The following is a 144,179-nucleotide window of genomic DNA, read 5'->3' as shown; positions in this document are numbered from 1 at the left end:
TAGGGAGTACTCTGAGAACTATAAAGGTTATACAATCATGCCATATCTGATCTAATCTAATCTAATGAATATTTGCATCATAGTCATATTCGAAGGTCTTTCCTTTGTCTTCATCATTCTTGATTTGGCTAAAACATTTTACTCTGTTGATTAACTTCTTCCTGAAACAATCTCCCTTGTTTTGTTTTTTTTTTTAATACATGAAATTTATTGTCAAATTGGTTTCCATACAACACCCAGTGCTCATCCCAAAAGGTGCCCTCCTCAATACCCATCACCCACCCTTTCCTCCCTCCCACCCCCCATCAACCCTCAATTTGTTCTCAGTTTTTAACAGTCTCTTATGCTTTGGCTCTCTCCCACTCTAACCTCTTTTTTTTTTCTTTTTTCCTCCCCCTCCCCCATGGGTTCCTGTTAAGTTTCTCAGACTTTAGCCTCTACTACAAAGCTGTAATCATCAAGACAGCATGGTATTGGCACAAAAACAGACACATAGACCAATGGAATAGAAGAGAAACCCCAGAACTAGACCCACAAACGTATGGCCAACTCATCTTTGACAAAGCAGGAAAGAACATCTAATGGAAAAAAGACAGCCTCTTTCACAAATGGTGCTGGGAGAACTGGACAGCAACATGCAGAAGGTTGAAACTACACCACTTTCTCACACCATTCACAAAAATAAACTCCAAATGGATAAAGGACCTGAATGTGAGACAGGAAACCATCAAAACCTTAGAGGAGAAAGCAGGAAAAGACCTCTCTGACCTCAGCCGTAGCAATCTCTTACTCGACACATCCCCAAAGGCAAGGGAATTAAAAGCAAAAGTGAATTACTGGGACCTTATGAAGATAAAAAGCTTCTGCACAGCAAAGGAAACAACCAACAAAACTAAAAGGCAATCTCCCTTGTTTTTTAAGAGACTGCATCATCACATTTATATTCTACCTTTTCATCATTGCACTTTGTTGGCCTGTTCTGAAAGGATCATGATTTGAGGGAGGAGAAAGGAGAAGGGGAAGAGAGAAAGAAAGAAAAGGTTTCTGAGTCAGCAAACCCAACTTCAAATAAGTCTCTGCTGGTATAGAACCTTATATAAGTTACTCCTTGGTTTCTAATGAAATTTCTTCATCTATAAATTTATACTAAAAAAAATGTACCTAATAGTAGTCTTCTGAGTGTTAAATAGGTAACAGAAATTATTATGTTTCCAATGACATGACTAAGTTGAATCAGATCATGCCCTACATTCTGGTTTACCTCAGTCACCACTCGCAAGCCAGCCTCCCTGTGCATCAGTAGATGCACTAATTTAGAGTAGATACTCTAATTTGGATCTATACATCCCCTAGTTGAACTCAGGCTTCCACATCTTGTCAGTACTCAACTCTTTCACTGTGCCCTCTGAAGCTCATGGTTTGTCACCATCAATAAATCAAATATTCTCAATCTCTTCTCTATTACTAGTTCTCTTCACCATCAGATCCAGGCTACCTTGCATGTGTCTCAATTGATGGCTTTTTCTTCCACTCAGGGATGAGATAGATATTCTCTCTGTCCTTTATTGCTTCTTCCAAATTCCCCAAAAAGTTATAGCTACTTCCAAGTATATGCTATCAGACTCTAATATGTGATAACCCCTCCTTGCTGCAAATGTCTATAATCTTCCAGTTCACTCCCTCTCGTTTACTGAATACTTTAACATTATTCTCTTTATCACTAGGTCTGTATTATGTTAGGTGATTTCAAAACCTATCCAACATTTGGGCACTTGGGTTCATTGACCTCCCACTCATTCTAAGCTATTCCTGTGCCATAACCTTGAACTAAGCCAAACTGTGCAATGTTTCCCAAATATGCCTTATGTCTTCCAGGCTCAGAACATTTGCTTAAGCTCTTTTTTTCTGTTTATGGAACACTATCCCTTTTCATCTCTATCTGACAATATTCTACTTATCATTCATTATTACCCTAAATGTCATTTTCCTCATGCAGTCTTTCTTGATCATTGAATTTGGCTGTGAACTTTCTTTTCTTAAAATCTTGTGTCATTCTTAATAGAGTTAGCCTTTAATTACACTCTTCTTCCATCTTGTCTTATTCTCCTATATCCCATGCAGATTTTTATTATCATGATGGTAAGTCCTTAGATGGCAGCAGGAGATACTTCTTAACCATGGTAGCATCACTTGAAAAATCTAATACAGCCATTTTTTAAGTATATGCTCAACAATCCCTGTTTAAAGAATTATAGCCTTTTCACTACTATTAATAATTAAAATGTTTTTAATTTCAATAGACTGCTGCTTTCCATAAAGAATATGGAGCCAGGCAGAGGGCTAGAATAGCATCATTTTTGGATTCTGAGTGCCTACAACAGTGCTTTTAATTCAACTAATTGTTGTTAATTAAATAAACTCTGTTCTGTTTTGTTGGTCAGAGTTCCCATGTTTAAACACACTTGAAGTAAGACACGTCCACCCAAAAAGCAAACAACCTGCAAAAGTCTTGGATAAAAACAAGAATCCTGAGTAAAAGTGGTGGCAATTCTCTAAAACTGTAATTCAAAACCTTGACTAATTAAAAGAATCATCTGTAGAATATTGTAAAAAAAATATAAATGCCTAAGTAGCATCCAGATATACTAGTTAGAATTTCTGCAAGTGAAACCAACCACCTTATATATAATATGGGGATGAGATGGTTTTGGAAGCATGTCTTATCAGAGGCATGGCTCAGAGCTGGTTTCATTTCTCACTAGTAGATATGACTTCTGTACTACTCCATCCAAAGCAATATGTACAATATATTTTTAAAAATCTGAGTGTTTATAATCTATACACTGAATAAGCATCTGGGAAATATAATTGAGGCAGAATAGTTGACAAATCTACAAGTCAGTGATAATTACAGGTAAGTACTTTAAAGGTAGATAATATGGACCTACTTCATTTAAATATATTTATATAATATTTATAATGCAATTTTGATATATGAAAAAAGAATTTCCAGGTTAGTGTTTTTCCTAAGATTGGTTGAATACAAAAAGACTAAGAAATGTTAGTTCATATGTATTTGATATTGTCTGTTCTTGGCTTGTCATGTATAATTGTGTCATATAAAAATGTCCAAGCCAAGCAAAGATAATTTAGCTATGTAAAAGTAGCATGAAAGCTAAGAAAGATTATTTAAGGTCACATAACATAGCCAATTGGAGTTTCTGTTTGTCAGTTCTGGGGTTAATCACAGTGGAATAGCACTTTTACTTAGCTAATCCACATCGCCTCCATTTTCAAAAAAAAAACTGAAAAACCACACCTTGTTCTCAGAAAAGATTTAATAACTAAGAGCTGGAATGAGATTGAAAAGCCAAGTTGTATTTCTCATATTAAAATTAAAAGCATTAGACAAGGGGCAAAAACACCAGACTTTGTTGAATCAACTATCTAAATTCTTGTGTTAATTCTACCACTGAACTCCTCTGGGGAAAACAAAAGCTGTCTTTTTAAATATGCCTATTTAAACGCTAACAATATTTTTATTTAAATAGTAATTAATAATAACAATAATTAAATACAAAGGTGAGCACATGCTTCATATGTGCTAAGCATAGGAAACTCTGACCTACAAAGACAGCAGAAGTAATTCATTCAACAAAAATAATTTGAGCATCAAAGCATCATAGGAGACACTCAGAAGGAGAAAAAGAAAGAAAAAAAAAAGACTCCACCCTAGCACTTTAGATTCATGGTCTAACAGAGAAGGAAGGAATATTAAGAGATAAAAAAATGAATATATTTATTAACCATCTATGGCTAGTTATCTACTATGAGATGAGTTCTTGGTTGGCTTTTGTAGCCATAAGAAACTAAGAAAGAGATGGGGTGCCTGGGTGGTTCAGTCGGTTGAGCGTCCGACTTCAGCTCAGGTCATGGTCTCACAGTCCGTGAGTTTGAGCCCCGCATCGGGCTCTGTGCTGACAGCTTGGAGCCCGGAGCCTGTTTAAGATTCTGTGTCTCCCTCTCTCTCTGACCCTCCCCTGCTCATGCTCTGTTTCTCTGTGTCTCAAAAATAAATAAACATTACAAAATTTAAAAAAAAAAACAAAGAGAGAAAACGTAGCTTGAAAAATAAATGGAAAGATGATGAGCCATGGAAAGCATTCTAAGTAGTGTGCTGAAATAATAAACATAATTTTTTGAAATCAAAAGACTTTGGGTCAGTTGAGATCTTTGAAAGCCAGTTAACCTTTTTGAACCTCAGGTTTCTCATCTGAGAAATGGGAACAATAGTAATACCTAGTTCTATCTTATAATTGTAGGGAGGATCAAATGAAATAATGCCCGCAGAAGAGCTCTGGAAACTGCTAAGAACCATGAATATGCTACAGCCTTGAATACACATTTAGGTGGGGAAATGACGTGAGTGGAGACCCAGAGGCCCTGTGAGCCTGGTGTATGGGAGGAGTGCTGACAGTAAGAAAGCTAGTTTGGCTGTACTGTAAGACTTACTGGGAGTAACGTGAAATCAAGCTAATAGATACAATTGGGGTCAAATGGTCTTGTTTGGAATCTTAAAACACTATTTGGCGTTATTTCAGTGGCCAATGTAAAAGCACTCTAAGCTCTTACAGTTGAGGGGAGAGAGGGCAAACAAAGCTAAATTGTTTTCTGCCAAAACTATGCAAAAGGACCAAATAAGGAAGAACAGATCATATAGTAAAAAGAAAAAAAAAAACTACAGCATTTTAGAAATGATTTGATAACAATTTGTGCTAGAATATTATCTATGATCATGGAAAGGAAGGACTTTGTGATGACAGAATTAACTTGGCTGAATAGTTGACTTGTTGCTAAAGTGAAATATTCCAGAAAAACACCCAAAATCTCGTATCGTTGTTGGGCCACAAATAGCAATGGAAAATCGAAAAATAACATTATGTTAAATGTTTAAGGGAAGAAATATATTCCATATTAATGGATTGGAAGAATTAATATTGTTAAAATGTCCATACTACCCAAAGCAATCTACAGATTCATTGCAATTCCTATCAAAATGCCAACAGCACTTTTTACAGATTTAGAACAAATAATACTCAAATTTGTATAAAACTACAAAAGATCTTGAATAGCCAAAGCAATCTTGAGAAAGAAGAACAAAGTTGGAGGTATCATAATTCCAGATTCCAACATACACTACAAAGCTGTAGTAATTAAAACAGGATATGGGGTGCCTGGGTGGCTCTATCAGTTAACCATCTGACTTTGACTCAGGTCATGATCTCATGGTTTGTGAGTTCAAGCCCGGCATCAGGCTCTCTGCTGTCAGCACACAGCCTGCTTCAGACCCTCTGTCCCTCTCTCTCTCTGCCCCTACCCTGCTCACTCTGTCTCTCTCAAAAATAAATAAACATTAAAAAAACAGTTTGATACTGGCATAAAAATAGACACGTATATCAATAGAAGAGAATAGGGAGCCCAGGAATAAACCCATGCTTATATGGTCAATTAATCTATGTCAAAGGAGGCAAGAATATACAAAAGGGGGAAGACCATCTCTTCAATAAATGCTTCTGGGAAAATTGGACAGCTATATGCAAAAGAATAAAAATGAACCACTTTCTTATACCATACACAAAAATAAACTCAAAATGGACTAAAGACCTAAATGTGAGACCTAAAACTATAAAACTCCTAGAAAAGAACATAGACAGTAGTTTCTTTGAGTGCAAATCAAAACCACAATGAGATATCACCTTATACTTGTCAGAATGGCTAGAATCAAAAAGATAAGAAATAACAAGTGTTGGAAAGAATGTGGAGAAAAAGGAACCCTCATGAACTGTTGGTGGGAATTTGAATTGGTGCAGTGACTGTGGAAAATAGTATGGAGATTCCTCAAAAATTAAAAATAGAAATTCCATACGATCCAATATTTCCACTACTGAGTATTCACCCAAAGAAAACAAAAACACTCATTTGAAAATATATATGCACCCCTATGTTTATGGCAGCATATTTACAGTAACCAAGATATAGATGCAACCCAAGTGTCCACCCATAGATGAATAAAGAAGACGTGGTATATATACAGTGGAATAATACTCGGCCATACAAAAAGATGACATATTGACATTTTTGACAACATGTATGAACCTACAGGGTATTACTCTAAATGAAATAAGTCAGAGAAATACAAATGCCATATTATTTCACTTTTATGTGCTATCTAAAAACAAACAAACAAATGAATAAACAAACAAAAAAACCAGAGTCAGACCTATTAATACAGAGAACAAACTGATAATTGCCAGAGGGGAGCATGGTGGTGGGGAGGGCAAAACGGATGAAAGACAGTGAGAGATACAGGCTTCCAGTTATGGAATGAATAAGTCACAGAAACAAAAAACAAAAGGTTCAGCATAGGGAATATAGGCAATGGTATTATAATAGTGCTACCTGGTGACAGATGGTAGCTACAGTTGTGGTGAGTACAGCAGAACATATAAACTGGTCGAATCACTATGTTGCACACCTGAAACTAATGCAACATTGTGCCAGTGATACTCAAAAATAAATGAATAAACAAACAAACAATTAAGTACATACATACATACATACAAAGCTTAAGGGAGTAGACAGCTAAGAGTCAGTGAACAAGAAGAACTGGAAAAATAATAGTTTGTTTTAATTAAATTGAGATACTTGCAAAAATGAATATAAAGTTTGAGCAAAATAAAAATACTGAAGTCCTGGGGCGCCTGGGTGGCTCAGTCGGTTGAGCGGCCGACTTCGGCTCAGGTCACGATCTCGCGGTCCGTGAGTTCGAGCCCCGCGTCGGGCTCTGTGCTGACGGCTCAGAGCCTGGAGCCTGTTTCAGATTCTGTGTCTCCCTCTCTCTGACCCTCCCCCGTTCATGCTCTGTCTCTCTCTGTCTCAAAAATAAATAAAAGCTAAAAAAAAATTTAAAAAAATACTTTAGTCCTTAAAAAAATTGATGTCACAAGTATGGAGTTAATAAAGGAAATGCTGAAAAACTTTGACTTATTAGTATGAGAGAGAAAGGGTATAGGATATGTCTAGATAAAGGGGAGTTGGTAAGAATGAGAACACTTACAAAATAAATGATGAGAAACAAGGAACAATAAGTAAAGAATACTACTTTTTCAGTTATTTTAGTAAGTAGAAAAATTTTATAATACTAAAATCATTAAAATGTTCATAATAAAAAAGAAGCCCTTGAGTGAATCTTTAAAAGCACTGAGATAACAAACTGCAATGTTGTTCATTGTGTGCATAGACAAAGATAAGGAATCAGGGAAAACAGGAAATTAAAGAAAGAAGTTCCCAGGAAGCACCAAAAGATGAGATCAATTCTTCTGATTTGTTTTGTTTGGAATATAAAAGTTCCCTGTTCCTTTCTCTCTTTCCTGCTGAATAATGCCCTTTTTTTCACAGTGGCACCTCAAGGTGGGTAAGGGCATTTGAAGAAGAAACAAAGCAGGCATTGCCCCCCTCTTTAGCAGAGGGGGACAAATCCACAATGTGCCCAGGTAGCATTGATCATTGTGGAGGTCAGAGGACAGGGGAGCTTGGTGAGGTGGAACTTGGGGCTCTCACAAGGGATCAGATATTTAAGTAGGAGGAGAACTAATTTTTATAGAATGCTTATTATACATTCAACATCTTTCTACCAGCTTTACATATATCTTAGTGAGATAACGAGTACTATTCTCATTCTTTGAAAAACCTCACAGAGATTAAATAACTTGCCAAAAGTCAAGTGCTTAGTAAACAGCAAATAAATAAAGATTTAAATGTGGATATGTCAGACTCTAAAGTCTTAATCTTTCTCTATTCCACTCTTTCCTTAACTATAAAATAAAATTGTGAGACCAGATATTCCCTAAGACCCTTTCCAACTCTGACATTTTCTGCATTTCCATTGTCTAACTATGTCATTGGACAACTCACCTTATTCTTTCATTGCTGGAGAAGTAGGGTGTTAAAATGGGCCCTTTGACCCATACTTCCAGTGCCCGATTTTCCTCAACATCCTTTACTTTCTCCTGAATGCCTCATCATCACACTTCTTTCATTTAAAAATGCATTCTTGGGGTTCCTGGGTGGCTCGGTTGGTTGAGCGTCCAACTTCAGCTCATGTCATGATCTCATTGGTTCATGAGTTTGAGCTCTGCGTTGGGCTCTGTGCTGACCGCTCAGAGCCTGGAGCCTGCTTTGGATTCTATCTCCGTCTCTGACCCTCTCTGCCCCACCTCTGCTTGTGCTCTGCCTCTCTCTGTCACTCAAAAATGAAGAAATGTTAAAAAAAATTGTTTAATGCATTCTTAACTTAGTAAATACAGCATATTTAATTTAAAAAAAAATTGTCTGAATCTTTGCCTATTCTGGAAAAAGGACTAGCAGGGTTAGACATTAAATGAGAAATGATTCAAACAGTAATGAACATATGTTGGGAAATTCAAGTGATATTATTTCCTTTTTTTTTCTTTTACTCCAGAGGTATAGAATACCCAAAGTATGTTTTAGGATTCTGTATTCTGCAAAACAATTTTAAAAATAAATCAAATCTACAAAATTATGGAGTCAGAAGAAATTTCATGAGAATCTACCCTAGGCCTTGCATTTTATAGAGGAAATGACCAAGCCACAGAAACTTTGAGGCAATAAGTATTCAGTAAACACACAGGCTTTAGAATCAGAATGTCAAAAATAAATTTTGGCTTTTAAATATTAAAAACGGGGGGAAGGACACCTGGGTGGCTCAGTTAGTTAAGCTTTCGACTCTTGATTTCGGCTCAGGTCATGATCTAATGGTTTGTGAGATTGAGCCCCATGTTGGGCACTGCACTGACAGCGTGGAGCCGGCTTGGGATACTCCTCTCCCTCTCTCTCTTTCTCTCTCCCCCTCCCATGCTCACACTCATGAGCTCACTCTCTCTCTCTCTCAAAATAAATAAATAAACATTTTTAAAAGGACTAAATTATGGCTTTTAAAACCAATGGTTTCTGTGTGATTCTCTGATTCTCAGTCAACTCATCTGTAATATGGGGATCATTATAGTACCTACCTGATAAAGTAGTTAAGATGATTAAATAATTTAATGTATACAAAGCACTTACCATAGTACCTAACTGTGCAATAAAAGTTATTGTTATTACTACTGTCATCATTATTATCATCATTATCATCATCAGCCTTGTTATTCAGGGCTAGTCAGAGGCAAAACTCAAACCTAGGTCTCATGAGTCCTATTTCAGTATTTTTTCACTTTAGTTCAAGATACTGCACAGAATTTTAAGTTAACGATATTGCACATGAGTATGGTTTGAAAACTATCTTCTTCTTGGGTACCTCTCTCAACACTAGAAAGTCTGTCTTCATAAACATCACCATATATGTACTTTCTACAATCCTACCCTTACCACAGTCAATGATGATGAATGTCCTGATGAAAAGGCAATAATTCTTCATCACAAGTGCAAAAAGCAATATTACAGAGCTGATATGAATAAATAAACAATAATTTGAAGACAAATTGAAGCTGCTATTTTTCAACAGTCTGGGTGTCTGTGGCACAACTGTTCTCTAATCCCACCCACCACCATCCCCCCACCGCCCCACTGTCTTCACATGGTAATAATGATAACTCCCATTGGCAAACTGCTATCCGGTTTTTAGAAGAGCCTTCATTCACATCTTCCCATATAATTCTCACACTCTGCTGTGCTGTAGGAAGAGAAGGAATTATTGTCTCATTTTATGGATGAGTAGAGTAAAGCTAAGGAGTGACTTATACAAGGCAGCCCTTTTGGTAAGCAGCTGAGCCTGTACTCAAACCCAGAAATTCTGACTCCTGGTGTGTATGTGCTCTTCTTGCTATAGAAAGCACACTCCCCTCATTTTGACTACTTGCAAGACAAAGTGATTTTAATGTTCAGATCGTGTTCAAATACAAAAGAGTTGCCAAGGGAATTCTTAGAGTAACTGACATGCACTAGCATCCTATGAAATAAGATAATAGACCTATAGAAATATCAGTCTGGTTTTCTGGACGGCTGGTAGTTCCATCATTGCTGGAAAGAATTAGGTACCTGCGAAGATAGCACTAAGAATCCTTCTTTAGTGCTTAGAAGCATACCTAGTAAACTTTCCAGTGAAAAAAAGAAACCTGACATAGCAAGCGAGCAATGGTCATCTTTCTAAGTTGTTATCAAGACTTCTGTGCAACATCTGATTCTGCAATCTGTCATTGCTCAAAGCCAAGAAATGAAGAGACAGTGGGAGTCAAGTTCTTTGTAGAAAGCAGTGCGGTTGTTGGGGGCTTTGTTCCCTTACTTCTGCCAAATGGGATGGGACTCTGGCAGCAACACTTTGGATAAATCACGAAAACAGTTCTAAGGGCCAAGAAATTACTTCATAAGGGAGAGGGAAGGAGAAAGAGAAGGAGGTGCTGGATCCCTGGAGCAATCAATTTATGTGCTGCGGTATGACATTTGATTAACTTTATTTGACTTTTATAACTTCAAATTCTATTGGTCACAAAATATCCAGCATTTTATTTTACTTTTATTATACATATATATATATATATATTTCTAGAGACAGAAAGAGCATGAGTGGGGAGAGGGGCAGAGGGAATGAGAGAGAGAATCTTAAGCAGGCCCCATGCTGAGCATGGAGCCTGATTCAGGACTTGATCCCATGACCCTGGGATCATGACCTAAGTTGAAATTAAGAATCGGACACTCAACTGACTGAGCCACACAGGTGCCCCAATACCCAGTATTTTAAAGATCTCTGACTCACTTTCTAACCTGGTGACCTGTCTCTACATACTGGTTATAAGTTCAATTTCCCCCCAAGTAATTCAGTATGCATTAGCTCCACATTCTGTAAGAGTATTATTTTGTCTTTTGTTAAGTAGCATTGGCTTTAATTTTTTTAATTCTTCAAGTCTAATTCAGTTTTCAATATCCAGATAAAATAATCACAGCAGGTTATAGGGAAGAAATGTTGAATTTGAATAAGGAGATTTGAATTAGGGTCCTGGCTTTGTTATTACTTAATTGACAGCTGTATCAAGTTTATTTGTATCAGGCTACTTTTACTCCCCAGGAGCTCAGTTTTCTCCTTTGTTCAGAAAAAAAAAATGTTCATTCCTAATTTCTAAGGCTTTAATATTTTCTATAATTCTATGACTTTCTGACTTCCAAACAACCTGCAGGAATTCTTATGTTGGCAAACTGAGGTAGTATTTCTAAGTACAATATACTCTCCTTGCACTCTGATAGGAAAATAAAAGAACCTAGCATCTACAGCACAAATAGCTAGAGCTGTGTTTTATTTCAAAGTATTCCAATCCAGGTGAATTAAATAAACAGAAACAAAATCAATGAAGATATTATGTATATGTTCATATCTTGCTTTAATTGACAATTTGGAAGAATATATAAAATAATATGGAAACATTTTAATATAAAAAATTAACATAAGGAAATTGTGAGTATAAGGTCAAGACCATAAGGAAAGACAGAGCAAATACATGAATACATTGATAAAACCTATATTGCTATTAACATTGACATTCATGTTACTCCCCAAACTATGTTTTCCCCATGCTTAACAATCACAAACTTTTGCATGGGGTAGTGAAGCTATATTTATTATATTCAAAGTCATATATTTTCAATTATTTGTAGTCTTTTCTTACAAAATATCCATCTCAGTCAGGAAAAGCCCTATCATACACTTATTTCCTAGGGCCTAGATCATATTTGAAGCACTCAGGATTAGACAATTCCACATGTCCTATGAAAACAATGTATTCTCTAAACTTTTTAATGCATATATCTCTGATCCACACTGAAATAAGTTTTAAATCCAAGGTCTGGATCTTTATTGAATTGGTTCTTAAAATATAACTCCCAGATGTATGTTACTAGCTGATTCTTTTGACTGTACTATTAATTTAGAAGATACAAATCAAGTAAAAGCTTGATGGCCATCTGGTGGAGATCTTACAGAAGGTGTTCATACTTTGGACAGAGTCTGGCTTCTTTTCATAAAAGCTGGTGAAAACTGGGTGTGGACTTCAACCCTGTGAACCAGTTCTCAGGCATAAGAGAGAATCCAGGAGGCCTGGCTGGATCAGATTTGTTTTGCAGAGCACTGGACAACAGATGTAAGCCAAGGAGCAAGCACTAGTATTATCACAGGAATTACCAGTCACTACCAAAAGAATATTATCAAACAGAATATTCAAAAAAGAAATGTAAACACATAGCCAGGAAAGAAGGCAAAAAGTCAGGAGCTAAAGGGATCACGAATTGGTCGGAAATCAGAGTGGAAGGTGCGATGTAGTGAAATGTTTATGATATTGCTATATTGGATGTGAATGAATTAAGCAAGCCTGTCAGAATCTTCTTTTTTGTGTGTGGGGGGAGGGTGGGAGAGGTGGATATTGAGTGGTAGGTAGATTAATCAGTTTAAAGGAGCATTTGGCTGTATGTTGCCACTGTAGTTATCCAGTAGAGAAGACAAAAATGTCAATTCCTCTTAAGATGTTCTGAACCATCTGAGGTCACCTTAGTATCACTGTTCTGGCAGAAAAGGAAAAGGCTTCTCAGACCCTTCAATGATTTACACATAGAATATCTAGAGAAGAGGCACAGTTTTGCCCAATTTTGTTTTGAGCTACAGGGTTTTGAGCTAAATGGGTCTCTTCCATTTTTCCATATCTTGAGCACAGAGGCACTTTCTATCATTTTTCCAGAATATCTTTTCAAGGATATTTGTAAAACAAAAAGTCTTGAAAGATGAAGACAATGTTTCCCACCAAAGCAAAGGGCTGATTTGCCTATCATCTTGTATAATAAAAAGCATGTTTATCTTCAGAGTAAAAGACAGGAATAGTTGTTATCTATTATAAAAGAGAGGGAGGGAGACAAACCATAAGAGACTCTTAAATACAGAGAACAAACTGAGGGTGGATGGGGCAGTGAGGGAGAGGGGGAACTGGGTGATGGACATTGAGGAGGACACTTGTTGGGATGAGCACTGGATGTTGTATGTAAGTGATGAACCATGGGAATCTACCCCAAAAACCAACAGCACACTTTACACACTGTATGTAGCCAATTTGACAATAAATTATGTTTAAAAAAAAAAGATTCAGGTTCCCTATTCTCAGAATACCTCTAGTTTAAAACCAGCTGCTGCATGAACAGACATTACCTAATCTTTGCACTGTCTTTTGGGAACGGGGATATGAGGAACCAGCACAAGAAAATGCTGATACTCTGGTTTTTGTTATTGCTGATAATAAGATCTTTTGTTTCTGAACCAGGAGTCTTGTATCTTCTGCCAGAATCTATGTAACATGTTAGTAGCTTGCAAGGAGTACAAAATCACAAAGAAAATAAAAATAATTAAAAATAGCTTGCTTATAAAAGAGTTATCTTGAGAGGAGCCAAGATGGCAGAACAGTATGGAAGTTTTTTGTGTGTCTCGCATACATGAAATACAGCAAGACCAACACTAAACCATCCTACACACCTAGAAAACTGACTGGAGGATTAACACAACAATCTGCACAACCTAAACCACAGAATTCAGCAGGTACGCGGTGCGAAGAGGTGAATTTGGGGAGCGAGAAGGCACGGAGGGTAGGGAACGGCTTTTGCAGGCGAAGAGAGGAAAGAGACTGGGGAGGGGGGGAGAACATGGGAAAAGCACCCCTCCCCAAAAGCATCTGGAGAGACAGTGGAAAATTCGAAACAGCCACAGGGACTAAACTAAAAAGGGAGAAAGGAGAAAAGAGAGGGTTTAAATTCCATTAAGACTGTAAACAAGGGGAGCACAAAGGCTGCAACTCCTCAGCTCAATACCTGGCAGTGCTCTGGTGGGAAGGGTGAATCCCCAGGGACAGAGTGGGGCCAGGATGTTCTTGGGCACATGGGGAAAAGTGACTCCACTGCTGGAAGGACATTTGGTAGAGATTGTTCCAAGCCACCTAGTCCCAGCAGACCCCAGAAAATGGCCACATTTGCTAGTGCTGGAACAAAGTCGTTAGGGTGAAGCCTGGTGCCAGATGTGTGTTGTGATTTTCCATAATCCCTGAAACACTGCTGCTACACTATCTCGGGAACTTTTTCTGGGGCAGGCTGGCACCTGGCCACAGTCTCAGGGCACTGGCAACAACAGGGTCCAGCGGGCGTACCTGGGTGCAGCCGCTATTCGGCCATTGCTTATTCGGCCATTGCTCGGTGAAACCCTCCCACAGAGGGGCAGAACGGGTCAAAGCTGCAGTCCTTCAGAAGTAAGGGGCCGGGGAAAACCAACGCATCTGAGAAAAATCTCGGGAGAGAGGTACTGCCTCAGGCCTGGTCATGGAGAATGAAAAAGTGGGGAGTGGACAAAAGTTGAAGACAGAGGACAAGTGCGCGATTGCTGATCAGGGAGAACAGACTGGGTAGCTAGGTGGCGCCATTTTCACTGCTCCCACGCATGCACATACACACTGACGAGCCGCAACAATCCACCCCAGTAGGATAGCAGCGCCATCTAGTGGACAGCGGAGCTGTTACACTGAGCCCCACCCAACTAGGCCAACTTCACTCTTCAAGAACACAAGTCACACCGCCAGCTTAGTTTATAAAGTGCTACATAGACTGACTTCTAGGGGAAAACAAAGTAATTTCAGTCCTACTTTAATGGGTTAGCAGGTTCTTCAATTGTGTTTCTTTTTTTTTCTCATTGAATACAGAAAGAGAACAAATTCATTATTATTTTTATTTTTCTTGAATACAGAAAGAGAAAAAATTCATTTTTATTTTCGATTTTTATTAAAAATATTTTTCTTACTATTTTAATTTTTTATTTTAATTTTTTTATTTATTTTTATTACTATATTTTTTACTTTTGTAATTTTTTTCAATTTCTATTTTACTTCCATCATTTTATTTTAGTCTACTACAGTGTATTCACTTTTTCAAATTTTCAAAAGATTTCCTTTTTTTCTTTTTTTTTAATCTTTTCTTTTTGTTTCTTTTCTTTTTTCTTGAATACAGAAAAAGAAAATATTCATATTTCTTTCTAATTTTTATTAAAAACATTTTATTTAATTTTTTTCTATTATATTCTTTACTTTTGTGTATATTTTTTCAAATTCTATTTTACCCCCATGATCTCATTTTAGTCTAATTCAGTGTATTCATTTTTTCATTCTCAAATGATTTCCTTTTTTTTGTCTCCCCCCCCTTTTTTTTCTCTAATCTGTCAAACCACTCAACACCCAGACCAAAACACACCTAGGATCTAGCATCATCTATTCTATATTTGTGTGTGTGTGTGTTTAATTTTTAATTTTAATATTTTTTAATTTTAATTTTTTATTTCAATTTTTCTACCTCAGTTATTCTTTTTCTCCCTTAAAAATGATGAAATGAAGGAATTCACCCCAAAATAAAGATCACAAAGAAACGACACCCAGGGATTTAACCAATGCAAATACAAGCAAGATGTCTGAAACATAATTTAGAATCACGATAATAAGAATACTAGCTGGAGTCAAAAATAGATTAGAATCCCTTTCTTCAGAGATAAAAGAAGTAAAAAATGGCCAGAATAAAATTAAAAACGCTATAACTGAGCTGCAATCAAAGATGGATACAGCAGAGGCAAGGATGGATGAAGCAGAACAGAGAATCAGCGATACAGAGAACAAACTTATAGAGAATAATGAAGTAGAAAAAAAGAGTAAGATTAAGGCAAAAGGGCATGATTTAAGAAGTAGAGAAATCAGTGACTCATTAAAAAGGAACAATATTAGAATCACAGGGGTCCCAGAAGATGAAGAGAGAAAAACAGGGGTAGAAGGGTTGTGTGAACAAATCATAGCGGAAAACTTTCCTAACCTGGGGAAAGACACAGACATCAAAATCCAGGAAGCACAGAGGACACCCATTAGATTCAACAAAAACTGACCATCAACAAGGCATATCATAGTCAAACTCACAAAATACTCAGGCAAGGAGAGAATCATGAAAGCAGCAAGGGAAAAATAGTCCCTAACCTACAAGAGAAGACAGGTCAGGTTTGCAGCAGACCTGTCCACAGAAACCTGGCAGGCCAGGAAGGAATGGCAGGACATATTCAGTGTGCTGAATCAGAAAAATATGCAGCCAAGAATTCTTTATCCAGCAAGGCTGTCATACAAAATAGAAGGAGAGATAAAAAGTTTCCCAAACAAACAAAAATTAAAGGAGTTTTTGACCACTAAACCAGCCCAGCAAGAAATTTTAAGGGGGACTCTCTGAGGGGAGAAAAGATGAAAACAAATATACATACCAATAAATAAATACCAAAAGTAACAAAGATTAGAAAGGACCAGAGAACACGATCAGAAACTCCAATTCTACAAGCATGATAATGGCAATAAATTCATAACTTTCAGTATTCACTCTAAACATCCATGGACCCAATGCTCCAAACAAAAGACATAGGGTAACAGAATGGATAAGAAAACAATATCCATCTATATATTGTTTACAAGAGACCCACTTTAGACCTAAAGACACCTTCAGATTGAAAATAAGGGGATGGAGAGCCATGTATCAAGCTAATGGTCACCAAAAGAAAGCCAGAGTAGCCATACTTGTATCAGACAATCTAGACTTTAAAATAAAGACTGTATCAAGAGATGCAGAATGGCATTATATCATAATCAAGGGGTCTATCCACCAAGAAGACCTAACAACTGTAAACATTTATGTGCCAAATGTGGAAGCACCCAAAATATAAAGCAATTAATCACAAACATAATGAAACTCATCAATGGTAATACCATAATAGTAGGAGACTACAAAAGCCCACTCACAGTAATGGATAGAAATTCTCATCAAAAAAGCAACAGGGAAACAATGGCTTTGAATGATACACTGGCCCAGATGGACTCAACAGATATATTCAGAACATTTCATCCTTAAGCAGCAGAATATACATTCTTCTCCAGTGCACATGGAATAGACCAGATACTGGGACACAAATCAGTCCTAAGTAAGTACAAAAAGATAGAGATCACACCATGCGTATTTCCAGACCACAATGCTATGAAACTCGAAATCAACCACAAGAAAAATTTGGAAAGGTAACAAATACTTGGAGACTGAAGAACATCCTACTAAAGAATGAATGGGCCAACCAAGCAGTTAAAGAGGAAATTAAAAAGAGGAAGTCAATGAAAATGATAACACCACAACCCAAAACCTCTGGGACGCAGCAAAGGTGGTCATAAGAGGAAAGTATATAGCAATCAGGTCTTCCTAAAGAAGGAAGAAAGATCCCAGATACACAACCTAACCTTACGCCTTAAGGAGCTGGAAAAAGAACAGCAAATAAAACCCCAAACCAGCAGAAGCCAGGAAATAATAAAGATTAAGGAAGAAATTAATGCTATCGAAACAAACAAAAAAAAACAGATCAATGAAACCAGAAGTTGGTTCTTTGAAAGAATTAACAAAATTGATAAACCACTAGCCAGTTTGATCAAGAAGAAAAAGGAAAGGACCCAAATAAGTAAAATCAAGAATGAAAGAGGAGAGATCACAACCAACACAACAGAAATAAAAACAATAATAAGAGAATATTATGAGCAATTGTATGCCAATAAAAAGGGCAATCTGGAAGAAATGGAAAAATTCCTAGAAACATATACACTACCAAAACTGAAATAGGAAGAAATAGAAAATTTGAACAGACCCATAACCTGTAAGGAAATCGAATTAGTAATCAAAAATCTGCCAAAAAACAAGAGTCCAGATGGCTTTCCAGGGGAATTCTACCAAACATTTAAGGAAGAGTTAACACCTATTCTCTTCAAGCTGTTCCGAAAAATAGAAATGGAAGGAAAACTTCCAAAGTCTTTCTATGCAGCCAGCATTACCTTGAGACCCCACTAAAAAGGAGGTAGAGACTCCACTAAACCAGACAGAGACCCCACTAAAAAGGAGAACTATAGACCAATTTCCCTGATGAACATGGATGCAAAAATCTTTAACAAGATATTAGCCAACCGGATCCAACTATACATTAAAAAAATTATTCACCACAACCAAGTGGGATTTATACCTGGGATGCATAGCTGGTTCAATATCCACAAAACAATCAATGTGATTTATCACATCAATAAAAGAAAGGACAAGAACCATATGATGCAGAGAAAGCATTTGACAAAATACAGCATCCTTTCTTGATAAAAACCCTCAAGAAAGTAGGAATAGAAGGAGCATACCTCAAGATCATAAAAGCCATATATGAACGACCCAATGTTAATATCATCCTCAATGGGGAAAAACTGAGAGCTTTCCCCCTAGGGTCAGGAACAAGACAGATGTCCACTCTCGCCACTGTTATTCAACATAGTATCGGAAGTCTCAGTCTCTGCAATCAGACAACACAGAGAAATAAAAGGCATCCAAATCAGCCAGGAGGAGGTCAAATTTTCACTCTTCACAGATGACTTGATACTCTATATGGAAAACCCGAAAGATTCCACCAAAAAACTGCTAAAATTGATTGATGAATTCAGCAAAGTTGCAGGATATAAAATCAATGCACAGAAATCAGTTGCATTCCTATACACCAACAATGAAGCGACAGAAAGAGAAACCAAGGAATCGATCCCATTTACAGTTGCACTAACAACCATAAAATACCTAGGAATAAATCTAACCAAAGAGGTGAAAAATCTGTACACTGAAAACTATAGAAAACTTATGAAAGAAATGGAAGAAGACACAAAAAAATGGAAAAATATTCCCTGCACCTGCAAAGGAAGAACAAATATTGTTAAAATGTCGATACTACTCAAAGCAATCTACATATTCAATGCAATCCCTATCAAAATAACACTAGCATTCTTCACAGAGCTAGAACAAACAATCCTAAAATTTGTATGGAACCAGAAAAGACCCTGAATAGCCAAAGCAATCTTGAAAAAGAAAACCAAAGAAGGAGGCATCACAATCCCAGACTTCAAGCTATACTACAAAGCTGTAATCATCAAGACAGTATGGTACTGGCACAAGAGCAGACACTCAGATCAATGGAACAGAATAGAGAACCCAGAAATGGACCCACAAACGTAATGCCAACTAATCTTTGACCAAGCAAGAAAGAATATCCAATGGAATAAAGACCATCTCTTCAGCAAGTGGTGCTGGGAAAACTGGACAGTGACATACAGAAGAATGAACCTGGACCATTTTCTTACACCATACACAAACTCAAAATGGATGAAAGACCTCAATGTAAGAAAGGAAACCCTCAAATTCCTCAAAGAGAAAGCAGGCAAAACCTCTTTGACCTTGGCTGCAGCAGCTTCTTAGTCAACACGTCTCTGGAGGCAAGGGAAACAAAAGCAAAAATGAACTACTGGGTCCTCATCAAAATAAAAAGCTTCTGCACAGTGAAGGAAACAATCAGCAAAACTAAAAGGCAACTGACAGAATGGGAGAAGATATTTGCAAACGACATATCAGATAAAGGGTTAGTATCCAAAAGCTATAAAGAACTTATGAAATTCAACACCCAAAAAACAAACAATCCAGTGAAGAAACGGGCAAAAGACATGAATAGACACTTCTCCAAAGAAGACATCCAGATGGCCAACCAACATGAAAAAATGCTCAACATTACTCATCATCAGGGAAATACAAATCAAAACCACAATGAGATACCACCTTACACCTGTCAGAATGGCTAACATTAACAACTCAGGCTACAACAGATGTTGGCGAGGATGTGGAGAAAGAGGATCTCTTTTGTATTGCTGGTGGGAATGCAAGCTGGTGCAGCCACTCTGGAAAACAGCATGGAAGTCCCTCAAAAAATTAAAAATATATAGAACTACCCTACGACCCAGTGATTGCAATACTAGGTATTTATCCATGGGATACAGGTATGCTGTTTTGAAGGGACACATGCACCCCCATGTTTATAGCAGCACTATCAACAATAGCCAAAGTATGGAAAGAGCCCAAATGTCCATCGATGGATGAATGGATAAAAAAGATGTGGTGTATATATATATATATATGTGTATGTATATATATATATGTGTGTATATATATATATATGTATAAGTATATGTGTATATGTATATATATACACACACAATGGAGTATTACTCGGCTTCAAAAAAATGAAATCTTGCCGTTTGCAACTACGTGGATGGAACTAGAGCGTATTATGCTAAGCAAAATTAGTCAGAAAAAGACAAATATCATATGACTTCACTCATATGAGGACTTTAAGACAGAGAACAGATGAACACAAGGGAAGGGAAGCAAAAATAATATAAAAACAGGGAGGGGACAAAACATAAGAGACTCTTGAATATGGAGAACAAACAGAGGGTTACTGGAGGGGTTGTGGGAGGGGGGATAGGCTAAATGGGTAAGGGGCAATAAGGAATCTACTCTTGAAATCATTGTTGCACTATATGCTAACTAATTTGGATGTTAATTTAAAAAATAAAATTAATAATAAAGAAAAAAACTGCTGAGATAGTTAAAAAAAAAAGAAATCCTATGAATTTTCCCCTTTGACTCTGAGTTTCAAAGGATAACCTCAGTTATCCTTGATTTCTACTCCAATTTGCAGTTCATTTTTATTTATGTACTCAAGATGTTCATTTGCTTGGTTCAAATAGTAATAATTTATAATTGTATTATATCAACCTATTGTTTTTCAGTTGTCATATCTACATTTGTCTAGATCAGGATTGTAAGCCTTTTGTTAAAAACTCTGGGAATGAACCATATCTACATGGTGCTTTTTATGAGGTCCCTTGGAACTTTTTTAATCCATTTACTTTTTTGAAAAGCACTTGTTAGAATTTAATGAAACTCCCTCCATGTGGCTTCAAGCCAACACACAGGCATCCGTAATCTTCTCCTTGGCTCTTCTACTGACGAATTTGGCCTTCATGATTACAGGCCATTTTGATAGCTTTCCCTTTCCCAAAACTTTATAGTAGCCTGATCGCACCACATCAATGATAGGAGCAGCTCCATTCTTGTTTTTGACAGCATTTACCCTTGTCTCCTCACTGACCAAGGTTCACAGTTCATCAAGGATGTCAGTTGGGCGGAAGTTCTGGTTCTTCCTTAAGTCATAATGCCTCATGCCAACTTCTCCAAAGTAACCTGGGTGATATTTGCCAACGTTGATCCTGTGGTGATGCATGCCACCAGGATTACCTCAGCCTCTGGGGTGATTCCAGTGCTTGCCAATTTGGCTGTGGCCGTGGTTCACGTGGCCCCAAAGTTTCTGGGTCTTCCCCAGTCTGGATGGCATGTCAGCAGTCCAGACAAAAGAGTTTAATTCATTTTTTTAATGTTATCAGCATTATATCTAGATTGGGGTAGCCACCCTGGAATATAGTTTGAGAAAGATGCAAATGGAGAGGGTGAAAGGTCATAATATGTAAATACAAAAGAAACAACAAAATGAAGGGATTTAAGTCAAATGTCAGACAAATAGGCAAAAAGGGCAGTAAATCCAGAAGGAGCAAAAGTGACAGGACAGGTCGTGGCCTGAGGCAGACATACTAGTATATCCCAAATTTAGATTACTGTGTCTTATCACTTTAATGTCCCAAACAACTCGATCAATACAAATGCACCACCCTATTCACTTGAGGGAAATTTTGCCAAAACTCAGTAAGTTCAATTTAAACACATTGCACATATGTTTACATTCAGTAGAGAAATTTGAGAATTTTCATCAGGATATACAAAAATTGAGTCTGGAAGTTTGTGGTCTAACAAGTCCTCCTACTCAAAAACAAAGGCATTATCGCCAAAAAGTCTGTTCCGAGCTCAGAGGAAAGGACTAAGGTTTGAGAGACAATGGGAAATAGTGTGCCTATCCCAACTAATCCCTGTTAAGAGTCAAGCTATCTTCCTGGCCACACCATAATTGGCCAAGACCAGATTTTTGTGCTTACTTATTAACTTGGTGTCACAAAAAAGATGAAATGTTTATTTCAATAATTACATATTAGAATTCACAGTTTTCACTTCTTCAAGACTGCATGATAGGGTCCTGGGTAAGAAGCAGGATTCTCATTTCTATCAATGGAAGTGTTCCCCTAGAATTTACATTTGAAACTAATTTCCTTTTAGTTTATAATTGTTTACTCTCTTCTATTCGTGCAATAAAAGTCATTGATCACCTACTATATTTAAAGCACTTTCCTTACCACAGAGTACCAAATGATGAATAAAACAAAATCCCTGCCCTAAAGGAACTTAAAGTAGGCAGTTATCTTTGGAAACAGACCATCAGAGAAGCACACTCAAATTGCCACTCCAACAAAAATATTTAGGTTGTTAGTTGGTTTAACTTGCTACATTTATTAAGTTATTTGACCTATAAAAATTTTTTTAATGTTTATAAATATTATATCTATATAAAATATATTTACATACATGTTACTACACTTTTTGCAAAGTTGAAAGTAAAGCAAAATTACAAGTGGCTAGACTCATTCTTATAATTCATTTTTATTAAATTGTAAGGCACTAGGAATATAAAAACTAGCCTATATTAAAACTAATAGCAATAATAATTTGTGGTTTTGCTGTAACCACTATAATCCTCATCCTCCAGTCATGCACGCAGCACTTTGACTTGGTCACTCTTTTCTGCCCGTGTAAAGGTGCTTTCACAAGGTGAATTCACTGCCATCATGAGGTTTCTATTTCTGAGAAAGTGAATCCAAGGAAAGTATTCCAAGGAAAGTTTCAGACAGCATAGCCAAGGTAAACAGATAATAAAGATGTTGAAGTGTCTTCCTTCAGCCATCAAACAGCGTCAGGCAGTCATCTGACTTATTTATTGTTGACAGCCACCTCTATTATTACACACAGGATAATTATTACATGGATATATCAGGCCATTGCCAAACTGCAACTAAGAACTCTGCATAGATCTATATAGGTGATGCTAGGCCACATGAACAAAAATGGAAAGATCACATCCTAGAAGGTACCACTATCCTATTATTCTTTGCTTCAGACAGTAAAGCCACCTTTTGTTCATTCATATACGGTCTGAACTCGATATCCAGCATTGCCCTAGATGGAAAGAAACGGAGTATATGAAATCTAAATACAAACATCTCATTTTTACCATTCATTGCAACTTACCTCCTCTGAACTTCTTTTACAAAAACGAAGACATGCTATCTTCAACCAAATTAAGGTCTCTGTTGCCTTTACGTCTCACTTTTCTCTCCTAGAATATTAACTATGTATCCTCCATCTCCAACATACATTGCTTTAGTTGCTTCTCTACACAACCTACACCCCTATAGCCTCATATTTTTAATGTGTTTTTCCCAGTACATGGTCCTTGGTCGTTTTGTAGCCCCTGTCCAGAAAACCTGCAAACTTTTAACAGTGCAACAATCTACCTTCTTCCTTGTTAACCAGGAAACAAGATGAAAATCACTTATTGTGAAAAACTGTGACCCCCCCCCTACAAATTTCTGGTTTCTGGCCTCTTTGGGGATTGTAATGTTTCATTTGCCCCTGGTCTTTATCCCTGCCTCCTATTCGCTCATGTTGAACATTCCAAATTTTCACTTCTTTCCTTAGGCTCAATGCTCCATTACACTTGCTGCAGCCCAAACAGATGATTTCTTCCAGTTACGTAGTTAACCTCCCTACCTTGTTTTTAAGCCTACATTCAAAGTAGGCTTCCTGAAAGTTTAATCTTACCTCTATTTACTTTATTACTGTTCTGGAGAGATCAGTGATAATTTCTTTCCTAGACTACTGAACATTCTAACCGATCTCCTTGCCTACAGTCCTGATTTTCCCCATCATCTGCCCCCTTGCAAACAACATTTATTCACTCTAATCCTATTTCCATATGCTGGTAATTCCCAAACGCATAGCTCCTATTCTAACGGATCTCCTAAACCATAGATCCATAGTTACAACTACCTTCTGAATATCTTCAAATGCACATTCAGCAGACTCCATATGCTTAACATGTCAAAAATTAAATTTTTAAGTTTCTTGCCCTGCAAGCTACCCACCCGCCACACTAAATTATTGAATCAATAGTGCAATTTACAATCTGTTAGCCACTGTCGGCGCCTTTTTCTTATTCATCAATCTCCCGGACGTGACAAATAACTGATGGGTGAGCATTGTCATTATACCACCAAATCTCTCTTCAATCTTTCTTCTATTTAGTCCTCTTACTAATGTTCAAGTCTTTTTCATTAGGATTAAAATCATGAATGTAGCCTACTAACTATTCTTGTTTCCTCAACCTTATTCCCTATCTGATACCCGAGCATTATTTCTAAAACATACATATATAATTCAGTATGAAAAGGCTGGAAAGCATCTGATAAATCTCACTATTCACCATATAAAGGAAATGAAAAGATAACATTACACTAGAAACTAAGACTGACAGTAAACTAACACCAGGATTTAGGAAGCATTTGGGAAGAATCCTCACTAAATACAAAGTCAGTGGCATTGCCCACCGTAATGAAGAAAAAGGAATATACATTTGTAGCTACCATGTATCACGTTATGCAGTAGATGCTTAGGTAAGAAACTAATTCATCACAACTCATTGGATCAGAAGTGTACTCTCCAGAAGGAATACCTATACGTCCCTAGTTCTAAGTGCAGGTTTTCAAAGCAGGTGGAGGGCTTCTTCCCACTCCACATCCCAACCCACCATTTGGACTTTGTTTTCTACATCTAGTCCAATCCTGCACTAGAAACTGGAAACTGGATAGGGAATAGAGTGTGGGCCAATAGTAATGACACATTTATTTCTAGAAAGTATACTTCTTACAAGTGATTCATGACAAGTATAGGTAGAGACAAGATTTGTGGAAGCAGGGGATATTGAAGATTGTGGTTTTTAATGTACATATGTGCTCAAAATGTCATAGAAGGCAGTGGAATGAAAAGGTAAATCACATCTTAGATAGCGACACTAGATAAACAGTTGCAGAAAGTAAAAACTAAGAACAAATTCTGGCCATTACAACCATAAGTGTGGGAAGTGGACTTAACCATCACTAAAGTAAACAGGCTCTGGAGACCAAAGGGCAAGGCACATACCTGGTGTGTTGCCAAATACCAAGAGTGAATAAATCAAAAAAGAAAAAGAGAAACAAAAACAAAAAGAAAAGATAGCTGACTTCTGGAAAGGTTACACCAAATGTAAGCTCCAATGGAAGAAAGAGAATTTTGATAATTTAGTAATTATTAGATTTAACTTAATATATATATTAAGTTAATATAAGATATAGATTAGGTAAGAAAGGATTGTTTCCTCAAGCTAAAATGCAGTAACAGATTTAAAATCTACACTTAAAGACACAAGTGATGATATTAACACTGTGAGAAATGAAACAAGTGATGTAGTGGACGTGCTTGAAATATCCCAGAATACTGTGGAAAAAGAAAAAAACTTAAATGATAGCTATGTAGGCAAAATTAAAAAAAAAAAATCTAAGAATGCAACAATAGTTAACACAGAGCATCTTTTAAAGCACTTTACAAGCATTCTACCCACTTAATTATCTCAATACTCCATCCTCATCATATTTATAGATATAGAAACTGCAGGAAAAATTATTAGTCCAAGGTCACGAAGCTAGTAGGGAGAGAATAACAACCAAGGCCATCTGACATCAGAGTCTGCTGTTAGCCACTACACTATTAACTCTCTCAAATATATATATATATATATACACATATATATATATGTATATATATATATACATATATATATACATACACACACACACACACAAATATATATATACACATATAAATGTATATATATATACACATATATACAAATATATATATACATATATGTATATATATATATATAAACATATATATATATAAAAGAAAAGAAACAGTCAAGTAACAAAAAAGAAATTTAACTGATAAAAGATTTGATAAGTTACATTATGGATTTGTTATCCATAAATGTAAAAATAGTGTAGACAAAAATTTTACATGATGGCTATAAAGAAAAAGAATAGCTTGGGGTGCCTAGGTGGCTCAATCGGTTAAGCATCCAATTCTTGATTTCGGCTCAGGTCATGATCTCATGGTTCATGAGATCAAGCCCCATGTCAGGCTCTGCTCTGAGTATGGGAAGCCTGCTTGGGATTCTCTTTCTCTTCCTCTCTCCCTCTCTGCCCCTCTCCCATGTGCTCACACAAATTCTCTCTCTCTCTCTCTCTCAAAATAAACATTAAAAAGAAAAGAAAAATAATAGCTGACACAGCTCTTTTTTTTTTCCTATAATAATTGGCAAAAAGAGTTGAGAGAAAACTTTCTGTCCCAATAGCTTAATATTGAGCCAAGTTATTCATCTCTAAAGGCAAAACTGAAGATGTTCTAATGTTTAGAAGTATCCCTCCCTTGGAAGGAAAAAAAAAAAAAAGAGGTTAGAGTGGGAGAGAGCCAAAGCATAAGAGACTCTTAAAAACTGAGAACAAACTAAGGGTTGATGGGGGGTGGGAGGGAGGGGAGGGTGGGTGATAGGTATTGAGGAGGGCACCTTTTGGGATGAGCACTGGGTGTTGTCTGGAAACCAATTTGACAATAAATTTCATATACTGAAAAAAAAAAAGAAGTATCCCTCCCTTGCAACACTTGTGAAAAAAACAGATATACTCAAGAAATGTTTGCATTACACAGCTAAGTGGGAAAAGCAGGCTATAAAACAATAGGTATTATGTAAACCATTTTTTGAAAAAATGTGCATCTTTGCAAATATATTCATAGAAAATGTCTAAAAAGTTTTATGGCAAAAATTTTAACATGTATGAAGGTGTTTTTTTTTAATTTCCACTTTTGTAGTATGCAATTGCTTGTGCCATAACAGAATAATGAAAGTTAAAATAAAAAATGTTTTTGGAAACAGAGATTAATAAGGAACTTTATAGGCAATCACATTAAAAATGATGGTTAAGTGTTGAACTCTATGAGGCATAAAGTCAAACAGAAATATTTACTTGATAGTAAAACCTAGTGAGAACCCACAAAAAATAATTATTTGCTAATAATAATCTTGTATAAAAGTCAATTTAAAAAAAATCAGTACCTCAGTAGCAAGAAGGGCTCAAAAGAGTCAAAAATTCCCATAGAGCTCATCATACATGTGGGCCCAAAAGATAGCATGATGGAAGAATAAGAACAGACTTTCTTAGAAGAACTTTTAGGGACTAGGAAATATGAAAAGCTGTTTGTCCTCCTAATTAAGGAAATATAAATTAAAATAACAACGAAATGTTCTTTCATGTATGGGCATGGCATAAGTAGAGGTTTATTATCCAGTGCTATTGAGTTTGAAAAATCAGTGAAATTGATCACAGTAAAAATATATACAGATGATGAGAGATGTAGGAGTTAAGAGTGGCTGGTAAAATTTATAATGTGCATAACACTCATGTCCAACAATCTTACATATTTCTCTATTCCAGACAAGCATTTCCAAAAAACTTATTGCAGCATTATTTGTAACACCAAAAAATCAGAAACATGTACATGTGAGTTAAAAATGGAATGGGTTAAATCAATATGGTACATCCATGTTACGGAATACTGTTTTAAAAAATGAGAAAGAACACTATACGCTGGCATAGAACAATGTCCAAAAGTCATAGTTTTATGAAGAAATCGACTCAGGAAAATACATACAAGATTATTCCATTTATATGAAAAAACTCCACAAAGCAAAAAAATACATATTATTATCTGCCTTAAATATATTAAAGTGTCTATGCAAAATCTGGAAAAATGGAAAAAGAATGGGAATTATTTTTTTTACTCCTATATCTTATAAATCTCTATGGGATTTATTTTAAAATAAAAATATATCTGTCAAAACCCAGGTTTCCCAAAACACAGAGGTTAAGGTAAAGCTTGGATCTTAATGCCTGACTGAGGGGAAGAGTATAGTCAATGGGCTGCAGGAGTGAGAAAAACCAGAAAATGAGGCAGGGAAGTAAGGAAAGCAAAAACAATATGGGGCAGGAAGGAGCTGGCACCGCTTCACGGGAAAGCATAGCTGGGGACATGTCCTGGCAGGCCACATGGAACATCTGCACTGTGAAACAGTTGGGGGTGGGCTGGGGAGTAGACTAGAGAATCAGCTCACTCTCATCTCCTATTCCTCAGTGGTCAACTTTTTCCTCATAAGTTAACTTCCCTGTACTTCTGGGTCATGTTACTCGTTGCATCTGAAGAATCTTTGGGAAAGACAGATCTTATGTGCAATACTCAGTGCTCATCTGAATGCAGAACCAGTGGGAAGAGACGGAACTGTCATGTATTTAGTTGAGTTCAGCATAGTTTAGATGGTGCTGCAGATCTCCCCTCATCAGGTGCAATAATGCCCGACTTCCTGCCAGGGAAACCAGAAGCAGCAAGTGGTATTTGGGAATGAGGTGACTTCACAGGGTGATGGAGATCTCCACTGATCAAGTGTCCAAGACCCCAGGAAGCAGATGGGGCCAAGTGAACGGGAGAAGGCACATGAATGTTTAATTCCACTGTCAGTGTATTAAATTATGTTAATACACTAATTATAGAATTTAAAACGAACAACTGAACAAATAAAAGTTAATACATCTTTACATTCTGTAATAAGGGGAATGAAGATGGGGTATGTGGGTGGCTCAGTCAGTTAAGCATCTGGCTCTTGATTTAGGCTCAGGCCATGATTTCACGGTTTGTGAGTCTGAGCCCCACATCGGGCTCTTCGCTAACAGTGCCAAGCCTGCTTTGGATTCTGTCTCTCCCTCTCTCGGCCCCCCATCCCAGGCTTCCTCTCTCTCTGTCTCTCAAAAATGGAAAAAAAAGGGGAAATAAAGAAACTAAAGAAGAAAGAAGAAAGAAAAAAACGATGATGACACAATATAAACTGAAATACTAACAGTAGGTCAATTCCATGATAAAATTTATGTCTACTCTATTAATATTGGCCATATATATATATACTTTCTCACCACTTATATCTGTATCAATAGCATAAGGAGCCAGCCTGAAGTTGAAGTAGTTCAGAAATCAAGAGAAAAGAATGATACCAACCATGCCATAAGAGTAGACAGCCGGCTGCTTTTTAGTAGTGTCACACTGGCTTTAGTACTCAAACATTCGTCTACATTAAAGGCACACCTCAAATTGTTAAATGAATTGTCAAAGATCAGAAACTAAGACTCCAAAATCATGGATGATGCTAATTACTTCTATTAGGAAATTCTGCTCAAAGTTTTATTGTAAAAACGAAAGAAGTTTTGTTTTCTTTCATATTGGCACTTTGATTTTATATGGAAACATCTCCATTCTACAATAAAGACATAGAAATTAAGCTGGAATATTACTACAAATTGTCTGCAGTCTATGTTTCTGTTAGATACTGCACAGTCCACGCTACTCAGTTCAATGGAACGCCAGAAAAAGCAGTTGAACGGAACATAAATCCGAGGGACAGAACTGAAATCCAGGCTTCCAAAAACCCCTACCAGAGCTGATCCTTGCAGGACATCTATCCCCTCTTTAACTCTTGTATTTCTCTTTGACCTTTAACATTAGCTTGTTTGACACTTCCAACTCTGTGATCAGTCAATGATCCTACTCTGTAACCACTAACATAAGATACAATTTTCAGATATATTTTTGGATAGGGATAAACCCTTCTTACCCCAGTCATCACAGCAGTCCAGAGAGGCACAAAGGGGTAAGCAGAAGAAAAATTAAGTAACCTGGATAGAGCTCTGCCTCTAGCCCTAAGCTGAGCTGAGCTGAGCTGAGCTGTGAGTTGAGAAAGCTACAATGAAGTCGAAAAGACTCAATATCAGTAGAAGGAAGAACATTCTGCCCATAGCCACTGGTAAAGCCATCAATGTTCATAGGATGATATGAAGGACATGACGATGCACAAGGCCTTCCTGCTCAAAAATCTCAATCCCACCCCTGAATATTTTATCATCAGGGATTTATGCCTTCCTAATTACCAAGGGGAAGCAGATCCCAGAGGGAAAGCTAATACCTGAAAGAAACAGAATGGCAGCCACTTGAAAAAGAAATACAGAAAAACTAAATACAGAATGAAAAGTTGGTAATGAAAAAGGCCACTGAGAGTGGAGGTATCTGCAAGGAAAAAAAAAAAGGACAAATAGTCCACATATGTCACTCATTTCCCTGAATTTTCCATACCCTGGTTAAGCAAAAGGAACAGTGAGAATCAAAGCAAAATAAAGTATGTATTGGGCACCTAGTATACAATGCCTTGCTGTAGCTGTGGGCTATATGGAAAAAACAAAATGTAGAAATGAAAGTAGGAAGATAGCAAAAAGGCACAAAAACAGAAATCAAAGTTACAACAATAAGTAAGAAAATGTGAAGCAAAATCCTAAAACACATCTTGTGCTAAATGTAAGAATTTCTAATTCCAGGTCCATCTCTATTTGGAGATTTGATCCTACTGAAATATGGAAATAAATTGGTACCTTATGAGAAAAATGCTGACTACTCCTCAACTCTGAGGGCTACACCTACAGGAGATTGTGTGAAAATGTGCAAATCTGAAAAACATTCACTCAAAATCTGCTTCCTTTGAGTAAATATCAAATTAGAGTTGCCACAGACCAAAACTGAAGCTGTTGACTTCTTAGAAATAAATATGTAAAGTACAAAAGAAAAAGAAATATAAAATATTTCCCCCCTTAATTCCTAGAAAGCAAATGTCATAAACCTAATTTCCTCATAAACACAGAAGCTGTGTCACCATTCAAGTATGAAGCCTGAGGAACTGCAATTAGTGACAGCAAAATAGACTCCATATCTTCTTAAATAAGTTTTCACAAAAGGTGTTCTTTTTCAATTGCTTTCTTTTATTCATTCTGTCAGCACATTTTTGTTGAGCATATCCTATAGGCAAGCCATGTTGCTTAAAATGAAGAATGTAAAGTTTAGATCACTGGATCCCTACACTTAAGGAGCTTGAAGCCTTGTTGAAGAGGTAAGATGCATCCAGAAAAAAAACTATAATGCAAAGCAGAAGATGTCAAAAGAAAAATTAAAAATTAAAGCAAATGCCAGGGAAGCTTAGAGGAAGCAGAAATCATAGAGGCAAGACATTTTTCATGGAGCACATACCAGCTGAGTAGAACCCTGAAGAACATGTACCATTTATGCAATTATGGAGAAAAACTGAAAGAATTCCAAGTGAAAGAAATATTGTAATAAAAGAAGCAAACTTGAAAAAGTCCAAGATGTACTGGGGGGGAGGAGAACATATAGTCTAGTTGTGTATATTTAGTGTATATGTTCAGGATATTAAGAACAAAATGCTAGACTTCTATGATTTTTCTAGGAGCTGCTGGCTTATATTCAGATTTTCAAGGCATGCTTTTAGACAAACCATAAACTATCTTCTGTTGAAATGATATAATTACATTTACATATGAAACCTTCTGGCTCAACCTTTTATTTTAGCAGAATTGAAAAATTGAACTTCAAAGAGGATAAATGGTATTTGCAAGTTCGTATAGCTAATTAATGGCAGTGTTGAGACTCACGGTGTGGAGTTTATTATTCCAGTCCAGGAGGAAGGATTTTCCCTGGGCCATAAATGCTCTCTTGCTCCACATCTACCTCTCACTCTCTCTCCATTCATGCCAAAATATGCATTGGTTCACAGGCTGACTCATGCAGTCTATGACCAAGGAAGAGGGTATTTTCTAGGTAAGATGCTAATTGGTTCTTTTAGGGAGTCAGTCTCTACCATGGCCTTGTTAGTTCCCAGGTTCTAACTAACTTCTAGACTAGGCCTTAACTAAGAAGGTCAAAACAATGTTGCCACCAAGAAATTTTCTAAAAAGAACCAATAGCAGTTGAAATGTATTAAACATAACTTTCTTAGATTTGACTCCCTCTAGAGTATGTTGGAGGAAAAGACTTGATCCAGTAAATTCTTTTTCAATACACAGTTTAAAACACAGAAAGTTCTTGATACAATACTCTCCCTCTCCTGAAAAATCTGTAAGTTTTCTTAAAAAAAAAAGCAAAAACAATTCAGTTTTTCTTAATGGATAGAGCTAAAATGTTTCTGTTGAGTAAACTACTGATTTATACCTCTAATTCATTCACCTACTGGTACCAGGACCAGAGACCTCTAAAGTACATCATTAAATACCAGCTCTGTAATTTAAAGTATTAAAATTCCAAATTCACAGTAATGCCTTTAGTAGGAGGCAGGTTATGTTTTTTTAATGAGCTAGCATTTAATAAATGCTACCAAATTAAATAAACCTATTGTGAAGCACTTATGTTCTACAATTTCTATGAAAGTTCATTAACCCAATTCAATGAGATTCAGCTTTTCATACATAAAATAAACATTATTCATTTGCAAGTGTGAAAATGTCATAAGTTCTTTTATGGCAGGATATGCAAGTATTTGTTCCATATTGCAAAAAAGAAAATCAAATAACTTGTTTAATGCTCCTAAAATCCTAATCTTTGAACACATTTAGGAGATTTCTTTCATGTGTTTTGCATTCTCAGTCTAAGGTAGACTTATTCAACATAAAATTTTTCTCAATTTCACTGAAGCATTAAGTACCATACATCAATAATTATGAAATCCCTCAGAGGAATAATATCCATGCTAGAATAATCAAATTACATCCAATCTTTTTTGTCCTTTCTCATTCTAGTGAGGAATATACATAAAGCATATACAGTATGTGTGCATGTGTATATGCTTTATAAACATATAGAGATAATACAGATATGGATTTCCATGTATATTAGTGAGCTCTGTTAAATGAGCTTCTGTTAGCCTATGTTGGTAGACCCTATTACAGTGTTATTTCACTACCTGTCACCCCCAAATTTAGTGTACTTAAAGAAACTTGGATATAACATGGTAGAAAAAAACGTAAAACCTTAATTTGAAAATATCTTAACACTCATCCCAATGGATGCAGAAATTCCACTCTGCAGGAAAACACATTCCATTTTAGGCAGCTCTCATAGTCCAAAATTAACCCTTATGTCATTCTCTCTCAGTAATGTTCCTCCCAGTACAGAAAGCTCTCATTAGGCCTTGGGTCCCCAGCTATTAGTTGATTACTAAAGTGCTTTGGCTTGTCTACTAATATTAATAATTAACTTGATTGATTAATATACATTAAAGGGGCAGGGGAAAGTCATGCTGGTGGGAACCTGTAACAGATTGGTTATTTATTTGAACACTATGGGGCATTAAGAGTTCATTTTGGCTTCCTTGAATACCGCAAAGCAGATAATTGCTCACTTTCCTTAGGATTGAGAAAAAAATTACAGTTTTTTCACAAGTTGCAAAATGTAGTGACTAATCCTTATTACATTGTATTACACAGTTGTATGATGACTCCTGATGTCAAGAGACCATTTCCCATTCCACAGACTAGACTTACTTGACTTTCTGTTTATTTTAGTGACACTCTTGTTTGAAATTCTGGGGGCTTCTTATCCCTTTGAGTCACACACTGCGTCTAGGAGCCTCTGCTCTGGCACTTTTAGCACCTCATTAATTACTGACTGTAGCAAAGTCCTGCTGTTTTGCAACTCCTCTGCCTTTGTCGGGAAATCACAACCCCTTGCTAGAATGAGAAGGCAGGACAATAGTTATCTGCCAAATGTCCAGTTTGCAAGCATATTACAAAGGCTAATTATCTTAGTGTCTAGTAATTTCCCTAGATATTCAAACTTGATAAGATAACTCATTGTGTCTCTGAAGTACCTTTAAGTTTAGCACCAGGGGAAATCCAGGAAGCATTTGCATTCAGCTAACTGATATTCAGAGAAGTTAAATAATTGTTAAAGTTAAAAATGAGAACAGGTGATGAAACAATACACCCTCCCAGTTAACATAGCCATCTTTTAGAGGGAGAGCCCAAGGCACAATACCCACAGGCAGGCGTAACAGCACCCTCAACTTCTTTTGCACATGCTGTCTGAATCTCTCATTGGTTTTCAATATATGCTCTGCTCCACTGTTTTTTTTTTTTATTTTTTGTGCATCCTAGTTCTGATACCAATCCCTCCTACCCACGCCAACAAATTTTAAGTGCTTCAGAGGTATGAGCCATATCCTCTAATATTTTTTTACCTGTAACACCTATAAGAATGCTCCACATATTTCAATATATAAATACTTAAAATGCAGGCTATTTTCCTATTACACAATATAAATAATTCTCAGAATCAATGCAAGATCTTGCATGACAGCTAAGAATCTCATTAAGAAATAACCTGTCAAATCAACCTGGTGTTCTATATCAAGATGGCAGATGTGTTGAATATAAGTGTTATCCACACCAGTATTAGAAATGTATTATTTCCCTTTGTGTCACATTTATCAATAAAGAGACTACCCATTCTTGAAATCAATATTCCTCAATCTGGGGTTTAAATATAAGTAAAAGGAATCCAAAGGACAGCTTTTCCCAGTACTGAAGAGTCCCTACCCCTTCTGTTCATAGTAAATCCTAAGACTCAGTCAAGTTAACCATTCTGATTTGCTCTCTCTCTTCCCCTAGAAACTATGGTTATCTTGTCTGAAATGTTCCCTTTCAGCACCAGCCCTTTCCCAAACAAAGAGACTTAGAGGTGTTGAGAATCAGTCACTGATCTAGGAGTAGCAATGGCTCTTGATAAAGATAAAGGGATGCCTCACTTGAGTCCTACCTCCACCTCTGCTCCCACCCTATCGGATATTTTGGACTCTCATCCCACATTCTCTCTTTTCCATGCTGACCTCCCTGCTTTGTGAGTCCATCCCCTCCTGTCACTTAGTGAAAGGACAGAGAGGCTCTGAGACAAAAATGATCTCCCACAAGATTACCAGATAAAAGGAATGAACACCATAAGATCACCAGTGTTTCCCGGGCTTCCTTGTTAATAAATGGCTTGTTCAATATACTGAAAATTCTGATTTCTGACTCAGTATGTCCCAGACCTAGACTCTGGAATCTGTTTTGTCAATAAGAGCTGTAGGTGATTCTTATCTTTAGGCATATTTGGGAAAGAGTAAAGCAATGTGCTTCACTCTGTTGGCACACTAGAAACTCTGGGAAGTATCTAAATCATACAGATACCCCAGTCAGCGGATTTTGATTTAATTGCATTGAAATAGGTCCCATTCATCAGTACGTTTAAAAGCTCCCCCAAAGCAGCTTCTCAAGCTTTAATGTGCATACAAATCACCTGGGAAATGGTTAAAATGAGTCAGTAGATTGTTATTCAGCAAGTCTAGGGTGGGGCCTGAGATTCTGCATTCTAACAAGGTGATGTCTGTGGTGCTGGTCTGTAGACCACATGTGAGTACCTAAGACTATTAAGTGATATCTTTGGGACTGGAGCCAGAGCTAGAGGTAGCACTCACTCATTCACTTTCCCTTTCCCTCTCCCTCTCCCACACACATTATTTATATATTTTAGATTCCAGTAGTGAGTAAAATGAATAGCATGGAAGGGAAGATTGAGAGTAACCTGCTGACCTGCCTAGATGGGAGAACTATTAGGTGAACAAAGGTGACAACATGCCATAGGTGCCTCACGTAGAGCCTGAAATGTGAGTTCTCAGAAACTGGCCCTGAATGTGAATCTGAACACGGTGAGGGGGCATATGCACAGAGTGGGTCATTCAGTTGGTCTCAAAAGAGAGAGGAGGAGAATTTGAGCCCAAGTCTTTCCTTTGAACAGGAATAACTGTAACACCTGAACTGCCCTTTCCCTATATCTCCCTGAGATTTGCTTCAAAATCTGGATTAACGCTCAAGTCTTCAAAGACTGGCACCTTGACTGAACTGCTCATCTGTAGGCTAAAGAGCAATCTTTTTCTAGGGATGAGAAAGTATATGTAACATAAAATTTTCATTGTTTCTATATTTCTTTATATCTTCTTCTTGACTAAATTATGACCTCCTGGAGACCTGTGCCCTTTATTTCTTCTGTGGCACTCTCACAACATTTAATAAACTTGAATTTATTGCCCACACCATAGACACTCAGCACTCTCACCAATTGGCAGTGTGGAAGCCGAGTCCAAGTGATTTTTGCATATGGCAGGAAGTTGAAAATAAATGGATACATTTCAACAGTATTAGTTAGCTTAACACATGGAATAAACACATTGCCTTATTTATTTGGGCAGGTTATAATTTTTTTCCTTAAGTATGACTAAAAAATAAAAACAGGGCCACTTGTACAACAAATTTATGTTGAAGTTCTCTATCATAAAAACAAATATGGGCTTCATTTCTAAAAGTAAATGCAGAAATATTAGAACTTCCTTCTATTATATTCAGAATTCACGTGACCCTAGACTTTAAAAATGCAAGTATATCAATATCAGTAAAGAATTATTAAAAGAACCAAAATTAAAGTGTTTAACTCAGGGATATGAGTAAATTCATAATTATTTTAAACTCTATGAAGAATTCTTCATTGAAAAATGATAATGAGAAATTGAGGATAATGCCCAAAGAAGATACTAAAGAAATACTACATAAATGTAAGTGAATGAATGAATAAACTAGTGAATGAATGAGCTGTTCTCAAATTCCATTGATATGAAACAAAAGGATACAAATTTTTAAAGCAGCATGAGTGATGAAACAGCATTCAGAATCCTGGTGTGATCAAAAGTATCCTACTCATGAAAGGGAGTGCATTTTATTCTCAGCACTGACCATAAGGCCTTGGGCAAGCCATTTAAGCTTCTGGGTCTCAGTTTCTTCATATACAAAATAAAATAATATATACTAGATGATCTCTAAGAGTTCTTACAGTTCTCAAGTTTTATGAATTTTGCAAGCCAAATTAAGCTAAAACATTCATTAAAAATCAGAAGTTTTACCAGTTCCTAGGCAAAGATTCTAGTTTCCTTTTGAAATTTCAACACAGAAACCGGATGTTGGCATAGCTTGCATTGATGAGAAATGAAATTTGTTCTACATCTTTAAAAGCCTACATAGAAGATTGGAAACTCTCCCAAGGTCTTTAAAAACAGTATATACACTTTCCTCTCTCAGAGATGCTTTAAATATTCTCCTACCGCAGGTTCAACTGGCAAGCAGGTTTCCCTATTGTACTCCAGCCCCCACTGATTGACGGTCACAGCACATAGCCCTGTATGTAAAGGATCCTAAAAGCCCTTAGCATTTGGGGGTTCAGAGTGCCATGATCACATCAATACTGTACGCTTCTGAGGAAGGGAGTTGTGGCTCCAGACTGAATATTTGCCAAGAGTGAAAGATTAAATTTACTGTCAAACCCTTCAAGTTCTCCAAAATACATGTATTTCAACTTGGTATTAAAAGTAATCACTCTTTGGGGTGCCTGGGTGGCTCAGTTGGTAAGTGTCCAGCTTTTGGTTTCAACTCAGGTCATGATCCCACAGTTTCCCGGGTTCAAGCCCTACATCAGGCTCTGTGCTCACAGCATGGAGCCCTCTTGGGAATCTCTCTCTCCCTCTTTCTCTTCCCCACCCCCACTCATGCTATCTCTGTCTCTCTCAAAAATAAATAAATAAATAAATTTTTAAGGTGATCATTCTTTAACAATGGACATAAAATAAAAGAATCCATTCAATTAATCCAACAACAGAAAATATGTTTATTCCAGGGGATCCAGATGTTTCATTTTTCAGTCAGTCTTGCCCATTATCTGTAAGGACCTATTGAATCTTATTCTGTAAATGATCCATGACTTCCCTCTTTGCTATCTTAATACAAACTGCCTACTTTAATTCCCTTATTTACTACCCTTCTGCATACTCATTTTGGTTTGCATATGCTAGGCTCTATGCTGATGGAAGGAATCAGAATCTGACTTAAGGGAAACCTCAGAACCCAATAACTGCAAAGTATATTTCTCATTCATGCAATATGTCCAGCATAGTCAGCAGGGGCTAGGGAGTGAGAGGGCTATTCACCATAGTCCCACAGTGAGTTAATCTGATGAAGGCTTAATTTTGTCAAGTGCTTCCATGATCATCAATCACAATGTTAAAAAGAGAATGTGGTAAACCAACCTTGACTCTTAAAACTTTTATCTTCAAGTGACTTAGTGTCACTTCTGCTCTCATGTATACATTCTCCACTTAACTTTGCTGAACAGCCCCATAGCTACCACAGAAGGACATGTCGGGGCCAGCAATACACAGAAACCTCTTTGGGTCATTTTTTTACCCATGCTTGAATGCTGTACAAGATGTCTTTGGCCACCAAGTAAATTTGCTCTTGAACTATTATATTAGGTCCCACCAGCATAGAGAGGAATTTTGTTCCTCTTCTGACCTTTGATTATAAGGTCCTCATGGACATTTTGGTTCCAGAAAGGCTCCACTCCCACTTCCTTCTGATAAGGAAACCTTTTAAATGCTGATTTCTCATGATGACTTTTAGTGAAACTACATACTTAGACCTCCACACAAAGTTATTACAATATTATTGACTATATTCCCTATGCTATACTTTTCATTTCCATAACTTACATATTTTATAACTGAAAGCTTATACCTGTTCAACCCCTTCACCTATTTCTCCCATCCCTCCCCGACCTCTTCTTTGGCAACCACCAGTTTGTTATCTGTATTTAACAGTCTGTTTGTTTCTTTTTGTTTGTCTATTCACTTGTTTTGTTTCTTAGATTTCACATTTAAGTGAAATCATATGGTATTTGTCTTTCTTTGTGTGACTTACTTCACTTAATATAATACCCTCTAGGTGCATCCATGTAATCACAAATCACACATCCTTTTCTTATGGCTGAGTAATAGTCTATTTTATACACACACACACACACACACATCTCACATCTTCATCCATTCATGTGTCAATGGACATATTTGTGTTCTTTCCATATCTTGGCTATTGAAGTAATACTGTAATAAACATAGGGGTACATATATCTTTTCAAATTAGTGTTTTCGTTTCCTTTGGGCAAACTCCCAGTAGTGGAATTATTGGATCATATGGTATTTCCTTTTTGAACTTTTTTTTATTTAAACTTTTTTTTAACGGTTATTTATTTTTGAGACAGGGAGAGACAGAGCATGAACAGGGGAGGGTGAGACAGAGGGAGACACAGACTCTGAAACAGGCTCCAGGCTCTGAGCTGTCAGCACAGAGCCCGACGCGGGGCCCGAACTCACGGACCGCGAGATCATGACCTGAGCCAAAGTTGGCCGCTTAACCGACTGAGCCACCCAGGCACCCCCTTTTTGAACTTTTTAAGAAAGCTATTTTTCATAGTGGTCGTTGCACTAATTTACATTCCCACCAACAGTGCAGGAGGGCTCCCTTTCTTCATATCCTTGCAAACACTTGTTATTGCTTGTCTTTTGATACTAGCCATTCTGACTGCTTTGAGATGATAACTCATTATGGTTCTGATTTGCATTTGTACTCTACTTTTAATCTTCAGTGCACGTTTTGGATAATTTTCCTGTGTCATAGAACATGCCTACTCAGATGAGTCGTGTCAGGGAATTTTAATTTTTTTTAGAACAACCCATTTTATAATCTTTAATGCAATCTCTTCCTACACTAAGGAGATTGCAACAGAGTGTCTAAATTAAATTTTTATTAATGCTTTATTGGGCGATCCCTAGAAAACTAGGTTCATCCTTAAAACACACCTCCCCTCTGCTGCTGCTTTTTCTTGCAGTTTTGGTTTCTGCCCTCATTTTTCACCTCCCATAATCACTAACCATCCTTATTAGATGCAAATCTCCTAAATACTCACATTCCATAATGCCCTGCACAGGTTGGACCTTCTCCCTTTGCCAAATGTCAGAGATCTGTTACAAAAAAAAACAATCTAATTAATATAATCCACCAGTTCTTCACTTTCTTGAGAGTATTTGTACTTAAAATAAATTTCTAGTTGTGATGATTTCAAGCAGAACATACATAATTTAATCAATAAGAATAGATGAAAATATGCATACACATTCACACACAGAGGAAAGCAAGCTATACATATCAGTATCATTATTTAGGGGAAACGTCCTCAAGTTATTATCTATTAGAAGTTAGTCTGGCCTTGAATTTCTAGCTATTATACTATGCATCTTTAACAAAATCATCAATGACCATATTTTATGTAATTTGTAACGTTACAAAAAAATATTGATTCTTATGACCACAAATAATGAAAATTCACCATAAAGTTATGCAACATCAATTATCATTCTTAAGTTAGAGAATCAATTAACAGCCAAGGAATAAATCCATTAGTTTACTTGCCTCCTTTCCTAAACCCTGGTAAATCTATTTTGTAGGGCAAAATCAGTGTATCTATTTCATTAAATCTTAGAATTATGGAATTTAATAAGATAGTAGTTTCATGTTCTTATGCACTAAAATGACAAGTCTTTCAGTCAATTTTAGTAAACAAAAGAAAGGCCTCCCAGCAAGAAGGCACGTACACAGTGGTTCTTTTTAATGAAGAGACTTGTAGATTGTATTTACAAATTTTTAGTAATGCTATCTTAGCTCTCGAGACCAAAAAGAAAGGAAGGAAAACAGGCTGAAGTTACCTCTATATAAAGAAAGTCCTTATGACTTCTCCCACAATCAGAATGCTCCAACAATTTTTTCTCAGTGAGTTGCAAACCATAACACCTATTAATGGACTTAATGCCAAAACATCATTGCAAAAGTAGTCTGTACTGATTTGATATTCTGAGGTCTCAAAACTGGAATTTAAACTCAATCCAAAGAAAGAACTAATCTAGAACCAGAATACTCTTTACAAATAGAGTATATGGTAAGTCTCATTTTGCTTTCTTATTTCAATTTGGTATCAGTTTTCTGACCTCCCAAAGGGTTTGAAAGCTTGACTTTATACAGAGATCAATAACCTTTTCATTACCTTTGTGATGGGTTAAAAACAGCCAGTAATTCTCATATTAAAAGATGGCATCTATTGGGTAAACTTTGGAGTCTGGGCCAGCCCTGTAACCTGCTTTGACCAACAGAATGTAGTGGAAATGACACTAAAGAGCTTCAAAAGGGCTTTGCAGTCTCCCCAAAGAGCCCATGCTCAGAGGGTGAAAAACCACCTGAGGAGAGAGGCCTGCCTTCTCTGCCGTCTCAGATGAGCCCACTCAATGACCTACCAGCTGAATAGCATATGAATGAAGCATATAAGCATAGGCAGAGACACCAGCAAGAGAACCAGTCAACCCACAAAACTGTGAGAAGCCATGAATAGTCAACAATTTCAGGCACTAAATCTTAGGGGTTGTAACAGCAATTTGTAACAGGATTCAAGCTCCCTGGGAGGAAAATCCTGTTTCCCTTCATTTTCTTACAGAATACTTCTCACTGAGGCAATAGGAAAACAAGGTAAATAGGCTAGCATGCAAATGTCAGAGGCACCAGCCAATGAGAACCTTTTCTATTCCTCATAATGGCTTGTAACTCCCTACATCTGTGGCATACCCCACGGGACAACATAAAATTAAAATGGGTTCCTAGAAAGAAAAGAAGAAAGAGAGAGGGCAGAACTAAGCTAACTCTTAATCACTACTACGTGACCTAGGGCTAGGTTTCAGAGTAGAAATCTGCTAATGTGGAGAAGTCTAGACAGCCAAAGGGATAAGGTTCAGCAGGGAAATTCTGGGTAAGGTTGGGGGCATAAAACATTGTTTGGGGAGAACAAGTTGCAAAGGAATTCTAGAAGGTATGGGGAATGGTGGAACATGAGGCTGGGGCAAGAGAATGAGAGCAGCTGGACACCTAGGAAGGCTGATCCTCATTTCTTTGTTGGTTACTCTAAATACACTCAAACACTTGTAGGAAATAGGAGAAATGAAGAGTCATTTTTTCTCACATGAGAGGAATCTACCCACAGCGTATCTACAATAAGCTGGTCAAATCATTAACCTACAAAGACCCCCCCCCCCCAACACACACAGGTATCAGCCATTAACAACTCTCCCACATGGTCAATATTGATCCACCTTGAATTGCTGAAGGAGGAGGAGTCCTGATACTACTCCAGACTACGGCTGCCTCCCTAGCAAGCAGGCAGCTGACTGGAACCACTGACCTCCAGAAAACAAGATAGAAGACCTTATACATCCACCTCTGAAATCAGCACCAGTCTAAAGCAAAGGAAAAAGTCTTTCCTTATCTACAGTAAGACTCACCATCAAGTCCTTTAAATGCTGGTACATTTTAGACACAGAGTTTATCTCTACGCCCCATCCCCACGCATTGTTTCTCTTTCCTCTTCCCACAACATACCACGTAGACTTTATCACACAGCATTTATTTCATGAAAGCTTCAATGGTTTATACACCTGCCTCCCTCAATGAGGGTTTTCTACTTGAGGGCAGGGCTATGTGAACTACTGTTCATAGTCTCGTATCTTTAGAAACTAGCATGGTGTTGACCACATGTAGAATAAGAGTAACCAGCTGACCAAAATTTATTACCCAAACACATCAGTAGTAACAAATGTAAACCATAAATGATAGCTAATTACATAGATGGAGAAAAGGTTTTATTTTTTAATATAGGTGCTTTATTTTTTTTAATGTTTATTTATTGATTTGAGAGAGAGCATGCTTGCATGAGTGGAGGAGGGTCAGGAAGAGAGGGAGAGAGAGAATCCCAAGCGGACTCTGCACTGTCAGCTCAGAACCCCACGCATGATCTCACAAACTGTGAGATCATGGCCTGAGCCAAAATCAAGAGTCGTACACTTAACTGACTGAGCCACCCAGGCACCCCTAACAGAGGAGCTTTAAAGAGATGTTTCCTAAAGCCTGCTGTTGAGCATACCCATATGTGCCTCTACACTCCATTTTATTTGCTATAAACTATAACATTGCTTTTAACCAGAAGATCAACACAAACTATAAAGTCATCTCTTCAATATTCTTGTCTTAAGGGCCATAAATAAAACTTCTGTTTGTCTATCCTGGAATCACCCATAGCAGGCAGCCTTAACAAACATTTGTGGCATGAATGGATGACCGATTTACCTTAGCTACCACACTTTACTTCCCTTTCCAACAAGGCACCCTTACTTACCTATGAATTGTTCAAGATGAGTTTTAGATCTAGCAGAAATTAATTTTTAAAAAGTGACTTAGTCAAAACAGCCTTAAAATCAATGTCATCTGCTGCTGCTGCTGTGTCCTGCCTTGCTCCTTCTCTTCCTTTATCATGTTGTTTCTAATGCCGGGCTACAATTTCGAACATGAACTTTGGTCTGCTCCTTGACATTTTGATTCTAGTTATTCGCTCTGGCTTAGCCCACAACCTTACTCTGAAGTTGGGTGCCCATGGCCTTCCTTGATAAGCCTTTCTGGCTTGTAACCCTCCAGTCTCCCTTGATCCCCTCCCCTTCATCCAACTCTGTTTTAATCAGGGTGCATTCTCTGGAAAGGCCAGATGACATGAGAAAAAATAAAACTCACTGGCTTTAAACCAGGCAAGCTGGTTTCAAGTCCCAGATCTGATACTTATGGTCACTTAAGAACCCAGCAAGAAATTTTGGAAGATACTTTTACAAGAGGACTATGATAGTGCAGAGTTAAGGGATACAACAGGAGATGTTGAGGAGCCCAGGGACTAGGAACAATGGGAAGCCATTTCCACTCCTAGGCCTCAAGAGGCAGGGAGATTAGAGGGTGTTATTAAAACCTGGGAGAGATAAAGCCATGGAAAAGGCCTGCTTGACAAAGGCCTTCAGTCACCCTGAGGGATACAATGATTTCCAGAATGATGCCAAAGCAGAGAGGGAGCAGAATCACTCTTTCCTTGCATGCTCCCACTGGTGTCCCCATTGACTGAACTAAACCAGAAAGCAGAAGAGGAAAGCTCTGATGACTGGTCCACAGAAGTCAACATCCTGGGATCACGGAGGACAGAGAAAATAGATGTCAGGGTGATATAAAATAACCAGAATAGTTCCATGTAAATTTAGGCAAGTGACTTTACCTTGCTGACTTCAGTTGTCTCCTCTATGAAACAACTGTTTTGAGGCTGTTTTGAGATAACACATGCAAAAACAAGCATAAAAACATGCTCATTAGGGGTGCCTGGGTGGATGAGTCTGCTAAATGTCTGACTTCGGCTCAGGTCATGATCAAATGGTTCATGGGTTCGAGCCCCATGTCAGGCTCTGTGCTGACAGCTCAGAGCCTGAAGCCTGCTTCTGATGCTGTGTCTCCCTTTCTCTCTTCCCCTACCCTGCTCACGCTCTGTCTCTCTCTCTCTCTCTCTCTCTCAAAACTAAATAAAAACATTAAAAATTTAAAAATAAATGCTCATGAAAATGATCTTTCCCCTAACCTTGAACTCTCCATTTCATAGTACTTTATGTCTTTGATAGTAAGCCCTCAACCTAAAGCTGCAACCACAGCCACTTAAACTTCACTGTTGACTTTCTGAGAGTTTCTTGAGGCAAAAGAGACGTGAATATAAATACTCATCCAAAGATTTAGATAGGAAAAAGAAAGGAATAGCATGAAATAAAAGGGAAAGTCCTCATTCAATGAAATCCCTGTTCCTTCCTCATCTATAGATTTTTGAAAACAGGAACTGAGATTGAGTGGTTATCTCCAGGAGGTTCAAAAGTCCTTTTCCTTAACCACTCCAAGCATCTGCCCACAATCTGAGGCTTAAAATTTGTTCTACCTTGTCCCAAAGTCTAGAGACATCTAGAAAGAGTAAACTAGTTCTGGACACATTTTGCTAGGCCAGAGTCATCTAGGATTCTTGTAATGGGTTAAGCATTTCCAGAAAATCAACAAGTTTACAAGCAGGTTTCTAAATCTGGGCCTATTGAATTAAACACAATTCTGTAAGTGAAAGCTGTGATGTCACATAACTAGAAATAGCACTGACATTTGCAATTACAAGACTGCCTTTCTTTTTTGGATATATTGTCATTATTTTCAGAGCTAAAAGGCACTTTGGAGATCATTTAACTGAATTCTCTCATTTTTCAGATGAAGAAACCTGAAACCTAATGATAAATGCAGAACAAGAACTTCACCTTGGTCCCTAGATTGCTAGTCTAGTGCCCTTCTTACTGCAACACACACAGCCTTTTTATATTAAAGCTCTACAATCAAAAATTTCTGAGGTATTAAATTCTTTATATTAAATACTACTGGATATTCGCTTTTAAATGAGCCCAGCAATTAGCTTATTTGTGAAAGAAAGAAGTTTTTAAAAATAAGGACACTAGGCAGTGCTCACCAGTTTTGTAAGTGTCCTATAACTTCATCTGGGAGGAAGAACATTCCTTCTTGTTGACAGAAAGTAATCCATCATGGGTCTTGACTTTCTCATTTTCTTAATGCTATATAACCATTTAATCATTTTTTTAAATTGCTATAATAATTCTGTCTTCTTTATTTCTTGCTCTAAGAATAGTAGCTGTCCTTCATCTGCTAATTTCAATGGCTTTTAAATGCTGCCGTCTGCTCTACATTTCAGGGATGACCTCTAGCTGTGTCAGTTACCCCACCAGCAATACCCTGTTTTCACTTATTCAGATGCCTCCAGATCTGAGTAACTGGAGAGCTGAGCATTTTCAGGATCTGCATGTTAGCTCTGTGGTATAATGACTGATGTCAGCCTGAACTTTGCCAAACATCTCTCATCACTACTAGCTATATCCCATTCCAAATGATTGGGCTTGCTCTCTTTCTGGAGCACACCCCCTTTCACATATTTGAGTATGGATTCAACAATATGACAATCATTTTCTTTCCTAAAATGCCACTCCTGCCATGGACAAAAATAACTTGTTACTGTTGTCACTGCCTGCTAGGGGAGGTGGTAAAGGGGAGATGAGAAGTTGTAGTAACTAGTCTGGATGTGTTTAGTCCCCCATCTTTATCCAAAACTATTCTATTCTCCTGGCTGCCTCCCTTAAACTCCTGGTTATCCAAACTCCTTGGGACTTGAATGTTTTCTGGAGAAAAATAACAAGCAAACGTTGACTTCTATGCTGAGCCTATGGCTTGTAACTCGCTTTAGGCTTGGGCCCTGGAATACATTGGCAGCCACAGACTTCTATGAGTGTCATTTTATTGATTGATAAAAAAGGGTGGGGGGTACTATGTTGCACAAAATAGGCCATGGCATGCTTTCCATAAGTTGCTAGGACAGTTGAGGGAACGGACGACTCAGCCAGGCAAGTAAACACACGTTTAATAGTACGGTAACATGGATCAATAAAAAGTTATTCTAAAGCATAGCGTCAAAAGAGAAAGAATACACTCTCCATTTATTTAATGTTTTCCTTATGTTTCCTCAGAACAGTGCTTATTCCTTGACAAGCTTTCCCTGCACACAGCATCTAGTACTTCTTTCCTGGGATAGCCCAAGAACTGCAGCCTGTCTCTGTGCTTGTTTATTTATTTACACTGCCATTTATATTCTCATCCAAACTAACATATGTCTGCACAATACAGAGTGAAAAGTACATGTCTTTCTTCATGTTTATTTCCCTGAAGTTGTTCACCAAATTGCTTTTTTTTACATCCCTTTTGCAATCTCATCCCATCCGGCTCAAGTATCCCGGATTAGAAAGGCCGTCTCTGGAGTCCTTTTCAAAGGGAGCCTCCCACAGCCTTTAAATCCCCCACATTTTATGGTGCAGATATTCAGGATCTGAGGTATTAAGTAAGAAGGAAAGCAAAGCTGACTGGGACGGTCACAGAAAAATAGAGTAGCTTCTTGTTTGGATAATCATTATTGGAAGTGTCCTATTATCTGTAACCTTTCTGGTTCAAAGTGATAAACTCAGTCATTTGCAACTGGACATCATGCAACAGATAAAAAAGGGTAGTATATGTGTGTATATGTATGTGTGTGTGTGTGTGTGCGCATGCACACACGCACACGCATGCATGTATGCAACGTACAGAAAATACAGTTCCACCAGAGAAAGAAATGTGGCAAATGGCAATTCTTAAAAATAAGTCAAAAATAATCTTGAGGCAGTTGTTGTCTTCCCCATAATATGAAATCTAAAGAAAACTACATCTAACTTCAAAATTCCACTACAGGTATAAAAGTAATTAATATTTAATTAAGGAATTAGCCAGTAAAAGCCAGCCTCTCAGTTTCTACTTTTTGGCTTTTTAACAAGAATGTATTTTATGTTCCTTTCCTTTCGCTTCTGGGCCACTTCATCTCCTCAGTCCTCTCCTCTGGGATGTATAACAACTACACCATTGACGACATCAGAGACATACAATTTGAAGCACTGCAAGCTTGCAAAATGGGATGGGTAGGAGCAATGACCTTTTTATCCCTCTCATTTATAAACACATAAATAGAAGACAATCCAGTCTAGGGATTATAAATGGAGGAAAAAGAGAAATACAAATCTTACTTGCTTCCCAGAAAGGCTTTGGCTATATTCCAAACCTAAATTATCTGAGCATAACAGTTAGCAAGGTGTATATGAGTCGGGGACTTTTTCAAAGTGACCTCTCAGGGGCTGTGTAAACTGTAAGGTTCTAAAGTATTGTCTTTAGGATACTATTAAATACAACTACCTACTAGTTTATATTAAAATCACTTTGGGGGCTTGTGACTTTAACTAAATCCTTCCTCAGTAACTTCTGGAAGCTCATCGACTTGTGCTAGTGGAGAAAAGAGGTGGGAAGCTTACCACTGACTAATAACAGCCAGAGTGTATATGGCTCAGAAACGCCGGCCCTCGGTTCTCCCATCCCTGGGTGGACCAGCGAACCTTATTTTCCAGATGCCATGCGGCCCTTACCTGCGCTGGGAACAGAAGGAAGTAGTGGACCCTCCCCCAAGACTGGAAAAAGTCTTTCCAAATATCATTCCCTGCCCTCTAGATGAGAAACCACACTGCACAACAGATCCTCTCAAGATTGAGAGACGGAGGGTGAGGCAGAGAGCACGCGCCAAGCGAGGGCAATCAGCCTGAGGAGAGAACTGCCTAAGGGGTGGAGGAATCTTCCAAAGCGGCAGCAAAGGCTCAGTTTGGAAGAAAGCCTCAACACAATTGAATGTCCAAAGGGACGGTCCTGAACGCACACACCGCTGGTTCCTACCCACTCCGGGCAGGTAACGCGAGGGCGAAGTGACCGCCAGCGCCCAGTGAGCTCCTCCGGACCAGCCTCCTGGCACCCAAGTGCAGCTGCCTTTATTGAAAGGAAGAAAGAAAGGGAGCAAAGCTACAGAGAGGGTCTTCAAGAAAACTGGAAAGGAGTCCGCAGATAGAAACCCTCCGGCGATCTGCCTAGGTGGCGAGGTTAGAGCTGCCTTGGAGCCAGTCGTTGAGCGCCAGCGCTGGGGGCGGAGGCGCCAGGGAGCTGGGGAGCTCTGCCCGGGAGAGCGGGGTGCGCCCAGCCTGGGGCCGCGGAGAGTAGCGGGCTCAGAAGCTGGGGGCGGGGGTCTGGCGCCCGCCGGACCTTCGGCACCCACACTCCCAGCGCGAACGCGCACACCTCTCCCCGCGAGAGCTGCCTTCTGAGGGGGCTCTCCTCACCACGCTGTGCCTCCCCCACTCCCCCCCGGCTCGCGTTCTCCGCCTTCTTTGCAGTGTCCAGAGATGCTCCGTCGCAGACCCGGGACCCCTTAGGCGCCTCTTCCCGTCCCTCTGCCAAATCGCAACGCCTGTACTTTTCCAGCTCCCTCTTTCCCTCTTGAAATTGAAAGTTATTGAGGTCGCTCAGGGTTGTTGCTCCAGCAGTTTCCTTCCCCGCCCCCGAGCTCCCCCCGCCCCCCGCAGCCATCCCCCTCTTCCCCCTCCCTCGTCCCGTCCTTCCCTCCCTCCCTCCCTCCACCACTGGAGCGGCTCCTACTCGCGAACAGCAGAAGCAGCTCGGGGTCTCTCCGCCGCCCCTTGGCCATGGCCGCGGTGCCGACGGCGCCCGCTCCCCTAGGATCCCCTGGCCCCCGCCGTTGCCGCCGCAGCCACCGCAACCTCTGAGCCCAGTGGGCCGCCGCCGCCGCCCGCCCGCCCGGATCCCACCCGCCGCCGCCGCTCACCATGCTACCTGCGGCCGTCCCGGCGAGGCCGCTCGCTGCTCGTGGAACCTTCGCTCGCGGTGTTGACAGCCACCGTTGCGGAGCCGCCGGGGTCCAGGGCTCGGACAATTTGAAAGTACAATAGTTGGTGTCCCTGCACCCGACCCGCTTCGTTTGCCATCCCAGCACGCCTATCGGATCTGCGGGGAGAAGTTGTCCGCTGCTTGCGTTCTCCCTCTCTGTACGCCCAACACCTACCTATATTTCTAAAACATTTAATTAACGGAAGAAAAAGGAGAAAAGGAAGGGAAACATTACTGGGTTACTATGCACTTGCGACTGATTTCTTGGTTTTTTATCATTTTGAACTTTATGGAATACATCGGCAGCCAGAACGCCTCCCGGGGAAGGCGGCAGCGAAGAAGTAAGTGCAGTGTTTTTTGTTTTTGTTGTTTTTTACGCGTTTGCTCCCTCCCGCTGCTTTCACCTGTCGGGTCTCCTAGCCTGTCCAGAGTCAGCTCCCAGCTGCAGCGGTCCTCCCGCCCAGCACCCCACGCCTCCGGGAGAAGGCGGTAGTCCAGGCTCCGGTATTGACGGCGTCTCTCACGCTTTCTCGCTACGCGCCCCTGTCTTCCTCCGCATCCTCGCGGGTGCCAAAGCGGGCGGACCGGGCGCTAACGTGGCTCCCGCCCCCTCGTGACTTCAAGTTCGCGGAAAAGTTCTGTCTTTCGTTAGACTAGCTCTAGGTATTCGGGCTTTCCTTCCGTGACTCGGGCGGGGGCCCGAAGCCCCAAGCATCCCAGACGCCCGACCCGCGAGTTGCCCCTGGCCACTGAATAAGCGCCGGGGGAGGCGCGGCCGCGGCGCTCGCTCACCTCACGCCGCCGCCTCGGACAGGGAGAACTAGCTCGGGTTGCGAAGAGCTCGCGGGGCCGGCCTGGGAGCCAGCGAGCAAGCGCCTGCGCGGCCGCTACGCGCAACCGCGCACGGAGAGACCAGAAAGGCACGCGGGACGCTCGGGGTTCGCGTGTCTGCGCGCTTGCTGAGCCATTCGCGATTCCACTCCGCCGGCGGGGTGGGGGGTCGGGGGGGTGAGTAGGCACTGCGGAACACGCCGCTGGGAGCCAGAGGTGCAGCGTTTCCAGTTACGATCTTGCCCGTCACGCGTGAGCGCTTTTACCGTCTCAGGCTCTTTCAAGGGTCCCCTGGGGCAGACGGGGCCAGTGAGGGTGGGGTTCCCGCCAAAGACTTAGGCTCGCCTCCTAGCTGCCCCTTATCCTGACTCCTGTTCCTTGGACGCTTAGCTTGTGAAGGCGTCTTAAAACAGTGCCCTGGCTTGAATTAAACAGGTACCCCCAGGGCACCCTCAACACGGGCTGGTCTGTCTGAAAGGTGGCGTCTTCCAGAAACTAGGAGACAGGCGCGAGAATGGCACGTCTCCCTGCGCCCGGGTAGCCCGGTGCGCTGGCGTCTGTGCCCCCATGGGGAGTCTGTTCGCAAATAGCAGGGCCGGGGGCGACCCTGGCTCCAGCGTGGGGGACGCTGGTAGGGTCAGGGAGGGAGAAACCTTCCCGGAGCTCGCCGGGGGCAGAGAGCGGCGCTGCGGTGGCCCCTCGGACCTCCGCCGCGGGGGAGCCAGTGACGCTTGGCAGCGACGCGTCAGGCGCGCGGACCCTTCTCGGAGCGCCGACCCGCGAAGCCTCTCGCGGCGGGCACGGGCGCAGCGCAGAGGACACAGCACAGGCTTGTGTGAGGTGGAGATTCAGTAATCGCTTCTCTGCGCTGTCTCTGCCCTGCCCCTGGACGTGAGGGTCCCCTGAAAGCTCCCTTTGTGCCACTCGCCTCGGGCAGACAAGGTCTGATTCACCTGAAAATTGCCTTTAAAAAACGTAGCTGGGCCCAAGCGCCAGGGGATCCGGCTCGGTCTCACCCGCCTCTGAGATCGTGTAGCAAGGGGCAGGAGGGCCCAAGCTAAACATGTCAGGGCACCCGATTTATTATTCTTGGCCTCTGAATGGTTTGTGTTCTTCGTAACTCCTCCATCCACCCTTTCAGTCAAGACGTGCGGCCGCCTCACAGAAGGAACAGCTTGGGGCTCGAGCCTTGCCCTTGCGCCCTGGTGGTCCCTGCCTCCTTTCCTCCTCGGGATGGGGCAATCTCGTCTCTGGTCGGTTGGGAGACGGATACCGGGCCTAAAGGCAGCCTCTTGCTTTACACTGCTCTTACCCACTACTTCCATCACCCCACCAAGGACCCCAGGGGCAGGAGCTGCACAAATTCTGGGGCGGGACAGCGTCCCGAGCCTCAGTGCAGAGGTGCCTCTGATTGCTGTTTAAGGACCCCTGTTAATGAAGGAAGACACAGGAGGAAAAAACTGGCCATCCATTCGTTCCTACCTCTCCCAGCTGACCCTCCCGCCTGCCCCCCGAGGACAAGTGTGCGGGAAGCTGCCCTGTGATGCAGCCCCAAAGCTGCGGAGAGCAAGGGATGACGCACCTCTAGGCTCATACTAGGAAGAAATCACAGAGTCAAAGGGGGAACTGCTTTCCGACTTGCCTTAACCATCTCAAGGCCAAGTCAGAGGCGCCCTCTGGTTGTGTAGCGGGGATGAGAGAAGGAGTGGGTGGCATTGGGTTGAAATTCCAATTATTCTGTGGGAGTGGTGCTGGGAGAGAGCTCCCATAACAAGGGACGCTCCTTGCTTCTTAGCCCTGGAGTCGGCCTTGGCGGCTGGGTTTGCTGGTGCAACGCTGGGAGAGGGGCGACCCCTTGCGTCCTCTGAGGAGACAGACGAGGCTCCTGGCAGGTGCAGTATGATTTTTTGGAGAATCTGGAAGGAGTGGAGGGTAAGGAGAGATCTTTGTTAAATGTCCATTGAAACTCAAGGCCAAATTGCGTGTACATATACTCGTTTCTTTGGAAATTTGGGAAGGAAATGTGTAAAACTTTTTTCTTCAATTACGGTCTAGGGGAAAAACTTTTATGAAAGATAAGGTAGTAGTCAAAGGTATTTTAGGAAAAAAATAAAAAAGCGGTCCTTACTATTTTTCCTAAGAGACAGCTAATGTGAACATTTAAGAGTATCCTTTTTGGCCTGTAGTTAAATAGCTTCACTTTTCTACACTTTTAAAATCTTAACTAAGGATACAAGAGATAGAAAATTAAGGTGTAAGGGCTGTTTTTTTCAAAGTTTTTTAAGTGATCTCTTGAATGTTTTAGTAGAAAAGTTTCTTGCCAAAAAAAACATGACATTTGTTTGCAGTGTTAAGTATTGTGAAGTGTAAGGGACCATGGTGAATCCTCAGATGTAGCAGATGAAGTCACATTAGTATTCTCCTGTTTTCCTGACACAACTGCTGTACCATTTGTCTGTACTTTGTGAAAACTAGTGATCTTTAAACATGAATTGTGTACTTTAAAAATATATGTGGAGTTATGAGTGCAACAGATACACAATAACCTTTTTTTATCTATTTGGATTCATATACAGCTTCTAGAGATGACTAACTTTAATTTATTTAAGACAAGAATGAAATGCAACTCTTACTTAAAACTCCCAACCAGCAATGTTTTCAGAGGCAAGGCTTGGCTTTAAGTACAGTGCTAAATCAAGAACCCAAATCCAGTTCTTAACTCATTTCCAGCTCAGCCTTTGCAACTTAGTACAGTCAGCTTCTGAGTTTCAGATTATATGCTAATAAAATTAAAGGTCATATCTACCATAATGGTAATAACCACAATACCTTACTGGCACATTAAACTTTCACTTGAATTATTAATTCAGACCCCTAAGTAGTAATGTGAAGTGCGGGCATTAATATTCCCATTTTACAGAGAAAGAATCTGAAAAACAGACTAAGTAATTTATACAAAGCCATACAACTAGTAGGTAGAATTTGTCTCCTGCTAGTTACACTACCTGCTGATCCATGTCAGAGAGAAAATGTCAGTTATTTCAAGTAATAAATCTGATGGTCTCCAGACCATCATTTATCCACTTTGTCTGAGGAATAAGCTGTTCTGGTTGACTGGAGATTTTTGGACTGATACTTACATTAGCAACCAACGTCAAAAAATTAATTATTTAGTAATAACAGTAATAACGTATACTAATAGTGAAGCTTGCTAAATATAATAACATTATTTGGTTATTTAGAAGACATTGTAGGATCATATTATTCCAGAAGATTATTGTTAGAAACATCATATGCCTTTGTAGTATACATCTATTAATTGGATTTTAATTGTCTGGATTCTAGGTACACACAAGTTGTGAAAAGCCATTGCGTGCATAATAATTACAAAGCTTCCATTGCACAATCTGCGAAACTTCTAAAAATATTTCATAAATATATCTGAAATAAAGGAGTAAGAATACAGGACAAATACTTTTAATGGTAAAAAAATAAAAGCCATCTTATTAGAATACTCTGGCCATTGCTCATGACATTGTTTTGGATGTGGAGCCATTCTTTGGGATTCTGATACACTCTTGGTAATTACACTGCTAATTCTAGTAAATAACTTATAGGATAGAAAAAATATTTCATTCTACTTTGCATTTGTAGTATTAGTTTTGAATGGAAACATGTTTTGGATATTGGCTACGATGCGTTTTCCTATCTGTCTACCCTTTGTTACCAGTCTACTTTGTTTTTGAGAGAAACATTGTTTAATAGATGGGAGACATGAGTAAAATTTGCTGGAGAAAATATATTCTGCAACCTATCATGTGATATCTATGAATCAAAGCAACAAATTTAAACTCGTAGGCAGTAATGGCAGTATCTAAAGACACTCAAAAGACATTTATTTTTGTAAATTCTGATATAGTCACTATTATACTATCAGAGTTATTTCTTAAAATATCTTTTTGTTAACTATTTTAATTCCTTGTTTATTACTTTAATAGAAGGATTTTACTTAGAACATTAAGAATGATTAATTTTTAAATATTGTGTTTTTAATCCCGAGCTATTCCATGAAAAGTAATTAAGAATGTAAGAATGAGTGTGAAATTGACTTAATATCATTTCATTGTTCCTCTAAGCATGAAATATGAACAGTATTCCAACTTATAAGTAGAAAAATTTTTCTAAATAATTTCTCCACTAAATATTTTACACATAATTTAATATTCTACAAATTAGGTCTCCAGAAAGCAATGAATGGAAATTAAAACATGTACTTACATTTGATTTTCAAGTTATTATGGGGAAACCATACATGCCACGATACTGCAAAACAAATTTATTAGTCATTTGATCATTTTAGACTATTTCAATCTGGACAGAGATCTCTAGATTGCTACTAAATATCTAAAAATATTTTCCCATTAATATTTTAATGCAGTCATTCTTTTAAATTCTATGTATATACTGTGTACAGTTGTCAGAACCTTAAATGGAATTAAAGACCAAATGGTCCCTCTGAAATTGTAAGAATGAGGTGTCAAAAAATAAAACTATTCTACATATTGTTATTTCTTATATCATCTTTTCCTGCTTTATCTCCATCTAAATGTTTCATTTTGGATGTTGTCCTAACCTTTCTTCCTGTTTTCCCACTGTCCACTCATCCCACCTCCCAAAAATCGTTTTCCAAGTAGTGAATTCTTGAAATGCCATCAGAATGGGTATTATATTTCATGAAATGTAAGATTCAACTTTGGTTACCATTAGGAAAACATCATTCAGTTCTGAGAGCATGGTAAGGATCATGCAAGACAGTGTGTTGAAATTACATGTTTTACTTGGTTAGAGCTATTTCTTCTCTGAACAGTGCATTTTACATTGGCATGCTTTTGAGAATGATCATTTGAAAAGTGTTGCATCATAAATTATATAGACTTTTTTAGCTTGCTTTTTGATTTTGAGGGAAAATGTGGATTGCTTTCTTAATTGTGGATTTTTTTCTTCAGGTTTAAAATGATTGGATTATCTTAAATTTACCATCTGTTGGACAACCTAGTAAGTTTGAAATGCTTTGCAAAACATGAAGTGTGAAATGTACATCTGTAAAATTTACTGCCCATTTTTTCTATTTATTTAATCCCACCCATCAGATATTTCCATTCAGGAATATACTAGCATTCTGCTTAAAGTACTGATCCAGCAATACCAAAAAGAATGGAATGTTCCATTCTCAAGGATTGCGGGGGTGCTGAGAATGTTTAATGTCCAAGTGCCATTGAGTACCATGAAATCCCATTTTCTGCTCCAAAGACTTTGCAACAATATGAAACTTTTGAGCAAAATACCTACATTTTCACATTTGAAAAGTTTGAATAATTTCAAAAATTCATTTTAAAAATACAGTTACAGGTGCCTCTTATAAGAGCATTTCTACTTTCTTTGTTATCTTGGCAAAGGACCTAGTTGCCATCTGCTGTCATTAAAATTCTTCTGGAAGTTTTATAGAGAAAATTCAGTGGTACTACAGAATATGATTGCCCAGTTAAATATGTATTTAATAGCTTTTAGCTGTCGTTATGCCTTATGCAAAAATCTAGTCCAGTCTTCGAAACACTACCTGATTGGCAGTCCATCTGACATTTAAGAATTTGATGAATAGCAAGCATCATAAATTCATGGTAGAGACTGGGACCTAAGATGCAAATGAGGGAGGGGCGCCTGGGTGGCTCAGTCAGTTGAGCCTCTGGCTTCGGCTCAGGTCATGATCTCACAGTTTGTGAGTTCGAGCCCCGTGTGGAGCCTGCTTCAGAGTCTGTGTCTCCCTCACTCTCTGCCCCTACCCCACTCATGCTTTGCCTCCTTCTCTCTCAGGAATAAAAAAACGTTAAAAAAAATTTTTTTAAGATGCCAATGAGGGAGAATCCCCAGGGTGTGGTGGAGAAAAGTAGACTGGGAAGTAGAAGAACTGGGTTCTAGATCCAGCATAGCTACTAATATTTGGATGACCCAGGCAAGTCCCTTTACCACACTAGGTTGTAAGTCCTCATCTGTGAAATAGGGTGGTTGATTGAAAAATTGTAAGTGATTCCTACAGTCTCTTCAACTTATCATCTTTTGGCTTGAGAACGTAAATCATGGCTAGGGAGTTAAACAGTTCTTCTAAACTTAGTTGTCCTTTTCAACTAAGTTTAGTGGATGAAGATTGAGAATGCAAACAACTATAAGTATTCATTTATTATAAGCAAATGCATATAAAAATTAATTTGTAAGTACCTTATCAAAGTACAGACTGAATTAATTATGATATTTCATTCTTCACAATTTCTAGTGCCCCAGAACTGTAGCCATAGCACCAGTCAGCATACTCAGTCTTCAGCAGGCCTATCTTGTCCTTGAGTCTTGGGGTGCCTGGGGAGCTGGTTTGGAATGCGCTAGAGAGATCCTGCAGAGCTCCCCTACCATGGCAGGCTTTCAGAAGTGGCCTGTGCTGGAATGGAAGAAGCAATTACAGTGGCCCAGGTTTAAGATAATAAGGCCCTGTGTTATGATAGTGACTGATTGAGCAAGGGTGTGTATACAGCACATATTTTCTATTGATCGAATGTATAGGTCTTGGCAACTAATTGGATATGAAGGGAAAAGACATGGACACATTTGGCGGTAAACTTTGTAGTATAAGGACTCAGAATTGGGTGAATGGAAAAGTAATGGAGATGAACAAAAAGATGGGAAAGTGAGAGAAGCAGACTGAGTAGGAAACTTATTTTTCTTTTGAGCTATGTTTTGTTTGAGGGCCAGTAGAGCATCTAGTAGCTCAGAATCAAAGTTTCAGAGTGTCAGGGCTGAAGATAAGTATTTTGCAGTCACATAAAGGAGATAGTTGAATGCATGAAATAAAGTCTAGTGGTGCCGTATTTATTATTAAAAGGGTTTGCATAGCTGACACTGAGACTCACTCTTATTGGTAGAATCAAAATAAGATTAAGGTACTTTCTGTATTTTAAAGAATCTAATATATCATTCTTAACTGCAGTTTCTCATTTTTATAAGAGAATGGTCACTGGGCTGCATTTTTAAAAATTATTTTAGAAAGAGAACACAAGTTAGGGAGAGGGGCAGAGGGAGAATCTTAAGCAGGTTCCATATTGAGCGTGAAGCTAGACTTGGGACTAAATCCCACAACCCTGGGATCATGGCCTGAGCCGAAATCAAGAGTCAGATGCTCCACCGACTGAGCCACCCTGGTGCCCCTGAACTGCAATTTTAAGTTGCCAAATCATGCAACTGGACATCATACTTGGAAATCTTATCACCTGTGGAATTGTCTTACCTAGCCACAGATCACAGGAGACTTAAGAAACTTTATGATAATGAAAGATATGTTCCCATAAGGTGTAAAAAATGCTTTTTAAAAAATCATTCCATTGGGATCTCCTCATAACAGCATCTCCTCATAACAGTGGCCTTCTCCTTTCAAGCAGATTTCTCTCCAAATTGTGCTCTCTTATAATCAGTGGTTCTGAGGATAGGGCGGAACTTAAAGGAGCCGAGTCCCTCTGGACAGTGTGTGGATTCCCTCTGCAACATCTCTTCTGTGTAGTTACCCAGCCCTAGTAACAGCTAGGACCCCACCCTCTTTCTCCTCCTATTCAATTTTGACCTTCTGTATCAGAAACAGGTAGTGTTTTCCAGTGTGTCTGTTCTTCTAGTTCTCTTCTGAGCACTTGGCTTGGGCATAGGATTCAATTAAGTTATGTTAAAACATCTTTCTAAAATGAATACACAATAATGCAATGCACTATATTCACTCCTAAAAACTGTCCTCAGAAAACTAGCTGGTAAGCATATTTATAATTATACCCCAATACAAAGCACATTCCTGAAAGCAAGTGGTAAAGCAGCCCCCATTTTATAACCACATAATACAAACCACCACCACACAATATAAAATAACAGAATTTGTGAGATGCTTATTTTAGAACACTGTTTTTTTAACATATGCTTGATAAGTTGGTAAGAAAAAGAGCAGCTATTTTCTCATTGTTATGTTCTTTTCTGATTCAAAGGGATGTCACAGGTATGAACACAGTCATCTTGATAAAGGCTTTCACAGAAGGAAAGGCGTATTGGTCACATTTTACTGATACAAAAGAGACAAAAATGTCACACCAAAGTGAGTGTAAATGCCTTGTGGCAAACAATAGTTTCGTAGTCCTCAGACCACTGTTATATTCATATATTTTTTATTTTACTATACATTTATACTTATTAACATGAGTGTTGAGATACTGATTATTATCTACATAGCTGCCATGTTTTGGGGCACCTGAGTGGTTCAGTTGGTTAAGCTTTCGGCTCTTGACATTGGCTCAGGTCATGATCTCATGGTTCATGGGTTGGAGCCCTGCATCGGGATCTGTGCTGACAGTGTGGAGCCTGCTTAAGATTGTCATTCTCTCCCTCTCTTTCTGCCCCTCCACAGCTCGCTCTCTCTCTCTCTCAAAATAAATAAACTTAAAAAAAAAAAATAGCTGCCATGTTTTAATCACCTGTGAGTGCCAGATCCTGTACTTGATGTTTTTGCAAATGTTATCTCATTTAGCGTTCACACTTACCCTGTAAGGAAGGTACCAATAGTCTCATGTTAGTTGCCTAACAGCACTCAACAAAAATGTGGTGGACCTGGGATTTCAGCCCAGGTTTGGTTCCAAAGCCCATGTCCTTCCCTGATTTCTTCACATCTCCTCGACTCCTGGGATTATTACTTGGGCGGTAATAGGTGTATTTTCTCAAACCTCAGCTCACCTTTTCTTTCCCTTACTCTCTCTTTGCTCATTTTTTTCTTCTTCCTCCTTTAATAAACCACAGCTGCTTCCCCAACATTTACTATAGAGGTCATTTCTGGTGTTTTAGTACTTTCTCCCACTTCTCTTTATTTCTACCCCTTTGCTCCCTTTCCTTAAATTTGCCCTACTGATGGTTTTTAAAAATAAAAAGTTGTTGATTTTTTCATTAGAAGCAATAGAGTAGCACATCTTATATGAAATACTTTGAGATTATTCTTCTCATGTACCGTGTGCATATCCAGGAGAAGATTAACTTAGGCATGAAGATGTGGGAAAGTCTATAATTTTGCAGTTAAATATCAAAAACCTTTTATGTAATTTACAAGCACAATAGATATTTCACTGGCTAGTTTTTGTTTTCCAGAAAAGTTATCTTTACGGTGTTTCATAAAATCTGCTAGTTACATTACTTTTACCATGAGTATTAACAGTAACCTCCACTCCAAATTCTTGCTTTATAGGCCTTGGTACAGTGATTTTCAACCCTGATTTCAAATTAGAATCACCTGGGGAATCTTTAAAATAAAACAAAACAAAAAGCTAATGCCAGACTCCACCCTGGGCCAAATGAAACAATCTCTGGGGATGGGCCTGGACATCTGTATTTTCAAAAGTAGCCCTGGTGATTCTAATTTGCACCCAAGACTGAGAACTACTGTTGAACCCTTAATTCAAGAGTAACTATTACAGGGGCACCTGGGTGGCTTAGGTTGGTTAAGCTTCCCGACTCTTGATCATGGCTCAGCTCATGATCTCATGGTTCGTGGGTTCGAGCCCTGAGTCGGTCTCTGTGCTGACCCTGCAGAGTCTGCTTGGGATATATTCTCTATCTCTCTCTCTCTCTCTCTCTCTCTCTCTCTCTCTCTCTCTCTCTGCCCCTTCCCCACTCTCAGGCTCTCTCTCTCAAAAATAAATAAGTAAACATTTAAAAACAAGAATAACTATTACAGCCAAGCAGCTGTTAAAAACAATGCCAGTTTCATGGAGGTCAGACAGAAAAAATGCACTTGTGTGAGGCATGACAAGAGATGAGATATATGTCCTCTGAGCAGGTAGTAGTTTAAAATATACAAGTAGTCTGATAGCCCCATATTGTTCATCAATAGAGTATTGTTAATTAAACCTGTGGCACTGACCAGAACACACCAGACTATCTGACAGAGAATTGTTTCAGCTGAAGAGTCTAAGAAAAGAGAGCAAAGTGCACACAGTAGGACATGGTAGTGTGTTTAACACTGACTTCACAGGTCAAGAACATTGCTGCTGGGCGACGTGCACCCAGAGGAGAGCCTGCTTGCTGCTGAACTCCTCCGTGGGTGAGTGAGGCAGTAAATGGATAGAAGATGGGGTATCAGCCATACCAAAATTTTTTTTCAAAGCTTCTTAATAATAAACAACTGTTTTCATGTCTTACCAAGTGATTGGTAATGTGCCCTCGAGCCCTTTTTGTTTTTAGAACACACGTAATGGTTAGAAAACTGCCTAAAAGAAATAAACATTCCTTTCTTTTATAGTTTCAACAATTGCTGACTAACTTTAGATTGACTACTGTTGGTGAGTAAAATTACTATAAATAGCATACTTTAACTCCATGTTAATGGGTTAAGTTTTGTGGTAGGTTGTTTACTTATGAACTTACTGCTTTTTACTTCTGTCCTAATGTGCTCTTCTGTGGGTGGTTATCTTCATTACATCTCATCTATTATTCTTTTCCAGTCAATGAAGGATTTTCAAACCTTGTCATAAACCAGGGAAATCTCCATGTAAAAGTGAAGTGGAAGTCTGGGCTTCCTGTCAGACTTAATTCGGCTTGTTAAGGGGGCTCCTTGGGAGAATTTGGGTTCTGGTGAGTCACCAGGCCAAATCCCAATAACCACAATTGCCAAAAGTAATTAGACTGAGGAAAGCCAGGCTTCTTGGGAGGAGGGTCATCACAGCACACTCGAGCCATTGCTCTGTGGTCAGACCTAGTTACTTGTCCCTAAGGATTGGGAGCAATCATGAGTTACAGAGAGCAGGAAATCCACCAGAAAACAGTGCTTTTCCACCACTTTTTTTTTCTTCAATAGATTATTCACCCTAAGCATGCAAGAGATGAAACTGTGCCACTGGCATACACGGTATACACCACAGTTCATGTCACCATCAACTTGACAACTACTTTGTCTGCCTGCAGGGGTGCATTTGCACACACAAGGAGCTCGTGCTGCTCTGCAAGTACTCTCCTTCCCATCCTTGGTAGATGAGAAGAACCTAAAAAGCTTACTCTGAGGCTTTGTAGAAGAGGTGTCTGATTAGGATGGGAAGGGAAGAGATCCTTGTAAACACCCTAAGTTCAAGTTAGATATAATATTACTGAAGTAACATTTGGAAATAAGAAAATCATAGTACATTTCCAGGACAGGGGTTCTAAAACCTCCAGAGCTAGGAAAGGGCCAAGAGTACACTTACAATTTCTTGTACTGAAAAGAATACCACTTAGAAACATGATGCCATAGTAGCTAAGGAGAAGTTATCAATAAGTGGTGCTCTGATTTTAAACTTGTAATATGTTAGAAGTTAGAAGACTGCTAAACATTTCTGTAGGAAAATATTCACGTAACACAAATATATCTGTGCTTAATAACCTAAGTGAAAGTTCACCTTTGAAATTATTGGCAATTGCCTCAAATATCCAAAAAGGATACTCCGTCACTCTATGTGATGGATCTTTAATTGTACAAAGACACAGAGTTCCCACTGTTCACTGTCCTTAAATGGGGGAAGTTTCACATTCTTTTATGATTCAGAATAATTTCAGATTATTTCAATACTTCTGTGACTTTGGATCACTAGCTCTTTTTGTTTAAACATGTGGCTGGGAGATATTGCTTACTTTAAATCCGTAGAGAGGCAGGCAGTCAGATTCTTTTTCTGGCCAGCATTCTCTGGCAAGTGGCAATGTCCAGGTAACATTTGGCAAATAAACCTTGGCCTCATGCACTGTGCACCTTGAAGAGATACAATGACCTCTAGACAATATGATATTACCAATTTGGTAGCACTGTATATTTGATTTTCTTTGGTCTTGAATTGGACTATGAGATAATCTAAGAATAGAAAAATTTAATTTTTGGAAATTTAGCAGCAGAACTGTGACCTCTACTTACTCTTGTCACTACCTTTGGATGGCATGTCATTTCTGCCATGAAATACAAAAGATAGAGACAAATGCTGCTTGGCCACAAGCTATATGAGCACATACTGAGCTGCTGAATATTTGCTTCTTACAAAATTCAGTATTGTCTTTCTAATTTATGACCAACTTGTTGACCTAAGTCCAAAAGGGCCTTCATTACTATTTGGTAACAAGAAACCCCACAGGTGGCATCTTTAGCCACCCTGACCTCTATTCACCCACTCACTTCATGCCATCCTCAGAAAAACTCTTGAGGTATCTCTTAGCCTCTACCATAAAGAGGAGTCAGTCTCTCTTTCCTATAGCATATTTCTGAGACATCCACCCAGCTTTCCAGTTCTATCCAGGGCTTGATGTAGACCCAAGCTTTTAACAGAGATCAGTGGGATTTCCTAGGAAGCCAGTTAAACTTACAGGATCTTGTCGATGCATACTTGGCCCTGGTATCAATAATCAATAGCATGTGCCATTCTACCCACTACTGAACTGAGGTTCCAGGGCCCAGCCCTGATTCATATGTGTTTTCAGACTTGTGAGCATTATGAGCCCATACGTCAAAGTTTAATTTCTGATAAATCAAAGGACAGTTCCAGGAAAAGAAATTCCCAACCATTTCAGGCTACCACTGCCATTTTCAGCATCCATGTGCACATCTCACTGAAATTCCAGAAATTCATTAAAAACTGCCTCTGAACTTAATATATTATCCATACTATAAATGGAGAATGTACAAGCCCAGAAACCTTTATGTAATAATTTTTAACCAAATTACTAAATTAATAGGCTGAGGGGCAAAAGTACTATTGTTCTTCAGGTAAGAACACATTTTAAATGAAAATTGGCAGGATTTTCCAACGTAGGATATTTTCTCTACCCTACCCTAGCCCCAAATCACTTCCTCAAACACTCTCAAAATTCTAAACCACTACGAAGACGAGTTGAACAGTCTTAATTTTAGAATCTTCCAAAGAAAAAACAAACACACAGACAGCCGAGTTAATTTATAAAACACTGCTGCATTTATCTTGGCAGATTTCAGTTCTCTCCTGTCTAACTCTTGCATGCTAACTCACACTCAGCAATTCATGGAACCAACAAGTCATTTCTATGTATTAAGCACATTGGGAACTATTGCACAGAGTAAGTCTGGTGCTTCTTCTCACTTCTTGTACAAGTTTCTCTTCTCGTATACAATTCATTTACTGGGTCTCTGAAACCTAAATAATCCCTTTACTTTAAACCTGAAGCAAATGGAGAGTCATTTTTACAAGAGCAATAAATGAAAGTGGCTGTTGAGATACTTTACTTGAATTGGTCTGCACACTGAAGTACCTTTTTGTTAATACAAACCCTTCATATTCTATCAAGCAGCTCCCTGAAATTCTAGGGCTGCTTAAAATTATACGACCAGAGACCAGGAATCTCCCCTCCCCCTACCAGTTCCCTGCTTCTGGGAGTATGCCAGCAATTTTGCAGGATTCATTCTGACAACTGTTCTGGTGTAAATATTTAGAGAAATCCTTTCCATTAGAGATTAAACAAAGTGTAAGTAACTGCTCCTAAATGATAGATCTTATTAATGTTTGCAACAGCAGGCCTTATGCTATCTGATGCACAGATTCCAATACACTGGAAAAGACTAAGGGAAAAAGAATCAAGACAGGAATTACATGTAACTGTATGTAATGTGAACTGAAAAATATTGTCTTAAGTTGCTGTTGTAGAGACATGGTTCAATTTGCACAGAATGTAGGAGAAATGAGTTAATTTAAATTGAAAATAATAAAAATTTGCTACTGGTGTTTTAATGGTTTATAAAAGATGGGGGGGGGCGGTAATTACAGATCTCTTTATCAGCAGGTTCAAATGCAGTTCTTAGCTATTTCTCCCTTTCCCTCCAAAACAAAGTAATAATAGATCTGAGATCCTATCTTATATAAGATCTGGTTTATATATTGTTAAAGATTATTAGAGGGGATAACAGCTGGGCTCTAGTGCTTATACAAATACCACTTGTTAAAATAGGATGGTACCCTACCTCAGGGGGTAGAAGCACACTCATGTTCCACTTCTGTGCCTTCCTGTTTGCATGGCATTTGGAAGTATTTATTATGTGCTAAGGGATAACACAGCTAAGTAATTTAAAGCATCAGAGCCTTCACTGACTGAATTTAAAACTAATTCTACACTATTGATGATTACTATCATACTTGACTAGAAAAGGTATACATCCTGTAGACTAGTTATTGTTTCTCCTTGCCTTTGATGATTTAAGGCCTCCACTATAATCTAAAAACCTTTAATTTTAATTCATTTCCTTCACTGGTATCACTATCTAAGATTTCTCATTAATATACGCAGTTTGCCTTCTTTATAGGAGTAGGATTTTTTTAAATGCTTGTTTAATGTTTATTTATTTTGAGGGAAAGAGAGACAGAGTGTGAGAGAGGGAGGGGCAGAGAGAGAGGAAGACACAGAATCTGAAGCAGGCTCCAGGCTCTGACCTGTCAGCACAGAGCCCAACAAGGGGCTCAAACTCACGAATGGAACTGTGAGATCATGACCTGAGCCAAAGTTGGACGCTTAACCGGCTGAGTCACCCAGGAGCCCTGGATTTTTTTTCCCCTGTGGAAAAGCACTATGATGCTATGTAAATAAAAAGATGTAAAATAAAAAGATGCTATGTAAATAATGTTAAAATATCTGCAGTGGGGTTTTACTTTTCCTTGTTTTGCTTCAATCATGTAATAACAATCATTCACTGCTGAGTCTTTAGTTGAATGCCACTTGAATCCTACATTCATCCAAATTTAGCAGAGAAATTAATAAAAAGATACATACTTTTAAATTTTTTAAAATGTTTATTTTTGAAAGAGAGACAGCATGAGTGGGGGAGGGGCAGAGAGACAGGGAGATACAGAATCTGAAGCAGGCTCCAGGATCTGAGCTGTCAGCACAGAGCCCTATGTGGGGCTCGAACTCACAAGCCATGAGATCATGACCTGAGCCGAAGTCGGACGCTCAACCAACCGAGCCACCCAGGCACCCCAATAAAAAGATATTTAAGGGAGAAGAAATGGAAACTTCATAACCTTCATTGCAGAAAAATCACATCTTTCTAATTGCCATTTTTAGACCTAGATCTTCTTGAGTTTGCACTATAGTTCAAGAAATCCCAGATTAGGGGGCAGGTAGATTGTTTTCTAATAATATTCTGCTGTATAATTTAGAAAAAACATTTATTTAGTCTACGATTCCATTGCACACACTATAAAATAAGACTCATAATCTTTCACTTATCTGAAAGCAGGAGATGTAATGTGAACTGCAAAATATTTCCTCCAACAGGAAAATCAAAGAACTCTGCCTTTTCCTTCTTGTAGCATGCTGTTCCCTTAGGTAGATAGTTGTCTGTCACAATTTCAGTATGGACTTAGGGCTTCAATTCAAAGGCATGAGTTTCTCCTCATACTTCCATGGAGTTTTTTAGAGCATAAGTTTTTAAAGCTAACCAGTGAAAAAGAAATTCTATTGGGGAAAAAAATAGGACGAAAAATTGAGATTAAACTTAGTCCTCATTGAAACAGCATAAATTCATTCATTCAACAGCCATTTATTGAACATTTAGGATGTTCTGACATTACAAAAGTGAGCAAAGCACACATACAACCTGCCTTTGTGGCATGTCACAGTGGTTAAGGAAAGAAAATATAAAACTCGAATTAAACATTATTCAGCTGAAGATAAATCAGAGCTGTTAGACACTCTTTCCAAGCTGTATAGCATTTCTTCTTAAGGCTTGTTTAAACAGAATTGGAAATTAATGAGATCATTCATAAATGAGCCAACGCACATTCAGATTTTTCTCTGAGAAATAAGCGTACCAGATAGCATGTGAAGAGTGAGGACGAAGCAGGAAGGTGGAAGGAAGATCAACTGAAAACACTGGAATTTATTGGGCCTCCCAGTATTATCTTGTCTGAGAATTTATGACCAATGAATAAGAGCCATAGTTTAGCATGACATTTGTGACAATCATAGGAAGTATGCTATGCGTACTGTAAACGCAGTTGGCATTGTTAGGTAAAGCTTGTAATGGAGTGGCATAGTTTAGCTGAGCAAATTTCCATTTTCAGCACATTGACTAATTTCTATAGTTGAACTTTCCCACTAGTTCCCTAACTGGAATTACTCTTACAAAACAAATATTAAAATATTGTATGTTTAAAAATAGTGCATTTTTGTCCATCTCACAGAGGCATTTTTCAAACCTTTTATGGTAACCCCTTGACCACTACATGGAACGTGTAATCTGATCTGCTTAAAGCACCAGTTTGGTAAACTCATATCAACATGTTATTTGGATTTCTTATGTAAGTCTGCAGATGACCTTTCCTAACATCAATTGATAGCTTTAAAGATGTCAGTTGCCAGAATTCAGAGCCTTGAAAGTAGCATGATCCAATTCTTTTCTGTGTGTTATTGCTAACTTGTGAAAGCTTTTGAGTAAAGAAAGGTAAATATCCAGGTGTTTTTATATGTATTATCTCTTATAAACCTCACAACAATCTCACGATATAGTTTGTTTTATAAGTGAAGAAACTGAGGCTCAAAACCATTAAGGAACTGACCAAAGTGACAGCCAACAATGGTACAAGTAAGAGTATACCCAGATCTTCTAACTTAAAGCACAGCTTTCCCGTTACACTCTGCTTTTCATCAAGAAGAGAAAGCCAGAGAAGTTTTAAATGGAGAGTTCTCTCTACAGCTGAGATGGTACCACAAATGGCTACTCAGACAAGAAATGAACTGGAGAGAGAGTAAATTGCGTTGTCAGCAGTGGTTGCTTGAGGAGAGCAATGAGAAGGCTTTAAGTTGTTTTTAAAGCAGGGGCCTGATAAGATCAGAACTATTGTTCTTAAAAGATCACTCCAGGGGCACCTGGGTGGCTCAGTTGGTTAAGTATCCAACTTTGGTTCAGGTCATGATCTCACGGTTCATGAGTTCAAGCCCCGCGTGGAGGCTCTGTGCTGACAGCTCAGAGCTGGGAGCCTGCTTCATACTCTGTGTCTCCCTCTCTCTCTGCCCTTCCCCTGCTCGCACACTGTCTCTGTCTCCGTCTCTCTCTCAAATGTAAATAAAAAATTTTTTAAATATATATATATTTGCATATATATATATTTGTGTGTATATGTGTGTGTGTGTGTGTGTGTGTGTGTGTATTGTGTAATTGCTAAATGGTAGCAGTAGTGGTGGTGGGAAATGGAAACATATGAGCTGTCTTGGTTAAGGATATAGAATCCATAGGGAAGAGTGTGTAGAGATGGGGTTCCTAGACTCCTGGCTTTAGCAACTGGATTGGTGCCATTTCAATAGAAAATACTAGAGAAGGAGCACATGTGGATTTGATATACAGCATGTTTTCATAGGTAGGAAGATTTCGGGAAGCAGTGTATGCAGCATAATCCCCTCCTATTACTTAAGAAGAAAAAGAGAGTCCAGAGAAGTAAGTCAGTCGACTGAAGTCACTTTGTAGTGGACCAGGGAGTAGAAACAACTCCTGTGGCTTGCTGTTCTGTAACACAAAATGCCACATAGAGTTCCAAGGCTGGCCTTCCAAAGAAGTGTTCTATGGATCTTCTGGCAATCTGATTCTTATTTGTATAATTAATGGTCATTTCAAAGAGAATTATCTGCTCGCTGGATCAACACTTATTTCACAATCTCTTTATTTCTGTACTCCATGAGATCCAAATCTAAAAAGTTACTATAACCTGTTGCCTTAGTCTAACATGAGTCATGATGGGGCACAATTTAAAACAACAAACAAATTACACATACTATCATCAAATATAGCTGTCAATTTTCTCATCAAATGTATTCTTATTCTCTTCTTGGGAATGGTTAGATTCAAATCTGGCCCTGAGTTGGTAGAATATCATTTATGCCCACTATTAACTATAACATATCAATATAATTTTGTACAGCTTATAAACATTGTCTTATTTGATTTTTTCAATACCCTTGTGAAATGGGCAGAGCAGGGTTTTACCATTCTCATTCTACAGATGAACCTCAAAAGATGTTAAGTGATTTGTATAGTATCACAAAGCTAGTAAATTTGAGCAGAACTCAATCTCAAATTTCTGATAGGGGCATGTTTGTTTGGTTTTACAACAAGTCCACAGCCTTTCCTGCATGGCCACGATCCCCATTTATCTTCTGTGAAGTTCCTCCTATTAGTATGATGTCTTTGGATTTCACAATAATGGCATATAAATTGGGGGAAATCTTTTTCACAAATTAGATTATTCTTATTGGCTGACAAGGTGAATTGGTGGATCATTAAGGTTCTTTCCCTTTAAGTACTCATGTGTGAGCCCATCCAGGGGGAAAGAGATGCTGTGGGGAAAGACTGCTAAATAAGCTATTTTAAAGACTGACCAAAAATGCTTTCAAATCTAAAAATAAAACTCTAAGCCCATGGCTCACCTAATAGTCTTTATAAACTAAAAGAAACTAAAAATAGAGACTCTTTGTAATATACAGTTGTCCCTCCTTATCTGCAGGGGACACATCAAGACTCCCCAGTGGATGCTTGAAACCAGGAATAGTACTAAACCCTATATATACTGGTTTTTTCCTACACATACAGACTTATGATGAAGTTTAATTTATGAATTAGGCACAGCAAGAAATTAACAATAACAACTAATAATAGAACAATAATAGAACAATAAGAACATCATACTGTAATAAAAGTTACGTAAATGTGCTCTCTCTCTCTCTCTCTCTCTCTCTCTCTCTGTCTCTCTCTCTCTCTCAAAATGTCTTATTGTACTCTACTCCCCTTCTTCTTGTGATGCTGTGAGATGACCAAATGCCTACGTGATGAGATGAAGTGAGGCGAATGACATAAGCATCAGGCTACTACTGACCTTCTGACTCTGTGTCAGAAGAAGGATCACCTGCTCCCAAAACATGGTTTCCACAGACAACTGAAACAGTGGACAACAAAACCGTGGATAAGGGGGGGCTACTGTAATACTCTGTGAAATGGTTTTTTTAAAAAAGACCTTTTCCATTTTGCTATTCACTGTCTATAATTAGTATTTTTGTTAGATATAGAGTAATGAATTTGGATTCTGAAATTAGCTCCCTCTAAAAGTTGATTAGCGTGCCTTCTCATGATACAGTGTACAATCCAACATGCCTGGTGGTGATAGGATGCAAAGTGAGTCAGGTTGTATCTCTTTTTTATAACAAAAGATTTTGGCTCTGTAGTCTCAATGTAGAGTGATTATTTCTAATGGACCACAGGAAAATGTGTCTTATCCAGTGAGGAAGGTGGAAAATCAGAGGAATTTTGGTGTCTTTGCTCCTACTCTGGGCAGTGTTCATGACTAACTTTCTAGGTCCTGTCTCCACAGTGACTACTCACCAGCACTGAACATCAGGGAATGATATCAAACTCTGGAAAATGTGATCAGATATTGATGCCATAAGAAACTAAGGTTAACTCCAGCATTTTAGCTGTCTGGCTTTGGAAAACTCTTGGCTTCCATACCTAAATTCATGCATGCTCAGGTGTGATGGTTGAAATGCTGTATTAGAAGAATCTCCTCAACTTTGTTTTCTGAACTCCTAGAACTCATGAATTTTTTCTTTTTTTTTCTTCTTTTTTAATATTTTCATTTATTTTTGAGACAGAGAGAGACAGAGCATGAGTAGGGGAGGGGCAGAGAGTGAAGGAGACAGAATCCGAAGCAGGCTCCAGGCTCTGAGCTGTCAGCACAGAGCCTGACGCGGGGCTCGAACTCACAGACTGTGAGATCATGACCTGAGCCGAAATCGGACGCTCAACCGACTGAGCCACCCAGGTGCCCCAACACATGAATTTTTCTTCAAATTCCATAATTTTTCAAATCCATGGCAGTTCCTTGTTTATCTTCACGTAAACTCCTTAGCCTCTTATTCATCTCCTCATGTTTGGTCTTAATTTTTTCTCTCTTTAGTTCTCTCCATAAATTTTACATTTTAGTGAAATCAAAAAACCTCTGAAGAGTGCCACTAAGGCTAGGGGATCCTTCCTTGTGAAGTCACCAAAATTTCCTAAGTCTCAGTTCTTGATTTGGGGGAGGGGATTATTTTTTATAAAATGAAGGGGTTTATTTGTTCTTTATGGTTTATTATGAGCCCATTTATATGCCTAGTCCTGGGCTATGAGTTTGGGATACAAAGCGACAATAAGACAAGTCCAATCCCCTAGGACCTCAATATAATCATTTGTACTTTTCTCCTTCCTTCAGTCACCTGTCCTTCTAGTTTGATATTTCTTTTTCCTTTTATCGCCTTTAATTACATCATTTTGTTCCTGATCTCCCCAGTTAGAAACCCCCAAATCAATACTATTCTTTCGCTTACCCATTTATAGATTTTTTTTCATTTACCCATGTAAAATTGATTGTTAAATCCTGTCAACCTTGCCCATTCTTCTTTGGAAATAATTTTAAAATCCTGCCCTCTTTTTTCCATTTTCCCATTAATGCTATTCTAATTTAGCTAATAGCAGTGCCAGGTAAGAATATAATATCTTAATAACTCAACTTTTAGTGTCTCCTCCTCAGAAATTATTCTCTTTGTCATCAGAGTATTTGCTTAAAGCAAAATTAAATCATGTCACTGATTTGTCTATAAACGGTTCCCTCAAGTTATATATAAGATTAAATTGAAACCCCTAGCCAGTTTCCTCATGTTTCTCAAAATCCAGCCTGGATGTCAGGTTTCCCAAGTAGGTGGTTCCAGATGGTTAGTTGTCTCCTTTCTGCCAACGACTTGTACATAATATTTACCACCCGGGCTTTACTTTGTTTATGGTCTCTCACTGTACTTCAGACTCCTAGGTCTTATCCACCTTTCCATCCAAAACACCAAGCTTCGTTTGACAAACAATCTTAAGGAAAAAGGAGAAAATGTGTTGGGTGTGTTGTATGGTACCAGAACTTCCTGAAAGACAGGCAGGTTAATGGGAGAGGCTTTAAGATGTTCAATATGTAGAGATGCTGTAAAATAAATATATTGGCTGCCCCCAAATATCATAAGATATGTTTTACTAGACGTAATTAAATGGACTGTTCTGGGGAAGCTGTTTGAACTAAATCCCTCTAAACTTTCAAAGGTTTCTGATTCTGTCAGCTAGAAGCTAATTAATTATGTGGACCACAGTGTTCTCATCTGAAAGTTAAGAGGGAAGGAACAACTGTAAAATCCTCTTAAATTCCCCAGTTATATTCACCATTCTCCCAAATCTTCTTTATGTGTTCATACATAACACTCTTGCTCATAACATTCTCTTCCCCGCTTCCCATTTGTCTAAGGTCTTCTTTTCCTTCAAGTCTCATAACTATTCCTAATTGCAGGCTGGCACCTTCAGATACCTGAACCATCAGTAATTTCTCCTGCCTTGTAATTTCTGTTGCACTAAGTTTCTGGTCTGTATATGTATGGGCCTTAAAATATGAAAAGACTGTTATACTAACTATATCTTAGGCTTCTTGAGTTAGAGACCATGTTTTGTCTTCAGTCCTAGAAGAGTAATCACTGAATAAGTACTTATTTGTGAAAACAGCAGTGATGTGATACTAAAAGTGGGGTATCTGTATCACCGGTGTTGCATTCACCTGGGGTGCTGCATATAGATGCGACTACCCAGGCTCACCTTTTCATTCCTGAATCAGAATCTTTTGGAATGAAGTCTATGCATTCACATTATTAAAAAGTACTTCAGCTCAACTTTACACACGGTACAGTCTTAGAACTTAACTGGCATAGACCTTCAGGATCTCTACACCATTCTGATATCATTTCTGTGGTTTGCCTTTCCTCTTTCTGCCTGTTTAAGCAGGCCCTTGTTTTAGGTGGGTTGCTAGAGTCCCAGAGAACTTGTTGCCCAGAATGCTGTGTGAGGCTACCATATCTGATACTCATTAAAAGCTGTGTCTGTGGTCCTTAAAAAGTAGCCCCTTCCTGTGACTGTTAATGAGTTCCAGGCTCCCTGAGTTTCCCCAAATCACCTGTGTTAGAAAGAAGCATCAGCATTCTGCCCTCTCTCCAGTTTTCTTACTTGAAGGGTTTTGAGAGAGTCACTATTGAGTAAAGCTTCACAGCTGTCTTGAGTAAGAGTGGAACTAGTACAAGGTTATAGTTAGTACTTCTTGGGTAAAACGACTGACATGTAATGAGTGCCTATAAGAGTGCTAGGTGCTTACATATGATCTCACTTAATTCAAATAGAAATTCCCCTGTTACAGATGAGAAATCCTAGGTTCAAAAAGCTTACTCAACTTTTGTCTAAATAACCAGACTGTGAACTCCTTGACACAGATTATTGGTTTTATTCAACTTTGGATGCTCACTAACTAGAAGCATGTAGATGTTGGACAGTTCAATTGTCAAAATGAGTAGCTGGATGAAGAGATCAATTTTGGTTATTCAGCTAGTAAATGTCAGAACTGTGTATGAATCCAAAGCCAGTTCTCTACCTCCCAGTCCCTGTGCTGCTCTGGAAAGTGTGCAGGCCCATATCTGAATGAGGTAGTGATGCAGTGAACCATGCACAAAAATGTATCATATGCACAAAGGTGGATATCTAGCACCTTCTGTTCTGCCAGCAATTTTGTGACTCTACGAGAAAAAACCGCTTATTTTTTCTGCTCAGGATTTTAGATGTGACCCATAAAGCTGGATTTATTTAATGATATGCCCTCTATTTGCACATCTTCTTGTGCCTGTTAAAATACCACAAGTCTTTCGCCTGCTGTTTGCTTACACTAAGACTTCAGCCATCAGATATGCTGCTCTAGCATGCTATGTGGCAAGAAGATCCAAGTTTATTCATAATGTAACAAAGTAGAGTTTGTTTTTAGCACAAACTGAAGTTTGTTTCTTTCAAGAATGCAAACTTAGTAGTTATGGAATCACACCCATGCAGATTCATTACCATTAAACTATCACATTTTCTGTTTATGTTGATTTCTAATTAATTCTCTACGTTAAAAAAAAAAAAAAAAAGGAATGGAACTCTCAGCCAGACCAGAGTACATAATGATTCCCACTGTTGGAAGAACACTGTTGGATCTGTCTCATGAAAAAATGCTGTTATTACCACCCACTAACTCATCAACAGGTCCTGGCTCTCTACAGAATCTGGGTCTCCCTTACCCCTATCCACTCCCTCTTGTCCTCTATTCACCTCCACTTGGGAACATGGCCACTTGGAAAAGGGGAAGCTTTCCCTTCCTTAGCAACAGCTGGAGATGCTGATTCAGTACCTTACATTTTACACCCGTAGCAGGGTGCATTAACCTTAACATAGATTTTCTACTTGTGGTCAAGAAAAAAACACTATTTTTGGTTCTACAAATACTTTCTGTTGCAGTGTCAACAGCAGAATCAACTATAGTTATCTGGTAGGTCACAGGAAAACTAATATGGCTTTCACTACTTTTGAAGAATGAACTTGGGAATTAACCCACAGATTATTAATGTATTTAACAGAAAAAAGAACAGAATATAGAGATTCTAAAAGAAATATTATATTAGAAGTGAAAATTATAATGCTGTTGCTCTAAATTACCTAAACTTTGTCAGTATGCATCACTAATGGCAAGAATTCAGAAAAATGCAGAAAAGAGTATATGCAAGATTACAAAATATTTTATTTTTTATTCTGTTTATTTGTTCTTATGATCTATTATGAATTCCATAATTTCCCTGTGTATTTTTACCACCACCTCTATAATAAAAAAGAATGACTCCACTCCAATAAAAAAAGAATGAAAATGTAAAACCCCAAAGCAAACTCAAATTATTGCTAGAGAAAGATAGGAGAAACAAAGGAGAAATGAAATGTTTCCAAGAGCAAAGAACATGTAAATTGATGTACATTCTCTTCAAAGATAAGAATCAGAGTGTAAATCTCTATCTTGTAGCTAGTTAGAACATTCTCCTCTAATATAAAAATTGGTAAGACAACATGTTTCCAAGGAACACAAGTTGCTGTTCCATTTTATGATCCATAAAATTAACAAAAATTAAAGTAAATAATTATGTCAGGCAAAATGTGTTCTTTCCTTTCCTTCTGATATTCACTTAGCAACGCAAAGTCTAAATACACTTGGTATATAATCCCAGGTATTTACATTGGCCCACACGGTTCTTTAGGATCTGGCTCTACCTTCCTTCTTTAACCTCATCGCATACCACTGCTGCAACCTCATTGGTTCCCCTTGTGCTGTTCCTTATGCCTGGTTCTTTCTCATGGACTTAACATCTTTGCACGTGCTGGTGATCCACCTGGGATATCTTCCCTCCCTCAGGTTTTCATAGTTTACTGCTTCTCATTCTCTAGGTCCCAGCTCAACAGTGACGTTCTAAAACGTGCCTTTCCTGACCGCTATGTGTAAAGTAGTTCCCCAGAGTTATTCCCTGTTTTATTCACCTGTTTATTTCACTCACACCATCCATCACAATCTTTAAGCATCTAATTGTGTACTTGCTTACTAACTGATTAACATCATAAAATCAGGAACTAGATGTCTTCACTCCTACATTTACTATATCATGTGTACTGTTAGGCACATAGTAAGTTATCAGAAATCTGTGTTGAAAACCTTAATCATGGTCTTCACAATGTACAGATAATGCAGCCCCTTTCAGCTGCCTTTAATTTCTAGTCCTAATTCTGTAGACTGTGGATGGACAAAGCCCAGCCATTGGCCACCAAGTTGGCATCTAGCTACCAAATATTCATCATAGCTTAGATTTCAGGAATTCTATATCTGCCATCATTTGCTAGCCATTTTCTTAATATTTTGAGCTGGCTTCATTTTAGTGGAAAGTCTAGCTAATTGCTGTTTAATGTTAGGTCTGTGTTATTACTGTGGTTTTATTTTAAAGTATTTATAGAATATAAATATTAGACTCCCTTCAGGAAATTATTATTCAGTAAGAGAAAGAGAAAGATTTTCCAAGTTCTCAAAGAAATAGTTTCCATTAAAAACAGTATTTTTTCCCCACATAATAATGGTGGAGCCCTAACTGGGCTTTATTCAGCAGCTGGTGAATACATTCCTCTCTGAGACTTTAGGAATTTTGTGAACCCATTGGTGTGGGTACAAACTTTCAGAGTGTTCAAGGTTGATTCACTGGGACAAAAGATGTGACAGACTCTATTATCCTAACTACTTCAGGTCAATTAATGTCTGTGCTATTGACTTTAATTAAAAACTATATAGAGTGTGTGCACATCGTGCGTCTAATTACATATACAATATATACACATATGCACACACCATCTGATGGTACACTGTATTTCAGAAATATCAAAATCTATATATGTTTGTGCATATAAACATATGGCTCTCTCAACAAATTACTAGTCAGAAATAATATTGGAGGACTATGACAGACCTATATTGATCCAGTTATCATCACTTGAGAATATAAAGGAGTATTGTGTACCAGTAAGTAATTATATCCATTCAAACAGCTTCTCATATTGTGCTGTCTATACCTAACAAATGATTATGGAGATTAGGCATTGTCTGTTCTGCCTTGGCTTCTTTAACTTATGAATAAATAAGAAACATTGACTCTCAATATTTTCTGGGGTTGATTCAATAGAATTTAAAGGAGACTGCCAAGTAATTCAGATTTTTAACACTAGATTTTTCTTAAAGTGAATAATTCCAAACATTCAGAGGACTCATGAAACATCTCGTTCCATGACCATAATGCTATATTAAAAATGATTCCATAATAATCAAGACAGATATGATATTATAGATATGATAGATATCTAGAAATGATATGATAGAAATGTGCTATCCTTACATAAGCAAAAAATAAGTCTACATTTTCTTTAGGTGAATAGATAACTGAAATAAATACACCTAGAAAAACTTTTATTATTTTATTTTGAATGATTTATTTCATAATTAAGCATCCTCAAAGTGTATATGATTTGAAATTTTATTCCTTTACCAGATGTTTATAGGCACATCCCACTTAAAATCAGTTATCATAAATACTTTCTATTAAGTGTTTACCTCTTTGACATCTTTATTATTTTTAAAAACACAAATAAGTAGCTTATCTTTTATATTTACTGCCTTCATCTCTTCAGTAATAAAAAACTCTTCACTGATAACCCATTTAATAAGCAGCTGCCCTGTGTAGAAGCTGGGAATTATCAATAAAATTATGAAGACATTATCAAGACTGACCAGATGCCTACCTTCAAGAAGCTTCAAGTCAATGTGAACATCCTTGCAAAAGAAGAGGACATGGAAGAAAGGACAAAAGTGAAAATAGCTTTGCTTATAGAATTCCACTGGCCTCTTCTCCTTACCCTGTCTCCGAAGGCCACCATATAGAGAAAAGCAGGCGGTGAATGTTGTGAGAACAAGAATGCTTTAGGAAGAATTTGGGTTTTTTTTTAAATTATTATTATTAAAAAATTAACTTTTATCACATTTGTTAATTTATTATTTTTTATTCTCTGAATTATAAAATCTCAATACATTACTTTCATGTACTTAGCACTTTAAACTTCAATCAAACCTTTTATAAACTTAAATTCTGTTAAATTCTGTACTTCTGGATATTCTCTAGCCACAAATAAATGACCATCAGAGGTAACTGGCAGCATGCAACATTGAATTTCTTCCACACAGAAATTTATAATAGATGTGACTACATTTGCAGTTGGGGTTTAGAAGGGGATTAAACTAAAGCAAATCCTTGAAGCTTGTACTTAAATTGTTACAGAAACATAACTTAAATTTCAATGCTGCAACTGGTTTAGTATATCGTAAAAAATGAAAATAACTAGCCAAAGATTGTGTATTTACCAAATGCTCTACCATTTAAAACTCTATGTTCTGGATTTTTTATCAAAAAAGTTGATTTAACTCTCAGGACATAGCTTTATGAGCCATTGCATCAGTTATGCATTGTAAGATTACCAAATAGAGAAATAGTAGGAAAGCTTAACAGCTAGGAAAATTGAAGTCACTTATTCAAGGGATATTAACAGGTCAGACACTGAACACTGAAAATTGGTTTAAATAACATACTAATATATACTGTTTTCATCCTTAACCTTTGTATACAAGTTAAGAAAAGATGATTCCCTCTTTCCCAATTTTAGGGAAAGATACATCATTTTTACCATGTATTTGACACATTTGTAAAAAAAAAAAAAAAGTCCCAATTTAACTTCCTCATGATTTCTGACTGTTTTTCCACTCAGATTTACCCTTGTTACATATCTAGAGTTTACTTATACATGTAAACAGATTGTTACCAGACATCAAAGATCTAGGTTCTAACCTTTGATATCAACTGCTATTTGTCTTGTAGTTTCAGAATTTCTTTGAGTCCTAGTTGGGGTTTCAAGATAAATAATTGTGATGGCTTCTATCCTTACTAATAAGGAGTTAATTTAGCTTTCTATGAGATGCATGCTTTGAAAGCAAAAATGGTGTAGAAATGCAAAGTATTGTTAAAAATCAACTGAAAATATGTCTTTTTTTCTTACCAAATATCCCTTATTTTGGACTATGTTTCCTTCTTCTGGCATTCTTCAACTCCTCTCTCTTTCAGATGTCTTCTCTAATTAGGTAGTTACAGCCAGGGACTCACCCTTACATCTCTAGCAACCAGTACAATATTAAGTTCCATCTCTTAAGGATCACTTTCTGGATATTTCATAAAATCTTCAAAATCAATGATCCTAAGCCATGTTTATATTTTTAGACTTTTTTTATTCTGTGTACTTGCCCCCACACTCCAACGGCAGGCTTTTACTCCCCCAGAAGTCCCTCTTCTCTTCTATTCACTCACGGGCTAGAACTCAAAACACACCTTCTCAAATCCTCTTTCCTATTCGGTCCACATTCTGTTAGTCACCATATTTGACTGACTCCACCTCCTAAATATCCTTGGAATAGTCATACCTTCCTCACCACATTACCCTGCCTTTGCTATATTTTAAGCTATCACCAGTCTTTTACCTTGATCACTATATTAGTCTTCTAGTTTCTGTGTTTTCCATGCTGCCAGAGAGATCACCTTCCCAATACAAAAGTGATCACGTCACCCACCAGGTTGAAATCCCTTATATCTACAGAACAACGTCCTTGGCACAAACCACAAAGGGTTCTATAATCTAGATCTACCCAGTGCTTGCAATCTTTTTGATACTCCTCATATCTCTATTAACCACTCTTTATGCATCAGATGCATTGAACTCATGCCAGTCTCCTTCCTGATGTGGATAATTGGGGTGTTCCATCCTCTGGCCTCATGATGGTCACTTACATACTTATAACTTCAACTTATTTTCTAAGATTAAGTTTAAACCTTAGATATTTTATGAAACCTCCTCACCATTAATACCTCCATTGTTTGTATAAACTAATAGTACTAAAACATTTTTTAAAAAGAGGTGATTAGGAAATACAAAATGAAGTTTTTATCAGAATGGAAGAGGAAGAAGGATGAAAAAGCAGAATTCTATTTTCTGTCTTAGAATCATAAGATTTTAAGGCTGAAAGAATTGTTACAGTCAATCCAGACCAAAGTTTTCTGTGGTTTTCATGTAAAAAGTAAAACCTCCCCTTAAGATGAAGTTTGGGGAATTTGTATCTAGTTGTGTAATACAGGCTGTAAAAATTGAGTGACCCTTACATAGCATTCAAGAAAACAATCACTACTCTACTCAACTGTAAAAAAAAAATCTAGAATCCTAGAATCTGAGCTTCAGAGTCTTACTTATTCTCACTTCCCACAGCATAACACTGAACCCTTTCTGAAGAAATAAAGTTGGCTTCTTTACTTTTCAAAAATCTATTTTGCCAAAAAAATTTGTCTAAAAAGGCACAATATGAAAAAGAAGCAAGCAGAAAGAATGTAGTGCTACGCTATGAGTTGATTGTGCTAGATTTCATCAGTAAAAGTTTTAAAGAAAACGAGGTACTTTGTCACATCTCAAAATTTTGATGGGAACTGTTACCAGGTCATTGGGCCTGTATGGAGCTCTTTCCTGGAGAAGTTTCCAAACATCCAAAACCCATTTTTTAAAAAAATTAGTGTTTATTTATTTTTGAGAGAGAGAGAGAGAGAGTGCGAGCATGAGTGGGGGAGGGTCAGAGAGAGAGAGAGAGACAGAGGATCTGAAGTGAGCTCCAAGATGACAGAGAGCCAGAATTGGGCTCGAACTCACAAACCACAAGATCATGACCTGAGCTGAAGTCGGACACCTAACTGACTGAGCCACCCAGCATCCCCAAAACCCATTTTTAAGTGAAATTTATTTTAAGGTACATCAGTTTTTGAGGCTTCACATATGTAAATCATGTTTATTCTCATAACTGATTTAAAGTTGTATCATAATTGACAAAAGTTTCAAGGTGCTTGAAATTATAATTTTGTTTCCTTTGGGCAGCTGCATTTCAGAGATAGAGATAGGTTGTTGTGGGCCAGTTAAACCTAATTTCATTCAAACTCAGAGTCACTTAGTGCCCTGGGCTTGAAGTGACTTTCCTTCAAACTGAAGTCCACTTCTCCACAGACAGTTCTTATGAGAAGATTTCACAGGTTTTTAACTACACATCTTGCTTCTTAAAATGGACCAAACTAGAGTCTGAGCACAGGAAGCCCTCTTCATCCCTTTCCTTTTTAGGGTCTTTCCCTACAGAAAACACATTTTCTGTAAGTCTCCAATGATGAGTTACCGCAATGAAAAAGTACCCTGTTACTTGGAGAACAGTTTTCACTTACAAGTTCCCCAAGTCCTGTAATGCCTAAACCTCCTGTGCCACTTTATGTATTCTTCCCACCCCACAAAGGAGCATGTACAGGAAAAGCAGACTTCCCTTCCCCCCCACATTTCCTCAGTTTATTTACAAAACGTCTTGGAATGAGAATGAGCTGCTTGTGGTTCCTGTGGCTGATTCAGGGATGCTTTCCTCTAGGCAGAGGACACTGGTCAACCATATGACCTCTCTGTAACTAATTCTTGCACCCCTGTGGTAAGGCTGATTGGGCTTGTAGGTACCCTTTCTAACTAAGCCTGGTGGGATTTGTTTTTGCAGTAAAGGACTTAGCAAGAACCAAACATCACTCTGAAGACAGACCTGATAATGGCAAGGCCCATCACACCCCAACACGCGCACACACACCACTACCAACAAGAGAAATAAGAAATACACTGGGGTGCCTTTGCACTCCTGTGCATCAACCTTTGTTTCTTATAAAGGTCAGAATTTTCGCCTTCTGGATTCCTAGAGGAACAATAAAGCTACTTATAGTGTATTTGAACACAGAATTCATTAGGAGAAGAAATCATCCCAAACACCAGCTCCATGAGAGATGTACTTTAGTCAGCAATTTTACACCAGCTCACACATAGATGTTGATGTCCAGTTGATAGTAATAAGAAGATTTAACGTTGTGAGGATCTCAAGTAAACATGACTCTTCCACATGTTTGTTTATGTTTGTTCAGATTTGCTAATGAATAGTCAGCTCACCACACATGTTGATGACTCTTGGAAACCTTAGAATTCTTAGGGGTATGTGTAGCAGTAGTCTTTAGTGTCATGCCCTCACCAAATACATACTTGAGTAGAAGAAGTAGAATTATTATATATTATATATATAACATTATAAATATTATATTATAAACTATAAATATTATTATAAATAGCCACATGGTCTTGTAGAAATACTGGTAAGATAAGTATCACATTGTCATCATGGTATCAGTTTGAACTGATAAACATTAAACTTATGTGAGAGGAAATATTTTAAGAAAGCATGGGGGTGGGGGAGTCCCAAGAAGCTACATAGTTTCAGATCAATTTGCAATGGATCAAAGAGTAATATTGTGTTCTCTAATAGACCATACATGAAAAAAGATATCCTAGAACAAAGTGTCCTTACTCAAGTTAAGCCTTTTCTATGTTGTCATCTTTGCTTGAAGAAATTAGATACGTGCTTATCATCCATTGCATAAATGACGAGCACAGCTAATATACATTGATTTTAGGGAATAAGCTCAAAATTACCCAATCTCCAATCTGCCAGGGTGCTAGTTCAATGAGAATATTTCACTACATATAAATACATATATGATCCATAAATAGTTTGAGGCAGTATATTCTTAGTTTCCAAATGCCCAAACTTAATTACTTAAAGTTTTTAATAACTTTTAAATTAAAAACAATGTATGTGTATATTTAAGGGAAATACTAGATCACAGAAAAGAGAGGGGAAAAAATCCCAACTTATTCACCCATTACCACCAATTGAAAGCTAGTGAAACAAATGTATCTCTGCCTAGAGAATGTCATTGAACTTCTATATTTATGATTTAACATTTGTTTTTGTCTTTGTACATTTGTCCCTTCAGTGCATCCTAACGTCAGTCAAGGCTGCCAAGGAGGCTGTGCAACGTGTTCAGATTACAATGGATGCTTGTCATGTAAGCCCAGACTATTTTTTGTTCTGGAAAGAATTGGCATGAAGCAGATTGGAGTGTGTCTCTCTTCATGTCCAAGTGGATATTATGGAACTCGATATCCAGATATAAATAAATGTACAAGTAAGTGCTACACAGAATTATGTTTTTATCTCACCCTTAGGGACTTTCCAGATTTGAAATGGCCTCTAGCATATTTGTGATATTCGGTGTTAAGTTAATAATAATATTTACCTGATAATAAGGCTAAAGCATACGTGGACTTAGCCCTCAGAGCAGGAAGATTTTCACCTCTTATAAAAAGCACTCAAGTTTTGTGGGTTTTTTTTTCCCATCATAAAAGCAAACACTGAGAACATAGTTATTACTCACGTAACCTACAGAAAACTACCATAAGCATTAATGCCATCTGAGTTCCCATTACTGTCACAACATCCCATTACTATCAGAACATTTAATGATTTAAAGAATAAATTCAGCTATTTTTGCTTCAAGAAAAATTCCAGTATAACAACTACAACATTTATATATTTGTTGGAAATAAATGTTGAAAGCGCTCTCATATCACCTCTCATCTGGACCCCGAAAGTCTACTCTTCACAGTGTAGACTGAGTAATCTTTCAAAATGTAGATTTAGGAAATACCATTCCTCTGTCAGCCACCACATATAGCTTCCTACCTCTCAAACTCATTTCCTATGACTGCAGCTCATCCACTGTGCACTGACCTCACTGGCCTTCTTGCAAGATCTTCCCACCTCAAAGCCTTTGCAGTTACTGTACTACATTCACTATTCTGGCAGCGTGGAAAGCTCTTAGCCCACATCTTTGCTTGGCTGGTTCTTTTCTTTCATTCAATATTCTCACCTATCACCTTCGCAGAGAGGTATTTCATGACCAGCTAACTCACAATAATCAAACTGTTCCTGTTTTCATTTTCCATACCTTTTCCCTACCTTTTGTTGTTGTCGTTCTTTTTTCCAGACCACCTCTTACTCTGGAACCAGACTGCCTGGTTTCAAAAATCACTCTGATCTGGGCTGGTTTCAAAACTTTTTGAGTCTCAATTTCTATAATTCCCTGTAAAATGGGAATTATAATCAGGGCTACCTCACTGGGTTATTGTAAAGTTGAAGTGACTTAATATTGTAAAATATTTGCAGCAATATCTGACTTACTAATCACCATATAAGGGTCAGCTATTGTCATTGTTTATTGTGTCTTCCCTCCTAAAATGTAAGCTTTGTGAACTCCTTATCTCTCTTTGCTGCACTGATGTCAATCACTATCTAGAATAGTGCTAGGCACATAGTAGTCAATCATGTACTTCTTGAATGAATGAATGAATGAATGGACCTCTAAAATAGCACTAAAGCAATATCTAGTATATTTCATTAAAGTTCTGATGAAACACTTTTTACTGTTATTTTATATAAATGGATACTCGGTCTTATAAACATTCTTGGCAGTAGACATTGCCAAAAATTCTTTCGTAGGACTCTCAGTACAGTAATTTTGAAATCAATGATTGATGTTCATCAACTAAATGACTGTGGAGGAATCCATAATTTAATTCAGAAAAATAATTTTGAATCCTAATTGTTTTGACACAAAAGTCACATGTGCCTGTGTTGTAAGCATACAGACCTGGACCAGCAATAAGTAAGGGAAGATAATGAAAGCATATTTCTTTTCTTTTTTTCTCTTTCAGAATGCAAAGCTGACTGTGATACTTGTTTCAACAAAAATTTCTGCACAAAGTGTAAAAATGGATTTTACTTACACCTTGGAAAGTGCCTTGACAATTGCCCAGAAGGGTTGGAAGCCAACAACCATACCATGGAGTGCGTCAGTATTGGTAAGGAGGATTTCTAAGATTTACAGGGGAGGATAAACACCTCAGACGATAATGTCAGTCTCCATGGAAGTGCTGCTCAGAGTTCTGTTTCACAAGAAGCTGAAGGGGTATCTCCAAGAGCCTTTCTTCATCCTTCCTTACAAAGATACCATCTTAACACTGCTCCCACAGCCTTAGCCAGCATGTATCACAGTACAGTTTATCACCCCGCGGGTGCTCCATTATTTCTTAGGGAGTGTAATAACTGTTTTGGATAGTCTGATCATTAAAAATTTATTTCATATCATTATTTAGTGAACTTTTATTTAGAGTAATTTACCATAAACACACTTTGTGCAAGTATATATCATATATGTTATACACACATATACATATATATAAAGATAAAGATAAATATATGAATATATATATATATATATGTATGTATGTATGTATATATTTGGTCTTAAACTAAATTTTCACTTTAGGACATGAGTTTCACATAACACTTAGGTCTAATGTCAACCAGTGAGCAAAGTTGTTTTTTTTTTTTAATGTTTATTCACTTTTTGAGAGAGAGAGACAGAGAGCAGAGGAGGGGCAGAGAGAGAAGGAGACACAGAATCTAAAGCAGGCTCCAGGCTCTGAGCTGTCAGCACAGAGCCCGAAGCTGGGCTCGAACCCATGGACCATGAGATCATGACCTGAGCTGAAGTCAGATGCTTAACTGACTGAGCCACCCAGGCATCCCAGCAAAGTTGTTTTTTAAAGGCAGGAAACATTCTCTGGATATAGCCCTTTGGTACTCAGTAGATGAGCCAAACACCTACAGAAATAAAACTGATACAGTTAAAAATCTCATTTTTTTCTCTCACCCTGCTTTACTGAAATGTCCTGCTTGCACAGGTATTCAGAAACAAGGAGAGGATTTTGGACTTACTCAAACTGACAGAAGGACATAGTCATAGGGTCTGATTAAATGCAGGCTGAAGTTCTTGAAGGGGAGGTCCCTCAGACCAGTTGTTTGTCTAAATAACAGATCACTGTCAGGCTTTATTTCTCCCTTTTAAATGTTGTGCAGCTACTACAATGACGAGTTGGATGAACAGTTGGGGAGCAGATGCTCAACCAAATGGGAAAACAGCATACTAAATCTCAAAATCCCCTGGGCAAGAGCTACAAGAACCTTTGATGCTGCACTGATATTGGCATATGCACACAAATGTCCTTCTGATTCAGTACAAGATAGTCTCCAGGATTCCCCTGGGGTCCCCACAGATAGATCCCCCGTTAGAATTGAAAGTGCTGGAGCAATAACTCGAAAGTGGTGACTTAACTATTTCAAGTCCAGAAATAATTGAAACAGAAAACACTCATTTTTAAACAAAGTTTCTAAGAGAATGAAACAAATAGATGATATTTTAATGATAATTTCAAAAGCATCTGGAAAACAACATTTCATGGCTCATTTTGGTTGAGTCTTCTTTTTTTTCCTTCTAGTCAATAAAGACACAGAAAAACTAGTTAGAAATAGGGTAAAACGTACATGAGAAAGCACTTCAAGTTCATCTCTGTTAAGTCCTGAGGGCTGATGACTAAAGGTAATAAGTTCCAAACTGTGGAAAAAATAGGAAACAATTCTGTGGAGTATTCAAGGACAGAAAATCAGGATGAGTTGCAGAAAGTCTGTGCCATTTCTCTACCCAGAAAAAGGGGCACAGGTTTAGATTTTCTTAGTTGTTTAAAGTGTAGTATTCAGTCCTTGAAAGGCCATTTATCTTCAATGTATTAATGCTTTTCTATCATAGAGAGCATTTAGCACTTGGCACTGTTAGATTAGCTAGTAAAGCTTACTGGTAATCCATACTACTATTTAGATGAAAAATATTCTTAAAACAATGAAATTTAAGAAATTTATATATTTTAGAATAGGGATTAGAAATCTAAAAGCCATTTAGCGAATCTGGCTCATTGAACAGTTAGGTATAAATCACCTAGGACACAGTGCAAATCCGCAAGTTTTGTTGAGAGCCAGCTCTTGTTGCTTGCTGTAAGGGATGTCTCCCAGCATGTGCTCTCTAGCCAACAAGTAGTAGGTGGGCTACGACTGAGGCTTGCCCCACGATTTCATGAAAAATGATGACCTGTGTGATTATCACAAAAGGACATTAAAGCCTATTCCTTTAGCAAATATGAAACTAGGACCCGGAGAGCTGAAATAATGACTCCAAGGACACAGTGTGAGTTATTGTCAGTGCTATTATTAGTACCTTGACTCTAGCTCTCTGTTGTTCACCAAAGATTTTGAAGAATGTGTCCCTCCCTCTCTTTCCTGAAATCTACATTATGTGACTTGTTTCTTATCCTGATTATTACTAAGAGGAAAGGTCATAACAGAGAAAATTCCACTCTGATATAGAGCTAGGGTGAAAGACTTCTGCCTCAAAATATCCACTCCTCATGGTTTTCTGTCTTATTAGGCATAAATGTCCACTGAACCCAATTTTATAGGAGAATATATTTCTTCTACTTTATGCTGTAGATATTGCTTCCTTTCTGCACTGTCATTGTGCCATCCTCATCACCCCTCTGGGAGAGTTGGCCTCATTCAAGTAGTCACAGAGGGAGATATCCAGCTTTAAACTGTGAGTAGCAAGGAACATGCCCTTGCTATGTTCTCAGTGTAGCCATGCAGTTAGTCAACAAGAATGAGAGCAAATGAGTAATGCTGTCTTAAGGCCCTTACTGGTAGAACATCCAGTTCAGCTTTTCTTCCAATTCAAGAATTCCTTTTATAGCTTTGTAGACTGATGATCTATCACAGCATGACCATTTCTGGGGACAGGAAGCCAATTACTTTTTTGAGACCCTTGTTTCATTAGTGAATAGTTAAAGATTTCCAGGGGCACCCAGGTGGCTCAGTTGGTTAAGCACCCTACTCATAATTTCACCTCCAGTCATGATCTCACAGTTCATGGGTTTGAGCCCCTCATTGGGCTCTGTGCTGACAGTGTGGAGCCTGCTTGGGATTTGCTTTCTCCCCCCCACTCTCTGCCCCTTCCCACTTGCCCTGTTTCTCTCTCTCTCTCTCTCTCTCTCTCTCTCTCTCACTCTCTCTCTCTCTCTCTCTCTCAAAATAAATAAACTTTAAAAAACTGTGTTAAGATTTCCAGTGTTAAATTGTCCTTAATACAGAAAACAGAATAGAAAAAGGGTGTAATTTTGTTTTTTTCTTAATTACCTCTTAACCAAATAATGCCCCAATTCTATGTTGTTCAGACCTGAATATAACTTAAATCATCCTTTTTGTTGCCTTTACATGTTTTTCAAAGTTTCCAATTTTCCAGAAATATTTTTTACACAGTAACATTATAGGTTCATTTTATAGTATTTCTCTAGGAAAAGTTCTCCTCTTCTCAAGGATTTTTAACTATCCCTTCTTATTAGAGCTTTTTACTATCTGAACTCATCAATTTTAAATATTTCCTCTTTTTCTTCCTCAATGGAATTCTCTAATATTGGCATTAGAATTTAATTTTTAGAACCATTTATATCATATGACTAAGGACTCATAATTGTAATTTTAAAAATCTTATTTTCTGAAGTCTAAATATCCATTTTCCTAGACTACTTTTACAATTGTGAAGAAGCCCCAAAGTTCTTAGTCATTTTCACATCATGTTTTTTTTTTTGTTTTTTCTTTTTGTTTTTGTTTTTTTTAGTCCTCTTAAATGAATACTGGACAAAGTGACAGCTCACAAACTTTGATTTTCATTTTTCCATTTCCTTTCTCAGAGGTGTTTTTATTTGTTTTGTGTTAAAGATCCACTGTTTTTGTGTCATTAATACCAGGATGGGAGATACGTCCTAACTGGCAAAAGATTATGATATCAGTAAGTGACTTCATTGTTCTGGTCTTTAATTCAAATCATGTTATAACTGAACATGAAACTAGTATAGGAGTGGTTCAGTAAAGTTCATTTTTTTACGTTCACAGAAACTTAAATTAACTTATCTAGTCATTTTCATTTAACTCTGTGTTACATTCAGATACCTGATGGTAACTACAAAACATGGAAAAAATGTATGGCAAATGGATTTAAATTTCTAAAACATTTAGGTTATATTTTTTGAGGCTGCATAAAAGATAGCATTCCACTCTAAAATAAGGATTTTTTTTCATCAGAAGGAAGCAAGAAAGGTTAATGGAAACTTGTGGAAAGAGAATCTTGTATCTTCGAAAGAATTATTGCTGCAAGCTATTTCAGTTTTTGTAAATTAAGAAGTTGTATGAACATAAATAAAATGATAGCATCTTGCAGATATTTATTTTCATTAGAAGTTCAGAAATCTGCTATAAGACCTTGGAAAGCCATGATTGAAAAGAAGGTATTAATATACAGAAAAGGGAAAAAATCTACAAAAGAAGCTTTATAGAAATTACATCTGTTCAGCTTAGGAATCACTCCTTCAAGTTAATTCCAGAAGCAGCTTATCAACTGAAGTTGATCCAGAATCCACTTACATACATGCTGCTATGCCTGAAGAACACCCATTAATGAATGATAATATTTACGGGCACCTGGGGGGGCTCAGTCGGTTAAGTGTATGACTTTGGCTCAGGTCATGATTCAAGTTCATAAGTTTGAGCCCCACATCGGGCCTTGCGTTGACAGCTCAGAGCCTAGAGCCCTTTTTGGATTCTTTATCTCCCTCCCTCCCTCTCTCTCTCTCTCTGCCCCTCCCCTGCTCTATCTCTCCTTCAAAAATAAACATTTTTAAAAAAATTTAAAAATTTAAATAATAATATTTAAGTACTCAACTGCACATGAAGCAGAAAAGGAAGTGAATTGTAGACAACAACCTGGGTGCATTTCTTGCTTAACCATTTTCTAGCACAGAAGTTCTCAAAGTGTGTTCTTGGTACCTGCAAATCAGCATCACATGTATTGTTAGAAATGCACATTCTCACGAGGGGTGGGATCTAGTTCATTCAGCAAGCCCTCCTGGTGCTTCTGTTGCATACTAAAGAAGTACACTAAAGATAGCACATAATAATGACTAGTCTATCAAGTTATGGTCAGGATCAATCAAAAATTAGAGCAGTGCTCTAGAAATTGTAAAGCATCGGTCAACTGTGAGCAATTAGATTAGTGCCTGGGTTAGCAAATCTAGAGTGAAAAGTAAACCTAATGCAAAAATGAGTTTACCTGGCACTGTGAGCACTACAAATGTGAAAACATTTTATTCCTGTCTTTCTCTTTATTTTCATTTTCTTTAAGTTACCTTGCGCAAGTTTGCTCTACAGGATTTCTGCTCAGAATTTGAGCAAGTTTGTTTCTGCTGTTCTGTTTCAGTGCACTGTGAGGCCAGTGAATGGAGTCCTTGGAGTCCATGCATGAAGAAAGGAAAAACATGTGGCTTCAAAAGAGGGACTGAAACACGGGTCCGAGAAATAACACAGCATCCATCAGCAAAGGGTAACCTGTGTCCCCCCACCAGTGAGACAAGAAAGTGTACAGTGCAAAGAAAGAAGTGTCAGAAGGGAGAACGAGGTACTATCATACTAACAAAATGTACTTATTTGAAGCCTCATAATTTTATGCAAATTTCACTTTATTTCTTAGGAAACAGTGTTATTGGTCATGTCTAAAACTCCAAAATGTGTACCAACCAAAGCATATGCTCTCTGTAAATTACAGAATATAGATATGCATTTTTTTTAAAAAATGGGAGTCTGGTATCAAAATTATAGAAGTATGTTAATTAAATCTTGATGAAGGAGGCTGCATTAGATATTTAGGCCTTTTTGTTTTGGGTCATTATCTTTCCTATCATCCGCCTTCCTGGTGCCTAGAACACGTTTGAGAAGCCTCATAAACACAAGTTCTAACACCATTTGGTACAAGACCATAGTGAAGAGACTCCAGCCATCAACTTACTCCTTTTTTCATTGCCTACCGTCAAAGTAGTACAATTCGGTTGTAAACTTTTCTAGCTAAATGTATTTTAAAGGTTACCTAGTATTTTTTAAACATTTATATTTTTTTAATGTTTATTTATTTATTTTGAGAGAGAGATTGAGAGCAAGCAGAGGAGGGGCAGAGAGAGAGGGAGAGACAGAATCCCAACCAGGCTCCACACCATCAGCATGGAATCCGACATGGGGCTCAAACTCATGAACCATGAGATTATGACCTGAGCTGAAATCAAAGTCGGACACTTAACCGACTGGGCCACCCAGTCACCCCTAAACATTTAAATGAATATATGTTTTTAATATTGACTTTACATTTACAAATGACCAAGGCCACATTTTATAAATATAATCTAAGCATTAATGAAGTTCGATCCCCAGATTTTTTTTCATGTTATACTAACTTTGTAAACTAAGTTACAGAACTTATTATAGATCAATCGTAAATAACTCTGTGTCAGAGCTTATTCTGAAGTCTTATGACTGCCAAGGAGAAATATACCGTTTAATATAATGTTTTAGGGTAGTTAACTTCCACTTAGAAGATCTGCAGTTTATCTTTAAAATAGAATTTTTTTGTCTTTCTCACTAATGTCCTCTACTCCACTGCTTACAAAGATATTATGTAGCTTTATATACCTATTGGTAGTTCTGTTGAGCCAATAAATGATCCTCAGTGAATTGCAGCTTGAAAGGACTTTGGCTGCCTCTGTAGTTGGATTTCCTGTGCTTATTTCATTCATTCATTCATTCATTCATTCATTCATTCATTCATTCAACATGGTTTCAATGAATTTTTACTCTGTGGCCAGACACACCACTAAGTCCTGGGAATTCACAACTGAATGGGGTAGTATACCTATCCTGAAGGTATATGCAGGGTCTAGTGGAGGGTTGAGATGTTTAAATAGATAATAGCAATATCATATACAAAAGGGAGATTATAGACATGTGAACAAAATTCAGTGGGAACAGAGAGGAGGTTGTTGTGCAAACTTGAACATTGCTAATTTAAGAAAGATCTTGGGTCACTGGTACTTTGCAAAATGTCTTTCACTATATCAAAAGAGTTGGCCATTATCACAATGTATCCAGCCTGATGTTGCTATTAGTAATCAAGTAATTAATGTGATAAAATTTTTGAAGACATGGATGATTTTAAAGGGAACTTCAAGCTTTTGTAAATGTGTAAGATATTTTGATTAAAATTAGGTTTAAGGAATGAAAGTTGGCTAGGTCTTTCTGGCATTTGTTACCAATTAATTTAAAACATCTTAAATTTTAAAAGTTGGATTTGGAAATCAAATATTTCATCACTCTACTTGTTGGTAAACTCCCATAGCTGTACACTTACTTATGTTTGTTAAATTTTCTTGGAATTTAATGACTTACAGGTGGTCCTTGCTCACATTATACTCTCACAAAGATTCTACATTACTAATCAGTATTCAGTATACTTGACTTTTAAAATAGAAGTAAAGAAAACCTTATCCAATGGAAAAATTAATTTATGATATAATTCTTTTATTTGAGAATGTGGTCTAATATATTTTCCTGGCACTTGACTTAAATATTAACATTGAAAATGTCAGTTGTTTTTTTTTTTTAACATTTTTTTTTATTTTTTTTTTCAACGTTTATTTATTTTTGGGACAGAGAGAGACAGAGCATGAACGGGGGAGGGGCAGAGAGAGAGGGAGACACAGAATCGGAAACAGGCTCCAGGCTCTGAGCCATCAGCCCAGAGCCTGACGCGGGGCTCGAACCCACGGACCGCGAGATCGTGACCTGGCTGAAGTCGGACGCTTAACCGACTTCGCCACCCAGGCGCCCCGAAAATGTCAGTTTTTAAAACTAGCCACACATAAGACAAATAAAGCCACAAGAAGTTTTAAATAACCTATGGCATAAGCTTGGCTTAAGTTTCTTCTGGTCCTGGGGTGCCTGAGTGGCTCAGTCAGTGAAGTGTCCAACTCCTGATTTTAGCTCGGGTCATGATCCTATGGTTGGTGAGATCAAGCCCCATGTTGACTCTGTGCTGACAGTGCAGAGCCTGCTTGGGATTCTCTCTCTCCCTCTCTCTGGCCCTCTCCCTCACTCACACCCACTATCTCTCTCAACATAAATAAATAAACATTTTTTTTTTAAGTTTTCTGGTCCTTTTTTCCTCCTTTATGAGCAGGATAAGTTACATTTACAAATAGAACTTTATACAACTAGAAAAATTTAGGAGCTTTATTCTTTTTCAGATTTGATAATGCATAGACTACCAAGTGGGAAATATGGATCACATTTATAATTAAATTTCAAATTTAGTTCTACTTTTATTTAATCTCTATTCATCTTTATATATGTCTCAAAAATGTTTTCCCTAGTGGCTCATAAATTTAAGATAGGAAGGATACCACTTCTCCCTTCATTTGTTACTTCCCTAACTTAATAGTTTTCTTAGCTTCTCTTAATGATAATTTAACAAACACTCTATTTGAACATGAAGAAATCAAATAGCAAAGTAATTATGAATCTGGACATGCCACTATATCAAATATCATATCAAAATAATAATGTTACCCACAGTCTTCTCATTTAAATTCTGAGATATATATTATAAATACTTATGAAGCTATAAGAAGACAATTACAATAAAGTGAAAAAGATTTGACTTCTCCTACCATTGGCTTATAGACTCATAAATAAGATCTTTTATGTTAATGGTTTCAGCATTTCTAGATGAGTAAACTAAAAGATCAGGCTTTTAAAATAAAATTTATCCTAAATGGGTAAGGGTCACAAAGGAATCTACTCCTGAAATCATTGTTGTACCATATGCTAATTTGGATGTAAATTTTAAAAAATAAAATATAAAAAAAACTAAAATAAAATAAAATAAAATGAAATTTAGCCTGAAAATCTTGAATTTAAACTTAAACTCCCTGTCTAAGAGGTTCACAATAGACAGAGGTAGATAACTCATATTTGGAAAAGGTATGGAGCATGTGTTCAGGATTTTTTTCTGCTGTGTTGTAATTGCCAAAGGCAAGGTCTCTGGGGAAGAATGATAAGATCCAGAAATGACTTTTCAAAATGTACACAAAGAAGAAGCTGAATTGAAGGAAGTAGTTTTTAGTAACAGTGAATTCTTCAAGTTGTGAGATGTATTTTAATATACGTTGAAAAAATTGGTTGCAAAATCTTACACACATACACTCTTTTTACTAACATTCTTCTCATACTTAGTTCTAAGAAATGAATCTAAGGATATAAATGTAATTTTTGTAGCCCCCTAAATTTTTATCTGATGTTTGCCTCTTCTAAGATTATTTCCCTTACCTGACATATTGCCTTTTAATCAGTCTTAACTTCTCCCTCAATTCCCAACTTTAATAAGAAGTTATTACCATTGCAATATTGTCTAGCTTGAGCCTATCTCAATGAAATTATATATCTGAAATGTCAGCTATATAAAATATATTTTAAGAGAGTGTAAAGGCTAATGTATAGACTAGTTTCACATGAGCATTAAAACCATGTATTGAAATGGAAGTAAACAAGGAGGAAATGTATGTTCAACAGTTGTCAACTTACATTTATGAATTTTTGATATACTGTTCATCATCATCTTAGATAAGGGGATGATACTGTGTGTGTAGGGGCACTGTGTGTGTAGGGGCATCTTAGATAAGGGGATGATACTGTGTGTGTAGGGGCATTGAGAGGTCAGCGGAAGGAGGATCACTAAACATGTTTCTCATTCATTCTTTACATTTCTTTAACTAAAGAGAATTTCCTATAGATATTGGGCTTTAACGAAATTCACAAGAATTAAAGAAATTTAATTGTATGAAGAAGATACTAATTACTTATATGTAGCACATAATCTTGGGATAGAAAGGAGAAAGAAGAACAGAGTCATGGAAGAAATGGGGGAGGGTGTACTTTCTTGATTCAAGAAGAAATAGCATCCTTCCTAGCAGAAAGAGAAAAGAAACTATTAAAATGAAAATATAGGCATAACTCAGAGATCACGTGGGTTTGGTTCCAGACCTCCATAATAAAGCAAAGATTACAACAAAATGGGTCAAATTAATTTTTTTGTTTCCCAGTACATATAAAAGTTATGTTCACACTATGCTATAGACTAGTAAGTGTGCAATAGCATTATATCTGAAAAAATAATGTACATACCTTAATTTTAAAATTCTTAATTGCTAAAAAGTGCTAACAATCATCATGAGTGAGTTGTAATCCTTTTGCTAGTGGTGGGTCTTTCTTCAATGTTGATGACGGCTGACTGATTAGGGTGGTGGTTGCTGAGGATGGAGTGGATGTGGCAATTTCTTAAAATAAGACAACAATGAAGTTTGCCACATCAATTGACTCTTCCTTTCACAAATGATCTCTCTGTAGCTTGATAGCATTTTACCACAGTAGAATTCGTTCAAAATTGGAGTCAGTTCTCTCAAACCCTGTTGCTGTTTTATCAAGTAAGTTTATGTAATAATCTAAATCCTCTGCTGTCCTTTCAACCATGTTCACAACATCTTCACTGGAAGTAGATTCCATCTCAAGAAACCACTTTCTTTGCTTATCCATTAAAAGCAATTCCTCATCCAATCAGGTTTTATCATGAGACTGCAACAATTCAGTCACATTTTCAGGCTTCACTTCTCATCTCTAACTATGAAAACCCTATGCCATCGTCTTCCAATAGAAGGCTGGTTAGTCTGCATTGAAAATCAGCCATTTAGTGTAGCCGTCTTCATTAACGATTGTAGCAGGATCTTCTGGAGAACTTGCTGCACCTTCTACATCAGCACCTGCTGCTTCACCTTACACTTTCCTGTTATGGAGACGGCTTCTTTCCTTAAACCTCATGAACTAACTAACCTGTGGTAGCTTCAAACTTTTCTTCTACAGCTTCTTCATATCTCTCAGCCTTCATAGAATTGAAGAGAATTAGGGCCTTGCTCTGGATTAGGCTTTGGCTTAAGGAAATGTTATGGCTAGTTTGATCTCCTATCCAGACTAATAAAACTTTCTCTATACCAGCAATAAGGCTATGTTGCTTTCTTATTATTCATATGTCCAGTGGAGCAGTACGTTTAATTTGCTTAAAGAACTTTTCCTTTTCATTCAAAACTTGGCTAACTAGCACAAGAAGCCTAGCTTTCAGTGTATCTCAGCTTTTAAAATGTCTTCCTCACTAAGCTTAACCATATCTGGCTTTTGGTTTCACATGAGAGATGTGGGACTCTTCCTATCACCTGAACAGTTAGAGGCTATCATAGGTTATTAATTGGCCTAATTTCAGTACTGTTGCATCTCAGGGTATAAGGAGACCCAAGAAGAGAGAGAGATGGGGGAAGAACCAGTCAGTGGAACAGTCAGAACACACACATTTATCAATTAGGTTCTCTGTCTTGTGAGGGTGCAGTTTGTGGTACCCCAAAACAATTACAATAGTAACATCAAAGATCACTGAGCACAGATCACCATAACAAACACAAAAATAATTTAAAAGTTTGAAATATTGCAGGGGTAAATATGATACAGAGACACAAAGTAGCAAATGCTGTTGGTGCCAATAGACTAGCTGAGTGAAGGATTGCAACTAAACTTCAATTTGTAAAAAAACAAAACCAAAAACAAATAAACAAACAAACAAAATTCCATATCAGTGAAGCGCAATACAGCAATGTGCAATAAAATGAGGTAGTCTTGTAAGTAAAGTGTCCAGAGTCATTCCCAGGGATTAAATAAGTGTAGGGAATTATTGCATTATTTGAATATATTATATGTCGCCTTATGTGCCTTCTCCAAATTAAAAGCAAAGTTGTAAAAGTCATCTTGGTTTCACATAAAGGAAAAATGTTACATGCTAATCCATAATTGTAATTAACCATTTCTTCAAATACCAGTATTATAAATATGCATTATGTTTTATCATGAGCATGGTATTTAAAATGACAGCAAAGTCAATTTTTAAAAATCAAGCAAATAAAAAATGAGTCTGCTTTGTTCCTAGGCTTGCTTCTCTGTCTTTTAGGTTACTTCTTAAAGTGTTTATAACAACTATTCCAGTATAGTTGAGTTTTCTGCAGGAAGAATTTGTATTAAATATGCATTCAAATTCAAAACAAGACATTTAGCAAAGATTCCCAGAACGATTCATCAGAACTCAACTAGATGCATTCATTAGCTCAAATTTGTAGTGTGCCAGTTGGCTAGAGTATTTGGATGATGTCCTCTCCCCACCTTCACCTCATGGAGGACAACCAGCTGGCCTACACACTCATCCTGTGTTAGCACTGAAGGATGGGAGTTTTCTGCTCTTTCTCTACACCTAATTAATAGACTACCCCTTTGAGATAGGTCAGAAAATATTCAGGAAAATACAGAGCAGAAATGATAACAGCATTAGAGGTGGTGATTCTCAACCACACATGATTTTGCTCCCTAGGAGACATTTCTGATTATCACAACTTGGAGGGAAACTCTATAGGCATCTAGCAGGTAGAGGCCAGGAATGTTGTTCTACTACAATACAGAGGACAGCTGCACACAGCAAAAATTATCTGCTAATCATACAAGGATGAGAAACCTTGATATAAACCTAACAATCTCTGTTTGTTATCCCTTCTCGGGGCCTGTCCAGTCCCTACTGATACATATTGTTTGTTCAAATTCTGTGGCAGACCAGCTACCATCAATGAAAAACCTCATATGGTGTGACTCTTTGGTGAGAAGGACAAGATAGTGGGACAGAGGGGGAAATTTCATTTCCCAATATAAAGGCAACAATCAATTTTATTAAAAATTAGTATTGTTTGATTTAAAATATTCCAGCACAAAAATATTCAGGTATATTTAAAACTTGCAAGAAAGGTAGTCGATTGAAGTAAATAACACTCTTCACTCTCAGAGAAGTGGTTCTTGGTATAAATGTATGTACCTCCTCTCAAAAGTTAAGCCAATTTTTTTCATTTAATGTCCTCACTGGAGAAGCCTGACAGTTGTTTAATCACCACTTACCTTTGTCTTCACCAAAACTAATCATACAGCTATACCCATCTCTTGTCTTTTAACACTCTTCTCCCTATTAGGTGGAGTCATGTGAAATTGTCACTTTGTAGGTCATAAATGGCCAAATATTAGCAGTTTCAGATGGTTCAACCTAATACTTCAAAATTTTATCCTCTGAATTTTGTAAGTACTAAAACCAGACCTAGAGTGTGGTTGTTATAGATTGAAAGATTACAGTTTATATATACCTCAACCAAATTTAAATATTAGGCTTTTAAAAATAGTACAGGTGTACTACTTTTTTTGAAGGATATAGGCACTACTCATCTCTAAAGATCCCATAAATTCACAGTTCATCTTCAGATACTTTTCAGTCATGGTCACTCAAGGCCTCTTTCCTTATTTTAATCTGATTATTATTTTTTCTCTTTAGCTATATTACTCAACTTTTATTCCTTTTCTTAATCACCAGCGTCCCATTGAATCCTTGAAGCATCAAATTAGCTTGCAAACTCAATGGATACATGTCATAATTCATTAATTCATTACCCACACAGATAAGAGAAAGTTACAGCTGCTGTGACAGGCCACAACCTTTTTCACTGTTTCTCCTGGTATTGATATTACAATGGCAGGATCTTTGCAATCATTCTCTGCTGCCCAGTTTTGTGGGTTGAAAACCATGCCACAATCCTTTCTATGTATAGTTTACTCCCTTCTATAAAACAGAGTAAACTATGTATAGTTTACTCCCTTCTATAAAACAGAGCACCTAGAAAGGTGTTGAAAAAAATGAAATGACAGTTACTAGGTTTCTTGCCTCTAACACATTTTTTTTTATTTTTTATTTATTTTTGAGACAGAGACAGAGACATCTGGGGGAGGGGCAGAGAGAGAAGGAGGCACAGAATCTAAAGCAGGCGCCAGGCTCTGAGCTGTCACCACAGAGCCTGACACCCAAACTCATGAACTGCAAGATCATGAGCTGAGCTGAAGTCAGCCACTTAACCAACTGAGCCACCCAGGCACCCCAACCTCTAACATATTTTCTAATCCTATTGTATGCTCTTAAACTTCTCAGTGTTAAAGGAAAAGCTCTGTAGGAAATGAGAAGCTTTTTATTTCATGCCTTGCAATCCTAGGCACTATACCGTTTTTATCATTCAACCAGAAGTTATAATCTCTTTATAATGAATGCCAAGTTTCATTCCATTTTTCTGGCTATCCAGGATATTTGTCATTATCCACAGTGGTCAGAGTCAGGTGAACATACTTATGGTAGGACATACTCAAGTGTTAGCATGATCTGTGCAGTCCCTTCCTTGCTATGGTGATAGAATCATTTTTAGGCTTCTCTGCTTTGTTGGTATATACCTTAGCATCCCTATTCTAAAAAAGTCTTTATGATAAATTATCCTTGTAAATGCCTGTATTTTCTGATACGTCTTTTTTGTGATGTTTATAGATAACTAATGCTTTTCAACCCATTAGTGTGTGTAACATGGCACACGCTAGTCAGAATAGAGTAGTAGCTGTACTATACAAAAGCATTCTTCAGTCCCTAAGCAAGCAAATGATCTTGCCTGTGCATGAGGGTTTCAGTTACTTTTGCTGCCTAGCAACCGCAAAATGTAGAGGCTTAAAACAACAACCATTTATTTAACAATAAGTGTGAGTGGGCAATGCAGGCCTAGACTCACTATGCACTTCTGGCTGGGCTCCCTCACATGGTTGGCTGGCTAGAGAACTCAGGAAATTGTGCTTGGTTTCTATCATCAATAAGATGGAGAAGGGGATCTATAGGGTTCCATGAGGGAGAGTATGAGGAGTTCCTTTTGAGGCTAGGCTCGGAACTAGCGTGATTTCACTTTCACCATATGCTGTCGGCCTATCAAGCTAGTCATAAGGTCAGTCCTGATTTAAGAGTTGAAGAAATAGATTTCACCTGTTGGTGGGAGAGGCTGCAAAATTACTTTTCAAGGTGGCTTGCGTATACAAGATTGGGTGGAGAGCTGTAACCATTCTTGCCATCTGCCACGAGGTCTTTCTCTTGGTTGCAGTTAGATGAGTGTGATTGACCATTCATTCAACTTTTTCTTTTTATACTTTCTAAGGTACTGTTTCTTCTTTTGTAAAAACACACTCAATAGTTAATACAGGAGATGTTGTGTAGGAGACTATTTCCATTTTTCTTTCCAATTTGTATGTAATGAGAAGAATAGGAAGAATAAATAAAAATCCAGGCCAAGATACCCTCATATTAAACAAATATTTATTAAAAAAAACACTGGCTATGTGCCAGACTGAGGATATAGTACTGAACAAGAAAGGCAAAAGTCCCTGCCATCATGGATATCTTATTCTAGATGTTGGCATCATGATTTATGCCATTCCACAAGGTAGTGATTGCCTTGATCACCTCACTCCTAGCATAGAACTGTGTTAAGTTTTCATCTTTGCAGTTTCCTCCATCAGCAGCTGTAGTCTTGACTGGAGTTTGCTAACACAGTCACAGACATTTCGTTTATGCTGGCAAAAATGAAATATCTTTGACTACTTTTGTTTTGGTCTCAAGGCGAATATATGTATTTCTTCTGTGACCACCACGTTGATGTGCTAATCTGTGTTTGTAAGACAGCTAAGCAGGGTTAAAGATACAGCTTGTGGCTATGGAACAGAGCTGAGTTAACGGGCCCTTTGGAGAAATGACCCCAAGACCTTGGCTTCATTTGCAGCCTGTTCTAGCCAACTGAGATCCCTGCCAATTAGGAGGGTTCCCTAGAGAGAGACTCGGAGAGCATCAGCATAAATTTAAATTCTGGACCCCCAAGTACAGTTTCCAAAAGAGCTTTCTTGTCCTTTGCTAATTACAAAGTAAACATTTCTCCAGCAAAAAGACACTTCCCCCTTTCATGCTTCTGTCCTCCTTCCCACCTCCCTAACACAGTCACTCCTTGAAACTGCTGGTGTTGCTGAAACCTCTTTGGCAGAGAAGACACCCCACATTTGAAGGCACAAAAGAATTATTCTTTCCATAGATCATTATCTTGTCCTCTTTTTATCTACTTCAGCAACTTCATCATGGAAGCATTATAGGCTAACTTTGTAGATTGTTGTAGCCTGGAAGAAAGGAGTCAGGCCTCCCAATAGGTGTGACCAGGCAAATACAACCAGATTACAATTAAATTCTGTGACATCATTGAAACAGAAACATTCTCAACCTTGTTTACATTAAAACTATATCATTTTTAGCATCATGAATGGAAATGCACCACTCAAACAGTGTAATCTTTATACATTGCTGTCAAACCAGACCCCAAATAGAATGAGGTATAATTTTTAATGATGGACAAATCCAAGCATAAAGTGTCTGGCACCAGTGGGCTATTATTAACATGTACAAAATGAGTGTGAATTGTAAAGTCATCAAAACCTCTTAATCCACTGTTTCTGCTCCCTTCTATGTCTATTGATTGCTCTTTCCTTCTTTCTTTCTCTTCTTTCTTTCTTTCTTTCTTTCTTTCTTTCTTTCTTTCTTTCTTTTTCTTTCTTTTTTAAATTTTTGTTTGTTTTTGAGAGAGAGAGAGAGAGAGAGAGAGAATGAGAATGCAAGCAGAGGAGGGGCAGAGAGAGAGGGAGACACAAAATCTGAAACAGGCTCCAGTCTCTGAACTGTCAGCACAGAGCTCAATGCAGGGCCCAAACCCACGAACTGTGAGATCATGACCTGAGCCAAAGTTTTAGTTAAAAATGTAAAAAATCCAACATTTTAGTTAAAAATGACAGATTTCAAATTAACTTAAGCAATAAGAAAGCTACTGGCTTAGGCACAGTTTGCTCTAAGGGCTCAAACAATATCATTTGCTCTTTCTCATCATTTCAATTCATCCTGCTTCTGTTTCTCTTTGTTAATTGGCGTTGCTCTCTTCTGCTGCAGAACCTCTCTCTATTCAAGAGAAAAGCTGACTCTGGGCAGCCCTAATTCTATATCCATGTTGTTCTCAATCCAAAAGGATAGTGTGCTCTCCCTTCTAGTATTTATTCATCCATTCTCATTAAAGGACTCAACGTGACCCTGCTTGGGTCACATGTCTGTCCCTTTGAACCAATCACTGGCAGGGGAACTAGAGTCTTATGATTGGTCTGCCAATTGGTTGCATGCCCACCCTTGAAGCCAAGGGACACGTGGGCTATTCTGAGTGGTAGTTCTACATAGATATAAGGATGCTTGGCTGACAAAATGTTACAAATTACCTCCTTCAAAAAAAGAAATTCAAAATGTTAAAATTAAGAGGTTTATACACTTCTGTAGGGTAATCCTTGTCCAATATTATTCATGAAGAAAAAAATTTAAGTGAGGAAGAGTAACCTAAGTTCTACTCTCTCTGTTTTAGACTAGAGAGGCATGTCCAGCATAATACTAATAATAATTTAACTTAACTAATTTGTTTTCTGATTTCTCTGGTTTGCTGGAAATGTTTTTATATGAGTAAAGTGGCCCTGAAATGAATAGAAAAAGAATCCACAACTCCTACAAGTGGTTTCTGGGATTGATTTGTGCAAGCTAAAGTGAAGACGTGTCCAATTCTAGCTGCTGAGTGTTCTGTGTGAAATGTACCAGTGTGGGTAATGACCTTTTGCTTGATTATGCACCAGGTCACTGGAACTTTAAAATTAACTCAAACCTAATTACTGAACTCTTGTGTTTATACTGTGTATACAACACTCGGTCATAACTCTAGCCTCTGTGAGCCGAGACGGCCGTAATTGAGAAATATGCCTTGTAAAGGGTTGTTTTGTTTATTTGTTGTTTCTACTGAAAAAGCCTGCTTTTCTTATTTGTGCAAAGGATCAGATTTAAGAAAGAGTTTCTGAACAGAGTCCAGTTACATTTAATATCTTCATGCAAGACATGTACATTTCTAGATAAGATATTATTTTTATTTTTGCATTACATAAAATTTAATGTCCAGAAGTATAATGCTACTTATTTCTCACTGATATTTAGAATAATACCACATTTTAAGGAATATAAACATAACTAATCACACACTTGGGAAATATGAATAATTGCTAATTTCAAAAATTAGACATACAGTATATGCATACTTAAGATCAACAGTTAATATCTAATTAATTGCAATCTTATTATCCTAATTGACAGAAATAATAACCTAGTTTTCCATAATGCAATTAGCATAATGCCATTTTGATAGCTAATTATTTATGGAATATGTACATATGATAGTGAAGTACCCCTCAGAATAATAAATACATACTATAAACATCTGATGTGATGTATATCATATCCAACCAACACCAAAATCATAAAGGGATTTGTTTTCTTTCAAATTTGATTTATTTAAATAGCTAAAACACAGTTTACTAAAGTATTTCATGGGCAAACCTCTGGTGGATTTACACTTGTTCAATTTGTCATTTTGCTTTGAACTGTGTAGGAAAAGGGAGTTTTTCTATTTAATTTCTCTGCCTCAGCCCTTTGGCCTCTGACCATGTTTGATGCCCTTAATGCCTCCGCTCCTGCCTTATCATCCTTTCCTCCCATCCCTGCAGCCTTCCTCAATTTTCCAAGAATTGTCTCCTTGTGGAATCGTTCTTTTCATGTTCACAGTCTTCAAAATATGTTGAATATTTGCAATGTCAGCTTGGTGAAGTCAAAAAGTACTAAAATAGCTAGAAAGGCAAAACCATCTCAGTTCCACTCTGGATTTGCTGTTTATTTTAAGGGTTTTTGTTTAGTTTTCACAAAAGCATTTGTTTTTTAATATCAATAACGGTATACATTCTACATTATGTATAAGATACAATAATGGCATATATACCAATGTACCATAATGGTGTAATGGATAGTAAATTTTGTTCCCTTTTACTTTTATTACCATAATTAAAATCTCTATAATGTCAGTGAACTTGTGCACTCACTTTCCATCAAAGGTAGAAGGGGTGAGATTATCATAGTATTTAAAATACAGACTGAGGGGCACCTGGGTGGCTCAGTTGGTTAAGCATCTGATGTCACCTTAGGTCATGATCTCACGGTTCATGGGTTCAAGCCCCACATTGGGCTTCACCCCACCAGTGTGGAGCCTGCTTGGGATTCTCCCTCTTCCTCTCTCTCAGTCAACTCTCTCTCTCAAAAACAAATAAACTTTAAAAAAATTAATATATAAACAAAATAAAACATAGGTTCTGAAACCAGAGTACCTATTTTCAAATTTCAGTTGTGTTTTTAACTAACTCTATAACTTTAATTATTTAGCCTTTGTATACCCCATTTTCCTCATCTGAAAAATTGGGATGATAACAGTGACCATATCTCAGAGTTATAGCGAGGAGCTAATGAGTGTGTATAAAACTCTGAGACTTGTATCTGGCACATGATAAGCACTTCATAATTGTGAGCTCTCATATAAAATGGAGTCCCAGACATTGGATGGATAAATCAGAAGATGTGCACATTTTAAATATAAATTTAAATTTTACTCCCCCAGATTATTTTTCCAAAAAGGTTTTAACAGTTCACATTTGCAGTATATCAGACATGCTTATTTTTATTATCCTTGCCAGAACTGGATGATGTTAGTCCTTTAAACTCTTGCCAATCTGATGGATTAACAATGATATCCTATTGTTTATTATAGGCATTTTTCTGACTAAGAATAAGGCTAATCACATGGTTATTAGTTATTTGCATTTCTACAGAACACCTATTTACATGTTTTGGCCATGTTTCTGTTGAGTGATTTCTGAATCATTTGTGGGAACTCTTTGTATAATAGGGATATCAACCTTTTGTCACGTATATAGCAAATATTTCTCTTACTCTTATTTATTTGACTATAGTGTGTTTTCTGATCTTTTAAATAATGACAACTTTTTCTTCTAGGTTGCTGATTTTTTAAAAAATTTGTTAGATACTGTAATCTTAAATGTGTGAGTGTTTATTCAATAAACATTTGTTGGGCAGCATTTGTGTATTAGACAGTACTGGATACACTACTAGTGTAATATATTCGTGTATACATACATATAAGCTATCTTGCCCCATGTCCCTCATAAACTCACTTTTGCCTCTGGTGGTGTAATTAAAAAGATGTGTGTGTTAGGACTAATCTTACTCCTCTTGTATAATAGTAGTACCATGTGAAACATCAGAATAAGAAAGTCAAAAGACACCTTAGAGATAAATGGTTCATCCTTTTTTGGCAATAAATGACACTAAGACCTAAAGAGATTAAGTAACTTTGCCCAAGTGGCTTTGTCACAAGGCTGGTAATGACAGAAGGGGAATGAGAATCCCAGTACATTGCACTTTTCACTATATCATTCTGCTTTACCGACACAATATTTTCTGTTGTATTATTACTTCCACTAACAACTGTGTTGATGTTAGTAATTCAATTTGTGGAACTATACAGATATTTAATAATGTGCACTAACTTCACGTGCTTTCTCCTTTTTTGAATCACTTCTTATCAGCTCTATTTTTAAACAGCAAAATAATCCATCTACTTGAACTATCCTTAGTTCCTACAATGGAAAGAGAGTCTCCCCTCAATTAGTTAGGTCTTTCTCAGTAAGTTTTTTCTCATTGCCTGAAGTGAATTAGGGCCAGATATTCTGTAAAGTACATTTGAGTGTTAAGCTGAATCCTCCCTGGAAATGTAGTCTGGGAAGGGTCACTAAAAGGAACCAAATAAAAAAGTAATGAAGAGGCATGTAATAGATATCTCATAGGGAGAAGAGTGGCCTTTTTGATGCGTGTTTTACCAAGTCTTGTTTTGCTCCTGGTAATAGATTGCTGGCAATAGATGCTTGCAAGATGAGAAGATTGGATTAGAAAAGTAGTTTTCAGATGGGTTGTAGTGACAGAACCCTCTGCTTTATTGAAATCGTATGCACATCCCCATATATAAAATAGATAAAAAATACAAGTGCTTGTTGTTAGTGAGATCTGGAGAAATTGGAACCTTTGTGCACTGTTAGTAAAAAAACAGCATGCTGGTTCTGCAGAAAATTAAGAATAGACTTACCATATGATCCACCAATTCCACATCTAGATATATATCCAAAATAATTGAAAATAGGGTCTCAAAGATATATTGGTACGCCCATGTTTATAGCAACATTGTTAACAATAGCCAAAAGATAGAAGCAACCCAAGTGTCCATCAACAGATCAATGGATAAACAAAATGTAGTGCATACATATACAATAGAATGTTATTCCACCTTAAAAGGAAGAAAATACTCCAGGGAATGAAAGGGTGGTTCAACATCGGCAAATTAAATAATGCAATGTACAGCATTAGCAAGATGAAGGATAAAAATCATATGATCATCTCAATAGATACAGAAAAAGCATTTGATAAAATTCAAAATCCATTTATGATAAAACTCTCAACAAAGTGAGCATAGAGGGAACATACCTCGACATAATTAAGGCCATATGTGACAAGCCCACAGCTAACATCAAACTCAACAGAAAAGATGGAAGCTTTTCCTCTAAGATCAGAAGGAAGACAAGGATGCTCACTCTCCCCACTTTTATTTGTCATAGAACTGGAAGTCCTTGACAGAGCTGATAGGCAATAAAAAGAAATTAAAAAACATCTAAATTGGAAAGGAAGATGTAAAACTGTCAGTATTTGTGGATGACATGATTTTATATGTAGAAAACCTTAATGACTGCACCAAAAAACCTGTTAGAACTAATGTGAATTCAGTAAAGTAGCAGAGTACAAAATCAGTATACAAAATTTAGTTGCATCTCTATATGCCAACAATGAGCTGTCAGAAAAAGAAATTTAAAAATAATCCCATTATAATTGCATCACAAAGAACAAAATACCTAGGAATAGATTTAACCAAGGAAGTGAAAGACCTGTACACTGAAAACTATAAGTTATTGATGAAAGAAATTGAAGAAGACAAAGAAATGGAAAGATATTTCATTCTCATAGATTGGAAGAATTAATGTTATTAAAATGTCCATATTATGAAAAGCAATCTATACATTCAGTGAAGTCCTTATCAAAATTCCAATGACATTTTTCACAGAAATAGAACAAACTATCCTAAAATTTGTATGGAACCACAAAATACACTGGCTAGCCAAAACAATCTTGAGAAAGAACAAATATGGAGGCATCATGCTCTCTGATTACAAACTATATTACAAAAGTAATCAAGAGTATGGTATTGGTATAAAAACAGATGCACAGATCAATGAAACAGAATAGAGAATCCAGCAATAAACCCACACACAAAAATGGTCAATTAATTTATAACAAAGGAGGCGAGAATATACAGTGAAGAAAAGATGGTCTCATCAATTAAATGGTGTTGGGAAAACTGGACAGCTACATACAAAAGAATGACACCATACACAAAAATTAACTCAAAATGGATTAAAGACTTGAATGTAACACCTGAAACTCTTAGAAGAAAACATAGTTGGTAAGATACTTGACATAAGTCATGGCAAGAAAATTTTGTATCTGACTCCAAGAGCAAAGACAACAAAAGCAAAAATAAACAAGTGTGATTACATCAAACTAAAAAGCTTCTGCATAGTAAAGGAAACTGTCAACCTAAAAGACAATCAGTGGGGCACCTGGGTGGCTCAGTCAATTAAGCATCCAACTTTGGCTCAGGTCATGATCTTGCAGTCTGTGGGGTTCAAGCCCCATGTAGGGCTCTGTGTTGACAGCTCAGAGTCTGGAGCCTGCTTTGGACTCTGTGTCTCCCCTTCTGTTTGCACCTCCCCTGCTCACACTCTGTCTCTCTCTCTCTCTCAAAAATAAATAAACATTAATTTTTTTTAAATAAATAAAAATAAATAAAAGACAATCATCTACTGAAAGGGAGAAAATACTTTCAAATCCTATATGTGATAGGTAGTTCATATCCAAAATGTATAAGGAACTCATACAACTCAATATATAAAGAACTCATACAACCCCAATTCAGGGGATCTGAATAGACATTTTTCCAAAGCAGATATATATATGGCCAAGAGGACATGAAAAGATGCTCAGCATCGCTGATCATCAGGGAAATGCAAATCAAAACCACAATGAGATGTTATAGTGACACCTATTAGAATGGCCAATATCAAAATAACAAGAAATAATGTATTGACAAGGATATGAATAAAAGGGGATCCTCATCCACTGTTGGTGGGAGTGTAAATTGATATAGCCACTATGGAAAATCGCATGGATGTTCCTCAAAAAGTTAAAAATAGGACTACCATATGATCCAGCAGTTCGACTTCTGGATATTTATCTGAAGGAAATGAAAACACTAACTTGAAAAGATATATACAGCCCCATGTTTATTGCAGCATTATTTACCACACACACACACACACACACACACACACACACACACACACACACAGTGGAATACTACTCAGCCATAAAAAAGAATGAAATCATGACATTTGCAGCAACATCGATGATGGATGAAACTTGAGGGTATTATGCTAAGTGAAATAGGTCAGACAGAGAAAGGCAAATACCATATGATTTCATTTATATGTGGATTCTAAAAAGCAACTAACCAAACCAAACAAAAATCATAGATACAGAGAACAGAATGGTAGTTGCCAGAGGGAGTGGTTAGAGGAGTAGGCAAAACAAGTGAAAGGGGTTAAAAAGTACAAAATCCCAGTTTTAGAATAAATAAGTCATGGGGATATAATGTACAGCATGATAGCTACAATAATATTGTAGAATATACTTGAGAGTAAATCCAAAAAATCAACTTTGTATGGTGACAGATGGTAACTAGGCTTGTTGTGGTGATAATTTCACAATATATACAAATAACAAATCGTTATGTTGAACACCTGAAACCAATATAATGTTATATGGCAATTATACCTCAATTAAAAAAAATTTAAAGGAAATAAATTGTCCCATTCTACAACATGGATGAAACTTGAGGACACAATGCTGAGTGAAATACGCCAGTCACACAAAGACAAATACTGTTTGATTCCACTTATATGAGGTACCTAAAGAAGTCAAATTCATAGAGACAGGAAGTAGAATGGTGGTTGCCAGTGAGTGGGGGTAGCAGAGAATGGGGAATTGCAATTAATGGGTACTGAATTTCAGTTTTGCAAGACAAAAAGATTTCTGGAAATGGATGGTACTGATGGTTGCACAACAGTATACTCAGTGCCACTGACCTGTGTACTTAAACATGATTAATATGGTAAATCTTGTCATCTGCATTTTACTGCAATATAAAATAATTTAAAAATACAGAAGTGCTTGTGTTGAAGTAGTGCTAACTAACCAATTTACCACGTGCTAGAATACTCTTTAAACGATCATTAAATAAGATGGTTTATGAAATCTCTTTTATGTTTTTCAGTTAGATTCAGGTAAAACATGAACTTGATATTGTATGGACACTTTACTAGAGTAAAGTATTTTTTTCTTAGGAAAATTACTTGAATCTTGGAAGGGAAGAATATATCAGTGTGCCCCCCAGTGTGCATCATACAGAGTTTATGTCAGACATCTTAATGTATATTATACTGTAGCTGTAGGATGTTGTAGGGTGACAAGAAATAAGTAGCTGTGAACGCTAGCCCTTTCAGGAAATACTAACATCATGGGCTTTGTATTTGTTGTTTCTTGGTTTTTCCTCAAATCTGTATTCACTTTTACTAATTTATGGAAGTGTAGCTTCCATATTAACATCTGAAGCAGCAGAACTATGGGAAAAAAGACATTCCTAACACATACACTTGTACACATAACCTTTAACTTGTAATAAATGCAATGCATTGAATCATTTTGAATATCTTTTCTTATTATTAGTCCCACCCAATCCCCTGACACAATGCTTTTTCAGACTTTCTGTCATTTATCTCTCCTTTTTTTGATTGCTAAATGCATAATCCAAAATACTAGGTTGCAAACCAGCCTAAACTTGGCTGGAGCTTAGGGGCTTAGGAACACTTTTTATATAAACTCTAAGAGGTCAAATTTAGAAAAATCTCAGCTGCTTTACTTGGATCCCATGAGCCACTGACCATTTATAATTAATATTAATAAATGGCAGATGACAGATGTTTATTGCTTAACTAAAAATGTGTGTGTGCAATACTAAATTTTTTAAAAATTAAAGACACAAAGGACTTGAATATATATATTGAATATAATGAATATATATATTTATATACACATAAATATATATATTTGGAATAATGAATATATATATTGAATATAATGAATATATATATATTTGGAATTTTATATATAATATAATATAATATATTTTAAATACATATATATTTAGAATATATATATATATATTTGGAATACATATATATATATATTTGGAATAATGAAAAGAATAAAACTACCAACATATAATCCAGAATCCTCTAACTGTAAACACCCAAAGTTCCATAGGAAATACAAAAGTATTTTTGATTCATCATATTAAGCATTGGACTCTCATGAAACTCTATTCCTTTAAGCTAAAATGCCTATTTCACAAGCAGTTCTCTGGAAAAGAGGTTTATGAATCATTAATATGTTCTTAACTACCAATCTCACAATCAAAACCCAAATTGTTTAACATGTACAGCTCTTGAAATTAGAAATTTGAAAAAAGTAATATCAAAATTCTGAGGTGGCATAAATCTTTATGTTCCATGGAGCCTCACTAAATAATATAGCAACTGGAAGGGACTTTATTCACCTCCGGATACTAAAGAGTAGAACACAGTAATTCAGTTATTAGTTATATTATTCTGGGAACCTGATAAGATGATTAAAATAGAAATGAGACTTCTAGTTTGAAGAAGAAGTAAAAATGGCTTTCCAGAGGAATTACGATGGACCCAAAATCATGTAACAAAAAGCCAAAAAACAGGAAAATAATGTGCTTAAGTTGTAGTCCTTATTCGATTCCAATAACCATATCCATTGACATAGATTCTTTCCAATTGGGCTGTGATTTAGTAATATGATTTGCCTAAATCCTGGCAGTTTTGCATAATTAACTCATGCAGTCCTTCAAAAATTCCAGGCATCTCTGCATTTTTGTTATCAATTCCGCTTTTAAAATGGGGAAATTAAGACACTGAATGTAAGTAGTGGACTTAAAGTCACACATAGTAATTGGCAGACACAGAACTCAAACCCAGACCTGACTCCCAAGTCTAGTGAGATTTCAAGCAACTGAGGTGGAAACTGTTGGTAACTACCTTACGAGTGTTAGCTAGACAGTAAGTGAAACAAGATTAGGACATGTCTCTTTTGTCTATTAATCCAGTCTCATTCCACGCTCTTTCCAACACTCCTCCCTCATGTTCAAGATAATCATTTATTTCTTTTTGTCTGACCTTTTCTAATTATACCCATCACACATGTGGTTGGAATTATCCATTATTTCTTATTATTGTCATTTTGTTGATGATAAAATTGCGAATGTTCTGTTTCTACCACCAAATTTCCTAAGTCTTTCTGTTTTACAAACATTCTGTTGTTCAAAGAACAAGCTTGAACTTAATGAGCAAATTGGCCAATGATTCTCCTTTTACTTCAAATCACACTGATGTTTTAAAGCCAAATGGTTTTCACAAATTGTCAACATCATATTCAAATGCAGTAAATGATTATGTTAGCAGCATCATGCTGTCTAAACAAAAACACTGTCAGTCAATAGAGTCGGTGACATTCAGGCGCTAAGAGCATTGTGCAATTTTTCACAGGGTTATGTTTAAATATGAACACTAATAAAAATCCTTGTTTGGCTTTTTTAAATGTTATAAAAATCAATACCCCATTCAAATATACTAAAATAGCATTGAAAACATAAAATGAAATTCACTAAAAAACGTATTTCAAACGTTCAGATTTTTTATTCAATTTACAAAGTATGTATGGTCTCCCAAGTGTTGTGTGAATCAGTGAATATGCCAGACATGGAGCAAAGTTCCCACCCCAGGAGGCTTCCAAGCCTTAAGCAAGATGTAAGTGGATAGAGTTCCAAGAGAGAACATGATGTGCATGTTTGAATAAAATAGATGCAGCATGACTTTTGGTTTGTTCTTTGAGAACTCACGACTATATGGAAAAATCACATGCTGCTCTCAATTGCAGTAGACATCTGCTGAAAGCACATGAGATTGAGACTAGAGCAATGGTGCAAGATTTCTTCTAGAATATAGTAACTTATAGTAAGAACAAAATTCTTATTCTTACATTATAAATGTACAGCATGCTCACCCGTGTAGGCAAACAGAGGGCAGTAAGCTATTTGTTAAAAAAAAAAAAAGGAGCACTTATTTCCTCCAGTAAGTATTGTTAGATATCCATTTACAGCCTTTAGTTTGGACAAAGAACAGCCCATTTCTAATGGTGTGTGTGTTTATGATACCTTGCTCTTGGCAAAGGCTTAAAAATTTAAGGAGGCTTTTAAATATTTTTTAGACATGAAATTGAACTCACAAAATAAGCTTAATGGCAAGTTAGTCAGAAACACATGGATATGTTTCTTTAAATTATGTACAGATTTTCAGAATTAAGATGTGGTAAAACCTACTAGTGGTCTATTAAGCCATCTAAGTCACTAGAAACATAATTAGAGATTTTCAAATTCAAGGATGTCCTAATGGAAATAAGAATAAATTGGTGGTTGGCATTTTGGCATTGCTCACGTATTTTTACAAACACTTCATTTAGCCTCATGTTGGAATAGTGAATATGCTCCCATCAGGAAAAGACCAAGAGGTGTGAAGACAGCAAGGGAAATGTGGAATATTAAGAAATCAGGGTAATAGATACATATGAAACTGCTTCTATGCTGGACTTTTTGTTGTTGTTGCTGTTGTCTTTATAGGAAGATGTTCTGTGGGTTTTCAGGTTGACCCCACTGCTGCCATATTCCCTAGAACCATTAGTATGGAACTAGTCTTCATTTTCCTCAAAGTTTACTATGTGTGTTCTACCCAGTATTTTATTTTATCTTATTTTATTTTACTGTTTATTTTTTGAGAGAGAGAGAGAGAGAGTCAGAATGTGAGCAGGGGAGGGGCAAAGAGAGAGGGAGACAGAATCTGAAGCAGGCTCCAGGCTCTGAGCTGTCAGCACAGAGCCTGATGCAGGGCTCGAACTCACAGGCTGTGAGATCATGACCTGAGCTGAAGTCAGATGTTCAACCGACTGAGCCACCCAGGCGCTCCTACCATGTATTTTAAAATAATATGTATGGAGTCAGAGAACTGGAAACATAGTCACCAACCTTATTTTAACAAAGCCTGTTTTATGATGTATTTGTATTTATTCTTAGCTATATGACAGGTTTCCATTTGAAGTACTCAGTAAAATTATCTTAGACCAGTTTTCAAAGAAGTCCAACAAAAATAGTGTTTAGATTTATGGAGAAGCTTTCTGTCTTTAGGCAGGTTTATTTTACTCTTTAAACTAGCCATGCCATCAGATGAATAAGGAACCCTTAGACTTCATTCATTTACACCCCTGACTTTAAGCACAGATGCATGAAAACTTATTCAATCTTAAAACTTTTTAGTGAGTAGATTTTACAGCACATTTCAACATGAAAAGAAGTGATTTCCCCAGCTTATTGAAAGCAATCAATGCTCACCTCACCCTCTTTACATTCTATAATTTATTCATCCTTTAGTATATACATTTTCCAAGTATAAGAGTTATTTATGATTTGTGATTATTTGATTCATGGTTGTGCTCCTATATTGTGTTAATCTTCAACTGTGCCCACTTGTTTTGTTTTATTTGTCTAACTTATAAAATAGAGGCCCTTATTGAAGGACCTTTATCAACGTTCCAAAGCACATTATTTAGTTTTTTCAGGGCAAGGGAGGATATGTCTCTTGCTGAATATTGAAAACTCCAAAAATCCAAAGCAGTAAGAGCTTTGCTCATGTGAATTAAAGAATAAGTTTGAAAGACACTCAGCTGTGTTACTTTCTTAAATTGCATATGGTTAATCTATTGCTGCCAAATGGAAATTGGTTAGATGGCTGCTTCAGTTATCAAATAATACTACCTAATAACATTGATTATTTTTGTAAGTGAGTATAAAGTGCTGGAAAATCTTATACTTTCTGATAATTTAAATATCTCTAAAAACAACCATTTGTTTCAATATTGAATTGCTTAACAAACCCCTTTTGTCCCTGACAATATTGCAAAGGTTAATTTTAGCACACATCACAGTCTATTCTAAATCGTAGACTCCAAACTCATGAACTAAAGCTGATTTTTTTTATTACTTAGCATGATTTCTGCATCTCCATATTAGTCTCAGTCTGAAAACTACTAAGAATAGATTTAGCACCAAATCTGGATAATCTTAAAGACTGTATTCTTTAAGACTGGCTCACCAAATTGTCTAATACTGGTGAGTGAAGACATATTATATTGGATGAGGGTATTGTTAACCATATTCTCTCCAAAATTCATCTTAAAATGTTTCCTTGTAAGTATTGCGTATTTATCATCAAAAATCATCACTATTATTTTAAAACACTTATAAAGTACCCATCTGAAGATGATATGCTCTTGGGTTCTTTGTAATGTTGAACAGATACAGACATAAAGACAAAAGCAAATTCCAGAGTATTTTTGCAGCTATGAAACCATCATAAAAAAAGGTTTGTGACCCCAATGTTACCTTAACATTGTCTTGAGCATTTCATATTTAATTATAGTAGATTACTCACCAATATAATAAATACAGATTTATGAGATTCTTTAATGTTCCTAAAACAAATGAAAACCACCCAAGAGGAGCCTTACCAACCCTGAGGTTGTCCAGATTGCATCGGCTCAGATTAAGTGGAAGATCATTCATCTCCAAGGGTCATGCAATTAATCTGAGAGTGGGCGTTAAAGCAATGACTAAGCAGAAAAGGAAGCTGAAGTACAAGCCTGTAACAAAAAGGGTTGGAGCTCCAGCATTAAGAAGCCTATTTCCTTTTTTGTGAATAGACCTAAAATACTTCTTACTATCAACTTCTTTGGATCCTAAAATCCCACTTGTTTAGGTCAGCTAAATTTTCATGACCATTACTGGTACAATACAGCAGGTGAAAAAAAAACAGACTTTCAAAAGAGCACATTGCATTTTAATGTCTAGGAAGAAACAAAGGAACTTTACCTCAGGAGTCAGCAGAAAGGATTTTAGGATAAATTTATGAGAATCTAGCATTTGGACATTGAGAAAGCTCAAGACACAATTTAAAGAAGAAATATTCTACTCCAGGGTTTATATATTTATTTAATTTCAAATAAAAGTAAAAATTCATCTTAAATTAGCTCAGGTGACACCTGTTGTAAAATATGAATTCCTTGTAGCTAAATTACTATACTCTTGATAATCCCTATGATTCCTTGTGGCAGCAAATTTTTATTTTCTATAAACACTGTTTGCCCACCCCCGCCCCCCACCAATCCACTAATATTCTCAAACCTTACATTAGAAGCCAAGACTTCTTTTGAACTTGGTCCTTCCTTAATGGCAGAAACTTTCTCCAACTGGGGAGAATCCTGACCCAAAATTGGCCTGCCTCGGGGTTTTAATGTGATGTGCCATGGCTGATGTCTCATGAAAAGTGACTGCTAAGTCTGTTGCTCACATCAGTGTTCCCACTGGATATTTTGCTCATTTCTTGGGAATTTAAAAGAATAACAAATAACCAACAAATCATCAAAACTATAACATGTTACCCAATTCTTGGGACTAAGCCAATGACACTAAAATCTTCTTAAATATCACAAATGCAAATTCTCAGCCTTCCAGCTACCAAATTGTACTAAATGCGCACCAATGACAATTCCATATCTCAGCTGTACAGAAGGGGCGCATTCATCTGGTAGCTGTCAACCACGATGTTCTGCGGCCTCCGTAAACCCAGCTGGCCGTACAGCAGGCAGGAGCTGCAGGCTTGTCCCAAGACAGCAGGGAGGAATGCCCTGTCACAAAGAGGATATAGATACAGATGTAATCTAGAATTGATCTGAGGTTGACACCCAATGTTCCATGACAGTAGTAGGTGCTTGTCACAATAACTTAATTCTGTATTCCATTAGAATTATTGATTAGGTGTGAATATAATACATAACAAACTATAGGAATGAATAATGAGAACTGGATCAAAAACTAAAATGATAAAATAAAAACTGCAAAGTTCTAAAATTGTACATTGAAAATATTTGCATCTTCCTTCTCGCTTTTTGTAATTTGAATGCAAGCGATGAAAAACAAATGGAGAAAGGATTCACAGGAAGCCAAACCTTTACAAACATGTTTTTTCCTCAAAAGCCAATTATTTAATGGCCGTCCAGGGAAGGGAGTCAGAGCCAAACAAACAGTGGTCTTTTGTGTTTTGTTATTGGGGTTTTGTTGTTGTTTGTGTGTTTGAACAATAAAAGAGGATAATAAATTTTATTACCCTAGTATCAGTCTCACAATCTGTGGGATACAGGGGCACCTGGGTGGCTCAGTCGGTTAAGCGTCTGACTTTGGCTCAGGTCATGATCTCGCAGTTTGTGAGTTCAAGCCCCACTTCACACTCTGTGCTAATATATGAGAGTCTGGAGCCTGCTTGAGATTCTGTGTCTCTCTCTCTCTCTCTCTGCCCCTCCCCTGCTCACTCTCTGTGTCTTTCTCACTCATATGTGGAACTTGAGAAACTTAACGGAAGACCATGGGGGAAGGGAAGGGGAGAAAGTAGTTTCAAACAGAGAGGGAGGCAAACCCATAAGAGACTTTTAAATACAGAGAACAAACTGAGGTTGATGGTGGGGGAGGAGGGGAAAATGGGTGCTGAACACTGAGGAGGGCACTTGTTGGGATGAGTACTGGGTGTTGTATGTAAGCAATGAATCACGGAGATCTATCCTCGAAACCAAGAGCACACTGTAGATACTGTATGTTAACTAACTTGACAATAAAACATATTTTAAAAAAAGAAAAAAAAACCAATAAGCCAGTGGGAGGGTGAAGACTTCGGTTTAAAACAAAATTATAATCTGTGGGATACAGTCCTTCTTTGGCTCATTTCTGAACTAGCAATGAAGTGTGACATGAAGCTGGTACTCGGTTAATATTAATAAGTATTTAATTAGCTGCTCTTCTAGGACTGCCCACCCTACAAGAGAACCTTTATAGTTACCTTAGATCCAAATATCAAAATGTTAACTAATTCTATTTCACTGTATAGATGTTTAAGCAATAGGTTATATGTTATAGTTGACAAGTGGAGACATTTTGTAGAATTTGGGCCAAACAACAACTATAAATGTTACAGACAACTCCTTGAGAATCTCTGAGGTATACACACAGGCTTCTTAATTACTAAACTCATAACACAATGTTATGTCTTAAAGCTGTTTTAATTTGAACCCTATTTTTGCACATAGTCAAAAAATAAAAGATAAGTAATATGATTATATTGAGAGCAACTTAGTTTGGGGTATCCCTTCAAAGAGTTCCCTGAAATGATTGGAAGAATAATAAATAAAAACATTCATGCTATAAATATGTTAAGTTATAAGTCAAAATAAATAGTAGAATATCAGTTGCCTATGAATTTTCAAGGAAAAACAGGCTGGGCTAAGAGTCAACATCCACATAACATGACATTTATTGCCTTCTATTACATATCATATATAATATAATATTATATTACATTACATGTATAATTTTAGGCACTTCTAAAGGATGTTTATATTTTGTGAACTTTTTAAATGAAATCAATAAAATATGTGGATAAACAAAATACATATTGTTCTAGATTTCAACTAGATTTTTTCATATTATAGTTCAAAAGTATGAAAATATTGCTGAGAAAGGAGCATCTGTGTCTTTTCACATATAACTTTTCTTGATTATTTTCTAGGAAGGCAGACTAAACATGCAGTTCTGACATAGTGCAGCATCCCATTTTGATTTCTGGTAATCTCAGAAGCCTTCACCGGCTAAAAAAAAAGTCTCTGAAAAGGGCAAAACTTTCTGACCTCAGGAGGTTCTAATAGGAAGAACTGAAGCAATGAACACCAAGAGTGCAGAAAACATTGGAATAAATTCCCCAAAGTTCTGTAACCACATTGGTGTGGGCGCACGGAGGAAGGCATAATTTCATTCTTAAAGAATCTCCCTGTTTTCACATTCTTTCATTTCTGTTAAAGCTGATCTTGCAGATGATATAGTCCAGATGAATTTCTGCTTAATAGGAACTCTTGTTCACATATTGACACTGAAAATGTATTCACCGTATATGTAAAAAAATAAAATGGTGAGGACCCATCTTGTTTCCCAATTTGGCTTAGAATTTATCAGATAATTTTTAGGAAAAGTACATTTTTGATTCACACAGTGGTGGATAAAGAAAAGAGGTAGGAACTTTTAAAAAAAATAGTATGCGTTTCTTTTTGACACTTGGCTGTCTTTGATTAATTTATCATTTTGTATCTGTTATCAATAAATTCAACTTCTCTAATTCCTGGATCAAAGTCTCCAGAAAGGAACTTAAAGTACTTATGTTTTAATAGTCGGTGTAGACGTTAGTCTTGTATCTTCACTGCTCCCAGATGGGGTAATTTATAGGACAATTTTATTTATTGGATCACATCATCCCCAGAAAGAGAAGATTTCTTTACTGAAAATAGCATAAAGAAACTGACAAAGCATATAATTGTGACAAAGGAAAAGTAAGTCTGATAAAATACCTTGTCCTCCTAGAAAATTTGTGTTTCTGCGTTGAATTGTCATTGAACTGTTTAGTTTAAACCTTGTGGTGTCGCCATTCATCTCGCTTTGCATGATTCTAGCTCTGAACATACTATCTACTCCTCCTTTCATTTGCTTTTATGTATTAAGTTACTACTATACTCCAGGACCCGTGCTAGATGCTAGAAGTGAAAATGATAAGCAAGATATACAAATATGTATGAGACTCATTTGAGAGTTCATAATTTAATGGGAGAGTCGATTGTAAACAAATGGCAAAATAGATGGATGGGTATGATGCTCTAGAAACAAAGCGGGTAAATTGTTATTGGCTCTTATAGAACAATTAGAATTTTTCCAGCTCAAGAAGCTTTCCTTTGAGGAGCAGCATCTAAGGCATAAAAACAAGAGCATACAATGACCAACCAATCATGAGATACATAGTGTGGCTAGCGGAGAAGCACACTAGGGAAAGAAATAATGCTCTATAAAATTTGGGAGTACAGGCACTAGAGAGATTTAAAAACAAGACACTAACAGGAACAAGAGACCAGCACCCTGTGCTTTCTTAGAAGAAAATAACGTGTCAACAAGGTGGAAAACATCTAGAAGCAAAAAAAAAAAAAAAGCAATATCCCTAGTTTTGCAAAAATACATTCCAGAGATATTAAGAAGCTTGAACTAAATGAGAATGAAGAGAGAATAACACATATGAGGGATATGTGAGAGGTAAATTTTTCACAATTTTACTAAAGCAGATGGACTTGAGTGTGTTATGGACTTCCACCAAAAGTCTTAAGAGAATGAAGTTCCCCTGAGGTTTTATCCTACTCAGATTAAGGCTGTTTTATTTTCAAAGGTGACTTGATTCACTCAACTATTTTACATTTTTACAGAAATCATTGTTACCATCATCATCATTATTTAAAGGGTTATAATTTCATAATTCTTTCCATTTTCTAAGTACCTATATATATATATCATTTGTTCCTCACACCTGCCCCAAAAAGTGGGAATAACAGGAACAATCCATTTTAATTTATAAATGAGGCAGCTGAAGCACAGAAAGTACTTCATTTAAGGTCACATAGCTAAGTAATATAGCCAAGTCTAAAATGCACACTTTCTGATAACCATCTCAGAGGTTTTTTTTTAATTTATTTTTTTTTTATAATTTGAGAGAGAGAGAGCACAAGCAGGGGAGAGGGCCAGAGGGAGAGAGACAGAGCATCTCAGCAGACTCCTCGCTCAGCCCAGAGCCCATTGCAGCTCCACCTCACAACCCTGGGATCATGACCTGAGCTGAAATTAAGAGTTGGATGCTCAACCCACTGAGCCACCAGGCGCCCCTGATTTTTGATATTTGATTTAATGCCACACATATTTTTAAGCACATGGTTTTTGTTTTGTTTTGTTTTAATATGGTCTTGAGAATTTCTGTAACATTAGGAATGGACAATGGGTAAATGGTTTGACAGAGAATCAGACTCAGATCTAAGACCTAAAGTCAAGGTCACAGAAGCTATACTTTACTGCTTCCCTGATTCCCTGATTCCCTGCTGGAGAATTGTTAGGGAAGACTTCATGAAGAAAGCAGCCTTTGAAATGTATCTTGAAAGATGTATAAAAAAATCACAAGGAGTGATTTTCAAAACACTTAACAAGTCCAGTAAAATATGTTCATATATTAATCCATGTAGGAATCAAAAATGTCAAATATACCTACATAATGAATACAACTGTTTACAATGTGTTGTAAGCGATAGTGAAAATCATCAAATCATCTATGATCTGAGTGTTCTCTGAAATACTTGATGATTTTTAAATTTTTTTAATGTCCATTTATTTTTGAGACAGAGAGAGCATGAGCAGGGTCGGGGGGTGGGGGTGGGGGGCAGAGAGAGAGGGAGGCACAGAATCCGAAGCAGGCTCCAGGCTCCAGGCTCTAAGATGGCATCACAGAGCGCGACACAGGGCTTGAACCCACAAACCATGAGATCACGACCTGAGCCAGAGTCAGATGCTTAACTGCTGAGCCACCCAGGTGCCCCTGTAATATTTGATGATTTTTAGAAATCACAGATATCATTGTCTGTTTAGACAGATTCACACACCCATACCCAGATGTGTTCATACTCAAGAAAGGCTGTCCAGTAAACATTCTGTGTAACTCCTCAAGGTTGCTGCAACTAAAAAGTACCAACAGAGTTTGCAGGGCTCCCAAATGCATTTGATTAAGGGTGACCCAGGTGTAATGGAGAAGATTTTCCCTCTCATCTACCACCTCCCTAACCCCCAGCACAGCAGAAAGACAAATCTGCCAGTGTTACATCTGCCGTAAGTATTTTTACTCCTAGGTATTTTTAATCACCTCTTACTATCACCCCTTTCCCTAAAAATGCCCTGAAGATAAGGGAAAGGCTTATAGACAATCACTGACCACACGTTCCCTTTTCTACCTCAACATGGTCTTCTGGTACAGAGGAAGATTGTTCACTTTGCTCAGAAAATAAAAACCAAAACCATGGGTTATCAAAAAGCATTTATCCCTTTAAAACCTTTTTCTATTTCAGCTGGCCTTTTTATTTCAAAGATCACCTTATTTGATTCTTAAATATTCAAATGAATGTTCGTTTTCAGGGAGATTGAGTAAAACAGAGTTCATTCCTTCAGGAATTGTCACAGTTCCTTTAATTTTTAGCTCATTTGTTTAAGTCTTTCCTAGGACTTTCTCTCCCCATTAATTGCATTACACATACCATTTGCTGCCCTTGCTACACCCTCTTAAATTGGAAGTTTCATCATACTACCCAACGGCCCTTTATTTGGGCGGAATTCCTCTACAAGCAAAATTTAATAGATCACAACAAAAGCCATGGTCATTCAAAATCAAGAGGAAAATCAGACTTCTGAGACTGTGTAGTACCACTTCAAAAGCTCCAAGACTGGGCCAAGACGTGCCAGAATCATATTTCACTTTAAAAGAAGACTATATTCCCAACTCCACCAAATAAAGCATCATTCATGCCTGCTACAGAAGACAATTTAAGGAAGAAAAGGTTATTTTGCCATCTTTCAACTTTTCACAATCATCCAAGTCCCTTCCTCTCTTCCTCCATTTCCCCTTTCCCACCCTCTCCCTCACTACTGCTCATTCTCCACTCTCAGAAACTTTTTGTGAGGCCACTGATTCCCAGTTTGGGCCTGGGTCCACATTCCCCACCTCAGTGAAACTTCAGAGCCTTCAAATCCCTGAAACTGTTCTAGAATTTAAATTCCTTCTCAATATAGAAGACAGTAGGATACCTCTCCGTTGCAACCTGGACTTCTAACTTCTCTTCTTGAAGCAGCCTTAGGGATACATTAGTTATTTGTCATTGGTTTGGCCCCAAAGATGATCTTCTAGAGCATAATAAGTCAAATTATTTCCCTGCAACCATGATGTAGCTTTCTGGAGCGGGATGTTGTCACTTGAAGCCCATATTGGAACACATGTGGCTTACTGGCTGAGGACTCCATAATAATAAATAGCACTCGGGGTGCCTGGGTGGATCAGTCAGTTAAGTGTCCGACTTCAGCTCAGGTCATGATCTCACAGTTTGTGAGTTCGAGCCCTGCATCGGGCTCTGTGCTGACAGATCAGCCTGGAGCCTGCTTTGGATTCTGTGTCTCCCTCTCTCTCTGCCCCTCCTCCACTGGCACTGTGTGTGTGTCTCTCTCAAAAATAAATAAACATTAAAAATAATAATAATAATAATAAATAGCACTCATTAAGACAAGTTGTTTGAAATACTGGGTAATCATGGCATGCTTGCATATGTAAGAATAACATCAAAGCATCTCTCTATATCTGTCCTTCCCCCAAATAAAATGATAGGCATGAAATCAAGAAAAGAGAGTATTATTTATCTTTCATTTAAGTTTTTCAACAAATATTTATTGAGTATCTACTACATACAGGCTCTTGACAAAAAAAAAAAAAAAAAAAAGCAAACCTACCCCAATCTGGAGCAACGGTACCAGTGCTTTACCTGTGTACCTGGTATGTGGCCCTCATAGACCTCAAGGTTCTCTGTGTACAAACTTGTGCAAATGAATCAGAAAACTACTGCTAGAAGCCCCAGTATTACCTACCCACCAACAAAATAACCTGTTCTGAGAATTGTGTTTCTTTTGAAATATTTTTATAGGGAATCAAAATTAAAGTTGAGTTTCTATAAAGAAAAGTTCATCATTTTTGCGATTATTACTACGTTCTTCCTAATATTACAAAACGTAGAAGTATCATTCAGTATCACCTTGACTTATTACAAAAGCACCCAGAAATATAGATAAAAATTCAGCAGATAGTATATTGTTATACACTTAGGTACCCAATCAAAACAATGGAAGGAAATGAACCAGTTGGCAGCAAAGGAATAGGGCATAGGGATAATATCAATGTTGGGAGAGAAAGTCCACATATAGAAGATTGAGTTTCCAAAGAATGAAAGTAGTTCTTTAATTGCTTCTGCATTAATCAAATGCTTATTAGAGGACCATATTCTTTTTTCTCACAACATGTTGAGTTTGTGAAGAAAAAAGAGGATGCAAATGTTAATTTGGCATATGGAAAATATGTTTGGTAAGAAAAAGTTAAAAGTCATATAGCCTAGCAGAGTCTGTTAATTTTAAAGGTTCAAGCAGCTGGGGCACCTGGGTAGCTCAGTCGGTTAGGTGTCCGAAGTGCTGACAGCTCAGAGTCTGGAGCTTGCTTCAGATTCTGTTGTCTCTCTCTCTCTCTGCCCCTCCCCAGCTTGGACTCTGTCTCTCCCTCTTAAAAATATACATTTAAATAAATAAATAAATAAATAAATAAATAAATAAATAAATAAATAAAGGTTCAAGCATCTGAAGAACCCTTATAATAAGATGAATCTCCTTTTAGACATGTTAAAAATTAAATGCGAAAACAAGCTTTCTGTCTCTGAATTGATATTTTAGGAGCACTTGGGTGGCTCCATTGGTTAAAAGTGTCTGGCTTTGGCTCAGGTCATGATCTCTTGGATTGTGAGTTTGAGCCCCACAGCCGGCTCTGTGCTGACAGCTCAAAGCCTGAACTCTGCTTCGGATTCTCTGTCTCCATTGCTTTCTGCCCCTCCCCTGCTTGCTTGCTCTCTCTCTCTCTCTCTCTCTCAATCTCTCTCAAAAATGAATAAACATTTCAAAAAATTGAATTGATATTTCAAATCCACCTAAAAAATAGAACTTTTCCATTTATGGTGGAAAGGAACCGACAAATAAATATGTACATATATAGTTATATTTATACACAAACATAGACACACATTTGCTGTACATGTGCCCACCTCCCCAGCTCTCCTCTCCCACCCTAACACCCATCAATGCAGTGATAAAAGGAGTACAGTGAAAGCTGTAAAATGCGATGTCATAAAATCTTACTAATCTTGTTTAATTATAGGGTCCATATTTCTAGGTTAGTGAACATTCAATTGCTAAAATATTTTAGAGAAATTAAATCAGTTGCATTCCACTCAAGTGTACGTAACCACTATTGATGAAGTAATTACAAGGAGCTATCTTGCTAGTTATAGAAATGCATGTGGAAAGTATTTCCAATTAAGAACAGATATATGCACGAACAGAGTAGGATAAAAAGTACTTAAAACAGTTTGCATTATCTACCATAAGTGAAATATGCCACTTATGATCTTATTTGCCTCATGAATGAAATTTATTTCTTATAAATTTTAATATAATACAGGCTAAGTGAGATTTTTCTGCTTTCCATACTAGTTAAGAAATCCATAGTTGGAGGGGTACCTGGGTGGCTCAGTTGGTTACATATCTGACTCTTGACCTCAGTTCAGGTCTTGATCTCTGGATCATAGGTTCAAGCCCCATGTTGGGCTCCATATGTGGAGCTTACTTTAAAAAAATCAATAGTTTGAGATAGCATCTGTAATTAAACTTTTTTTTCTAATACTGAAGCAAGGTGAAAACATTTGAGAATGAGATGCATTAAAAAAGTGAGCTTTACATAGCTAATCAATAAATAGCTGAAAATATTAAATTATAGCTATAGAGGTGTATAATATCTCTACTAAAAATATCATTAAGTAACACGTGCTAAATAGGAGATTTGGTAGTTGTTTTTCCCTCTGTGATGTAATTCCAGATCAGAGTTTCATTTTTTCCCCAATAGAACAACAAAAAAGAAAAGAAAGAATGGGCTGTGGTACAATGAGAATTAGACATCAGAATCAACTAGTGCATAAAATGATGAAAGAGATTAGAATAGTATCAATGTTTCTTATATAATCAATCACTGCAAATGTGTCAGCAAGTATGAGGCATCCCCTTCTGTCAATACAACCAAGTAGACAATCTGGGTTAGGCAGGAAGTACAGCATAGTCTAACATGGCTATCAACACTTCTTTCACTGTCTCAGAAGAACAAAATTCTGAGACAAGTTCTTGGAACAAATGGAAATGTATCCAAATGAAAATCAAATGATAAATGCCAAGAGAATATTCTTTCCTTGGAATTCTTTCAGTTCTTCAGCTTAACCAGCTGGAATGAATTTTCAAGTAGCATTTTGTTCAGCCTTTTGAAATGAAGGACTTTTCTGTTAATTGGAAAGCTATATTTCATCAAAGATGAAGACTGTGCTCTTGGCTTAGTGATTCTCTTTTTAAAAAAATAATAAAAGAGAGAGACAGAGAGAGAGGGGGGAATTTGGTGGATATTTACCCTCAACAAATTCCAGAACATGTATTTCAAGTGTGAAAGACTGAGCTGTGAGCCTATATACATACCTAACTAAAGAAAACTGGGGAAAATTCAAATACCAGTGTTATTCTAAGCTCTGCATGAAAACTCGGTATTATACTGTGCTCCCTCCTGAGAGGAATATGTAAGGACAGAAAAAAAAATCAAACGTTATTAACTCTCAGAATCAAATATTGATACAACTGACGTTTTTGGTTTTCTAAGGTAAATGAATTGCATAAGGCAACAAATTTAAGGATTCTTTATTCTGTTACTTTAACATGTGTTTTGAGGACAGGAATAGCATGACTGTCAACTCAGAAAGATTTAGAGCAAGAAAATAAAATTAACCAGGAAAAAAATATTTAAGACTCAGATTTTCAACACAACCTACACTTTAGACAGTACTTGCAACTTAATTGTTGATTAATGATATGTTAAATACACATTTAAAATTTAAATTGACACAGAATTAAGCAAACTGATTTATCACAAAGAATGTGAAAAGTTCTTCAAAGGAGTTAATTATACTGTAATACTAAAGAAATAATGTTTCCAGCCTTCTTAAGGGAATCCTTCGATAAGTAGTCTGAATGACAATTATGTATTCTGTTTTATAATAATTTTATAAGAAAGCCTATTTATGATGCTATTTATATATTTTAAGTCTGGCAATATGTGTATGATAGGAATGATCAAAGAGGTTATTTTACTGTTTTTTAAAAATATTTAAATTGCTGCAATAGATTTTTTAAAGAATGATGTGAAAGAAATATTTGACATAAAAATTCCTTAGACTCAGACGTATTTTGTACCTTGACATATAAGCTGATGGTCTATAGCAGCAGGCAACATAAGCCTCAGATGGGCAATGAAGAGAGAATTGTAAAAAAAATAAACTCATCAACTTTTTTGAAATAGTCATTAATATTTGAGAAGACTGGTCTAAACTGAAAATTTCAGAAAGGACATTTAGCAGTGCAACTAGGCAGGCTTCAGTCATTTTTTAAATAGTGGAGCCAGCCATACCATTATCTAAATTTCTAAAGAAAGCAATATACACATTAATCCCCCTATTATAAGTTTATAAACAGTATATAAAACCATCAAAATATTATATGAAGAGTGATTTTTTTCCTTAAGAGACCAGTTAATATTCATTCCACAAACTGGCCATGAATTTTACAGTAAAAGTAGTGAACTAAATTTGACTGAATTTAATAGGTGAAATTTACCAGCACACCCTTTGATAATAAGTGAAAATCAGAATAAGTTTACATGCTTATCCAATAGATACAATTTCATAAGATCCAAGATCTAGTTCAAAACATATTATACAAACATGCTTAGATCAAGAAATTTTCAACATATGAATTAATGTGCGTGATTTAGTTTCCAAGAATTTTATAATCTAACCGAATGTGGTGGGTAGAATCTCAAAGAGATTTTGCATTGAAAGAAAACAACAAACAAACAAAAAAGAACATTGCAAACACTAATTACAAATGAATTTTAATCAAAAGGTAGTTGATTCAAGAGAAATAAGCTTATATAAAAGAATACTAAACTTAAAGTAGTTATGTAAGTGAAATAGTTATAGAAATTGTAATGCCCTACTATGTTTTTTTAATATTATAAAATTAAAATATAAGATACCTTTTACTTTCATGATGAGTAGGTTGTAAATATTACAAATAGTAAAAAAAAAAAATCTTTGGGTGCTTTCTCCTTTGCACTTTTAACTATTCTTTTAACACTGATGATTTACAACCGGAAGACATTTTAGTATGCATAGTATGCAATATCCAGTATCTTTAACAGTTTGTTTTGAACTCTAGCTAATGTCCCTCTTGAGTGCAAAGAGTCCAGGCTAAGGTTCTGGTCAGCAGAAGGAATGAGACGGAATGGAGTTACCTTTGGTGAAAGGGCCGTGGAAATTTCTGTCAGCACATAGAGCTAAAATTCAAAATTTCAGATCCTGAATCTTCAGTGAGTGATGAAATTACTTAAACAACAGAGGGAAAAACTGTCAAGGCAAACTGAAAATAATCAATTCCTAAGGAAAGTATTCGATTTCACAAAAGAAAGTTTATTGTACTAAGGCAGATCATGAAAATAAAGGTTCTAAAAAATTGTGATTTTAGATATTTATGATGTTTGCTATAAATAAAATGATTTATATTAGGACTGCATTCATGCCTTACTGGGATTTTTAAACTTAAGTCATTAGAGTTTCTCTTTCTCCCTTTTGATACTGAGTGTAACAAAATATAAAAATCTCTGATAATTTTATTAGGATTTCAGAAATGTAGCAGTGGTAGTTTAGAGGTAAAATAAAATTTCTAAGTAACATATAAATGGCATAATATGTAAATAATTTCCAAAACCCACAGTACTACATCCTACATTTTTGTAACTGGGAAGGTGATGGAAATACTGAAAAATAAGTAAACTGTAGCAGTAAGAAAGAAGGAAGAGAGGCAAGAATGTGGTGACTGGATGGTGCTGACATAAAACATCTCTTTCAAAATGCTGTTAGGATCTGATGAGCAACTTGCTGCTCAGAATTCAAATTACAAGAGATTAAGAAAGTATACTCTAAACCATAATTTCTATCAAACTCTCTGTTGTGTTTAGTCCACACCCTTTCCTTTTTTTTACTCAGTAGCTTAAATATGAACTAAAACAAGGATGCCGTGCCACAGTGTGCTCTGTTAAGATGTGATGGGGGGCAGAAGAGCACTGTGGTTAAGAGCCTCATTGTCCTCAGTGTTAGATGGAGGTTATAGTAGAGTTTTTAGACCCAACGCTCTCACTTAGAAGTGTGCCTGGTATGTGTAAGTGTCCATTAAACTTTAATTATCATTACTCTTACTATTTTTAGAAATAGACTGCCCTGTCATCTTCACCATGGTTATTGCAACAGGCTAGTAATTGGGAGTTACTGAGCAAAGAGGGTAGAAATACAAATAACCTAGCCTAAGAAAAGGTGAGGGAGTGAGGAAGGTCCCTCTGAAGGGGTGACATGTGGGCAGAGAATTAAACACAAAGTCTGAGTTAGAGCAAGGGATGTAGAAAGTGCATTCTAGTAAATGTATCAAATACATGGGGTCAGGAAACATAGTGGGTTCTGGTGAGTAAAGTGCAGGAGTGAGTAGGAACAGAAGTATGAGGCCATTAAGAAACTTAGGTTTATCCCTTTCACCTCCTAAAATTTATACTCAGTGTGTTACAGTCAGAGCAATCTTGTTTCTGAATTCCCAAAAAGAATGCAACACAAATAGATTGTATCTCATATATTAGTCCTTTTCGAATGGTGGGAAAATGCTATTTCAGTCTTAATATGTTTTAATGATCAGAGCTATCTTTGCAAAAATGGTTCAAGGTAATTTCCCAAATTAACAGCATTTGGTGGAGTCTGTAATGCTATGCTAAATTATTTTTCTGTGAATAATTAATCAGAAGCATCTTGGAAGTTAAGTAGAAATGCAATGAAATTAATTCAGGTATTAAACTAGAGAGTAAATAATTCAGGTAGCTTTAAACTTCAGTTTGGATAATTTAAGTGCCTATTTTCAAAAAGCTATCCATTCCTTTATATTTTCACTATATTTGTTATAAACTCCTAGGTTAAAATAATAGCAAGGAAATGAGTATTCCAATTTATTTTTTAAAAAACAAAAGATAAAAAGTTTGAATGTATTTCTCAAGTTAATTCTACTTGGTAATAATACAGCTGAGAAGGTCTGACTTTCAACCTGTTCTTTACCACTGGGTCAGGCTGTCCTGTGTTGGTATAGCTCACAATTCAAAAGCCTTTAAATATGTATCTACCTACTAGATCATAATTGCCGAAGAAGTAATACTACAGCAATTTCCCCTCCTCTTCAAAATTCCCCCAGTGATATATTAACTAAAAAGAAAAATATTTTGAATTTCCTTCCTCTATACATAAAAGTAAGGTCAATTCTAGATTTATAAATCATCAGGTTAACCCCATTTTCACATCATTCGTGCTTTTTTAAGGTATAAAACCATGCATTTCCAATTGAACTTCATTCCACACCCAATAATGAGAAAAGACCTAGAAATAATAAACTTTATATTTTAATGGGATATTTACTTAATTGGTTTTAGTTATAATAATTGATATTTAATCCTCAGTCTAGGGTGTGGGATACATTTTTAGCTTTTTGAGAAAATTTTTAACAGCTTGCCTTGGAAGTGAAGCTCCATAAAGCTCAATGGCTCCCCTTAGTGATGTCTTGCAAGAAATTCACCAAGAAGCCACCTTCATAAAGACTTCTGCACAGACATTTCTAAACATTCAGAAAATTGTGAATTAATATTCACAATTTGACTAATTCTCAACAAATAAATCCCATCTGTGATTCTGGGGAGAGCAACTTTTTTATTTATAACCCTATTACATTTTAAAAGGTAATTGAGCATTTTCCAGTTTTCATTTTTCACTTGGAACTTAAATATGTAATACAAAATTTAGGAAAAATAATTCAGGCCCATTTCCTTTTCTTTCCATTCTTTTTTACATGTTTATTCCTTTTAGCTCATATTTCTATTTGAACAGGTTTTTAAAAGACAGTCTGCAACTAATTTTCATTTTGTATCTAGGTGTCTATTCCAGATACACCTAACCAGAAAACTTGCCTTAAAAATCAGCAGCTACAGTATGTGAAAAAAACATACTTTATATATAAGAAATTAAATGAGAAACCGTGAGATGTGAAATAAATTCTAAGAGTATACATTTAGGGAAATTGGATCTCCTCTTGGTCTACAGCTATGGTTCTCTTTTTTTTTTTTTTCAAATTTTAAAAATTTGTTTTTATTTATTTTTGAGAGTGAGAGAGACAGACCATGAGCAGGGGAGGGGCAGAGAGAGAGGGAGACACAAAATATGAAGTAAGCTCCGGGCTCTGAGCTGTCAGCACAGAGCTGGACACAGGGCTCAAACTCACGAACTGCGACATCATGACCTGGGCCGAAGTCGGACATTTAACCAACTGAGCCACCCAGGCGCCCCTACAGCTATGGTTCTTAATTATGGCTGCACATCAGAATAAACTAGGAGTGAACTTATTATTCACTATAGGTTCCTGGGCCCATCATAAGAGCTACTGAATCATAAACTCCAGGGGTGGGGCCTAGGAATATGTATTTTTCAAAGTCACCTATACTTGGAAACCTGGTCTGCAGAAGGCCCTAGGAGGTGCTTAGATAAATGACTATATTATTTCTGTATTAATAAGAAATAATTTCACTATCACAAAAACATCAATCATGTATTCAATTACATGATAGTGGTTTGCAATGAAATATTAAATAACATGTGTCTAGAATGGTCTGCACAGAGATTTTAGGTACTCTTGAAAGTTAAGGCTCAAAAATAAATACCTGTCACTGCCTATACTCCCTCTATGGATTCTAATTACTTTCAAAGTGTCCCTGAAATAAAAAAAATAATGTCACATGTCAGAGTATCCCATTGGCCTTTTGTAAACTAGTCACAGAAATATCCAAACTCTGCCTTGCTCTCAGATTCTGATTCTTGCCCTTTTCCAGTTTTCAGTATCACTGATCCTCAGGACTAACTCCCAACATGGCAGTTGAGTCCAGTATATCGTTCCAGCTTCTCTGAGTAATGTCCTATATATAGACTCTGATCAAACCAAGGAAGTCTACTTTTTTCAGCTCCCCAGATTCATCATGTCCTTGCATGCCTTCATTGACAATATTGTTCACTGCCTGACATGCCCTTTTTCCCTCCGTGGCCTGGCAAATGCTCATTCATTCTTTAAGTCTCAGCTGAAACATCACCCTGTCTGGGGAGTTTTCTTTCGATCTTCATTGGCAGAGTTCAGTGCTTTCCTTGCTGTGCTCCCAGTAGGATCTTGTTCATGCTTCTCTCTATTTTAGCATTAGCTTGTAACTATAATTATTATGCCTGTCTCCATATCTCATTAGTGTCCCCAGGTTTTAGTGCACATTTTGGCATGGAGTAGAGGCTTAATTCATGTTTGTGTAATGAGTTAATAACATCAGCTATTATTTCACCCATGATTGATGTGTGCCCAGCACTATGCTAAGTGCATTGTAAGTATCTCATGTAATCTTTACAACATTTAGTAGGTAGTAATGATTATCCGTATGTTAAATATCAGAGAGCTAATCCTGAGAGATACCAACAAATTGTCAAAAGCCACACAACTCGTTGGTGACAGACCTAGAATTTGAACACTGTGTTTTTCTGACTTTAAAAACACCCTTGTTAAACAAATGTTTGCACCATAGTGCTTCTCTGCAAAGGCTCAGAATGTGCTCGATTGCTAATAGCAATTTCTCTTGGACAGTGTCTATCTAACACTGCCCTCATACCTGGAACATCGAGGGATGATGAACATTCTTTTAATCGTAAGAGCCCTCTACAACCCAATCCCATTGCTTGTGTGCATGTGTATACATGCCTAAGCAGTGAATGACAAAACACAAACATATATGTAAGATTGTGATAACTGGAATGCCTAGTTTGCAAAATTATCCAAAAAAAAAAAAAGTAACTATTGATCCCATCAATAAAAAGTCAGCAGAATAGAAAAAAAGTCCCCTTTAATGAAAACCTACAAAATTTCCCCAATTGCACGTGATTTTTAATGGACTGCAGCCACTCTTCTGCATTTCTATTTTATTTCTTTGACAAGAAGAAAATATATTATTTATGCAAAAGGGTAGTTAGTGTTTCCAACCACTAACACATGGCGCGTAAAAAATAATAATCCCATTCTTCTATTGTGCAATCACCCTTTGTTGGGCAACAACAATGTACAATGTGCTAGTTTCCTGTTGCTTTCCTAGAGCCTCCCCTTACACTCACCGCCCAGACGAAATAGTTATTCCTTGGATAATAAAACTATAATACTGAGTTTCAAGCTACTTCCAAAAATGTGTCTGCCTGTCTTAAGAAATAATCATATCAGTTTGCTAATAAGCAGAAATACACTGTAAGTTGAGTATGTTGTCACATGTGGCTAAAAAACATACAAATCAATCTGTAACCAAGAAAGAAACAATATATTTCTTATGTATCCAGAACATTATGGTTAAGATCACAGCTGTAAGATATTGGACCATCATCAAGAGAACAATGTCAAACACTGAACTTTTGGATAATTTCCATAAAAATTTTGTTTGGGGTCAGTAGTTTTTATGGAATTCTGGAATGATTTTCACTGACCATTTTTTTAGAGTTGAACTTGAACACCTCCAAAATGCTCCTCAAATGGAAATATTATGTAATCTAACCTTTGCAGCCATGTCCTTCTGAAAACCAAGCACATATCATGAAAACCAGAATTTCTTTCTTTCAGTTTGTACAGTTTCATGAAAATTACATTAGGCTACATATTTAGGAAGGTAAATTTACTCTTCAGTTTTCTCTGTTTAGTTACCAAGTTCCTGTCAGCACTTCAAAGGTGTTAATAATTAAAGCCAGAATGAGAAAAAAACAAAACCAAACCTGGATTCCTTCCACCAAAATTTTATCAATCCAGCAATATTCTTTTAAGTGAAAAGAACAATGGAATTGGTGAATCAGTGTAGAACTAGCTCAGCTCTAGCCATAATATTCAACTCTTAACATTTTTTGTTCATATCCAAAACAATTTGACTGCCTTGCAGTGGTCTGAATTCTCATTTTTGTTAACTGTCTTTAAAGTTTAGAATTTGGAGGTGCACTATGTCGAGCCCAATGAAGCAAGTTTTCATAAAGCAGTTGGAAGGTTTTACAAATATAATCTCAGACAAAGCTAGTTGTGGCCTAAAATCATTAATCCAAGGAGACTGTGTTGGCTAAGGATATATATGCAGTATTAATAATATTGCTCCCTAGGATTCTGTAACCAGAGCTCAAGGAAAAGAAAGCCAAACCACTGAATTCAATATCTGCAGCCTATTTCAGGACATGAAAATATTTTGGTTCTCTCATGCAAATAAAGTCTCCAAAATACTTTTGTCCAAAATGATCCTTTGTAGACAGATACTAATTGCAAATGTTACACGTCTCAGTCTGTGGGGATATACATTATCAGAATTTGTCCCACATCAAGGAGTTAGTAGGTTCTTAATTTTCATTTCCTATGATTTTGATTTAATTCAGTACTTTCTCATTGGGATATATGTAGCAATGGATGTTACTAACACCATTCCCCGGAAATTATTTTGCACTTTAGAATATATATGTATGTATGTGTGTGTATACATATATATAATGTTTACATGATTATAAAATATTTAGTTAATTTGCTGTCCAGAAATAAATAAAAACAGTCTATCCAATTTGGTGCAAGTCTCATGCACTTTGCTCAGATTACTCTCTTCCCCTAAAACTCTCAGCAAGTTTCCAATACCAACAGAATGAAACAGTTTCCACCCTGGCTCCAGTCTACCTTGCAGTATGTCTTCCCACATCAAAACCTTAATATCATGTTGGTTCCACTTTTTAAAATGCTCCATACTGTGAATATGAACTAAATCTATAGTTCAGACCTAGTTCAAGATCAGAGACCTCCATTGAATCCAGTGTATATCCAATAAATATTTGCTCATTTGATTGATAGAGACACAGTGTTCCTGCCCTTGTAGCTTATACCATAGGGTTATTGACAAGTTATAGTTGCCACCACCCCTGCGTGTAATTGCAAAGGAAATTAATTTCAACATATAAACATTTGTGTTGAACTAAGGTACAGTTATCCTGGTTATTTGTGTATTTGTTATGCAAACCAGTTTTCTTTTAGTAGATGGCATGCAGTTATATCAGCAGACTGCAAATATGTAGCTACTACTTGGAAAAATTTAAATACAAAATAGTGCCTTAAATGGGAGCCAGATAGCAAAATACACATTAAAATTTTCTTATATGGCAGGAATGTATTCAAAATTTTATATTAAATATTCAAAACTATAATGTATATTACCAACTATAGAACCCTCTAAGACGGTTCAGAATTATCATATATGCATTGCTTCCTTATATTTTGTGCTTCATGTTTACATTTCTTAAAATATAATACAGACTTAATCGAAAGTAGTTGAATAATTTAAATAGTAATTTGGGGTCGCCTGGGAGGCTCAGTCAGTTGAGCGTCTGACTTTGGCTCAAATCATGATCTCGCGGTTTGTGAGTGCAGGGCCTGTGTCAGGCTCTGTGCTGACAGCTCAGAGCCTGGAGCTTGCATCGGATTCTGTGTCTCCCTCTCCCTCTGTCCCTCCTCCCCTCACACTCCATCTCTCTCTCTCTCTCTCTCTCTCTCTCTCTCTCTCTCTCTCCCTCTCTCTCTCAAAAATAAGTAATAAAAGCAAAAAAAAATTAAATAGTAGATATTTAGTATCTATGAGTACGATTTGCAACAGAGAAGTTTAACTCATTTTTTAAAACTTAGAATAACCAAAGAGAGCATAGTTGAGTATATTTTTTAAAGGTGTATTCTTTCATTTTAGGAAAAAAAGAAAGGGAGAGGAAAAGAAAAAAACTTAATAAAGAAGAAAGTAAGGATGCAATACCTGATAACAAAGGTCTGGAACCCAGCAGAGAAACTCCAGAACAACGAGAAAACAAAGACAAACAGCAGCAGAAGAAGCGAAAGGTCCAAGACAAACAACAGAAATCGGTATCAGTCAGCACTGTACATTAGAGGGTCCCATGAGATTGTTGTAAACTCATGATGCTGCTATCTCAACCAGATGCCCAGGACAGGTGCTGTAGCCATTAGGACCACAAATGGACAACGTGTCAGTTACTGCTCAATCTAAACAACATTCCAAATAGTTGCTATAGTCTTCATACAAGCATAGTTAACAACAAAGAGCCAAAAGTTCAAAGAAGGGATGTTTTCAAATGGTTATCTTACATGCTTCTGTGCATTCCTGAGAGACAAGAAATCTTGTACGTAACTATCAATAGGCTATAAGATGTAACAGCGTAATGATGACATCTGGAGAAGCACCATCTTTTCCCTATAAAAATAATTGTTCAAGCTATTGCTTTAAGAAGCGAAAGATAGTTCTGCAAATTCAAAGATGCAGTATCCCTTCAAAGTAATATAAGAGATCAGGGAAGAGAAACAGCCTTGTTTTGTCCAGGAGATCTAGAGAGTGCTCAGATACTAGGGCCTGGCATTTGGAATCATAGAATTTCTCAGCACAGAAACAACCGTGTTAAGATTGGTTCTATTGCCCTCACCCTGTCCTTCTGTAAGAAACATGAGAGTGTACACCAGAGTTAAGAATACCATATGGGATTGGAGAAAGGCAAAATGTGGAAGAAACCATAGCATTGGAGATGATTTCTGTGCTTTACAGGACTGTGAAGTGTTGTGATTACTGGGAACAGGTCTCCAATCTATGTCAGCACTGTGTGTGGTTCAGCCTCTGCTATCCCTCGGGTTATATAAGTCTGTAAACATGTACCTGTAACTTCCACAAACAAAATCATACCTATTAGAAGAAAATTCTGATTTCATAGAAAACAAAAGCTAGAGCAAGGAGAATAGAACATGTTTGCAAAGTTATGTGTTTTCTGAGGGAAAAACAATGCTATTACCTGCTTAATGGTCCACCTGGAACTAAAAGGGATACTACTTTCTAACAAGGTGTATCTAGTAGGGGGGAAAGCCACCACAATAAATATATTTGTTGATAGTTTTTAAAGTTTTGTTCATTTTGTTTTATTGTTTGTTTTTATTGGAAAGCTGTTACTCTTACAGACTCGTGAATTAGGAAAGAGGATTCTGTATCCTATGTAATTTGAACATATTACATTTCTCAATGTTTGTTTTTTGAATCCACCTTTATGTAAGTACATAGAGATTTACTTATAGGATATTAGGAGATATTTATTCAACTTCTCTCTTACTCAACAAAATTCTACTATAGATGCATAGGCCTCCCAAAATTATTTCACTGCTCCCCATTCATTGTTTAGAAATTAGCATCTTTCCTTGTATGTCAGTTCCTCCTGCATCTTGAACATTTGGCCTTTTCTTCTCCATATTTTCTCAGTCTGTGGATCTCTTTTGGGGATTGAAGTCACCCTAGCTGAAGGCCTCACCAGTGTTTCACAGAGGACACAGCCAGCCCAGGGCAAGAGGAAGCATCTCTGAGCAAGCAGTACAGGAGCTCATGGCCCACCTTAACCTTCTGTTGTAATGGAAGGATGCATGATTGCTCTGCCCACTACACTGCCTAGCCCTCTAAAGATCATGCTTCCTGAAGAATTGGCAATGAATCTGGCTTCTGGCTGCCTATCTCTGGTCACCCCTTTTCCACCAACTGTACTGTTCATGTAGACTGCTTGCCTTAATTCGTTTTTCGTTTCTTTTTTTGTCTTCCAAGATATAAAATTTTTGAATGATGCATTTCTGTTTCTTATTCTGGTGTTTTCTTTTCTAGTCTGCATGAGATAAGTGTTTCCACCAACTAGATCGATTCCCAAAGTACAAAAACAATTTTATTCTCAACTACAACTTATATCACCAAGGAGAAATAAAAATGTTCCCACAAAACCATATTAAATGGAAGTATATTCCCATGTTCTAGAACTTTTGGATGGTTTCAGACATCATCTTTGTCCTCAGTCTTATCTAGTCAAGCTTAAGTTAAGGACAAATTATTTGTGTCTCTTTCTATGTTTATCATATCTCCATTCTTTCAAAAAGCAATTACTGGGAAGGTCTATGCCTGCAAATGAGGTGCTGGAAAATGGTCTAAATCAACAAGGATGTAAAAATTGTGGCAATGACTATCAAGTCTTCCCAAGGGTTTTGACTCAAGACTTTTACCCCAAGATCCTCCAGACAACAGCAGATAATCTAAATTCCTGATGCAGCACTTAAATAAAAATAGAATTATCACAAAGGAAAAAGAAATGAAAATTAGCATTAATATGCACATCTTGGGTGAAATATAATGAAGACAAAGACACCATTAATTTTAAATGTACCTGTAATAGATCTTGAGGCACACGGAATCATTGTGATCTTCAAAGTGACAGCCTACTTACCTTTGAGCAAAAACTCATGATCAACTTCTGGCAAATTTCCCACACTAGTCACAGAACTCATTAGCTTCTGTCCTGATTCTGTCTCTGGGATCTGTTTAACTGTTGATGGTAATGGATGGCTGGTAAATTCTTGATTCAAAGAAAATGGAGAGAAAGTGCACAGCAACATAAATCCGTCTATATCAGATCCACACTCTTGGTCTCCAAATTCTGCTTCATAACTGAAGGGTGGTCTCTTTTCTATCATCAAAAGTTAGGTTCTGGTCCCAGGTGTTAACCATTGGCGAATCACCTAAGTGCTCTGGGTTTCTATTTAAGTGCAACCTGAAAGAAGTCAGCTGGAGGTGATCACTGGCAGGGGAGCATGTGACCTCTGTGTTAGTTCAGGGTGATGCCCCTAATGAGTACTCCTCAGTGGTAGTGTTCTTTGGTTCCTCAACTCTGCTTTTTCCCAAAAGTGCATATGTATAGGCTATTAAAGGATACAGATTGAACTATGATGTTATTGACTTAAAAGTTATTCACATTCCTGGTTATTAAAATATTGAAATGAATAGCACTGAAAAAGAAAAAAAGGAATATGTAAATACAGCTAACTCCAGGAGGTTTCAAGATTTCTCCACAAAGGGAGATCTCAAAAAAAGTAGGACATTCTCCATAGCTAAAGTTAGGTGGTCTGCGTTAACATCCCAGTTCTTTTATTTAACCGGTCATAACCTGTATGACCTTGAGCCAGTTGTATGGTTTCTCAGAGCCTCCATTCTTCATCTGAAAAATGGAAATGGCAACACGTACCTTGCGAAGTTGTTGGGGGAATTAAAAGGCTCATCACTCAGTATAAAATAACTATTCTGTATGTAAACAAATATCACTAAAAAAGTAACGAATGACTAAATTTGGGGCGCCTGGGTGGCTCAGTCGGTTAAGCCTCCGACTTCAACTCAGGTCATGATCTCATGGTCCATGGGCTGGAACCCTGCATCGGGTTCTGTGCTGACAGCTCAGAGCCTGGAGCCTGCTTCAGATTCAGTCTCCCTGTCTCTTTGCCCCTCCCCCGCTCACACTCTGTCTCCCTCCTTCAAAAAAAAAAAAAGAAAAAAAAAATATATATATATATTTAAAATGGTCATCACTCAATGTAACTATTCTGAATATAAATAAACATCACTAAAAAAGTAATGACTAATTTTGGAGCCCCTGGGTGGCTCGGTTGGCTGAGCATCCGACTGGATTTTGGCTCAGGTCATGATCTCATGATCAGGGGATCAAGCTCCGCAGTGGGCTCTGTGCTGAGTGTGAAGCCTGCATGGGATTCTCTCTCTCCCTCTCTTTCCTGCCCTCCCCCCACCTCAAAATAAATAAATAAACTTTTTTTCAAATGTTTACACATTTACTTTTAAAAAAGTAATGACTACTTTCACAAGTCACACATATAAATCAATTTTATTTCTTGACTAATGATAAGTGATAATATCCATATAAGTGTACACATGTAATAATTTCAAGTTATATATGTGAGAACCATGAAATTACATCAATAATAATAACTAAAAACACAAGTTTTGTCTTGAATCTTCTTAAAACTGAGAAATTACTCACTTTCAAGTATGCATATGTATTTTATCAGTTAGCATAAATAAAGACACCCCATCTTTCCCATGGATATATTTTAATAGCAGAGGAACTGACTAGACTTTTTCAAAACAGTGGCACTATTTCTATACAAATTAGGAAGGAAAAGTCCTCTTTCTTTTTTTTTTAAACAATTTTTTTTAATGTTTATTTTTGACAGAGAGAGAGAGAGAGAGCGAGAGCATGAGTGGGGGAGGGGCAGAGAGAGAGAGGCAGACACAGAATCCGAAGCAGGCTCCAGGCTCTGAGCTGTCACCACAGAGCCCGATGCGGGGCTCGAACTCACAAACCGTGAGATCATGACCTGGGCTGAAGTCGGACGCTCAACCGACTGAGCCATACAGGTGCCCCGAAAAGTCCTCTTTCTAAGGGTGATTTGTTGCTTCTTACAATAGAGAGTTCATAAAATTGTAGCTTCTTTTGTACAGCCATTTACCCTTTGACTAAATTATATTCTGTAATTATCCCCAAAGCAGTCTGAGTGAGTTATTGATCTCCTTTTTTCACTCATATGTGAATTTAAGAAACAAAACAGATGAACATAGGGGAAGGTAAGGAAAAATAAAATGAGATAAAAACAGAGAGGGAGGCAAACCATAAGAGACTCTTAAATTCAGAGAACAAACTGAGAATTGATGGAGGGAGGTTGGTAGGGCATGGCTAAATAGGTGATGGGAATTAAGGAAGGGACTTGTTGTGATAAGCACTGGGTATTATATGTAAGTGATGAATCACTAAATTCTACTCTTGAAACCAATACTACACAATACGTTAACTACCTTGAATTAGAAAAAAAATCTTGGAAGAAAAAAAATGAGGAAATTGGGGCACAGGGAAGTGTCCAAAGTCACGCAAGTAGCAACCAATAAGCCTGGAGATCAGTCTTCGCTCTAGCTGACTCCAAAGCCCATGTTCCTTCCCCTACATTATGTCCCTTTAAAATCATATTTATTATTCTTTCCAAGAATGTCCATGGCACACGTTGTGGAAGTATTTTCCTGTGATCTGAATCAGTACCTCATGAACAAGAATCTAAGAAGTCAAATCACAAAGGCCTTAACCAAGGATAAGACTCAACTCTGAATGTGTGTATAAATGTGTGTGTGCGCCTATATCCGTGTCTGTCTGTCTTTGCGTGAGCTCCAGAGGGCCTGTGGGCTACCTGGTGGGGAAGTGAATGGGAGCAGGCAAGTATGTTCAGAGGGTAAGGAAAAATGAGAAATATGTGCCATCAGAAAAGACCATAGTTTGAACAGAAAAGGAACAGCACGTCAGCAGGTATGGCTCCTTGGGAAAGTCATGGATTACTGCAGCCCTTTATGACTGTGAACTGATGCTCTGTTTAGTTCTTTCTCAGTGTAAGCAGGGTATTTGCCAACATGACCCTCTTTTCATTGAGTTTCTGGTTAGAATTAAAATGATACAGAAAGAAACATCAACAAGTCTTTTTGCTATTGGACCTGCCCTAACAACTTCCTTTAGATAATGCCTCATTTTCTCCCAGCTATTTCAGACAATAAGTATCAATATTCTAATTGCCACACCCCTTTTCTTGCCCATCTTGTCTCTCAAGCATTTTAGAGGCCCACATATTCATCATATAAACAGGTTAAAAAAAGAATGGAAAGGAAAGGGAAGAGAAAGGAAGGAGGGAAGGAAGAAAGAAGAAAGAAGACAAAAAATAGTAACCATTTTTATTTATAGTCATTAAAATATAGTTTTAAGAGAACCTCAACTAGTAAAAATATTTCATTCACTGGAAAATTGGAAACATGGTAATTTCAGAAGACAGAATTGCATGACCATAAAATAATCTGATATACCAACAGCTTGAAAAATAATCTTATGCTTCTATATCTACAGTTGTATGCAATGAAAAATATTGTTGAAAATTATTTTGAGACCATACAAGATACTGAATCATCTACTGAAGATTAAATTTTATTTTTAAAAATAGAAAATTGGCAAATATGCATTAGAAAAAATTTCAAGCTAAGTGGAATAAATAATAAATTTAATTACCAAAGATTTCTGGTTAGTTGAGGTTTAACTAATATACTAGTTTTTATACTATTAATATCAGTTACTATTTTAGTTCCCACTATCAAATTTCCATCGCAAATGGATTTTAAGTAAGAGATAGATTCTTCAACCAATTTAATAGCTCATTAAAAATTTTATAGGAGCATCTACCTCTATAATAAAATAATACAACACATTTATAAATGTTTTGAAATTATAAACACAATAAATATATAAGCTAATATTGTTTTTAGCCTGTCACTCGCTGCAGCAACGGATTGATTGCCTTACCTCATTCTTCACACTGCTGACCTCACTGGACACTTTATTCATAGAGGAAATTACCCATATCTTTCCCAAGAAGGAGTTAATAAAAGTACTAATACTTGAGGTGACCACATATTTAAGAATGCAGCATGCAGCCTTTCCTTCTGGCATATTTTTCTTTAACTGTTATCATTGGAACTTTGTCAAAAATGGGACAGGAGACATCACCACCACTTCACTTCGCAAATTTTGTGGTGCTCAGACATAATAACATAAGCTACTAGGAAATTTTTAATCTATACCAAGAATATTTTTGAGTCAGTTGATGGTACTGTGCATGTTCTTTCTCTCCCCAGATCATGCATACTCTTGGTTGTTCCCAACCTCTCAAGAGGTAGGAAGTTCTATACCAGCTCAGTCAAGCATTTGGCCATGACTGTCTCAGTATCTGAAAGGGAAAGGCAAGGCAAGGCAAAGCAAGGCAAGAAAGCAAAAGAAAAGAAAATACAAAGCTTCTGATTCTGAAAAGAAGGAGGGGGTGCTTACTTTCATCCTTATCTATAGGTACTCTGATAACCATGCACTGCCTCTCACCTAAAATGCTACGCCAAAAACAAAACAAAACAAAACAAAACAAAAACAAAAAAAACAAAAAACAAAAAAACATACTTCTAGCCTTGGGACTGGGCTCTCCCTGGTGGCAATGTCAATCATCCTAGCCTCTGGCCTCTTTCCCCACTTTGGTCCTGTACTTTGCTTGTTTATGTTTTTTGGTTGACTAGTTTAAGAAGAAGAAAAAATATTACCCAATGATTTAAAAATTAATGTAGGCATATGTTGGAAAAGAAATAGTTTAGCAAGTTCCTCTACTCTTAATATAAAACTATGGAAAGAATATTATTTACACTTCTTAAAGCAGTAGTTTAATAAAAACAAAAGGAGGGGAGCCTGGGTGGCTCAGTTGGTTGAGCATCCGACTTCAGCTCAGGTCATGATCTCACGGTTCGTGAGTTCAAGCCCTGCGTCGGGCTCTGTGCTGACAGCTCAGAGCCTAGAGTCCGCTTCAGAGTCTGTGTCTCCCTCTCTCTCTGCCCCTCTCCTGCTCATGCTCTGTCTCTCTCTCTGTCTCAAAAATAAATAAAACATTAAAAAAAATTTAAAAACAAAAAACAAAACAAAAGGAAACTAAGAAAATAAAAATAAAAACACTTGGTATTTAACATACAAGGAAATTTCTTCATGCGGTAACTATTTAGAAGCAGGTCCTATTTATCACTAAGTTTGCTCCTACTGATCTTTTTCCCATAGTTAAAAAAATAGTGGGGCACCTGGGTGGCTAAGTGTGTTGAGCACCCAACTTTTGATTTCAGCTCAGGTGATGATCTCAACATCCGTGGGATCAAGCCTCTCATACGGCTCTGCACTGACAGCATGAAGCCTGCTTGGGATTCTCTCTCTCCCTCTCTCTCTGCCCCTCCTCTGCTCACACTCTCTCTCTCTCTCAAAATAAATAAATAAACTTTTTTGAAAAATGGGTATGATGCACTTCAGGAATACACCAAATGCTATAGGAAAATAGATTTTAGTGTTATCCAAACCATCAGTGAGAATAATTTATGATTCCAAAAAAAAAAAAACAGAGAGAAGCAGAATCCTTAGGAAAGGGAGTCATTTTCATGCAAATTAATTCTAGTTTTCTTGATTGACATCCTAGCCCCTTTTTAAATGTTGGAGTATCTAGAATGGAAGGGGAAAATGAATTATTGGAATAAACCAATATTTCCACTTGTCGACTGTGGAATATTTAAAGCATAGCTTAATATACAAATGTGTTAGGGCCTAGGGAATAGAATTTGTGTACCTGTATGATCCAATCAAATTTGAGATGGGATTATTTATACAAAAGAAGAGACCACTAGAACTTGCTGTTCTAGGTCTCCAGATTTCTAAATTTATCATGAAAAATCATCCTTCCCACAATCATTACAAAAGATTGTTTGGTCATCGACATTCCTGCAATCCTAAGCAACCTGAAATTCCAGGCTAGAATCAGTTTTCTTGTCTCTACTCTTTCCACTCTCCAAAACAACCAGTCAATTAGATAATAAATAAAGACTAAATTGGCAAAGAAGAATTAAAAATTAATAAACTTAAAGAGCAATTACTATAGGAGAGCATCATTTGTTTCAGGTTTAATATTTTGGGAACGAAATCACTTTGGGAAATGAATATAAAAACAATTGATAGAGGTACTCCCTTCCTGTCTTAGTCTGTTTAGGCTGCTACAACAAGGTATTAGAGACTGGTTAGTTTATAGATAACACTTTTGGAGGCTACAAGCCCAAGATCAAGGTGCTGGCAGATCTGGTATCTAGTGAGGAGCCACTTTCTGGTTCATATATGGCACCTTCTCTCTGTGTCTTTGCATGGTACAAGAGGCTAGGGATCACTTTGGAGCCTCTTTCTTAAGGGCACTGATCGCATTCATGAGGGCTCTGCCATCATGACCTAAGCACCTCCCAAAAGCCCCACCCACCTCCTAATACTATCTCATTGGGAATTAGGATTTCAACATACAAATTTTGAGGGGACACATTTAGACATAGCACCATCCATTAATGAAGTGCCATTTAAATAAATGAATAATGAAGCTATAGAATCTGCCATCCTTATTGTGTAGCTAATTAGCAACAGTGCTTTGAGGGGCCAAAAGAGCTACCCAATTACACTTAGTATTTTCCTATGTATGGGCTACATAAATATTTTTCTAAAATTTTCTATCAAGTCTCTGGGTAGAGGTTAAAGGCTTTGTGTTATTTTAATAATTGCTTTACCAACCCTTGTGTTCATAATAATTATTAATGTTTTCCAGTCTGTACAAATAATAAAGAAAATATATTATTGCTTCAGTAGCTACATAACTTTATTGGTTTTGATAACCAAAAAAAAAAAAATCAGAAAATGTGAAAATACAGTCTAACTTTGCAGAGATAAAGTGATTTAATTATCTTTTTGAGGGAAAATGTCTTTCTCTATGAAGGCAATCATGACTGAACCACTGAACTAGCCAGTAAAACTACACAAGACTCAATCATCAAGTTAAAAGTGAATTGAGAAGAATGCTTCAGAAAACCAATTAATTCTCGAACGACTTCTTAAAATGTGGGAAGAAAAATAATACTAAAGTAGCAGAAAATAATTAAGAGTGGAATCGCCTATGTATTTGAATTTGCAGAATGAAGCTTCAATCTTACTGCAAAGTGCTGCACTTACTTTCTGAAGATGCCACACCAGCCCTAATCCCAAACTGTCCTCAGTGCCTCCACAACCTTCACTGGATGCCACATTCCTGGCTTCTGTTTTGCAATGCCCCCAGCCCCCACCACAAACTCAGTGCTGGATTTCCCAATAGGAAGACTAAGCATGCTCTGAGGGACTCCGCAAAACAGAGGTAAGAAAAACAATTTTTGAGAAAAAAAATGCTGTTTTATGTTACAAAACAATTTTTGAAAAGCAAATGCTATTCCACATGACCAAAGTGGTACGGAAGTAGTCACAATGGGAAAAATGAGAACTTTGTTGAACTTTCTCACACTGGTGTTACAGTTTAATATTGTTTTATTTTGCAACACATAGAGGAAGAGGATAACAGAATCTTTCAGCAGGGGGCCTTCACAACCTTGATGGAGCTTTACTTCACAAACACAACCACTTCGTCCCCCCGCACTCCCCCTGCCCAACAGCCAGTACTAAGCCTGGTTCAAGATACACCAGAGATTGTATCAAAACACAACTAACTGCTCTGTAACCTGGGTGCCTTGGGACAATCTCCAGTTTCACCTTTGACAGGAGCCAGATCTGTAAGTAAATGTACGGAGGCACAGACACCCATTCTACCTTGTGTTTCTTTCATTCTCTGTGCAGGGTAATTGCTGCAGGAATGCAACTCTTCCTTACAAGTAAATCATGTAAAACCTTACACGATTAAAAGAAAAAGCAAGAAAGAAAATGAAAAGGAAAAGAGTCCTCATAATGAAGGGAAATGAAAGGAGTAACAGAGAACACACTAGAGAAACCTAGACACGCGCACTGTTTCTAGCGCTCTGTAGCGTAACTCACACCCAGAGTAAACGGTCTTCACTTGGAGAAGCTGTCTCTCTATAAATAAACAGACCAATGTAT

General features: G+C 37.2%; 1 protein-coding gene and 1 pseudogene across 8 annotated transcripts; one reads left to right on the top strand and one right to left on the bottom strand.

The window, feature by feature from the left end:
* Positions 1-20,252: 20,252 nt before the first annotated feature.
* LOC128315414 (60S ribosomal protein L27a-like) lies at positions 20,253-22,829 on the bottom strand (annotated as a pseudogene).
* Positions 22,830-48,936: 26,107 nt separating this feature from the next.
* Positions 48,937-135,432, top strand: RSPO3 (R-spondin 3). Of its 8 annotated transcripts, XM_053222273.1 has the most exons (9): positions 50,232-50,306; positions 51,850-51,986; positions 55,061-55,109; positions 58,121-58,227; positions 81,555-81,746; positions 83,335-83,481; positions 88,818-89,015; positions 133,517-133,686; positions 135,077-135,432. In XM_053222273.1, exons 4-9 carry the CDS (start codon positions 58,134-58,136, stop codon positions 135,110-135,112), a joined length of 837 nt encoding a protein of 278 aa, XP_053078248.1. In that variant the 5' UTR covers positions 50,232-50,306; positions 51,850-51,986; positions 55,061-55,109; positions 58,121-58,133; the 3' UTR covers positions 135,113-135,432. The 8 variants fall into 8 exon arrangements, with proteins under 8 accessions (XP_014929736.1, XP_053078251.1, XP_014929737.1 ...); XM_053222274.1 differs by lacking the exons at positions 50,232-50,306; positions 51,850-51,986 and adding an exon at positions 49,521-49,564; XM_053222272.1 differs by lacking the exons at positions 50,232-50,306; positions 51,850-51,986 and adding an exon at positions 52,027-53,635.
* Positions 135,433-144,179: the final 8,747 nt, after the last annotated feature.

Source organism: Acinonyx jubatus, chromosome B2 (assembly GCF_027475565.1).
Source record: "Acinonyx jubatus isolate Ajub_Pintada_27869175 chromosome B2, VMU_Ajub_asm_v1.0, whole genome shotgun sequence".
In the NCBI taxonomy this organism is placed as follows: domain Eukaryota; kingdom Metazoa; phylum Chordata; class Mammalia; order Carnivora; family Felidae; genus Acinonyx; species Acinonyx jubatus.
This window is presented reverse-complemented; position numbering and strand designations above follow the sequence as displayed.

Bases quoted from the DNA above. Each gene is read 5' to 3' on its own strand.
- RSPO3 (XM_053222271.1), top strand. From the start codon at position 58,053: ATGCTTGATAAGTTGGTAAGAAAAAGAGCAGCTATTTTCTCATTGTTA. The intron at 83,482-88,817 runs GTAAGGAGGATT...GTTCTGTTTCAG, and splicing joins CATGGAGTGCGTCAGTATTG to TGCACTGTGAGGCCAGTGAA. The intron at 89,016-133,516 runs GTACTATCATAC...CTTTCATTTTAG, and splicing joins GTGTCAGAAGGGAGAACGAG to GAAAAAAAGAAAGGGAGAGG.